Genomic DNA, 137,337 nt, shown 5'->3' with positions numbered 1-137,337 from the left:
CCCGCAAAAACCAAAGTGAATTTCTAACACCTCTAATAATATCATCCCTACTGCCTGCCTACACACTGGTCACAGGTGGTCTGAAGTGTACCAGGGTCCCACCACCTGCTCCCACTCCAGGGCTACACAGCTGCCTAGGGCAAGATCGCAGAGGAAAGGCCCATCAGTGCACTGAAGTATGTATTTTGCCCAGCGATCCATGTGAACACATATTAGATGGATTATGTATTATGTAATTTTGAAAAGGTTTGCTCAAATTATGCACCTGTCCCTCAAAACCTGCTGAATGATGTCTGCATGTGACATCAGAGTTCCTGACCCCTGGAGTAATGTCTATGCAACTTACCCATTCGCTAATTCAAGTCAACAGAACCTTTCATACCCTTAATGTCCCCATTAGCACATCCTTTAGATAATATCACCACCGTCAACACCCCTTTGTCCTTTTGTCTATGACATCTTTGGCAGTCTCTTCTTGGCCTCCACCTATCACTGGCCCCCGATCGAGCTCTCCTGTCCCACCCCCTTCTACCAGCTTGTATTTCATCTCATTTCTATATGTCTTAGTTCTGATGAAGGGTCATACGGACTTGAAACGTCAACTGTATCCCTCTCCGCAGATGCTGTCAGACCTGGTGAGTTTTTCCAGGTATTTTTGTTTTTGCTCTAGATTTCCAGCATCCGCAGTGTTTTGCTTTTGTCTAGAACCTTTCATAGCTTAGCAACATAATCTTAATATTTATAGGGCTGTAATAATAGGAATAAAGCTTGTATTAAAAGAAATAAACCAAAAACAATTTTGTTTAAATATTTAAAGCTGAGTGAATTTGGCAAAGTCCAATATAAACATTAGCAGCTGAAGGGGTGTGGAAGATCTCCACGTCTGATTCCCATCCACTTACTGGAAATGTACTTGCATAGAAGCTGACGTTAAGGGGAAGTTGGGGAGCAAATTCTGATGCAATGGTAATGAACTAGTGACATGTGGAAATACAACAGTAATTATGTGCAAAGTGCTTTTGGACATCCTGAGATTGTGAAATGTGCAACGGGAAGAGCTGTATAAATATTTCAATAAAGTTTTAAAATGAAAAAAAAATAAATGCAAGTTTCTTCAAATCCACCCGTGTCTAATCTCTTTGTATTTGTGCACAGGGATATTTTCTCCATCTTTGTTAATCACACCCTCTGCCAACAAACACGTCCCTCAACAACTGCAGCTCTGTTTTCCCATGGGAAAACATTGTCACATCCATTCAATAGCATTGAACAATCTGCAGATAAAAACAAAAAGCTAAAAGCTACTGCGGATGCTGGAAATCCAAAACAAAAACAGAATTACCTGGAAAAACTCAGCAGGTCTGGCAGCATCGGCGGAGAAGAAATCAGTTAACGTTTCGAGCCTTCATGGCCCTTCGGCAGAACTGAAGCATAGTTAGAAGAAGGGTGAAATATAAATTGGTTTAAGGTGGTGGGGGGGTGGGGGGGGGAGAGAGAGAGAGAGACATTGAGGGTGTGGTGATTGTGGAGATGAGCAGATAATCAAAAGATGTCACAGACAAAAGGACCAAAGAGGTGTTTTGTCTGAGAAAAGTGCTAATTAAGAATGGAAGACAGGATATTCAAAGTACAGCTCTAGTGGGGGTGGGGTGGAAAGGCTAACAAGGTTTTAGTTTTAGATTTAAAAATAATGGAAATAGGTGGGGAAAGAAGAATCTATATAAATTATTGAAAAAAAAGGCGGGGGGGGTGGGGGGGTGGAAGAAACAGGGTGGGGATGGGGGGAGGGGGAGTTTAAGATCTAAAGTTGTTGAATTCAATATTCAGCCCGGAAGGCTGTTAAGTGCCTAGTCGGAAGATGAGGTGCTGTTCCTCCAGTTTGCGTTGGGCTTCACTGGAACAATGCAGCAAGCCAAGGACAGACATGTGGGCAAGAGAACAGGGTGGAGTGTTAAAATGGCAAGCGACAGGGAGGTTTGGGTCTTTCTTGCGGACAGACCGCAGGTGTTCCGCAAAACGGTCGCCCAGTTTGCGTTTGGTCTCTCCAATGTAGAGGAGACCGCATTGGGAGCAACGAATGCAGTAGACTAAGTTAGGGGAAATGCAAGTGAAATGCTGCTTCACTTGAAAGGAGTGTTTGGGCCCTTGGACGGTGAGGAGAGAGGAAGTGAAGGGGCAGGTGTTGCATCTTCTGCGTGGGCATGGGGAGGTGCCATAAGTGGGGGTTGAGGAGTAGGGGGTGATGGAGGAGTGGACCAGGGTGTCCCGGAGGGAACGATCCCTACGGAATGCCGTCAGTGGGGGTGAAGGGAAGATGTGTTTGGTGGTGGCATCATGCTGGAGTTGGCGGAAATGGCGGAGGATGATCCTTTGAATGCGGAGGCTGGTGGGGTGATAAGTGAGGACAAGGGGGACCCTATCATGTTTCTGGGAAGGAGGATAAGGCGTGAGGGAGGATGCGCGGGATATGGGCCGGACACGGTTGAGGGCCCTGTCAACGACCGTGGATGGAAAGCCTCGGTTACGGAAGAAGGAGGACATGTCAGAGGAGCTGTTTTTGAAGGTAGCGTCATCAGAACAGATGCGACGGAGGTGAAGGAACTGAGAGAATGGGATGGAGTCTTTACAAGAAGCGGGGTGTGAGGAGCTGTAGTCGAGGTAGCTGTGGGAGTCGGTAGGCTTGTAATGGATATTGGTGGACAGTCTATCATCAGCAATTGAGACAGAGAGGTCAAGGAAGGGAAGTGTCAGAGATGGACCATGTGAAGATGATGGAGGGGTGGAGATTGGAAGCAAAATTAATAAATTTTTCCAGGTCCCGACGAGAGCATGAAGCAGCACCAAAGTAATCATCGATGTACCGGAGAAAGAGTTGTGGGAGGGGGCCGGAGTAGGACTGGAACAAGGAATGTTACACATACCCCATAAAGAGACAGGCATAGCTGGGGCCCATGCGGGTACCCATAGCCACACCTTTTATTTGGAGGAAGTGAGAGGAGTTAAAGGAGAAATTGTTCAGTGTGAGAACAAGTTCAGCCAGACGGAGGAGAGTAGTGGTGGATGGGGATTGTTGGGGCCTCTGTTCAAGGAAGAAGCTAAGGGCCCTCAGTCCATCCTGGTGGGGGATGGAGGTGTAGAGGGATTGGACATCCATGGTGAAGAGGAAGCGGTTGGGGCCAGGGAACTGGAAATTGTTGATGTGACATAAGGTGTCAGAGGAATCACGGATGTAGGTGGGAAGGGACTGGACAAGGGGAGAGAGAAGGGAGTCAAGATAACGAGAAATGAGTTCCGTGGGGCAGGAACAGGCTGACACGATCGGTCTGCCAGGACAGCTCTGTTTGTGGATTTTGGGTAGGAGGTAGAAGCGGGCCGTCCGAGGTTGGGCGACTACCAAGTTGGAAGCTGTGGGAGGAAGATCTCCAGAGGAGATGAGGTCAGTGACAGTCCTGGAAACAATGGCTTGATGTTCTGTGGTGGGGTCATGGTCCAGGGAGAGGTAGGAGGAAATGTCTGCGAGTTGACGCTCAGCCTCCGCGAGGTAGAGGTCAATGCACCATACAACAACAGTACCACCCTTGTCAGCGGGTTTGATGACAATGTTGGGGTTGGACCTGAGAGAACGGAGTGCAGTGAGTTCAGAGAGAGACAGATTAGAATGGGTGAGAGGAGCAGAGAAATTGAGACGGCTAATGTCATGCCGACAGTTCTCAATGAAAAGATCAAGAGAAGGTAAGAATCCAGAGGGAGGGGTCCAAGTGGAGGGAGAATATTGGAGGTGGGTAAAAGGATCCGTTGAACGGGGAGAGGACTCCTGCCCAAAGAAGTGAGCATGGAGACGAAGACGGCGGAAGAAGAGTTCAGCATCATGCCGAGCCCGAAATTCATTGAGATGAGGGCGTAAGGGTATGAAACTAAGTCCTTTGCTGAGCACTGAACGTTCAGCATCGGAGAGGGGAAGGTCAGGGGGTATAGTGAATACGCGGCTGGGGCTGGGATTGGAAGATGGGGTGAGGACGGAGGGACAAGCAGGGGTGGAGGGTCCCAGATGGGTGTTGGAGTCGATGAACAATCTGCAGTTGTTTCTACCACTCAACCTTACTACCCATAAACCATGCAGTGGAATTAGCATTACTTTTGTAGTGTTTTTTCTACCCTTCCTTCTCAAAATTTTGACTTTTCATTAATCACTGTCACATTTCTAAGTCCCATCTTACCAAGACCCAACTTCCTAAACCAGAGAATGTTTTCACTAGTCTTAATATCCAAATAAGACATGACACTGAACTTAAAAACCCATTAACACAAATTCTACTAGGTTTAAAAAGTTATGACCACAAAAAAATGTACCTCCAGCCCTTGGAACATCACATCAGACTTCATCCTACTTCTAAACTTGAGCAAAATTTAAACAAACAAGCAATTGAGTAATAGAATACCATATTTCCAGCAAACATTCAATCTGCTTCTTCAAAAAGGTAGTAAAACAGCTTAACTAAATGCTAAACTATTTCTCTATTTACACAACTTCCCTGTTTCTGGCCCCCTCAAGAGTTGTAGAGAGGAAATATCTATCCACTTCTGAGGGATTGTGTTTATTCTATTCAGCTGCTCAAACCCATTTAAAACGTGCTGTAATTATAGCTCATAAAATATTCAAAGTTTACTAGAAATTTGACAGCAAGTCTAATTTAACAGATTCATAACTGAATCAAAGGGCAGATTATCCATTCTGGGACTAAGTCCCTGGTGGAGGATGGGGCGTGTTTCCTTCCGTGGAGGTTAGTGGAAATTCACGTCAGATCGTGTGACGCTGGCCTAATTAATTATGTAGTGGGCAGTTTCCCCGATGTTTTGCACACTGGGGCAGGCTGGATGGCATGTGCCCCACCATCAAATCCGGGCGCCATATTTAAAAGGTGCCCAGAAAGGAACCTAGCCACCGTTCAAGGGGGTGGCCTGCAAATCACACAGAGCTCTGGCCCCCAAATTCAGAGGTGCCTCCCTGGAAGCCCTGCTGAATGAAGTGGAGGCCAGGAGGGCTGTCCTCTGCCCAGGGGATGGAAGGAAGCCGAGTCAATAGGCCAACCCAGCATGGGAGGAAGTCTCCAGGACAGTGGTGCCCACAGTGTCCACTGGAGGATTGCCCGGCAGGGCAGAAAATAGGTGAATGGCCTCATCCGCTCTGCCAGGGTAAGTGAACCCTCAAGTGCTGACACTCACCGAACGTTAGGGGGAACATGGGCCTCAGTGGCAACGTGATATGGTGATGCCTCATAGTCCCACTGCAGTCCATCTACTCTGCAGGTGGAGAGGCCTCTGTGGGTTCCTGATCCTTCCACACACAGAGCTCATGTCTGGGAGGTGGGGGGAAGAAAGGAGCAGAGGCGCTTCGGGCTCCAGCAAGCACCGCTAATGACATGCCTCTGTCATGTCACCGCTTTGGAGGGCGCTGCCCCAGAATCCTTGTGGACAACTTGCAGTGCATCAGTCACATGGCACACAATCCAGTGGGTTATTTGTAAGACTGGAAACATGATAAAGAGACATAAAACCCAATAGTTCTCAACCCCATCTTCTCTCTTTGTGCAGGGTAAGTTAAGGCACAATAGGAGAGAGAGGGAGAAGACAGGAGGGGGCCAGCCACACTTCAAAGACCTCACTGACTTCGAGGAACAGGCAGCCAAGCTGGCCGGGCAGGAACATGACTAAGCCTGCGGAGATGGAGAGGGCAGCGGGCAACCTCCATCCTGTAAGGATCCATGCATGTCATACTGAAACCTAAGGCTCACGCATTCCTCCAAATTGGAGGCAGCTCATGCAGTCAGTCACTCTCTGCTCTCTCACTTACAGGTGCCAGCAGGAAGAGGGCAAAGCAAGAGGATGAAGCCCTGTCCAGTAGTCACACAGGTCCACAGAGTACTGAGGACATTGAGGAGGAGGAAGAAAGTGCACTTGATGAGGCGTCACAGCAGTCACCTGCACCCTCCACCAGCACAGAGACACACACCTCGGCGGGTAGTAGATCTAGTTCAGGCAGGACCTCACATTCTAGTGGTTATTGCATAGACACATGTCCGCAACAGGAGGAGGCAGGGTCAGCCAAGCTCACCAACACTCGGAGGAGTGTTGAGGAAGATGCACCTGCAAGATCCGAGTAGGTTGGTGAGCCTCTGAAATTGGGCTTCCACGAGATGCTGGAGAGGCAGGAAGAGGCGAGGGAACATCGGGCAGAGGTGGAGGCGCTGCTCAACGGAATGGCACGTGAGGCAGAGGAGACCTTACACCTGCTCTCTGATGAGGTGGTTCGACCTGTGCATATCTGGAGGTCTCCATGGGGAAGGTGGCGGACACCATGGAGAACCTGGTCCAGCAGATTCTGACGGAGATGCGGGCAGACCGGCACCCCATTGCTGTAGCTGTGGGTGAGCTTTTGCAGTCACTACGCAAGGAGGGTTTGGGGGGGGGGGTGGGGGGGAGGGATGGGGGGGTGGTGGTGACAGGGCACCTTGACGTCCCTCCAGGTGCTGCTTCCCCTCAAGGAATCATGCAGGGCCCTCGGGCACCCAAGGTAGGGGGAGTGACTGTTGAACACCCCTGAGACATCCACTTACAAATCTCCGACAATGTCCAGCCCCGTGGGACCCCTTTGCTTGTGACCCCTTCAGCCTCATCAGTGACCGCACCTGCCCCACAACAGGACAGCCAAAGTAAGCCTGCGCCCTCCAGGCCTTGGATTTCCAGAGTGCACGCGCAGGGAGGGAAAGGTCCTGGGCCCTTGCGAGCCATGTGCAAGTATCTCCTGTGCACTCTAAGCCTTTGTCCTTCAAACTCGCATCTGTCCCAACACTACAGGATTGTCAGTACTCCATGCTGGGGTTCCCTTTTTTGTCGTCCAGTTGAGCTGTGTTGCATCTCCACTCACTCCCAATAACCCAACTCCTATGCAGCATCTCGAGATCTCCACCACGATGCTCTGCATATTTGATTGCAACCATGGTTGACGTTGTTGTTGCCTTCCAGATGCAGTCAAATACTGTTGCCACCTGCCCCTCTCCCATAACCATTACCCACCCACCCACCCACCCACCCACATATTACATTTGACTTCCCCACGGACACCCTTCAGCCCTCCCCATCACCTTCCATCCCCTACCTCCCCATGACAGTTGATGCACCTCCCCCATTCTGCCGACCCTTAGAATCCGTTTCTCCTTCTGTCTCCCCTCCAACAACCCTCAGCTGCCTTTCACTCACCCACACAACCAGCTCCCAATGCCCACTTAAACCTCACCATTCCTTCCTATCACCCATTCCCCAAGTTTACCCCCCAATCCCCTCTCCACACCTCCCCGCCCCCATTCACAGCGGCACAACCCCCACGCTTGGTGTCACTCACACTTGCACACCCCACCTACCTGGTCAGACTCCAGCACCACCCTTCCCAGCCACCTACTCCAGACCACCTCGTCCGTCCATGACCCCCGCAGTATCTCCCTTTTCCCTGCCACACCTAACCTCCCCTGACCCCCTCTAGGCCTCCACACACCCATCCCCACCTCTTCATTCCTCTCCTCCAGGTCTGATCCGTCCATCCACCCACCCACCAACCCCCACCCAAGCACATACCATCACAACCCAAGCATAACACTGGCAGTGAGAAGATCCACCTCCTGGGAGAAGCTGCAGCGAGATTCCACGTGGTTGACACTCCACCCACCCACTGGTACACATCGTTTTCCAGGGTCCACAGTTGCTGGAGGCCTCCATCCAGGTCTCCAGAGGCTGCCCGAGGCCTCCTTCAGGTATTTTCCGACATCTCCTTTCCATGTTAATCCTGATTTGTTCTGGCCTGGCATGATATCATGCTGGCGGCGTGGACAATTGAGCGCAGTGGTGGTGGGTGGGGTAGGAAACGCCTTCATCTGCATCCCATTAACAGGATGCAAAACTGTTTCACCACCGGCTTTGATGGGAATGACAACCCACCATGGCATACCGGAGCACAAGCTCCTGCCGTCACTTTATGCCGGTGGGAAACCAATTTTCAGCTCCTGTTATTTTGTCCCCACCCACCTGCCCGCCCACCAGCCATTAAAACCCACCGTGGGGAGTAGGGGAACTGGAAAACTCCACTCAAAGTCTGTATAGAAGTCATATTTTTAGACTCCATCTCAGGCTACCAAGATGACTAATAAGCTGGTAAAGTTTTCAAGAAATAGGTTTGTGGCTACACAGATGACTCTCATGCATGGTAGCCTATTTTAAAGCAATGTTTATCAGAGCAAAACAAAACAGAACAGCTTGACATTTTTCAGAAATAACACTGAGAAAAGAGCAATCGGGGAGTCTTGGGAACAGAAACCATCAATTAGCCATGCACAAAGTGCTTTTGAAAGGGTTCTTGAAGCATTACATTCCAGTATATCTATTTTACATTCAACTTCTATGTATTTATACATATACCTATCCATTGATCATCTGGTCAACAACTGGTTTAAGTCAGATTCCTTATAGACACTACAGGAAATAGCCCTGCAGCACATACTGAATATTTCAATTTATTTAATTAAATTGCAGATGACTACTTTCAGATAACAATTACCAGGTTACATTGGTCAAGCCTTCACACCTCAAATTAGGAGTTATACAGCTAAACAGGTATTTTGATAAAAGTAGCTAACTACTTGAGGGCTACTGAAAGCAAATAAAACAGCTTTCACAAATCATAGTATGTATATCCCCCTCCTTGAATTCCATATTCTTAATCGTATTTAATTATCAGTAACTAATCCACATTTTAGTTGGCCTTTTCAGATTTAGATATTTTGTCTCCCACAGAATTATCAGGTCCATTGTGGTTTCAAATTCTTATGCCAAATTGAGAGGTGCAAAGAAAAGGCATTGATACAATCCAACTCAATGGTCAATTTTCAAGAACAACTATAGTTCACCACTTAGCTGCAGGACTCCTTTCTCCTTCTATCTTATCAAAGCTTAAAGGTATAGCTTCCTGAGTGCCCCAGGAAGAAAATAATCTTTTTTAGGGGGAAAAAGACAACCTTCCATCAGTTTCACACAATTCTCCATTGCCTTTATAGCAACACCTCAGCAATAAATTCCACAGAGGAGACAATTAACATTTCAAATAAACAACTGTTTCAGTGCATCCACTCATGTAGAATTCAAATTAGCTTGGATTTTTACACCTGGTTTTGGAGTACATTTTTATTGCACTGACCATAATTGCAGCTACAATAAATGCTTCCCATTAAGGAAATTGATTTAAAGTTACAATCTAACTCTGTGAACAAATTCTATTGGAAAATAGGAGAAAGAGAATAGTCTCTCTCAAGGTATATAGACCAATCAACTTAATTGTTCTACTTATAACTAAAGCAAGCCTCTTCTGCCAATTTAAGTTCGATACTCAGTGTTGACTTCCTTATTGGAATTAAGTGTTTTGTTTTAAGTAGAAAACTACAATATTTAACTGTATAATAGGTTGAGAGTTCAAAGAAAGCATTTAGGCTCTAGTTAACAGGAAACAAAGGGTAACCATAAATGAGTCTTTTTCTGGTTGGCAGGATGTAACAAGTGGTATACTACAGGGATCAGTGCTGGGGCCTCAACTTTTTACATCAATTACTCAGATCAAGAGGTCAAAAGGTATGGTTGCTAAATTTGCTGATGAAACAAAACTAGGTAGGAAAGCAAGTTGTGAAGAGGACATAAGGAGGCTACAAGGGGACATAGATAGGTGAAGTGAGTGGGAAAAGATCTGGGAAATGGGGTATTCTACAAGATACACAGCAGGGACTCACCAAAACAAAAACAGAATTACCTGGAAAAACTCAGCAGTTCTGGCAGCATCGGTGGAGAAGAAATCAGTTAACGTTTCGAGCCTTCATGGCCCTTCGGCAGAACTGAAGCATAGTTAGGAGAAAGGAGAAATATAAGCTGGTTTAAGGTGGGGGGCGGGGGGGGAAGAGAGAAGTTGAGGGTGTGGTGATTGTGGAGATAAGCAAGCCGTGATAGGAGCAGATAATCAAAAGATGTCACAGACAAAAGGATCAAAGAGGTGTTGAAGGTGGTGATATTTGTCTAAGAAAAGTGCTAATTAAGAATGGAAGACAGGACATTCAAAGTACAGCTCTAGTGGGGGTGGGGTGGAAAAGACTAACAAGGTTTTAGTTTTAGATTTAAAAATAATGGAAATAGGTGGGGAAAGAAGAATCTATATAAATTATTGAAAAAAAAGCGGGGGGGTGGAGAAATGGGGTGGGGATGGGGAGAGAGGGACTCACCAAGACTCCTTAGACAGCACCTTCCAAACCCACGACTGCTACCACCTAGAAGGATAAGGATGGCAGGCATATGGGAACATCATCACCTGCAAGTTCCCCACCATCCTGATTTGGAAATGTATTGCTGTTCCTTCACTGTTGCTGGGACAAAATCCTTGAATGCTCTCCCTAACAGCACTGTAGGTGGACCTACAGCACGTGGATTGCAGTGGTTCAAGAAGGTAGCTCACCACCACCTAGCCAGTGATGGCCCATGCCCCATAAATGAATGAAAAATAAGTATAAAGTGGGTAAATGTGAAATTGTCAATTTTGGCAGGCAGAATAAAAAAAGCATATTATCTAAATGATGAGAGATTGCAGAGCTCTGAGATACAGAGGGATCTGGGTGTCCTAGCGCATGAATCACAAAAAGTTAGTATACAGGTACAGCGAGTGATTAGGAAAGCTAATAGTATGTTATCGCTTATTGTGTGGGGAATTGAATATAAAATTAGGGACGTTATGCTTCATTTGTACAGGACTATATCTGGACTACTGTGTACAGTATTAGTCTCCTTATTTAAGGATGTAAACGCATTAGAAGCAGTTCAGAGAAAATTCACTAAATTAATACCAAGAATGGGTGGGTTGTCTTATTAGGAAAGATTGGCTAGGCTGGGCTTGTATCCATTGGAGTTTAGAAGAGTAAGAGGTGACTTGACTGAAACATACAAGATCCTGAGGGGCATTGACAGAGTAGATGTGGAGAGGATGCTCCCTCTTGTGGGAGAATCTAGAACTGGGATCACTGTTTAAAAATAAGAGGTCACTCATTCAAGACAGAGATGAGAACTTTTTTCTGAGACTAGTGAGTCTTTGAAACTCCCTTCCTCAAAAGGCAGTGGAAGCAGAGTCTTTGAATGTTTTTACGGCAGACCTAGATAGATTCTTGATAAACAAGGGGATGAAAGGTTATTGGGGGTGGGCAGGAGGTTACAATCAGATCTGCCATGATCTCGTTGAATGGCGGAGCAGGTTTGCAGAGCTGAGTTGCCTACTCCTGCTCCTAGTTTGTATTATCAAAGTTTCTCTTCCCTTAATAGAATTATAAGGGGACATAATGTCATCAGACAAAAAATACAGGTGTCCCCTTTTAGAAGGCCAGAACTAATAAAGAGCTAAGTGTAAAAACAAAGGAGATAAATAAAATCCAAATCAGCTATGCTAGACTGAGAAGGCCTTAAGGGTACCAGCGACAGCCAGGTGCACCTTCTCTAGGGCTCTCTGAAGTGGTGAAGGCCATGGATGAGAGGCAGGCAGCCATAGCAACCACCCCCACAGGCCACAAGCAATTTGGACCAATGAATGGAGGTTCAGTGATAGCATTTTTACCTCTGAGTTAGAAAATTGTGGATTCAAAGTCCTCCCATTGAAACTTGAACATGCAGATTGCAGTTCAGTTGAGGGCATGTTACACTGCTGGAGGTACTATCTTTTGGAAGGAATATTAAACCAAGATCTTATCTGTCCTCTCAAGTGGATATAACAGACCCTATTTGAAAATGAGCAGGGTAAAACTGATTATCTAGTATCTTATCTCAATGATCTTTGTGGGACCTTGTTCTAAGTCGCTGCCATGTTTTCATAAACATAAACAATGGCCATGACTCAACAGTTACCTCATTGACTTTGCAATGTCATAAAAGGTGTTATAAATGCAAGTTCATTATAAAAATTGTATACAGCGTAATAGAACTGAGTATGAATGATTCACTACCTGACCTTTAAACAATAGCGGCAACCTTTGATGAGGCAAATCAAAGTTGGGGATCAGACCCAAGCCAGAGTAAAATGAAGTTAGGGGAGGGGGACTAAAGCAGAGTTGAAGGTGTAGATTTTAAAGAAGTTTTCAACTATTGGAAGAAATAGAAAAGGGGGAAAGAGTTCCAGGGCATGAAAACAAAATGGTGGAGTGGAGGGAGGCATAAACTTGTCATGTTAAGTCCCCAATCTGTTGATCCTGACAATTCCACTTGGACTGCACTAAAATAATAGCTTGAGTCCAATTGTTAGCGATGGTGAATTTAAAAAGTAATTCACTGCCCTCCATCTATCTAAAATATAAAAATCGTACAACTTGTGCACATTCCTGACTGCCTCATTTCTCTTCAGAGTCAGCTCAAAAGGAAAGTAAGAAGATGGAAAGAAATTCTCAAGGACCACAAAATATCAGCATTGATGTGGCTATGGCCTTTTGATTTTCATCTGTATGAACACAACGGGGAGAATTTAATGCTCTCCCCCAAGGCGTTTCGCACTTAATCAGGCAGAAAGGTGTTGAGTGGGGACCCTGCTGCTTTCCTGCCTCTGCCCCGATTAAGTCCAGGAGGGGGCGCTCATAGATGGGGCTCCTGCCCTGCTGCCAATTCAGACCCTTAAGTGGGCAATTAATGCCCACTTATGAGTCTCATTCCACCACCACTGATAGTGACGGATGGAGGAGTTACCATGCAAGAAGCCTGTGCAGGCTCCCAGCGGAGGCCCCTCATTAAAAGGCACTCAATGCCTGATCGGACTCAGCATCGTGAATTGGGGAGTCCTCTTTGACCCCTCCCTCCCCTCCCCCCCTTACTCCCTGTACCCGTGATCCCCCCTTTGGCCTGGAGTCCATCAGCAATCCTGGGCCTCTGGTGGATGCATTGCTGGCAGCTGCCAGGTTCCTGCTGGTGCTACCTGCAATGCACAGATGCAGGCCATTGATTTGCTGATAAATCTTGGGGGGAGTGGGATTTCTGGCCCAAATCCTTGTTCCTGGGGAAGGCTCACCATTGTCCACATAAGGGGGCACTTAATTTGGTGGGCCTTCCTGAAAGGAGACATTGTGGGGCTCTTGCCTGCTCTTCAGCCAGCAGGTGAGACCCTCTTCGCCTGCATTAAATACCGCCCAATGTTTGCTTAATAGAAATTAGCTTAAAGGGATACACATTTAGGGCCATAGTCCTGGTTGGCCTGCTCCCTGATATGAAGCGGAATCCATGGCCACAGACAGGATAGGGCCGCACCAAGAACAGAGTGGCTCCCAAAAGAGCTGCCAGACCATTTTTCCCAAAGTATCCAATATTTTGCGGGATCAATTGCCTTTTCCATCTGAAATTCTGCGGCCTTCAGTCTACTCGTGATGGAAATGACGCCTTTCTGCAAGTTGTTGTGAAAATGTCTAATAACTTTTAGTTTGGGAATTGAATTTTTAAATGCAATATAAATGGGGGAAAAAAACCTGACTTTGAAAGGTTGTTAAACAGATATGAAGTGATTGCAATTCAAAGGGGTGGCCTGTGTTTATTAAATAAAGGTCAGGGTTAGAAGTGGGAAAACATTCAGCAATGGATGATCTCTTTCTGAATTATGGCAGAGACGAGATGTCTACAGTTGTCTTGTAAAGGTAAAGACAATTAATTTAGGTCTCTATCTGGTACCTCCCAGAAGTACCACATTTCCATGGGGATAGGTTGAGGGGAAGGTACCCTTTTAGTTTTGGTTTAGCTGTGTGATTTCACACGGAAGCAGTTAGCTGGAGCCTGGAGGCAGATTTGAGACAAGCAGAGTGAGAAATCTGCCAAGAGCTATAGACGACTAAGCGAAAAAGCAACAAAGCCCATGCTGGGGCTGGGGCGTCCTCAATTGTGAGGTGGTTAAGGAAAGTTAGAGGGTCCCCCAGAAAAATGCTAGTGGGAGGACCCCAAGAAATTTTGGACCTTGAAGAACAGTAGGAAAATTGAGGAAAATCAAAGTGAATTTCTGAACGCTGTGGCACACCTTGGTTTGATCCCAGGAGAAGTGAAGGAACTCTCAAGGTCCAGAGAGTAGGGGAACTCTTGGGTGGAAATAAAAATAGAATGGGGAGTGACTCATTGGGGTTTTCAGGCTTATAGAATAAGTGTTTGTGAAACATAGAGCCTGAACCTCCATGGAGTGGCACTCAGTGTCGGATTGCCGCTCCGCCCCTAGTTTCTTACCTCGAAATCCAGCCGACCCTTTCTCGCCTGACCTTCCAACACAAGGCCGGGTGAGAACTGTGTAGGGCAGTGCACCCCTGAGGTCTTCAGTCCAGGGTTCCAGAGTCAGAGGTGAGGAAGCCTTGCCCCCTTTTTATTTTTAAGTCACTCGCTGCTGTAAAGCAGGGAAGCTTAAAGGTCCAGCCACTTTCAGAAGCCCTGGAGAAGGTAACTTTGTAAGGTAAGCGGGTAGGATTTGGGACTGGGGGGTGTCAGGTCGTTGGTGGGGGGGGGTCGGCTGTTGGTCAATTGGGGGGAGCCAGGTGGTCAGTGGTGGGGGGTTGGTTGGTAGGGGTAGAGATGGTTGGGGGACTTTGGTCCGGTGGTCAGTGGGGGGGGTTGGGGGTCAGGCGGAGAGTGGGGATTGTCGGTCAGATGCGGTTTGTTGGGGGCGATTGGTTGGGTGGTCAGTTGGGGGGTGGGGGTCAGTCGGGAGGATTGGTTGGTTGGGGCGTGGCTGTTGGGGGATGGGCCGGGTGGTCAATGGAGGGGGGTCAGTTTTGGGGGGGTTCAGGTGGCTAGTGGAGTGGATTGGTTAGAGAAGTTCAGTGAGGATTCTCAGGTGGTCAGTAATGGGTAGGGTTGGTTCAGGGATTTGGTTGGTCAGAAGGGGGGATGGGTGATTACTAGTGGGGACGGTTAATGGGGGATCAGGTAGTTAGGGTGGGTCCCGTGGGTGGGGATGTGGTCAGAGGATTGTGGGTGGAGTCCCGTGGGGGTTGGTTGGGGGGGTTGTTCAGTACTATAGTTACTCAGATACCCAGGAGTTATAAGTGGTTTTAATTCTTCTAACTTTTCCTTGGTAACTGTTCCTGTAAGACAGTCAGAACTACCCAAAATTTGTGATTTAAATCGTACTTTCAGATGGTTCCAATTGCAGGGCAATTCCCAATGGAAGTTTGAACTTCCCAGGCAATTGCAATTTCCATCTTTACCTTGAGACTTCCGAGGGGGCTCCCAGTGCACCTTTGGGGTACCCCCAAGTAAAAACACCCTGGAGCCCGGAAGTTAAGGGCGATACTGTTAAGTTAATAGCATTTACTTTGTTTAATTCTTGTACAGTAAAAGTTTTTGCTTAAAATGTGAAACTTTGTGGTGTAATTATTTCAGTTAATAACCGGGAGTTTGAATTTCTCTCTAAAGGTTTATGGTCTCCCTTGAGGCCTCAATAAGGTGTAGCTGGACCTACTTGGCAACATACTCGGTTGTCATTCCTGTGGACCACAAGTTCTTCCACGCCCTTTAACCTTTGACCCAACAGCACTGTCCCTACCAAAATTTCCAGGCCTCCTTTCCTCGCTGAAAACCTGGTGGAATCAGGTGCTGCCCCCTTATTTGGTCCTTCACAGCCCTTCACAGAGAAATACTTTGAGTCCTTACAATTTAGTAGAAAAATGCATTATGTTTTACATGATAACCTTTTCTTCTAACATGTAAAATAACACAGTCTCAAACTAAAACAAACAGGACTACATTCTTTCAATAAAACAAATAATGTATACATAGAAATGATTACTTCGCTATAAGCTAAAAGCTACTGCGGATGCTGGAAATCCAAAACAAAAACAGAATTACCTGGAAAAATTCAGCAGGTCTGGCAGCATCGGTGAAGAAGAAAACAGTTGACGTTTCGAGTCCTCACGACCCTTCGGCAGAACTGAAGTATAGTTAGGAGAGAGGTGAAATATAAGCTGGTCTAAGGTGGGGGGCGGGGGGAGAGAAAAGTTGAGGGTGGGGTCGTTGTAGGGATAAGCAAGCAGTGATAGGAGCAGATAATCAAAAGATGTCACAGACAAAAGGATCAAAGAGGTGTTGAAGGTGGTGATATTATCTAAGAAAAGTGCTAATTAAGAATGGATGGCAGGACACTCAAGGTACAGCTCTAGTGGGGGTGGGGTGGACAGACTAACAAAGTATTAGTTATAGATTTAAAAATAATGGAAAAAGGTGGGAAAAGAAGAATCTATATTAATTATTGAAAAAAAGGGGGAGGGGGAAGAAACGGGGTGGGGATGGGGGGGAGGGGGAGTTTAAGATCTAAAGTTGTTGAATTCAATATTCAGCCCGGAAGGCTGTAAAGTGCCTAGTCGGAAGATGAGGTGCTGTTCCTCCAGTTTGCGTTGGGCTTCACTGGAACAATGCAGCAAGCCAAGGACAGACATGTGGGCAAGAGAACAGGGTGGAGTGTTAAAATGGCAAGCGACAGGGAGGTTTGGGTCTTTCTTGCGGACAGACCACAGGTGTTCTGCAAAGCGGTCGCCCAGTTTGCGTTTGGTCTCTCCAATGTAGAGGAGACCGCATTGGGAGCAACGAATGCAGTAGACTAAGTTAGGGGAACTTTCCGCAAGAAAGACCCAAACCTCCCTGTTGCTTGCCATTTTAACACTCCACCCTGTTCTCTTGCCCACATGTCTGTCCTTGGCTTGCTGCATTATTCCAGTGAAGCCCAACGCAAACTGGAGGAATAGCACCTCATCTTCCAACTAGGCACTTTACAGCCTTCCGGGCTGAATATTGAATTCAACAACTTTAGATCTTAAATTCCCCCTCCCCCCCATCCCCACCCCGTTTCTTCCCCCTCCCCCTTTTTTTCAATAATTTATATAGATTCTTCTTTTCCCACCTTTTTCCATTATTTTTAAAGCTACACCTAATACTTTGTTAGTCTGTCCACCCCATCCCCACTAGAGCTGTACTTTGAGTGTCCTGCCATCCATTCTTAATTAGCACTTTTCTTAGATAATATCACCACCTTCAACACCTCTTTGATCCTTTTGCCTGTGACATCCTTTGATTATCTGCTCCTATCACTGCTTGCTTATCCCTACAATGACCCCACCCTCAACTTCTCTCTCCCCCCGCCCCCCACCTTAGACCAGCTTATATTTCACCTCTCTCCTAACTATACTTCAGTTCTGCCGAAGGGTCGTGAGGACTCGAAACGTCAACTGTTTTCTTCTTCACCGATGCTGCCAGACCTGCTGAGTTTTTCCAGGTAATTCTGTTTTTGTATTACTTCGCTATAGTTTTATCTTGGTAACAGTTTATAATGAAATTTGGACCCTCAGTGACAGTATAGCCTGTTAACCATTCCCATGTGCCATTTATACGTAATACAACATTTTACATGAAATCTCTGCCAAATGTTCTCCAACAATTAGTAGAGACTAAAAAAAATGATAAACTTGCATTAAAACAATTAATCTTTGTAAACTGCAGAACATAATGAAAACTATCTGAATCATGGTGCCAAGTGTGGTCTGCAGACCCTGAGTCATATTTTAAAACAAAGTGCACATATTTTTCAGGCAGACCTCTGTAAAGCTTTGAAGGTTGAACAATTTCGAACAAGCAGGGTATTTGGTTGAAAGCTGGATCCCAAATCTCACAGGTTGAAATTGCAAATATTGACAAAAATAGTTCTAATTATTGGATTGGGAACAGGGCTTAAGTAATCAGTTTGAGATGTTGGTCCTTGAAGTTTCTTGTGGATATTTGATGAAACATGTATGCTATAGCCAGAACAAAAACAGAATTACCTGGAAAAACTTAGCAGGTCTGGCAGCATCTTCTCCGCCGATGCAGCCAGACCTGCTGAGTTTTTCCAGGTAATTCTGTTTTTGTTTTGGATTTCCAGCATCCGCAGTAGTTTTTTGTTTTTATCGCTATGCTATAGCCAGACTGCTCAATCATTTAGGTGAACTATTTCTAGTGTATTTCCTCTCGAGTCGTGTGTTTTTGCAAATATAATGCAAATTTTATAAATGCTAGAGAATGGAATGAAAAATAGAAAATGAAGGTAACATATGGCAGGTAAAACAGCATTTGTGGAAAGAACAACCAAGTTAACATTAGTCTTTAATCCATTCATGGTTTCACTCCAATCCAATCCCTATAACTTCCTCCAGGCCCACAACCGTTCCTTTAAAAACCAACTCTTGTGTATTCATTCCTTCCATTTCCCCACCTTTGACAGCTGTGCATTCAAATGCTCATACCCACACTTTGGAATTCCCTTCGCCTCTCCGTCTTAAGACTCAAGTGCATCTCTGTGACCAATTTTTTGGCTATCCATCTCAATATTTCTTTCTTTGTCTTGGGTCTATTGTTGTGATTATGCCTCAGTGAAGCCCTTTGGGACATTTTTCTATATGAAATGTTTTTTGTTTCCCAAATCTGTGCCATTCTGTTTTAATCTCTCAAAACAGTTTTTCACCCTTGTCGCAGCATTGAAATTATTCTAATTTAAAATTTACAAATGACATATTCTTTGTGATTTGTGACCATGGTGTATTGTCCTTCCTTGTCCTCCTGGACCTCTCTGCAGCCTTTGACATAGTTGACCACACCACCCTCATTGTAAGAAAACTGGGTCCGATGTCCTAACAAATACATGCCAAGGAGCCAGGCAAATTCTTAATATCTTCTCATTACCCAATACTAAGGAATTTTATGACGTTTTTCCATCAAATTTTAAATGTAGAATGAGTGATGTCTGAGTCAGCTCATCAAAATGCCTACTTCAACCAGTTCAGACTAATTTTTTTTAGTTTCATGCCTTAATTAAGATACTGCAAGCAATTGAATTAATGGCCCAGAGCTTCTGGTGTCCAGATGGTCGTACCCCAGAAGATGTGCTGGGAAACCTCTTGGAAGTCCCAATGCAAGGACACCATGGGAATTGCCTGGGAAGTTTCAACTTCTGATGACCAATTCTCCTGCACCTGGAATCCTCCAAAAATGCCTCCAACCCTGAGCTAGAGACTTTGGAGGGTTCCAACCAACTTACCAGAATAGTTACCCAGGAAATGTGAGATGGGAAAAAAACATATCTAACTCCTGGGTAACTATACAACTGACAGCCTGATTCTACAATGACCAGCACTCGCTCCCTCCCAACCCTCTGACCCCCATTATCCTCTGACACCCCCAATGTTCCAACTTCCCCCATGACCCTCTGACATCCCCACACTCCAACTGCCCTGATCTTCCAAATCCCACCCGACCCTTTGTCTCTCGTCAGACCTGACCGGACCAGCCTATCACCCTGCCATGCTACCCAGCTGGCACCCTTCCAACCCTACTACCCTGGCACCCTACCACCCTTCCATCCTACCCTGGTGGCACTCTACCTATCCTATCATCCTGCCACTCTACCACCTATCACCCTGCCACACTACCTAACCTGCCATCCTACCATGTTGCCACCTACTACCCTGCCCCCCCCCCCATCACCATACCTAGCTGACACACTATCATACTGCCACCCTATCACCCTACTTGCCCTACCCACTTACCCTCATTCACTAACACACAGAAAAGCTACTTAAATGTCCCAAAGCTTTGTGGTGTGTCAGTCGATGAAGATTTACCAAAATAAGGCAGCTGGTGCCATAAAAAGGGGGCGTGGCCTGGCTGTGTGAAGTAGGATTCCAAGACCCAGTTACGCTCCATATTCCAGAAGAGGCCTGGTTTGGAAGTCCAGGCGAGAAAGGCAGAGCTCCAATGCTGTGTAAAAACAATGGGAGTGGAGTGGCAAGCCGATGGTGATTGCCATCTTTGGAAGATTTGGTCCAATGAATTAACTCTATCTTGCCAAATCATCAGAGAGTCAGACAACTGGTGGCATACTAATAACTACTTATTCATTATAAAATCACAACTTAAAGTGAACACCTAAAATATGAATAAATGTAGTCAGAGTTATCTAGCAGTGGACTAACAAATAATTAACAGAACTGAGATAAAAGCAAAAAACTGCGGATGCTGGAAATCCAAAACAAAAACAAAAATACCTGGAAAAACTCAGCAGGTCTGGCAGCATCTGCGGAGAGGGACACAGTTAACATTTCGAGTCCGAATGACCCTTCAACAGAACTAAGGAAAAATAGAAGAGAGGTGAAATATAAGCTGGTTTAAGGGGAGGGTGGGACAAGTAGAGCTGGATAGAGGGCCAGTGATAGGTGGGGAGAAACCAAAAGATATCACAGACAAAAGGACAAAGAGGTGTTGAAGGTGGTGATATTATCTAAAGAATGTGCTAATTAAGGGTAGAAAGCAGGACAAGCAAGGTACAGATAGCCCTAGTGGGGGTGGGGTGAGGTGAAGGAATCGAAAAAGGCTAAAAGGTAGAGATAAAACAATGGATGGAAATACATTTAAAAATAATGGAAATAGGTGGGAAAAGAAAAAATCTATAGAAATTATTGGAAAATAAAGGGGGGTGGAATCAGAAAGGGGGTGGGGATGGAGGAGAGAGTTCATGATCTAAAATTGTTGAACACAATATTCAGTCCGGAAGGCTGTAAAGTGCCTAGTCGGAAGATGAGGTGCTGTTCCTCCAGTTTGCGTTGAGCTTCACTGGAACAATGCAGCAGGCCAAGGACGGACATGTGGGCATGAGAGCAGGGTGGAGTGTTGAAATGGCTAGCGACAGGGAGGTCTGGGTAATGCTTGCGGGCAGACCGAAGGTGTTCTGCAAAGCGGTGCAAAAGCCGAAGTTACACAGGCAATTTGGTATATCACTGTATATTCGGATGAATGGATGTTAAATATTAATTATAGCAGTGATCACAATCTGATATTATAGATTCCTAAGTCTGACAAGGTAACAGCCTTTGGATAACTGGTCTATTGGATAGACCCGTATCAACTTCATACTGGTGATTAGCAATGTTTCAGAGCTTACATTAACTCACCCTTATGATCTGTGTGGTTAAATCAATCTCTTTCTGTGGGACACAAGCAATAGCTTCTGTGTATTGAGTAGATGGGGGTCACAGTGTGAGTCAATTTGAGATTTGATCATTGATACCCAAGGACTAAAGGGAGCATTGTACAAATTAAACACGTTTTATTACAGCTATAAAAATCTAATATTCAATTAGTAAAGAGTTAAAATAACAAGATTATACTTATACCATAGTAAATCAAAGAGATACAATCTGCTAAAATTTACAAAGTTTTGAGGTGATCAAAGCCAAAATAGCCAGGTGGTAACACAAATGCATCCAAGAACATTCTAAGTGAACTTGGCTTTATGCCCTCCTTAAATACAATAAATGACCAGTATTATAGGAACTTGAGCAAGCTTTTGCACCTTTATGTCAATTGTTTCCTCCATCTAAGCAGTTTTTATGTTTCTGTCCTTTCAACTGGCTCTCACACAGCTTCACACCAAGAGCCCCTGTGTCTGTTCTCTTTCTGCTAAAGAGAAAGACTGCGATTTTTGAGCCCTGCTTGTTCTAACCACCATAGGCTGAAATCTGATCTCCCAACAATGAGCTTCTGTTTCCTTAGCAATCAAAGGCATAGGTTCCTTTCTCAGACATCTGTGCCATAGCCAGGAAAACCAATTAAGAAATGCCTCACCCCAGAATCTGCTCCAACTAGGGACAGTCTCAAAAGTATAGTCTTTGAAATCACTTCATCACAACTGCACAAGAACTATAAGAGAAATTACAGTAATAACAGACTAGCGAAGGGTTAAAATTTGAGAGAATATTGGTCTATTGATGTTGACCTATGTTGTACAATGTCTCCTATTATCTATGCTCTAACTTCCCCATGTCCTTTCCTTTGACTACATTTCACTGTTGCAAATGAATTAGGTAATGCTTTGATGTGACTGTCCAATCAAGTTTGTTTCAATATGCTGCAGCAGTGATGGAATTGGATATCCAACCTATATGATGTCACAAATTGCTTCATTAATTTTCTCGAGCCTGCCAAAAATTGGCAACCTTCTCCCTCAAGTTCAGTAAAAATTGGAGCTGTTTGTTCAATGTCCCTGTCAGTATCCTATTCTTCCCTTTCAGCATATGGCTTCATCATGTTCCTTTATGATTTCTATAACTATCCTGTTTCAAGTGGTCATCCCGGCTGTAGCCTCAATACCCAACCATTCAGCTGCTTTCCCATTTTCCTCTCTGTCTAATATGACAGTGTGCTGTCTTGTTATCCCTTGGAACTGCATCCGTATCTCAACTTGAATTTCTCTTCACAAACGGTCTACGTATCTCACATCTGTTGATAGAGACTTTCATATGTTTTACTGCAAAAACCAGATAGCAAAGCAATTTTTGAAAATTCAAACAGAGCAGGGAAGATTTCAAATCTCATGATAATATAAGGTCTGACTGCAAATAGAAAATATATAACTGCTTGACTATAGCACTGTTGCAATATCACTAAATGATCTATTTTAAAGAATAGCCCCTTTAACTTGAAACAATCGCTGATAAAAACATGTGCAAGATTAGCTCCCTGCCTTATCTCCCAAGGTTTCTGTCTCTCTCCCTCTTTGAGCTGGCTAGCAGCCAGCAACATCTGAGAGACTGTGTCTTCTGGAGCTGGAAGTGACCCTTTCAATCCCCCATACAGATGTCGGTGAGGCATTTCCAAATCCCAGTCACCTTGTGTGTTCTCAATGGTAGGGGAGGGTTCAAAATACTCAAACATGCCGCCATCTTTTAATTGAAGCAGCCAATTCCAGGCTCTTGGATGTCTGTGGCAGTCTTTTAAATAATCATTTGAACCAACACGTGTACCAATTTGAATTAGGAGGATAATTACCTGGACTATCTCAAAATCTGTTAATATTCTTCTAGCCCATTATACTATTCCAACACCTTGCATAATTCCCAAGAGTAGATGTCCCCTCTTTAATGTCAGCATTACATTGTTTCATTTGCATGTCAGTTTTTCAACGTTAAGATTTTTGAAATATAGAAGTGATCCAAGAAAAATGGCTTCCTTTGCTACTTCAGTCTCAATCTCCAACATCCACTTCCATCTAAGTTAAGACCCTGCATGGGCTTACCTCAGATCCTTATCTTAGCATCACACATGTTAGAGATGTGTTGATGCCAAATATTAAATGAGTCATACGGACTCGAAACGTTAACTGTGTTCCTCTCCGCAGATGGTGTCAGACATGCTGAGTTTTTCACTTTTGTTTTTGTATTAAATTTCAGTTTCAATTGCTAACATATGGAACTTAACTGTTAGCGCAAAGACACTGACTTAGAATGGCTGTCTGAGGTCATTTGACATGTCTGCAACTGCCAATTGGTCAAGTTCTGGAAGTTTCCAATGTGGTTTATTATGTTACAGCTGATGGTAAAGGCTGAGTTGTTCAAATCCCAGAGGGAAACTTGAAACAACTGTCATAACCCGTTTTTGCAATTTGTATGTTTTGAGATGCAGGCTTTGAATTCAGCAGTAATAAGACCAGCAAGTCTCGAGGTTTTTTATAAAACTAAATTAAACATTATTAATACAAAGATTGTAAGCACATACACATGTCTACAAAATTATTACTATAATAACTACAAAAATCCCCTAATTAATCTGACTCTCAGTTAGAACCCCAGTAATGCAATAGTGAAACACACAGATTTAAACAAACCCCTGGCAAAGCACACCCTGGACAGTTGCATTCAAAATTAGTTTCTTTCAGCTCTGGGTCCTTGCAGACAGACTTGAGGCTTATAGGCTGGAGGCTTTAGATCTTAGAACCCCTCCTCCTTTTACCAACAGCCTTCTCTTCCTTTACATGTATTTTCCTCTTTGAATGCAAATTCTCATTGTCACTAGGTTTTTTTAAACTTTAAATCTTCTAACAATAAAACCCTTCCATGATACCCACTTTACTAGTAAACTTTAAAAAAAAACACATTGTTTCTGAGCTTCACCTAGTTAGGTTTAATATTTCACCCACTCTTTTGAATGATCTATTTTAAAAATGCAAATTTCTCCCTTTGCACCTCACCTTCTATTTCCCTATGTTTATCTAATTACCATTCCAAATCTACTTATCTTCTACACATCAAAGCCTCTAGACCAGCTGGCTTTAATCCAATTAAAACACACAACAACGCCACTTAACTCTATTTTTAAATAATTTCCAACAACATTAGAGATATTATTATATCTTCTTGACAGGATTCCAATTGGGATCTGGCCAGGCAACCCTCATGTGGAATTTCAAACCTGCTGATGTCAAAGATTACTTCAAAGATGGACTGAAACTTAAAATGGCTGCCACCATTTTCATCACCATAATATAGCTGCATTCCATTTCCGTCGGGCTGGAAATGGAGAGTCTACGGAGACAATGGCCACCTTGGATGTATTGAGGTGTGCTTCCTAATTCATTACTTGGGAGAATGTGTCATTCAGCAGTGATGGTTTGGACATTTAAAAATAAAAAATCACCTAGGCCATAACACAAGAGCCAAGACCTGTGCAGGCATGAGCTAATCAATTTCTGTAGAATACTCGATCATTATGGAGAGTGAGGTCATGTGATCAGGATCACCATTTGAAATGTCTTTTGCTACAAAACTCTACTTGCTTTGGAGCATTCTGGACAATGTAACATCCAAAAGCAGACAACACCAGCAGCCAAAGACTCTCTCTCGATTAACTTGAACCCTGCCTGTATATCATACTGTGACCATCAGACAGAGAAATTCCAAAGAAGGCTTCTAATTCCAAAGCAGCATTTCCAGGAGAAGCCCAAGGACTACAGCATAAGATAAAAGCAAAAAACTGCGGATGCTGGAAATCCAAAACAAACATACAAATACTTGGAAAAACTCAGCAGGTCTGGCAGCATCTGCGGAGAGGAACACAATTAACGTTTTGAGTCCGTAGGACTCTTCAACAGAGCTAAGTAAAAATAGAAGAGAGGTGAAATATAAGCTGGTTTAAGGGGGAGGGGGGGTGGGGAACAGTTAGAGCTCGATAGAAGACCAGTGACAGGTGGAGATAACCAAAAGATGTCACAGACAAAAGGACAAAGAGGAGTTGAAGGTGATTATTTTATCTAAGGAATGTGCTAATTAAGGGTAGAAAGCAGGACAAGCAAGGTACAGAAAGCCCTAGTCGGGGTGGGGTGGGATGAAGGAATCGAAATAGGCTAAAAGGCAGAGATAAAACAATGGATGGAAATACATTTAAAAATAATGGAAATAGGTGGGAAAAGAAAAATCTATATAAATTATTGGAAAAAAAAGGGGGGGTTTGGAAAGGGGGTGGGGATGGAGGAGAGAGTTCATGATCCAAAATTGTTGAACTCAATATTCAGTCTGGAAGGTTGTAAATATAAACCAGCTTATATTTCACCTCTCTCCTATTTTTACTTAGTTCTGTTGAAGAGTTATATGGACTCGAAACGTTAACTGTGTTCCTCTCCGCAGATGCTGCCAGACCTGCTGAGTTTTTCCAGGTATTTTTTTTTTTTTTTGACTACAGCATAAGAACTGCCTCAGCCACAAACAACAGCTAAAGACCAGGGCTGGTGCAACCACTGGGCGAACTAGACAGTCACCCAGAGTGGCAAGGTTTGGGAAGCAGCAAAAATCTGCCAGCTTTTAAAAAAAAAAAAATTGGAATTGAAAGCAACGGGAAACCCCTGAAATTGCCCGAAGGTCTGAAACAGCCATTCCATTCTGTCAGTTTCTGATGGGTGGGGTGAAAGGCCACATGGCAGACTAAACCCATTTATAGGAACCCAGGCCATTTTAAGAGCTTGAGTGAAGGTCTCTGCCTGCTGCTCCCACAATGAAAGTGTAGATCAGCAAAACTAAGAATGCCAACGATCTGTCGCTTGCCATTTTAACACTCCACCCTGCTCTCTTGCCCACATGTCTGTCCTTGGCTTGCTGCATTGTTCCAGTGAAGCCGAACGCAAACTGGAGGAACAGCACCTCATCTTCCGACTAGGCACTTTATAGCCTTCCGGGCTGAATATTGAATTCAACAACTTTAGATCTTAAACTCCCTCCCCCATCCCCACCCCCTTCCCGTTTCTTCCCCCTCCCATTTGTTTTTTCCAATAATTTATATAGATTTTTCTTTTCCCACCTATTTCCATTATTTTTAAATCTACAACTAATACCTTGTCAGTCTTTCCACCCCACCCCCACTAGAGCTGTACCTTGAGTGTCCTGCCATCCATTCTTAATTAGCACATTTTCTTAGATAATATCACCACCTTCAACACCTCTTTGATCCTTTTGTCTGTGACATCTTTTGATTATCTGCTCCTATCACTGCTTGCTTGTCCCTACAACCACTCCCCACTCAACTTCTCTCCCCTCAGCCCCCCACCTTAAACCAGCTTATATTTCACCTCTCTCCTAACTATACTCAGTTCTGTTGAAGGGTCATGAGGACTCGAAATGTCGACTCTTTTCTTCTCCGCCGATGCTGCCAGACCTGCTGAGTTTTTCCGGGTAATTCTGTTTTTGTTTACGATCTCTATGGTGTTGCCTTCTGGAAAGAAATTCCTGTCCGATATCTTTAAAAACACACAAAAGGATCGATCCCTCATTGTTCTCTCATTCGTTGTTTCAGCAGATACTTTCAATCAATGTATTTTCATCTCACTTAACTTTAGTTTGTGCATATACCAGTCTGTCGGGGTTTTGCTTATTATTTTAATGAGATTACACAAAGGGAGGACGATGACCTTTTTAAAAAGGGAAAATTTAATTCCCTTTCAGCCACCATTGAAAACAGTTTAATTGAGATTTCCTAGTTTTCGAGATTAAAATCAGTGAATAAGCTATTTAATGCGGAACTAAATCAATCCTGGTCACCTCTTTGTTTATGGACAATCAAATAAATGCTCTGATTTAAGAAAAGCTTTGATTCCATGAATTGAAAAGTTGGATTTGATTTGCTCTAGGAAGGGATGTCCGTTTCGCGATGGATATGAACATTACAAAGCGATGCACATTGGACTTTAGAGATGTTTTGCTTGTTGCAAGAAAAAGAAGTTATTTGCTAAATCTACCACTTCAAGCAGGACAATACAACAGTGCACTCTTTTAAATGAGTTAACACTGTACTAATTAAACTTTAACTTTTCTCAATGAAAATATAGTTTCTTTTCCCTTCAAGTTAACATTTCCAAAAGTATTTTATTTGTCCATAGTTCCATATGAGCTTTTGGACTAACATGACACTGTTTGAATCCACCAAGGACACAGAATGTATTTGTCACCTATAAAAGCCTTGTAGCAACACCGGCTTAGCTTTTAATTCATTCACCTTCAAGCATTGTGTCACTGTTTAATACGATTGAAATAGTCAAGAAAACACATACCTATGATTACACCTGCTTTCAACAAATAAGCACATTTTTAAATTCTGGGAAGCAGGGTTTAGATTCGAGGGCGGAAAGGGTATGCTATGTAAAAATTAATGAAGACAAACACTAGCCGATTTGACTGTAACAGTTTTGGGTGCAACAATTCTTCCTTCTAGGCTACTTACGGTACAAGGCAAGGTTGTTTGGCGTCGTTGCCTATATTAGTTTGGCACTTCTACTCAGGCTGCAAATGTACATCATAAGTATTAATGTTCCTTTATTAATGCACAATTCAAAAATAATAAATACATGGATTTGTACTTTTTAAATCAGATGGAAAGCGTTCATTTCAGAAAGTCCACGTTTATTAATGCAATCCTGGTTAATTATATTGTGGTCAAAATGCACTAATACACCAGTTCTAATTTAATTAACAACTTTTAGATAGCATCCAACATTTCCCAACACAAATAGATATAGTGCTAGATATAGTGAAATTTAAAGATTGCCAGTGTCGTGTCAGTTTTTGTCAATACCAATTCTTAAATTAGCTATCATTTTAAGCTCAAATACTGTTTTTCAAAATTTTGGGAACTTTTTGGTCCCTTCAGCTGCATTGTCTCATGTCAGCTTAATAAGTGCCACTTGTGCACGAACCTAGCCCTCAAGTGCGCTTAGTAATTACTTTGCATTGGCCACATTTGTCTTTGTAACCTCACCATCCCGAACTGATTTAAATTACAGACCCGATGTGAACAGGTTTATAAATCTGTGGAGAGACAAGCAGACCTGCTGAGTTTTTCCAGCATTTTCTGTTTTTATTTCAGATTTCCAGCATCTGCAGTATTTTGGTTTTTGTAAATAGAAATGACCTTTAGGCATTAATGGAACAACCTGGAAAATTGGCGCAAACATGAGTTACTTTTTGTTTATTTTCCCTTCAAAGGTATATTGAAATGAACTGTAATGGGGTAAAGGACGTATGCAACGTTGAGGCAGGTTTGGTGATTTTGTACTTTAGGCTATTTGCAGGCGGTTTAGGATTTTGTTATAATCAGAGTTAAAACACTGACATTAATCTCATTGAAGCAGAGTGTGACCGTGTCGTATCTATCAGAGTGAAGGCGACGAAGTTGGCGTCGCTATCAACTGCTTTCAACTGAGATTACTCAAGGCGGATAGTTGCCCCAAGGTTTGGAAGTCGGGAGACAGAAAGGTCGAAGGGAACCGAAGAATAAAACCCAGTGTCCATTTGGGGAATTGTAAATGGTCTTTTGGGAAAAGATTCGGTTTAGGTTATCAAATATGCTGGTTCAGTGTTTTAATCAGAAAACTCCTGGGAGATCGCTTGATGATGCAGGTGTTCAGGTCTCGCCAGAGGTGCGGGATCCTAGTGAGCTGTGCTGAGGGAACATAGTGCTGCAGAACAGTGGGAGGCTGAGACCGGAATGAGGGCAGGCTGAGGTTAACAACTAGCTGTGAATAATTCATTTCTGAAAGTTAGGGGGCGCCAGACTGAAGGTTCGCCTAGGGTGGCAAATACCCATGTGCGGGCCCTGCAAAGGACTCATAATCAGTGAACTCTTTACATCTTTTCCTTTTCTGGTTGAAACTTATTTTGACCAAAAGTTAAATTCCTCTACAATAAAAGCAAAATACTGCAGATACTGGAAATCTGAAACAAAAACAAAAATTGCTGGAAAAACTCAGCAGGTCTGACAGCACCTGTGGAGAGGAAGACAGTTAACGTTTCGAGTCCGAATGACTCTTCATCAGAACTAAGAATGCCAACGATCTCTATGATGTTGCCTTCTGAAAAGAAATTCCTGTCCGATCTCTTAAAAAACACACACAAAAAGACTGTCCCCTCATTCATTGTTTCAGCAGATACTTTCAATTAAATTCCTCTACTTTGTAACTTGTATTTTTGCATGTGTGCGAGCGTGTGTTGTGACAGTCACAACGTGTGTTTACCTTTTATAATATTTTAATATCTTTAACTGGATGGATTTTTAGCACAATTAAAACTAACTCCTTACGTGTTTAAACTCAAGAAAGCCTGTTGGACTGAGTTCTTTGCAATCAGCATGTAAATGGTTAAGTACATGCACTGGATTGGCATATTCACCCTTATACATTTTTTAAATCCCTGTTATGATCAACTGAGGGGGTGAGAAAAAAGGGGAGTCCTTGAGCCTTTCCTCATCTGGTCGTAGCACCTATCTTTCACAAGTCACTTGCTTTTGTGGTCTAAGTTTTATTTGGCCATTATAACACACAATGATAGAGACAAAGAAATTCACAATACATTACACATTATCTTCAACAACACCTCCAAAATCCACAACTTCTACTCCCATAGCACCTGGAAGGACAAAGGCAGAAGGCACATGGGAACACCAACACATCTATGTTCCCCTCTCAGTCTCACCACCAGCCTAATTATTGCTTTTTCTTCAATTTCATTTGGCCAAAATCCATGGACTCCATAGAACCACATTGTGGCAGTACCCACACAACAGCATGTCAAGAAGGTGGCTTATCACCACCTTCTCATGGGCAGTAAGGGATGGCCAATAAATACTGGCCTCATCAGTGACACCTATAACCCATAAATGAATTAAAAAAAACAGACAGCTACAGTGCACCACTTATTAAGAAAACATGGACTTAAAGATTGCCCAGCTCTCCTTTCGCTGTTAAAATTTTTGCTAACTATTTGTTCTCCTTAGCCCTCAGTTGACCAAATATCTTGGTTAACTCACTGGAACCCAAACCTGAATTTTGGAGATCTAAATTCTATGTCCCATTTCAATTTTAATCCCTCTAATAGGTACCACTGTGTTTAACTTTATCCTGATTGCTTCATTAAAAAATTGGTTTCTCTATGGAACATGTGTCAATGTCTTGATTTAAAAGCTTTCTCACTCTCCTAAGGCACACTAAACCATTTTACGTTGTGTTGTTGTTGGGTACCTGAGTACGTCTAAGACCAGTTCACCTGTGCATCTTCACTATACATTCCTGCATGCTAGTGACCTCACATGCAATGTATGTACGCACAGCAGTACCCAACATCATGCCACTTATGACATTAGGGAAAAGCCATTCTTGGTCTTTCAAGTTATCTTATCAGAAGATCTGGGGTTGTCTGGAGATCTTTGCTTATCTCCTCCTCCATGGTCGCAATGTCTCAGATAATGGTCAGGTTGTCCAATGAGTTTTCTTACTATTCAATATTGGTAAAAACAAAAACATTTCCAATAGAAAGCTATTAATTAATTATATTAACTGCACTTTCCTGACTTTCACTCAAATGCACATCAATAAATAGATTGATATCTTTTGGTAGATTGTACCCAAGTGATTTTTATTAATCATGATGCACTCATATGTCTTTCCTGAACCCCTTTAAATTGATTCTGAACCACCCATCATAACCAAGGAAAATGGTTTTAGAAAGATTCTCATTTGATGATATTTTCTTGTTGATAACTTATAGCTTCAAACACTTCCTCTCATCCAATTTTACAATTCACAGGAATTACCATATCATCTCATAATAAGCACTGGAGGAACTTTACTGTCCAATGCCGTATTATCATTAGTCTGGGCTTAAAATATATGGCCCATGACTTCCGATTTCTGGGCTGCTGTACCCGGGACGGTGCCCTAAAAATGCACTGCGGTAACCCCTTGTAACTTGTTCTTATGTTTTTCTTTCAGAGAGCACTGACCCTTGTTCTGCTATTAACACATTCTGCTATCTGATCTTTATGCCACCATTAGCACCTTCTTTTGTCCTTAACACTCCCTTTGTCTTGTGTCCATGACATCTTTGTCAAACCTCTCCTGAGCTCCCACCTATCCCTGACCTTCTATTTCACTCCACCTGCTCCACACCCTCTCGTCAACAGTATAAAATCCATCACATTTCTACTTCTCTTCAGCTCTGATGAAGAATCATGTAGACTCAAAATATTAACTCTGTTTCTCTCTCACTGATGCTGCCAGACCTGCTGAGATTTTCTAGCATTTTCTGTTTTTATTTTAGATTTATAGCATCCACAGTATTTTGCTTTTATTAAAGGCTTTAAATTGACCGAAGACATGACTGGCTATGACTCAAACCAAAGGATTTTTTGGCCTTCAAAACAGCAGCAACCTCATTATCTCTAAAGAGGCACTAATGTCTCTGTGACAGCAGAAATCAAATCCCCAGGACTTGTAAAAATCTCTTTGCATTTCTAAGGTCAGGCCTCTGGCAAATGGAGATGATCTGTCTGAGAGGACAAAAGGACCTGGAAAGCTCTGTTGAACTTATTCATGGTTGAAACATTAACCATCTCAAGAATCCAAAACAGAAATGTACTTTGTTTGTCCAAAACAAGGTAAAGAAGTGGGAGTCATGTCACATGACACCCCCCCCTCCCCCCCCACACCACCCCAGAAGAGCTGCTAGAACCTGTGATATTGCTCTGTGGACCAGAAAAAAGGCAGACTACCATTTTCCATCTAGCAGGCAACAGCAAAAAAAGGGATCTGTCCAGGTTTTTGAATACCTGGCTCCCCACTTATGCTGTTTTCTATTGGTACTGTGTACTATCACCTACAAGACTAATTCATCCCTATGGGCCCATCTCATCGTGGAAGTCATCTCTACTGGAAAAGTGAATTATCCAGCATCAGTCTTTAACCTGCCAACTCTGAAAGAATACACCGTTGGACTTTCATTCTGGATTCACATGAAACAATTATTCTTATCTTCTCTGTGATCTTTGCCCTGTACTTCTTTCTTCCACTTATCCCTCTTTTATTGTATGAATGTACTCGGGGCTACGTAGCGACATCCTCTTCCTGCGTTTTGAGTGTGTGTAAAATAAACTAACCCTTTTAGCTCATCTTGGCTCAAGTTTGCTGTGAGATTATTCATAAAGAATTGATTCACACCAAAACTGAGGGTTTGGAAAAATATGCCATCACTTACAAAAGGGGAAATCAAAAATAAAAAAAAAAACATCTTTCTGTTTATGGGTGGTGAGAGGAGAAATCGGGGCTGGTGGAATTAAATCCCTTCCGGTCCATAAAACTGTTGTCAGCTTGCTAATAACTGCTATATTCTAATGTGACCAAGATTATTAAACAAGCTGAATTCACTTCACATCATCCATACTTTTAACAATATTCATTCTCCTTCGACACTCAGCATAACTTCAAACACATCAATTACACTCAACATTAGCTCCTTATCTAATTCAAATTATTAATCATTTAAGAAATTCAAAAATGCCAATCTTTATATGTGATCGGTCTTTATGTTCAGAATTTAATTTATACAAATTTCACCATGGCCAGAATAAAAGTTTGCTTTATCACTATTTAATAGCTTAGTTAAACTTGATAACTTTAATTTCGCTCAACAACATCTTAAATATAACATAATGATTTATTTTAGTTCATTTATGGGGTGTGGGCATCGCTGGCTAGACCAGCATTTATTGTCCATCCCAAGTTGCCCTTGAGAAGGTGGTGGTGAACCGTTGCAGTTCATGTGGTGTAGATACACTCACAGTGCTGTTAGGAAGGGAGTTCCAGGACTTTGACCCAGTGACATTGAAAGAATGGCGATATATTTCCAAATCAGGATGGTGAGTGGCTTGGAGAGGAACTTCCAGGTGTTGGTGTTCCAATGTATCTGCTGCCCTTGTCCTTCTAGACGGTAGCAGTCATGGGTTTGGAAGGTGCTGCCTAAGGGGCCTTGGTGAGTTTCTGCAGTGCATCTTGTAGATGGTACACACTGCTGCCGCTCTGCGTTGGCGGTGGACGGAGACAAGTTTGTGGAAGTGGTGCCAATCAAGTGGGCTGCTTTACCCTGATGGTGTCAAGTTTCCTGAGTGTTGTTGGAACTGCACTCATCCAGGCAAATGGAAAGTATTCCATCATATTCCTGTCTTGTGCTTTGTAGGTGGTGGACAGGCTTTGGGGAGTCAGTGGGTGAGTTACTTGCTGCAGGATTCCTAGCCTCTGACCTGCTCTTGTAGCCACAGTATTTATATGGCTAGTCCAGTTCAGTTTCTGGTCAATGGTAATCCCCAGGATGTTGATAGCGGGGAATTCAGCGATGGTAACGGCATTGAATGTCAAGGGGCGACGGTTAGATTCTCTCTTGTTGGAGTTGGAGATGGCCATTGCCCGGCAAAACAAATAAATTTATCAAAATAGGATGTGCTTACAAAAACCCAGTAAATTACATTCTTTCTTTTTGTTCTTTCTTCAGACACCATTCCAAGTGACTGTAAAAAAAAATAAAATTATAACCAAAGAAGAAAATTAGCCTTTGCAACAAAACAAAATCTTGTAGCATGCTTAAACATTGAAGAGGGCATAGTCACCACAATGACACTGAAACATCTGTGCAGACCTTTTCAAGAGACTCTGCACAGAAAACAAAGAAGAACTCCTGCAGCTTTTAACACTAGAAAGGGGGTAGAATTATCCCCTTTCTCCTTTTTTATTCTATCAAAGACTAATTTATCTGTTTCCTCTCAAAGCTATTTACAATTTACAGTTTATTGTGTTTTCTACTAAATCCCATTTGGCAAAGACATAATGCTTATCGTTCTGAACCATTTGAAGCATGCCAATTGAATCAATCTGAAAATTTCTCAACAGGACATGGAAGCTTGGAAGCACACATACGGCACACATTAATAATGGCATTCGCAACCTGATCCATTCAAGGCACCATGTTGCTCCATTAGCCTCAGGACCAGGTCGTCAGCCTCCTGGTCCCTTTGATTTGAAAAACTGATGTTAATCTCTCCTCCTCTTGTTCTTTATTTTTCAACATTTCATTCTTAGCCAATATTTTGTCTTCAAACATACACAAAGTCTGCATCTGCCACCCTTCAATCTTTTGTTCCTTTTAAATTCAAAATCATGGAACCATGCGAGGATATTTCTTGCTACACTAAATAACTCAAATCATATGTCTGTGTTGCCACATTTAGCAATCCACTCCATGGGTGCATTTTATTTTATTCTTTTATGGGATGTGTATGTTGCTGGCTAACATTTGTTGTCCACCCCTAATTGCCCTTGAGAAGGTGGTGGTGAGCTGCCTTCTCGAACTGTTGCAGTCCATGTGGTGTATGTACAGTTACAGTGCTGTTAGGAAGGAACCACATTAAACAATCCACCCTGTGAGCCCATGTGTGAACCCAACATCAGTATTGACATTGGACCATTGCTTATGTTGCTTACAAACCAAAATATTGTTAACAGACTCATCACCCTGAACACATACACAGGTACTTTATATAGAACTGCACCTTTAGGTCCCACGTTTGTGCAAAAATATATGAGTAACGTATTTAAGATTCAATTTTAAAACTATAGGAAACGTTGCACAAAGTATGCATGTTTTATTACAGTTATAAAAGAAATTACAGTACAAAAAGAGTTGAAATATTTACAGTGCAATAAAAGAAGAGGTACAACCTGGCAACATCTACAAGGTTTCAAGATTATTAGCCTCAAAGTAGCTTTGTGGTAGCATGTCCAGTCTTGCTCTGAGAACATTTTAACTAAACTAAGTTTTACATCTTCCCTAAATACATTAAATAATTCATTATATCATGGAAACTTGAGCCTGCTTCTGTGCCTTCATGTCAATAGATTTCAATGTTTTTCTAAACCAAGCAGTTTCCCAACCATTCCCACAAATTCCCAGATAGGCAGGCACAGTCAAACAACAGTTCTCATGTCAAGATCCCATAACACAAGATAACCACAGGGGACAAAATGTCTCTTGGTGTACGTGTACAAGGACAGTTACACAAAGTGCTAACAACTTTGTATTTAAAAGTGTTATTAGAATCATAGAAACTTACAGCATAGAGAGAGGCCATTCAGCCCATCATGCCTGTGCTAACTCATTGAAAGAGCCATCCTGCTTTGTGCACATCTTCTGCTTTTTTTTTTGCAGCCCTGAAAGTTCCTCATCCTCAGATACCTGTCCAACTCTTTCTTTTTTAATTATTTATGGAATCAGCTTCCACTACCTTTTCAGGTGGAGTGCTCTAGACCCTGGTAACTCTTTGAGTGAAAACATTTCTCATCTCCCCTCTAGACCTTTTGCCAATGATTCTAAATCCACAAACTCTCTATCAGCACAATCAAAACTTCTCTTCAGCTTGAAAACCTTTATTGGGTCACCTCTTAACCTTCCCTGTTCCAAGACGAACAGTCCTAATCTTTCCAGCTTCTCCAAATAACTTAAGTCCCTGATAAGATCCTAGTAATTGAAGTCTCCCATCCCTGAAAAGATCCCAGTAAACCTCCTGTGTACCCTTTCTAAGGCCTTCATACCTTTCCTGAAGGATGGTGCCCAGAATTATCTGCAATATTCCAGCTGATGCCTAACCACTGATTTATAAAGTTGTTTATATATTTTATGCCTCTATTTATGAACCCAAGTAAACTTACAAGTGTTTTTAACCACCTTATTAACTTGCTCTGCCACCTATAAGGACTTGTGTGACACCAAGTTCTTTCTGCTCATCTACACTTTTAAAAATTGTGCTATTTCCATATACTATCTTTCTATATTAGTCTTTCAAAGACTATATTAGTCTTTCAAAGTGCAACACTTCAACTCCTTTGCATTGAACTCCATCTATCAAGCTTCTTCCCATTTAAGCACCCTGTCCATGTCATTCTGAGGTCTACAACTATCCAAATCACTATTTATTATGTTGCCAAAGTTTCATACCAAATGCAAACTTTATACTGCTATTCCCTATGCCTGAGACTACATTGTTTATAAAAAACGAAAAGAGTAATAGACCTAAAACTGACTGTTGTGGAACATCACTGCACACCATTCTCTGGTCTGAAAAATGTTCGTCCACCCCCTCTTTGCTTCTTGTCATTGAGCCAAATTCCAGATACATGCTGCCATTTTCTGCTTACTTTCATGGGTTTCCAGCTTCTCTATAAGCCTCCGGTGTGGCACTTTTTCCAATGCCTTCTGAAAATCAATTTATACAACATCTCTAATGCTTCCCTGATCAACCTTTTCCATTAACTCATCAAAAATTGAATCAAGTTAGTTAGACATGAATTGCCTTTGTCAAATCTGTGCTGGCAACTAACCCATACCTTTTCAATGAAAGCTTATTTTGTTCTTAATAATGGTTTCCAATAACTTTCCCAGCACTTATATTGCCTGGCAATGTAGTTTCCTGATTTATCACTCTTCATTTCCTTAAGTAGTGGTATACTATTGGCATTCTACTGCAAAGCCTGCAAAACGTATTTGTTCCTCCAACTCTGGTCTCTTTTGTATCCACCACTTCCTTCATTCTATCATTGACAGCCAGGCCTCAGGTGGCTCAGGCCCTAAACTCTAGAACTCTTTCCCCAAACTCCTCCGCATCTCTTTCCTCCTTTAAGATCCTCAGTAAAACTAAACCCTGGGATGAATGTTTTGGTTACCCTTCCCAATTCTTTTGCTTGCCATCTGTTGTAGTCTAATTAGGCCCCTGTGAAGCCCTCTGCCATGTTGCTTTTTATATTAAAGACACAATATCTTTATACTTGTAGTGCTGAAAGTTGTGTTGTTGGTGTTTACTTTAGAATAGACCTTCAAACATATTCAGCTGCTTCATCAATGAGCTTCCCTCCATCATCAGGTCAGAAGCATTCGCTGATGATTGCACAATGTTCAGTAACATTGGGAATCCCTCAGATGCTAAAGCAGTCCATGCCCACATGCAGCAAGACCTGGACAACATTCAGGCTTGGGCTGATAAGTGGCATGTGCCATTCATGCCAACAAGCATCAGGCAATGACCATCTCCAACAAAAGGGAATCTAACCATCTCCTCTTGATATTCAATGGCATTACTATTACTGAATTCCCTCACCATCAACATCCTGGGGGTTACTATTGACAAGAAACTTAACTGGACCAGCTAAATAAATACTATGGCTGCAAGAGCAGGTCGGAGGCTGGGAATTCTGGAGCAAGTAACTCATCTCCTGACTCTTCAAAGCCTGTCCACCATCTACAAGGTACAAATCAGGAGTGTGATGGAATACTCCCCACTTGTCTGGATAAGTGCAGCTGCAACAACACTCAAGAAGCTCAACACCATCCAAGACAAAGCAGTCAGCTTGATCACCACTCCATGCACCACCTTAAGCATCCACTCCCTCCACCACTGATGCACAGCAGCAGCAGTGTGTACCATCTACAAGATGCAATGCAGCAACTGGCCAAGGGTTCCTTCAGCAGCATCTTCCAATCCTGCAACCTCTACCACCTCAAAGGAAAAAGGCAGCAGATGCATGGGAACACACCATCCGCATGTTCCCCTCCAAGTCACTCACCATCCTGACTTGGAACTACATTGCCGTTCCTTCACTGTTGTTGGAGCAAAATCCCAGAATTCCCTTCCTAAGAGCATTGTGGGTGTACTCACACCACATGGATCGCAGCAGCATAGGCAGCTCAACACCACCTTCTCACTTGTGTCATGTCAGTGGATCACAGCCTGAATTACTTATGGGCATATTAAATCATTTGAGGAAGATGTGTTTTTTTTTAAAAACGGGCATACAAGCAAAAACTGGCTGAGAATAAAGTAATCACTTTCTGGGAAAATCCCATGTGGATTACACTTGACCGACTAGTCCAGAGAGACCCTGCAACGTCGCACCTAAAAAGGTGTCAAGGCCTACTTCAGGCAGAGACACTTGAAAGGCAGAGGGGCAATGCAACAGACTGAACTTTAATCTCCTGTGTTTGCGGAGACAATGGACACTGATTACCACATCTCAGCAGAAAACATCTCCTGTTGAGTTATATCTCAGAATGTGGAAATGGCCTGAGTTGAAAGAAAGCAGGTTCTGGGTGAAAGACATATTTGTTTTTCCCTTCCAGGAACACAAGAAAAGGGGCTAAATGGCCGGCTGCAGACCGGACCGGTGTGTTCTAGTTCTGGTATGTGCTGTGAAGGTCACAGCAGAAGAACCAGCAACTAGACATCCCTGCAGCTTGCAGGTAAAAGTCATTCTCTCTCTCCCTCTGGCTGGAGGCAAGTCAGCAAAACCACAGACAAAAAGGAAACAGGACAACTCCTTCAGCTAACCTGCAGAACCAAGTTTCTCCAAACCAACTGCTCAACTACCAAAGTCAGCTCTACCGGGATCACCCAACTTAACGGCCATAGCGTTTCGCCGTCTACACCTCACAGGCAAGCCAAAGACTGATTCACATATCTTTTGAACCTTTAGTTTTGGACCCAACTTCTCATTTCTAATGTGTGTGTGTGTGTGTGTGTTGTGTTTTATTATTTTTTCTCACGTTTTAGTAACTAATAAACTCACTCTTTCTTTGACTCAAGAAAGCCTGGTTAAATTGGCTCATTCTAAAACATAAATATATTTGGGCTGGGGAAAGGTATCCTTGAGGGAAGGGGGTCTTAAAAAAAATAACCTTGTTGTGACCAACCGAGGGAGTTGAATGAAGAAGGGGGCAGTTCATCCCTCCTCACTGGGAAGCAGAACAAAATTGGGGTCCTGTTCGGGAAGATAACAATTTGGGGTATCTCGCCAAAATTGGGGGCGTCCACCCCGGGACGGCGGTAACACTTGCAACATCTGGATGGGCAACAAATGTTGGGCCTGCCAGCGACTCTCACATTCCCAAGAACAAATGAAAAAATAAATTGCAGAGTCAAGATCTATTTTATTATGCTGCATAGATTGGGTATCTTGTTGAAAATCTTACTTCCTTAGCAAATAATATTGTAATTTTCATATGTGAGCTGAGGGAGGCACTGTGTGAGCTTTGGAGCTGTTTATGGAGAATACCTTCGGGGGATGAATGACGAAAGGTTCCTCTCATGACTGGAAGCGAATTAATCAGCCGAAGCTCTGTGGTCGATTAAGTTCTGTGGTTCCTTCAGCATCTATATGTGTAGTCTATTCGCGGGCAAACGGCAGGAGGGGTTCGTGCCTGTGGCAGAGTGACTTGGCTGTGGGGTGTTGTCTGGTCTGGCTTCAGCTGTGTGCCTTTTAAGAGCTGGAGTTGAGAAGTTAAAGGGCTGATCTAACTAAATGGCGTCTACATGCTTGTTCATCACTGCGAGCGTCTTGTGCTGTTCTGTGATATTTTTACCTCTCGGTGAGTTGTTAACGTCTAAAACATCCGTTTATGATTTATAATGTTCCACGTCGACTTGCAAACTCTTTATCCGCTGTCAAGAGGCGGAGTTATATGCAGCTTCTTTGTTAAGATGTTTAGCTTCTCGTTCCAGTTGACTCACAACCGCCTTTAATTAATTAATTTCGTTTTTTTTTAACCGTATCCCTTCCACTCCTAGGTTCTCTGAATCCAGGTCATATTAGAAAATATATCTTTAAAAATAAAGTTGCAGCCCAAAATAGCTCAATGATTTAAGCGTGTGCAGCTGATTCATACAGATCAGGAATGTACTGGGACCCTTTCGCACCCCAACTGTACCGAGATCTTAAGCAGGCTGAGGATAGCCGCTGTTGCTGCTTGGTGGGGAGGAAAATGCGCCAGAACTCCTGCCCCTGATCCAGGATTGCCATTTGCTGCGATGGCCCCCGTAGTCAAATAGCCAACATATTCATGTCAAGGCTCCTGCGCGCACAATGTGACCAATTGGACGAGGTTCTGAAGAGTGACAGCTGCCTCTAAATCTCTAGGCAACGAATACATCTGCAAGAAACATGCATTTGTTGCTATGGCTCACTGCAATAAAAGGGGTAAAATTTCCTCAAATTGTTTGGAAATTATATCCATAAAGCAATTTGGCCAGCCCTGGACAGCAAGCAAGGAATGCCCTTGTCCAGAAGCCAAGTTAAACAGCTGCGTGTTTCTCCCATGATGGATGTAGTCACACTCATGTGAACCATGTTTTGCTGTAACAGATGTAGTGTGCTGCTGACTCACCAGTGACATCTGTTGGCAGTTTTCTGTGCCACTTGAATTGTCTACTTTCCTGACTCTCAGTAAGTTGTTGAGTTAGCATCTGGGGTCCTGAATGCCCGCTTTATTACCAAGCGGCTTTCCTTCCTGTGTAATTAAAAGAAATGTTTGATATCGTTTTTTTGATTTGTCCCAGTGCTGCTGGGGTAGATGGACATGTTCAACTCTGAATCTTTGACGTACTTGCTTTGTGAGTCAATGCTTGAGTTTGCTTATTTCTCTCTGCTCGAAAATATGTGTCTGTTCTATTCTGGCATGATTATGCACTCAACAATATAGCCAATGTAAATGTAAGGAAATCCCCTATACCTCAATAGCTAAATTGGGTGGGCATCGCATGTGATCAGATAAATTAACTTTTTGCCTCTGGGGCTTGAGATTAAATGTAATCTGTATTCATAAGATAATACCACTTAATTTCCCTGCTCGCTGCAAGATTAGACATGAAATAAACTTTAGTCATACGCCTTTAGTGGGTTTGAGTTTACAGTTTAAAACTGCCCAAAGTTTAGCAGAATTGCAATGTGAAAATTGAGAAAAGCATTTTATTTGGGCAAAGTAGAGAGCATTTTACTGTGTAGCCTGCCACTCTATACCTGATCTGGCCCCTTAGGCAGCTGTGGCTTCAGCTTTCTAGGCCCTCAGCTCTGCAATTCCAAGCCTAAATCTCTCTGCTTCCCTATTCCTCTCTGTTTAAGGAGCTCATTAAACATGCCTCTTTGATCAAGCTATTGGTTCCCTGTACTAATATCTCCTTATGTGGTTCAGTGTCCGATGATAACCTGATAACCTTTCTGTGAAGCACCTTGAAATGTTTTGCAATATATTAAAGGTGCTGTATAAATACAGGCTGTTGTTGTTCTGTGAACACTGGGTGGCAAGTTGGGAAATTGAATTTTACTTCTGTTGTAATATGCCTTTAAGGGATAGCAGCATGCCATCACTTTTAGGGAGAGTGTCATGTGATCCAGCCTCTGTTTCATTTCGGCCTGGAGCAGGGGACAGCAGACATAGCCCTGCTGCTGATGTCTTAAAGCTTTCTGCCTGCGTATATCTATTCACATATGCTTGTTAATAAATGAACCCACAATGTGTTTGCACAATCCCTTATGAACAATTGGTGCCTTTATATCATTATAACACACGTAACTTCACAGCACTGGCATTCCTCAACTTGATCAGAAAAAAAATTACCTATAAATTTAAGAAAAGGATATTATCCTGAAAGGTTGCTATAAATCAATGTATCAAAATTTGGAAATATTTTGTTCTATTAAATTTACATGTTAACAATCTTGCTTTTACATAGTGCCCTTAACATACTAAAATGTCCCAAGGTACTATACGTGAGCAATTGTCAAATAAAATTTGACACTGAGGCCTGTAAGGAGATAGTGGGACAGATGGCTAAAAGCTTGGTCATAGGGAGAGGTTCTAATGAGCGTCCTACAGGAGGACCGAGAAGTGGAAAGGATTAGGGATAGAATTCTAGAGTTCAGGGGCCTAGACAACTGAAGGCATAGCTGCCAATGATAATTTAGCAAAGAAAACTGGGAATGTGCAAGAGGCCAGAATTGGGGGATTGCTGAGATTTCAGATGGTTGTAGGTCTGGAGGTGGTAACAGGGATGGCTGAAGCCCTGGAGGGATTGGAACACAAGGGTGAGAATGGCCCTCCCTGTTCAGCAAGGCCAATGTAGGTCAGTGAACATGGGGGTTAAGAATTGAATCAACTGAAGTTGTGGGGGGATGTGGGGGAGGGAAAGAGTCATTGCAGGTTTACTGGTGACATATCAATGGCCTAAATCCAAGATGCTGGGCAACTTTGTGTTGGTGTTCTTGCAGAAATAAATTTTTGCTGTCTTTTTGGGAGGGCATGAGCAATACGAAACACGGGCAATCAGCTATTAGTGACTCAATTTTTCTGACTTAACATAGTGGGACTCTACAGCTGGTGGGCTGAATTTTAACACTCCAAACTGTTCACAGCAGAGGAGTCAGACAGCGCATCAGGAACCCAGAAGTTGCAGTGCATTTGTCATGGCTTTTTAACACAGCCTTTTTGATGACCTGACTTCTGAGTTTCCCAACCAATTAGAGCAAAGGGGTGTGATGGCAACTGGCAGCGGTCTATTCCAGCTGAACAATATAGAGGGACTATACAAGGTTCAGAGTTGGAGCATGGTAGGGGTTTTCGAGCAGAGCAAGAAGCTACAGGAATTGAGAGATATAATGTAGCAAGGCAGCACTATGCTTCAGTGATGCATCTCTTGACATTATGAGGTATGCTGTGAGAGGAAGAAAACAAACAGGGAAGGTTAGAATTGGCTCAGGAGTCAGCAGCAGGAGTGTTGTCTCATAACCATGAATAAAGTGCTGCAAGAGGTTCGATGACCTAATCAGGGCAGGAAAGTGAGTGACATAACATATTTAATTGTGTTCTGATGTGCATCTAACCTTGAACAATCTCTACCTTCCCTTCTCTTGTACCTCAAACCGCCAAACCTTGCAGGTGTACCCATCCCTTTTTTTGTTGAGTCACCTCTTCACACCCCTATTTTGAACAACCACTGATGACACTCCCTCTCATCTTCATGCAATGTCACTCATATCCGTCACAGCAACCCTCCAGATCATTACACAGCTCATTAAATTGTTATGAACAGATACAGAAAATCATCAAAAAGGCTATTGGAATGATGGCTTTTATATCTAGAGGACTAGAATACAAGGAGTCATGTGTCAGCTATACAAAGCCCTGGTTAGACTATACCTGGAGTACTGCAAGCAGTTTTGGGTACCACACACCTTAGGAAAGATATGTTGGCCTTTGAGAGAGTGCAGTGTAGATTTACTAGAATGATATGTGGATTCCAAGGGTTAAACTACGAGGAGACATTACACCAACTAGGGTTGTTATTCCTTAGAATTTAGAAGGCTAAGGGATGATTTGATTGAAGTTTTCAAGTTATTAGGGAGAACCGAGGGTAGATTGGAAGAAACTATTACTGCTGACTGAGGAGCCTAGCATTAGCAAACTTCATTGAAAAATTAGAACCAGACCTTTCAGAAATGAAATTAGGAAATATCTCTTTAAAAAAAGGATGGTAGAAGTTTGGAACATTCTTCTGCAAATGTCAACTAATGCTTCAGTTATTAAAAGTATTAAGGGATGGGGGTAAAGGCAGGCATATGGGGTTAGATCACAGGTCAGCCATGATTTCACTGAATGGCAGAACAGGCTCGAGGGGCTAAATGGCCTACTCCTGTTCCGATTTCCATAAATATTGTTTTTCTATCCTCTTAAACATTCCATTTCACACAGTCGTAGGTCTTTCTTCCCATGGAGCACAGAGCACCAGGGAGAGGCAAAGAACCTGAGGCGGCTTTCTAGCTATTGCCACCTTAACCACTGCAGTGGAGGAGGCCTTGGAGATAAGCAAGGTGTTGACATGCCTGACTGTTGGAGACGGAGAGTTTGGGGGTTGGTCTCTCTGCTATCTGATAACGGAATTGAATATCACGCTGACACATGTCATACAACACTCCTGCTGACTTTACGTGAGGAGCCACCGAAAAGTGATAATATGCCCAGTGATGCTTTAGCACCCTCTCACTTCATCAGTTCTAATTTGTGCCTTTCATCTCTAACAGTTCTTACAAACATCTCTCAGGAGGTGATGTGTGAGGAGGATGGAGACTTCTTGGTGGAGGTCACACTCTTAAGGATGCATCAGCACATGACTCATGTTCACACTCCATCAGTGCAGACATACAGCGGCCACCAAGACAGTTACTTGGATTCTCACTTTTTTTATTCATTCACAGGATGTGGGCTTCTCTGGCTGGGCCAACATTTATTGCCCATCCCTAGTTGCCCTTGAGAAGGTGGCGGTGAGCTGCCTTCTTGAACTGCTGCAGTCCATGTGGTATAGGTACACCCACAGTGCTGTTAGGAAGGGAGTTCCAGGATTTTGATCCAGCAACAGTGAAGGAATGGTGATACATTTCCAAGTCAGGATGGTGAGTGACTTGGAGGGGAACTTCCAGGTGGTGGTGTTCCCATCTATCTGCTGCCCTTGTCCTTCTAGGTGGTAGTGGTTGTGGGTTTGGAAGGTGCTGTCTAAGGAGCCTTGGTGAATTCCTGCAGTGCATCTTGTAGGTGGTACACTCTGCTGCTATTGTACGTTGGTGGTGGAGGGAGAGAATGTTTGAGGATGTGGTGCTAATCAAGTGGACTGCTTTGTCCTGGACGATGTCCAGCTTCCTCAGTGTTGTAAGAGCTGCACTCATCCAGGCAAGTGAGTATTCCATCACACTCCTGACTTGTGCCTTGTAGATAGTGGACAGGCTTTGGCGAGTTACTCGTTGTAGGACTGCTAGCCTCTGACCTGCTCTTGTAGCCACGGTATTTGTATGGCTAGTCCAGTTCAGTTTCTGTTCAGTGGTAACCCCTAGGATGTTGATAGTGGGGGATTCAGTGATAGTAATGCCATTGAACATCAAGGGGCGATGGTTGGATTAACTCTTGTTGGAGATGGTCATTGCCTGATACTTGTGTGGCGTGAATGTTACTTGCCACTTCTCAGACCAAGCCTGGATATTATCCAGGTCTTGCTGCATTTGGACATGGGACTGCTTCAGTATCTGAGGAGTCACGAATGGTGTTTACAATTGTACAATCATCAGCGAACATCCCCACTTCTGACCTTATGGTGGAAGGAAGTCTTTGATGAAGCAGTTGAAGATGATTGGGCCGAGGACACTACCCTGAGGGACTCCTGCAGCGATGTCCTGGAATTGGGATGACTGACCTCCAACAACCACAACCATCTTCCTTTGTGCTGGGTATGACTCCAACCAGTGGAGAGTTTTCCCCCTGATTCCCATTGGCTCCAGTTTTGCTATGGCTCTTTGATGCCACGCTTGGTCAAATGCTGCCTTGATGTCAAGGGCAGTCACTGTCACCTCACCTCAAGAGTTCAGCTCTTTTGTCTATGTTTGAACCAAGGCTGTAACGATGTCAGGAGCTGAGTGGCCCTGGTGGAACCCAAACTGGGCATTGGTGAGCAGGTTATTGCTAAGCAAGTGCCGCTTGATAGCACTGTTGATGACCCCTTCCATTACTCGACTGATAGGGCTGTAATTGGCCAGGTTGGATTTGTCCTGCTTTTTGTGTACAGGACATACCTGGGCAATTTTCCACATAGCTGGGTAGATGCCAGTGTTGTAGCTGTACTGGAACAGCTTGGCTAGGGGCGCGGCAAGTTCTGGAGCACAAGTCTTCAGTACTATTGCCAGAATGTTGTCAGGGACCTTAGCCTTTGCAGTATTCAGTGCCTTCAGCCATATCTTGATGTCACGTGGAGTGAATCAAATTGGCTGAAGACTGGCATTTGTGATGCTGGGGACTCCGGAGGAGGCCGAGATGGATCATCCACTCGACACTTCTGGCTGAAGATTGTTGCGAATGCTTCAACCTTATATTTTGCACTGCTGTACTGGGCTCCTCCATCTTTGAGGATGGGGATATTTGTGGAGCCACCTCCTCCAGTGAGTTGTTTGATTGCCCACCACCATTCACGACTGGATGTGGCAGGGCTGCAGAGCTTAGATCTGATCCGTTGGTTGTGGGGATCGCTTAGCTCTGTCTATCACTTGCTATTTGGCACGCAAGTAGTCTACTTACTTCAGAAGTGAGCAGGTTATGGAGGTGGATACACCAGAGGAGAGTCCCCATTGGTGAGCACAGAAACCTCCAAGCTCTGCTTACAGGGCACAGATGCTGAGGCTATTAATGAAGAGGACAATTCTGGAGCAGCAGCAGAAAATGTGGGGTTCTATCAGTATTTACAGAGACACAGCATTCTATCGGAGGACTCCACCTCTAAAGTTAGCGCCATGGTGTCTCGGCCCTTCGCGCTAATGTCTACATCCATGGAAAGAGTGGCCAGCTGCATTGAGCATCAGTCACAGCAGGCAACTGAGTACATGCTGGCTCTGGCCAATGGCCTGGACACTCGGACTGCCACCTTATTGAGGATTGAGGAAAGCCTTACCTTGGCTGTTCAGCACCTCCCTGGAGTGCTCTCCAGCCCTTGGCTAGCAGGGAAGTGCAGGTGGGCCACAAGAGGGAAGATGGCAAAAGAGCATATGGAAGTGAGGTCTCTGCTCAAAGTATTTCCACTTCTCAACCCTGCCCTTCAGAGTCCCACATTACCAGCTGCCCTACCTTGCACAGCTGGCAGTGGGGCAGTCTTTGCCAAGTCCTCTTGGCCTCGAAGACTCGGAGGATGTTGGCTGAGAGCATCTAATCCGCCTACCTCTGGCACTGCTGAAGCCACAGGGATGGCATCATGTGGGAGCATCAGAAAAAGGAATATAAAAGTTCAGTAGTTGTTAAAGGGGGATTTAACACCCCCCTCCCCATCACAGTGATGAGTTTGGGGTGGGGGACATTTAATTGGGTGGGAGGGTGCTGGGTGAGGACCCTGCCACCTTCCTGCCTCTGTCCGATTTAAGGAAGGCTCATGAATGGCCTTCTCACTTAGATGCTAATTGAGGCCCTTAAGTGGGCGATTATTGCCCACTCAAGGGTCTCATCCCGCCACCGCTGATATTCGACCAGGAGGTGTGGGAGTCACCATGCGGGGAGCATGTAAAAGCAAACCCTAATTTGCTGGCTTCCGGAGGGGCAAGGGGATGGGGTGGAATGGGGGTTCCTTGTTCAAAGGCATTCAGTGCCTGATTGAGGGACCCTATATCGGGAAGAGGGGGTCGGCCAAAGAGGAACCCCCCCCTTGCCTTTCTTCTGACACCTTTTCCCCCCTCCTCAACCAGTGACCTTCATCCCTCCCTCACTCACCTGTGGTCTGGGTCCCTCGACAATCCAGGCCTCTGGTGGGTGCAGCAGCCACTGCTCCCTGTGGCACTGATGAGCAATGGAGATAGCCTCTGCTTGGCTGGCAGCTCTCCGGAGAGCAGGAATTTTGCCCCTGAGGTCCTAAATCCCAAAGAAGGCCCAACATGGCCGGTTAAGTGACTGATGAGCACTTAATTCCAGAAGATCTTCACCAATGTAGGGGACATGGGGCTCCCACCGGTTCTCCCAGCTAATAGCCGAGACCTCCATGGCCAACATTAAATCCTGCCCAGTGTTACAGTTCTGTTTCATGTTTTATATGCCATAACATTTATTTCAAAGCTCTATTGTCCCATCCCGGCCATTTTTGCCTGCCACCTGCCAAGTGGCATTCTGCTTTGTGAAAAATAGAACAAGTTTAAAGGTAATCAATGGGTCCCTGTGAAAAGTGGTAGATTTTTCATCATGAGGCTGCTTTGTGCTGGGAACTATGGTGGCCCAATATGTTCTGAATTTGTTTGCCAATTGGCTGCACTGCCTCAATTTAATTGAAGCATGTTTCCTGGAGGTAAGACCTCACTATATGTTTTTATAAAAATTATATATATGTCATCATGGTTAATTTATAAAATCTTAAGAACTGGTCAAAGTTTTAAAACGACTGAAACCGTTGCTGGCTATGACTCAAACAAAATGAACTTCCTGGCATTCAGAACAGCTGCTGTCTCGTCATCTCTGAAGAGATGCTAATCTGTGATTGCGGAGATCAAATCCAAGGGAATTGTACAAAGACATTTTTAAGGCCAAGGTCTGGCCAATGGAGATGACCAGTCTGAAAGGACAAAGGACCTCAGGACTCTTTAGAACTTTTTAATGGTTGAAGCATCACCAATCTCCAGCATCCAGACTAAGGAATATACATTCTTTGTCAAAGCTAAAATGGGGAGGTAGGAATCAGATGACACCCCCATCCACCCCAAGCTGCTGGAACTTGTAACACTGTCTTGTGGAGCTACGAAGCTCAGTCTGTCATCTTCTGTCAACCAAGCAGCAGCAGAACCAGAGCTCTGTCCAGGTTTAAATTGCCTGGCCCCCATCTACACTCTTTCTACTGGAATGAATTCAGCTTCACATGCCCTCATCTCATCGTGGAAGTCATTTCTGTTGGAAAACTGAATTATCCAGCATCAGTCTTCAACCTGCTGACTCTGAAAGAATACACCGTTGGACTTTGATTCTGGACTTATGTGAAACAATAATTCTCATCTCTGAAGTCTTTGTCCTGTACCTCTTTCTTTTCCTGAGCCCTCTTTTATTGTATGAATGTACCGGGGGGGGGGGCTACGTAGTGACACCAACCCCCCCCCCCCCACCCCCCACATTTTGTGTGTGTAAAATAAACTAATCCTCTGATTTTACCCTATCTTGAATTTGATGTGGAGTTGTTAATTGAAATTGGATCACTCCAAAACCAAGGAGTTGGGGAAAATACACCATTGCTTATAAAGGAGGAAATCAAAATCCAAACACCTTTTCCTGTTTACAGGCGGATAGTGAAAGGAGAAATCGGGGCTGTTTAAATTAAACCCCCCTCCTGTCCGTAACATATGCCTGAATCAATTTGCCTTGGGCTTCCTTGGCAGTTTTGTTTGCCACTGCTGGTGCCCTCCTGAAGAGGCAAAACACTCAGCACTTTCCTCCTCTTGCAGCTCCAGTCTTACAGCTGTGTAATGCTATGCAAGGCAGAGCAGACCATTGTTATTCTGGAATCCCTGGCTACTGCATATGAAAGGCCATCCCCAGATCTGTCCATGCATTTGAATTGCAGCTTCAGCATCCCAACGGCTTGCTGTCAGCATAACTATGGTGGTCACGTGGCTCCTTGCTGTAACTTTTCTGGGTGTCCATGATAGGGTTCCTCATAGGTATCGTCAGCCACATCTTCAGAGGGTAGTAGCACTTGTCTCCAAGGAGCTATCCACTAACTCAGCCTTGAGGTGTGAATATCTTGGAAGGCTTGACTGGCTCTGATGAATGCATCGTAGTAGCACCCTGGCAATCTTGCACCAACATAGGTGATGATCTTTTGCTGGTTGCAGATGAACTGATTATTGATGGAGTGGAATCGCTTTTGGTTGTTGAAAACGCCAAACCGATCTGTGGCTGCTTTGATTGTCAAGTGTGCAGTTGATGACTTCCTTTACTTGTGAAGATCCAGTCAGTCAAAGTGGTAAAGCTGAGTGCATGCTCATTCTGACCCTGATGAGGGTTTCCTGGTGTTCTATCTTAATTAAGTCATAGCTATTTTAAAATTGAACAGAAAAACTAGCAGCAGTACAAAATAGATTCTAGAATTGAAATCTCTTGCCAATGTCGATTTTTTTTTTTAAATCCAAAACTCCGTTTGGTGGGTCCCCCAAATTATTCTAGAAATAGAATTCAGCATGGCTGCACCTCTGTCAGATAGCTTCATTAGGGGCAAATGTGGGTTAGAAAAGGATACTATCATGCCCAAATCTCCCCCTCTCAAAGCTGTGTGCAGCCTTGTGGAATTTATCCTATCATTTTAAAATATTCTACAAAATTTACTGGCAGGCCTAACTTGTTTTAAAAATAGAAACAATCTATAACCATACCTCTGGGAAGGATAAGTGAAGATATTGGGGAAATTCCAGAATTTGGAGTATTGGTGGGGGAAGGGAAGGGAGATTGACATAACTAGTCAGAGGAGGTCTTCCCCACCCTGTCCTTCAGTGATTTTTCTTTTAGAAGAAATAGTTTTAATGATTTGAAGATAACTTAAAATTTGTGATTAGCATATGACTGGATCCTTCAATTATGGGTTTTGAATTGGAGCTGTCGTTTTTCAGCTTGTGAAATACAGGAAGTCGGTCAATTCAAAGTTACTTCCTGCCTGACAAACACCCTGCAATTGAATTTGGGTGGGGATGCATAGTGTGTAATTAAAGACTTGTCCTGGCATCACACTTAACTGCCAGATGCTCAGTTACATCCTCTTTTTTTCAAACTAGCTATTAGTTTTCCCTCCCATTCTCTAGGTATTGACTCCATGTGGGAGTAGCAGATAGGGGGAAAAGATAACCCTTAATAGACTCAATTGTGTTACATTCCTCAAGCGCCAGCTGTGACCATTCATATCCCATGCAATGCTGTAAATAACTGACTAAATAAACCTAGTGTTAAATTTTATGGAACCTTGATTTTAATCTATCTATATAATGTGTAGAAGGAGCTGTGATCAGTGCAGTGACATTATTGCAGAGTTCACCCTTATCTAAACCAGGTGAAATGTTTTTCAGGGTTTCCTGTGGGGTAGGTCTATTGGCCCACTGATTAGCTTGACTTTGAACTCCATAAACATGAATACTTACATTGCAGAACCATCTGATGTAACTTTTGTATTTGAAATCCTGGATTAATATTGCTCTTAATATTTTTCTGTTTACACCAGTTCTCTCTGCTCTGTTCCACCTGCAGTAGGATGGCCACAGAGAGAGCCCACCACCCCCTGTCCATCAACAGTTAATGGAAAATGATGGTTAATCTAGAGTCCCAGAGTTTTGATCTCGTCTGCATGGCTCATCATGCAGTACCCTAAAAGACAACGAAGACAGTAAATGCTTAGTAACAAATATTTTATTCACCTAAAGGAAAGATGAAATGCAAATAACAAAAACTGTGCAAAGATGAGATGTTCTTACGTAAAAGGAGGCTGTTGATAGCAGGCACGCGGTACCCTCGCTGATGAGGGCAGCCCTCAGATATCCAAGCAAAGTGTATTTTAGTGACTTGTGTGTTAGAACTGAACAGGAGGTGCCAGATCCCTCCTCTTTAAGCTATGGAAATCTTGGATCTCTGATTAGTGAAGTGTATGTGTTGGAGATTGCAGATTTGTGTTTAAACATGTCTGCACTCTGGTCCTTTCTGACAATGCACAGTGCTTTACCTGTTTACTTAGCAGAAGGGAGCAGGAGAGATGGAGGTGGAATTAATGAGTAGAAAATTGGAAGAAAGCAAATCAATCCCAATCAAAGTTGAGACAATACCATACATGTGAGAGGGCATTCATAAGTTCCGATTGGGCAAGTGTGTCCATTGCAATAATTTATTCATATTTTTTGTCATTGTTACTTTTGAATTGATAAATTCACTATATTTCTATAATCTCCTTATAGCCAATCAGGGGCCTCACAAATTGTTTTTAAATAACCGTCTATTTCTCTGGACAGTTAACTCTGCCGAGATGGTTAGGTTAGGTTCAGCTGGCACAAGGATTATATGTGCCGAACCATCTGACCATTGGTTGTTTGACTAACAGGGGAGTCAAAGGATATCGGGGGTAGGCTGACTGTGGCCTCCACTTCACAATCAGATCAGCCATGATCTTATTGAATGGTGGAGCAGGCTTGAAGGGCCAAATGGCCTACTCCTGCTCTTGATTTGTATATTCGCATGTAGACCTGCTGTGCTACAGCCCAAAATTACATCATGATGTTGGGACACTACATTTGCGAAGAACCAGAGCGTTCACAATCTTGATGTCATACTTGACCTCAAGATGAACTTCCACATATCCACAACCACATATCTGCACTATCACTCAGACTTCCTATTTTGACCTCTGTAGTGCTGCTCAACATTGACCCAGTCCTCAGCCCGAAATCCTCATTCATGCTTTTGTTACCTCTACTATTCCAGCGCACTGCTGGCCTGCTTTCCAGAGTCACTTGGTAAACTTGAGTCATCCAAAACCCTGCACGTGCCCTACCTCATACCAGGTTCCATTCATCCATCACCCCTGTACCCACCGATGTACGTTGACTCCCAGTTAAGCAAAGTCTCAATTTAAACCTAACCCCACCCCGCCCACTTCCTTGCTTTCAAAACACTCCATGTAATCTGCTCTAGCCCCACAACCCTCCGAGATCCCTGTGCTCGTATAATCCTGGCCTCTGAAGCATCCTGATTTTTAATTGTTCCACCACTGGTGGTTTTGTCTTCAGCAACCTAGGACCTAAGCTCTGGAATTTCCTCGCTTAAACCTCTCTGCATCTCCTACCTCTTTTTTCACCATTGGGATGCTCCTTAAAATCCCCCACTTTGACAAAGCTTTTGACCATCTTCACTAATATCTCTTTGTGGCTCGGTGTCCAATTTGGTTTTCTAACATTTCTGTGAAGCTCCTTAGGACATTTTACTCTGTTAAAGGTGCTGTATGAATGCAAGTAGTTGGCGGTGGTTGTTGTGCTCTCTTTGTACCTGATGCAACAGAGTTAAGTGTAAAAGCAGAAGAATGACATAGGGAGGTCATTTTAGGACCACTGTCCCCAGACCCAGGATGGCAATGTAAGAATGTCTGTTATGGCTGTTAATACAGCCTGAGACAAGTTTTAATGATGAGTTCTTTACCCTCTGGCTCCATCTCTGAAGACAGTGGCGAAGTAAGAGTGAGAGTGATGTGAAGTGAGAGTGACTGCCCTTGACATCAAGGCTGCATTTGATCGAGTGTGGCATCAAGAAGCCCTAGCAAAACTGGAGTCAATGGGAATCGGGGGGGAAACTCTCCACTTGTTGGAGTCATACCTAGCACAAAGGAAGATAGTTGTGATTGTTGGAGGTCAGTCATCTCAGTTCCAGGATATCACTGCAGGAGTTCCTCGGGGCAGTGCCCTCAACCCAACCATCTGCTTCATCAATGACCTTCCTTCCATTATAAGGTTAGAAGTGGGGATGTTCGCAAATGATTGCACAATGTTCAGCACCATTCACGGCTCCTCAGATACTGAAGCAGCCCATGTACAAATGCAGCAAGACCTGGACAATATCTGGGCTTGGGTTGACAAGTGTCAAGTAACATTCACACCACACAAGTGCCAGGCAATGACCATCTCCAACAAGAGAGAATCCAACCATTGCCCCTTGACATTCAATGGCATTACCATCACTGAAACCCCGACTATCAACATCCTGGGGGTTAACATGGATCAGAAACTGAACTGGACTAGCCATATAAATTCTGTGGCTACAAGAGCAGGTCAGATGCTAGGAATCCTGTGACGAGTAACCCACCACCTGACTCCCCAAAGCCTGTCCACTATCTGGAAGGTGCAAGTGTGGAGTGTGATGGAATACTCCCCACTTGCCTGGATGAGTGCAGTTCCCACAATACTCAAGGACTTGACACCATCCAGGACAAAGCATCCTGCTTGATTGGCACCACGTCCACAAACGTTCACTCTCCACCACTGATGCACAGTAGCAGCAGTGTGTACAACCTACAAGATGCACTGCAGGAATTCACCAAGGCTCCTTCAACAGCACCTTCCAAACCCATGACCACAAGCATCTAGAAAGACAAGGGTAACATGTAGATGGGAACACCACCACCTGGAAGTTTTCCTCCAAATCACTCACCATCCTGACTTGGAAAAATATCACCGTACCTTCACTGTCACTGGGTCAAAATCCCGGAACTCCCTTCCTAACAGCACTGTGAATGTACCTACACCACATGGACTACAGCAGTTCAAGAAGGCAGCGCACCACCACCTTCTCAAGGGCAACTAGGGATGGGCAATAAATGCTGGCCCAGCCAGTGAAGCCCGCATCCATGAATGAATAAAAAAATTACTGACAGTTTTTGGGAATAATTTTAAGAATATTACCCAGTTGAATGCAAAAACAAATTTGGAAGGGCCTGTGATAGAAACGGGGTTTGAAATCCCTACCGATGTGCCAAAAGTGTAGAAATTTGTAGAGTGCACAAAGTTTAGGTGTCCTTGGGCAGATTGGAACAATAAACATGTTTGCATCAGCTTGATACTCGTCCTCTGGAACATACTGGAGGGGGATGTTGGTGGTATGTGTAGCAGAGAAGAGGGAAAGGATTATAAACAAAAGAAGAATTGGAAGGGCATTAAATAAAGTCTAGTTTGATATACTCATATGAAACTCTCAAAAAGCCTAGGCTTAAAAATTTTTGAAACATTGCATTCAAAGTAAGATTATGACTTTCGCTGGGCAGGTTAAATCTTGTAAGCATTCCACATGCTGTCTGGAAATATTGTGATGATTTTAAACAATTGGGACACTGAGAACATGCATGGCTATGCCTGCACATGTGGTTATCCTGTGGTTGGGAAGTTATGATTTTGCATGTCTGATCTATTGAATTTAATCTTGCCACCATAAGAATTTAGGTAGTACATTGTTCTAGAAGCATCAATCTTTCAGCGTTCATTTTGAAGGTACTTGGGGGACTTAAGCTTGTTCAAAACAGTCAGTGATTTGTAAATATTACTTGGATTTGGGAGGTGACAACTCATTCAAGTCCTTTTGGAGAAGAAAGGGAGGTTGGCAATGGGCTGGTAGTTTGCAATAATTTGAATCGGCTTGATCACGCTGACTGTGAAAAATGCAATTAGATTAGGAAGCTCTGTTTGGTTGTTGGTCTCTGCCAAGTCTGCTGTTCTTGTCTGGGTGTTAGGGGTGTTACAATAGGCTACAATATCTCTAGACTAGGAAGGCAGAAATATCAGGACGGTGTTCTGTTCCAGTGACATTCTACAAGTGTGTGGACATCTGGGGGAGGATAAAGTTGGGAGGATAAAATTGGCCTGCGCTGTGATTTCTCACCTCCAACTTTTGCTTAGTTGCTCACCTGCATGAAAGAAAGTCTCCCATTTTATGTAGGGCCTTTCTCAGCCTCTTGAGTTCTCAAAGTGCTTTACAACCAATGAAGTACTTTTGAAGTGTAGCCACTGAAGCAGCCAATTTGCGCACAACAAGGTCCCATTAATAGCAGTGAGGCTTCTAGTACTCATGACATTGTACCACTGCAGGAATCATGACCTTCAGGAGATGATGAGGGGAAAGAAAATAAAAACAGGATAATTGTTAGAAGGGAGTCAACTTCTCAAACTTCTAACTCAATCAATTATTGAGTAAGGACAAATTCTAAAGTTAACCAGGTCAGTACTAATACACAATATGGATATGGTGTGTCAAAACCAGCATTCTTGGGACTGAGGCTATGCTGGATTTCGGATCTTGCCGGATTTCAGGTCGGATGATTTGGGCGATGGGCAGTTTGGGTCAAGTCAGTTTGGGTGAGGTCCAGGGTTGCTAGGATTGTGGAATAGACTGGCATGCAAGTGGTGAAGAGGATAATTAGTCCGGTGCCATGCCGCACCAGTGCAGCGCCTAGCCAAGTTGTCCAGGTAAATTTGTTTTTCATTTTATTCAATTGAAATTGATGTAAGTCACATTTTTAAAATGTCTGGTTTTTGGACAACTCCGGTTTTTGGACAGCCAGATTTGAGACAATACTGTGTGTTACACCTAGTGAAGAAATCTGGAATGACGGATACTGGATGTACACTAAAACTTGGACATATCTAGCGGCAAAAGAAATATGTCCTTGTCTTCTGACTGGATAGAGCAGGTTCAGAGAGGGCTAAAGCCTACTTAGCATTCCAAATGGTGATAAATAAAGTCATCAAATCTATTTGAGATTAAAGAGTTCTGTTGTAGGAACCTGAACTGAGTGTGAGAATCATAATCTAACTTCTGAAATATCTTGAATAACTGAAATGCAGAACAAACTTCAGCTTTCAATTAAATTACAGATCAATAGGTTCCTGTTTAGTTCATCTTGTGAAATGGCATATTCGCCTGCCTGTAAGATTTTTTTACTTTTGGAAATATCCATTTTGATATATATATATTTTTTTTATTCCACCCAGCTTCAGCGTACGATTGTGAAGATGATGATTCATCAATGTGTCGCCACCAAACTCAGTAAGTGTTTGCATTTTTATTTAAGCATTCATCGGGCATAATTTGAATCCTTTTCCAATCTGGGCATTTGCTTTGGAATGAGTTGTACCAATTAAGAGTAGCAGTCATCAGTTGTTGAGCTAGTGGTTTTGGCTTGCTGATCTCCAATTTGTCTGAGCACCAACAAGTGTTGAAGGTGGGGGTGGGGTGGAATTGGGTCGGTGGTGCAAAGTGAAATTTTCTTAACAAAAGACAGGAGATTTTCCTTTGTTCTCCCTTATGACCTGCTAACAAAATCGCTGGAACTTGGAAGTCACAGCCAATTTCTGAGAATGCAATTTCATTGGTAAGTTGTCTTAATTAAGAGAAGAATTTTGTTCCTGTGGTGATTTGGAAGCAGGTGAATAGAAGCCAGGTCATTGTGCATAGATAAGACATAGGAGTAGGCCATTTGGCCCCAAGCCTGTTCCGCCTTTCAACAAGATCATGGCTGATCTTCTATTTCAACTCCACTTTCTCGCCCATCTACATATTCCTTGATTCCCATAGTGTTCAATAAATTATCAATATCCATCTTGAATATACTTATTGAATGAGCATCCACAGCCCTCTTGGGTAGAGCATTCCAAAGATTCACAACCCTCTGAGTGAAGAAATGTTTTCTTATTTTAGTCCTGAATGGTTGACCACTTATCCTGATATTATAACCCTTCTTCTAAACTCTCCAGCCAAGGGAAACAGCTTCCCAGCAACTACTCAAATCCTTTAGGAACTTCATATATTTCAATATGATCACCTCATTCTCCTACACTCCAGGGAACAAAGGCCCATTCTATTTGATCTCTCATAGTGCAACCCTCACATCTCAGGAATCAATTTAGTGAACCTTTGTTCCACCCCAGAGCAAGTCTACCCCTCCTTTGATCAAGAAGTCCACAAATGTACACAGTATTCGAGTTGTGGTCTCATAAAAGCCCTATGTAATTGTAGTAAGATCTCATTACTCTTGTACTCAACACCCTTGCAATAAAGGCTAAAATAGCATTTGCTTTCCTGATTGCTTGCTGAGCCTGTAGGTTAACTTTTTGTGATTCTTGTACAAGGACCTCTAAATCACTCTAAATAATAATATTTACCAGTCTAATGTGGAAAAATAAACTGCTTTTTTATTCTTATTGTTAAGAGACACATAAACTACTTATTTCCTCTTACCATCTGTCTGTAAGCAGAAGGTGTTTTGAATTATTTTTGAAGTATGTATGGCGTGTTTTCCCAATTCTTCAGTTCGTGTGATCCAATTTACTGATAGTCTGCAGCAAACCCGTTATAATTAACTCAGAGGGTTAGTTTATTTCACTCCTCCTCTAGGTTTTGAATGTGTCCGCAACTTCCCACTCCACAACACACACACACACCACAGTGGGCTTTCTGTGCTTAGATTGGCAGAGACTTTTAAAATCGAGCAGGCTTCGTGGAGTTGAGAGGTGGTGACTGACTATTTGCTCAATCAGGCTGCTGGAGTCCTTTCCAGTTGATGGTAAAACAGCAGTCTGCGGATTTCTAAGTTCTCAAAGGCATGTAGGGAATTCAAAATGGTCACACAAGTCATGTGGCCTTCTTTCTCCACAATGACTTCAAAAGGGATGTTTATCCAGTGTCTGGAACTGGCTTTGACTTCAGTACTAATAATGTCCCAGTCACTAGTTGTTGAGAGAGTTACATATTGAGGGTCTAGTGTTGGGAACCCATTGTTTAGGCAGACCCTCTGACTGCATTAGAAGGGTGGGCTTCTCAGATGCAAATGACCCTTTGGTTCACTTTTGAAATATACCTGGATAGCCCCAGGTGTAAGATAAGTCTATTAGAAACTCGTCATGCCTGCTGAGCTGCTATGTGGGAGTCTCCTGGTTTTGTGATTACAAGGGGCATATACAATGAGTTATAAGATTCCACAGGCTTGAAAAAATAATTATTTTGTTCTTGTAACTCCTGGTGGTAGTTCCCAGACAAAGGGCCAACTTTATGGTCATGTGACTTATAGCAGCCATTTGTTTTGGTTTAGCAGAAAGCCCATTTTTAAAAATAGCAACAAGGATAAAGCTTTGAATATACAATGTTGGATTTCTTCTCATGTTGTAGGAACCCATCACTACCAAAGAGCATAAGTTTATACTTCCCACATTATACTTCTTCTGCCACTTTCTTGGCCAGTTACTTATCTGGCCTATATCCTTTTGTAGCCTCTTAGAACCCTAGAACCATAAAGTCGTTACTTTATAGGAGGAGGCAACTTCACCCATCATGTCTGTCAGCTCATTGTAAGAGTGATTCAGCCTGTCCCACTCCCTTGCCCTTTCCCTGTAGCACTGCAATTCTTTTCAAATTCCAAATCTCTTTTGAAAACTTTTTACTTTGTTAATCTCTCCTTTCTCTTTTTACACACTTGTAGAAGCTCTTGCATTCACATCCACCAGGTTCTTGTCCATGTCACATTCTGTGATTAGTGATCAACCTTTCAACTAGACCTAAAGTGCTTTTGTATACAAATACGTGAACATTTCATCTACATATTTAAATCAATCATCTGCATCTGTAATCTGTATGATATGTTAAAACTATTTGGTAACATTGTCACACTCCCAGTATAGTGAAATTATAGGTAACTCTGTAATGGTAATCCTATTATATCTAGTTTCTACTGAAATTGTGCTGTTACATATATAACAAAAAGACATATAATTTCCTCTGACTGGGAGCCATAGGAGAGGCTTTTATCCTTCGAAACATTCCTTAAAATCTACCTCTTTGACCAAGCTTTTGGTTACCTGACCTGGCCCAGATTTTCACTACTGAGGTGGGTATCTCTAGTTGGGTAATTCCCCAACTCGGCAGATCTGCCTCAGTTTAAAGGGCTCCATTAGACCCAATTTTCCCTCTGGGGAGGTCGGTGCAGGATAGAGTAGGGCCTCAGAAGCAGATCCTTGACAGCCATGGGTGGAGCAAGTGCTGAGGCGGGCTGGTTAGAAGGCGTGCCTCAGTACTCTGGGACTTTGTCTTGGTTGTTTTATAAGCTGTTCAGCCTTCTATTCTTTACCCCTCACAATATGTCATCATCCCCCACCACCCCCCCACCAACATAACCATGGCCCCTTATACCCCCCATGCCAACTCAATTCAGTTCAAGCCACTCACCCACACCCATGTACCCTCATTGCCAACCCCATAGCCATCCCCCAGTAACCAACATGGGCAGACATCAGGAGCCATGTGGAGATGAAAAAAATAAACTTCTAATAAATCTAATGCAGCTCTCCTATGCATTTAATGGTTGAAAAATCTCCCATTTGTAGAACCCATTCAAAACTTTTAAATCTCCGCGAGGTTAATCTAATATAAAAACAAACACGTTTCTATTCAGACCCCATATCAAAGACAGCGAATCCTTTAATAGCCTCTTTAAGCTGCCAATAAAACTGTCAACTCCGAACCCGCAGCTGAGATAATTGTAGCTTTTGAAACTCAGATGAGCATTCATAATGACATAATAAAAGCCCTTGATGAAATGTGAACAAAAAGCTCATTGAAAGTCCATGACCAGATGCTATTATTTTTTTCTAACCTTTACCTGATGGTCTTGCAATCAAAACAGTCCAGCAGAGGGTTTTTAAAAACTCTGTGACAGCTTCAACCTGTTATTTTTAATGTTTAAAGAGTAGGGTATTAAGAAAAACTTAATACCATGACACTTAAACAGAACTTATCTGCCCCCTTCAAAAGTGTTTACATCTACTCCATCAATTTGTGACTCCCACACTATTGGTTAAGGCCCTTGCAACGGCCTAAATAGGGTCTGGTTGAACTTGGTGAGGAATGTTCATGCTCTGGTGTTGAGTGCTTCCAGAATACCATACCATATACACAATCAAGCAAGGTATTCTATCCCAACAATGTCTACCATCTGCTCTGTGTGAGGTTAAATCATTGGTAGTTTTGTGCTGTGAAACTGAAATAAGACAGTTCAAATTCCTTTAATTTTCAGCCCTTGGCAGCAGAGATAATCCCAAAAATCTGACCTGGAATGTAATCCAGATTCCAGAGGTCGATTTACAGTGCCCTCTAGTCTTTTTGCTACATCTTGCCATGCTTGAAACATCAGCAAATATAATTGCCATTCCAATGCTGTAATATTGGATAGAGACAATCTATTAAGCATACTGGCCTAAGATGAAAAGAATGAAGAGTTGCCTGTGGATTTATAACTGCAGTTCCTAGGGAAATTACGGGTTGCCATTACAAAGTTACTACATGCTTCCAAGTTGCATCAAACTTTCTGGTACAATATTAACAGTCTGTCAAACATTACTTTTGTACTCAGCAGTGAATTTTGAATGTTGTCACAGCGTTGATATTTGGAAATGATTCTGTAAAAAGGCAGAACACAGAAAAAGCATTGCTCCTCCCCATCATTAACCTATTACAAACTGGGAAATAGACGTGGATGATGTAGTCACAAATAATCAAATGGCACTCGAAACAGTGTGGTGTCCTGTTGAGGGGATCTGGGCCCTGTGTACAGCTGGTTGTGTCTCAACCACTCGGAAGAAGCTGATTACTGAGGCAGTAATCACACAGAGCCTCAGTGAAAAGCACTGCTTTTTCTGGAGGTGTGACTTTGCCTTAACTAGCTTTTTTAAAATCTGTTTTACAAAATGCTGTTTCCAAAATGATGCATTTGCACATTCTTAATAAAACCTTAAAAATTACCACAGGAGCTTCTGCAGTATTTTCAAAGAATGTTTTCAGAAAAAAAATCCATGTATATTTTCACAAGAGCTTTCTAAGCAATGGCTCAAAATGCTTTTCTATCTGTTCCCCTTTGCTCTAATGCACTGAATCTAATGGCTCTGCTCCTCCCCATCACTAACCTATTACAAACTGGGAAATAGACGTGGATGATGTGGTCACAAATAAGCAAATGGCACTTGAAACAGTGTGGCGTCCTGTAGAGGGGATCTGGGCCCTGTGTAAACAGGGCAGCTGGTTGCGTCTCAACCACTCGGGTTGAAGAAGCTGATTACTGAGGTATGCAGGATCTAAATCAGTAAGCATAAGTTAAAACATTTAATTCAGTGTAAAATCATGTGCAGAAAGTGAAATAAAGAGAAGGAAATAAAAACTGGATAAAAAGAGAGATGAGACAGAAAAGAGAGACAGGAAAAAAAATCATAAAAGTAATTTTTGGAAACCTCCAATAATGATAAATATCTGAAGCAATGGGACTCCGCATTTGTAAAAATAATTTTCAGTGCCAGAGAGGTTGTTTGGCAATAACCAAGACTTATCATGCCATCTAAAAATTCCCTTACCCTTGAATGGACAAGCCCTGAATTTTTCCGGCATGTTTAATGGGAATCTAGTACAGCAACTGCACAAGTGTGTTTGATTGCCATATCTCTCAGCCAGGTACTAGTGTAATGAAGCTTGTGATGAAACGAGGCAAATTAGACAGCAACTTCCTGATTTTCATGTTTAACTGCACATGTATGGATACCAGAAATTTCTGCCCAGTTTGCAAGGGTTTATGAGGTGGTTATGTTTTAAACTGTCTATTTTAATTCAAGGTAGAAAGGGAGCATGTGACTTTCTGCTCGTTCTGCCCAGTTATAAGCTGATGTGGCCTGGGTCAGGTGCTATTGAAATCCACATGGCAGAGTTAACACCTGAAAACGAAGGCAGAACAGCTAGATTTGCCATAGGTAGACTTACAGACTCTCAGGCAGTCGGCTTTCTTAAAAAGAAAAGGCCTGAGCACAAAAGTAGAGAGTTTTGAACAGAGAGACTGGGACAGTATCTGCTGCGGTCAGCAGGGGAAAAATGCTATTTCTCTGGTTAGCTACCAGGCACGATATGGGTGAGAAGGCATTCTCTGTCAAAGGGACTGAACCCATGGAAATTTAAGGGCACTGGAAGGTTTGCCCTGGCACGACTGGGGGAAGGAATTGCCAGAGTGAGCCGTGTGGTCGATTTCAGGATTTCTCAGAAGACTGAGGGGAAGAATCTGCGACAGTCATTGGACATTGCAACTCAGTAAAACAGGGAGAAGTGATCCCGTTGGAAGCTGGAAGTAACTTTGGACTGGTTCCTGTAATGACTGAAATTCTGTGGCGCGCACGCTGTAACGTATAAATGTGACATGGGGTTTTCGATTGTGATTTGAATGCTGATAAGGGATATCTTTTTTGTACTTTAGTGTATTAGTTGCATGCTAAGTAATATTTAGTCTATGTTAACCTTAATTCGTTACAGTCAGTCTTCAAACGTGAAACCTTGTTATGTGACCCTTTGAGTCAGTCACTGGGAATTCAAACCTCTTTTTTTTATGGGAAATGTAACAACTCCTTAACAAAGGTGGGCACTGATAGCCTCACTATTGTGTCCACTTCAAAATCTGGGCTCATGCTTTGAGCAAACATGTGTTTTAATTTTGCTTTTCATTCCAGAAACATAAAGTGGAATGTTGGTCACAGAGTAGCAATCAGTTTAAAACAAAATGAAGAACTTTCTGGAGTTTCCCTTTGCTTAACTGTTGTGGGTGTAATGGACTGATAATCTTAAATGAGTTAAGCATGAGAAGATGGGCACCTCTCTGTAAGGTACACGCAGCTTAACTCTGAAATGATTTACAGTCTGTTTCCAGTGCTCTACACTTGTGCCAAAAAAACACCAGTACTTGCTAATTATTACTTGTACTTAATCTACTCTATCCTTTTAATTTTGCACATTCTATCTAATCTGGAATAGTAAAGACATGGCTTACTGCTTTGAGTGAATACGGATTACAACCAACAGCTATGTTGCTGGATAAGATTTGAAACCTCAGTGCAAGTTGCTGCTATTCTACAGGGTAATGGCTTATCTGAAACATTATCTGATTGCTGTAGAAGAAATTGGGAGGCATGCCCTATTGTAACCATAAAAGTGAAGCACTACTCTGCAGCCCAAAAGCAGAGTGTTCACAATATTTCAATGGGCATAAGTTTTGACTTAGAAACCTATGACAAATTAAGGTGGCGATGGAAGTTCTACTGCTTAAAGGTAGTTGGTCTATTCCTTATGGATGTCCTTGCAGCTGTGCACGGACTCTGTTCACATTCTTCAAATGGCTATTTTCTCCCTTTCAGCTTTTTTTTTACAGCGCATTTACAGCATTTTTTTTTCAAGTAATGGTTTGCAGCACTGTAGGGAAAAGGAACAGATGTTCAGCCATGGCAGAAGAGATGAACAGAAGTTTGGTCAAAAATGGTGAATTTTAAGAAGGTTTTTAATGGAGTGTTGAGAGATGGAAGGTTAGAGTAGAAAGTTCCAGAGATTGAGTCAAAGTGTACTTCTCTCATTTAAGATGTTAGAAAAAATGCTAAATAGTTGCTGGCCTCTTAACATGACCAGTGCAGATAATATCTTTATGTCCTTCGTTGACCACATGCTGCCTGAAAGGCCTTTTTAACTATTTTGGAATTTGTTCTCTAGCACCTCTATACAAAAATTGTGCACATTCAGCCTTATGGGAGGTTGTTTCCAAGAGGAAGATTTTGAAGAATAACATGGAGCAAGGCCTCTTAATATTGCTTCAAAAGGAACAATCCTGCTTCTTGCCTGCCTTTCTATCATTATCAGTTTTAATGGGGGAAGATTCTGACTTCAACAACTGAGACCAGCTTTTAGAGAGTTGACAGCGTCCTTCAATAACTGTCCTTGTCAGATATCCTGCCAATGAACTCAGTACATGCATTGTGCATCAGTTGATCATCAGAAATGTTTTACATTATTGCTCAAATGAGTTGGCCTTGTGAAATGCTATCTGTTTCTTTCCTACAGCAGCTTGTACAGCTGTTTCACCTCCACAGCAATGAGCCACATAATAACTCCATACTTCTATTTGACAAGAGTCAAAGACTTTAAATCTGACCCTCTGGTCAAGTGAAACGTCTCCCAGTGAGAAAAAGCAGAAACTTGCATTTATATGGTGCCTTTAACATGGTAAAATGGCATGAGGTGCTTCACAGATGGATTGTCAAACAAAATTTGATGCCAAGCCACATGAGGAAATATTAGGACAGATGGCAAAAGGTTTGGGCAAAGAGGCAGATTGTAAGGAGCCCCTTTAAAGGAGGAGAGTGAGGGCTTTTCCCAAAAAAAAGGCTTGTATTTATATAGTGTCTTCTCATGACCACAATGTCCCAAAGCGCTTTACAATCAATGAAGTACTTTTGTAAGTAGGAAACACACCAGCCAGTTTGCGCACAGCAAGCTCCCATGAACAGCAATGTGCTAAGGACCACATAATTTGTTTTTGTGATGTTGATTGAGAGATAAATATTGGCGTGGACACTGGGGATGACTTCCCTGTTCTTCTTCGGAAAAGTGGCAAGGAATCTTTTGCATCCATCTAAAAGGACAGACAGACCTCGGTTTAACGTCTCATCTGATAGAAAGTATCTCCATTAGCGCAGCACTTCTTCAGTACTGCACTGGAGTGTCAGCCTTGATTTTTGTGCTCAAGTTGAGGAGAAGGATTTGATCCCACAGCCTTGTGATTCACAGGCGACCAAGGTACCAACTGAACCACAGCTGATGTTAGAGAGGTGGACCGGCTTAGGGGGGAGGTTCTGTAACTTTGGCCCAGGTAGATGAAGGCAGTAACATTTAAATGTATTGACAGTGTGGTTATGAATCTCCACCCTCTCAAAATATTTAAATAAAATGTGCTTCAAGTCAGGGGTGCAGAGGGTCCAGTGGACCGTCAAACACTTTTTAAACTTGGCCAGATCCCACGTTAAGTAGATGGATCGTCCATGGGAACTTTGCATCGTTCCACCCCAAAGCCAGGTTAGGACCAACTTTGCATTTGTACCTTAATTTTTGTTTCATTGTCATTCCGAGTTGCCTTTTCCTTCACAGTGACAGCATAGCTGCAGTCAGAAAATATTTCTCTGGATTATTAATCCATGATCAGTAAGCATAGCAAACGAGAAAAACGTGGTCGCAACAAAAGTGTGCTGCTTATTTTTCTTCATCTTGGGGCTCAATTCTTCTTTGCCTATGCTGGTTAAACTTGTATCAGACACTGGTTAGGCCACATTCAGATGACTATGAGTAGCCTGGGGGCCCCTTTATAAAAAGGGTTTATAACCATAATTGAGCATAGGGCACAAATTCACCAGAATGGTACCGAAGATTGAGGAAGCTTGATGCTGGGATTGTTTCCACTGCAGCAGCAAAGATTAAGACAACGTTCACGAGAAGTTTTTAGAATCTGTGAAGGGATTTGATTGAGCGAATAGGAAACATCTATTTCCACAGTGCTGAGGGGTCATCAGTTAAAAATTACCACTGAGAGTGAGGAGACTGGTTAGGAAAAGTTACATAAAATATTTTTGCAATACAGGAGGCTTTGCCAGCGACCAAGACCATTACATCCATTAAGGGACATGTGTTAGATATTAGGCAAATATTTGAACTGGAGGAAGATGCAGAACTATGGGGAAAGCTTGGGACAGGGTGATTAGTTTTGAAGCCCAGACATGATCTAATTGGCTTATTCCTGTACTGTAAACCTTTGGTTCTGTGTAACACAAATGAAGGGAATTCTTTAGTTGGCAGAGCTGGCTCTGTAACTTTTTTAACAGAGCTTTCTATGTCTCCTTTTTATCTGCAAAGCAAAGAAGGCAATAAACTGTCTTAAGATTTCTTTCCCACCCTGACAATCTCCATGTTTGCTTAAATCAACCATTCGAAGGACCTACCTAAGAGTTGAAGCAGGAATCAAATATAAACAGTGGAGGATGACATGTAGAGGGAGGGACTAGCATTGCTCCCTCAAAACCTGAAGAAAGTATAGAAGTTTCTCATTTATGCTGTAGTATGCAAAGTACAAGTGGTTTGAAGTACTTTCTGCAGCTGCTCTTGCACTATTTACCTGCTGCCAATGCAGGATATGTCATAGCCCAGCTACACCACATTGTTTGCATTGACACAATGCTAAAAAATATACCTTGCACTGATGCAGGCTATTTTTGGTTTAACTGGCATGCTGACTTTATTTCAAGCCCTCACACTACTGTGGTCAGTAACTCCTGCGGACTAATTCTATTGCCACCCCCAACAAATAATTTAAGGAGGAATGACAGATCAAAATGACATCTATTTTCAGAATTATGTTGAGCGAAATGGATGGATAATTAAGTTGTATAATACTCATCATTTTGGCTTTTGACCAAATTAATTTAATTAGGTGCATAGAGAGTAGAGTACTTTTAAAGGTAGTTTAAACATATTGGCAGTGAATATTTGACTGGGGTTTCAGCATCTTATGGTCAGTATTTCATGCTGTTGTACTGACCATAAGATGTAGGAGCAGAAGTAGGCCATTCGGCCCATTGAGTCTGCTCTGCCATTCAATGAGATCATGCCTGATCTGATAATCCTCAACTTCACTTTCCTGCCTTTTCCCCAAAACCCTTGATTCCCTTACTGATTAAAAATCTGTCTATCTCAGCCTTGAATATACTTAACGACCCAGCCTCTACAACTCTCTGCGGTAAAGAATTCCACAGATTCACTGCCCTCTGAGAGAAGAACTTCCTCCTCATCTCTGTTTTAAATAGGCAACCCCTTACTCTGAAATTGTGCCCTCTGGTCCTAGACTCTCCCACGAGGGGAAACAACTTCTCAGAATCTACCCTGTCAACCCCCTAAGAATGTTATATGTTTCAATAGGGTAGCCTCTCATTCTTCTAAACTCCAATGAGTACAAGCCCAACCTACTCAACCTCTCCTCATAAGAAAATCCCCATTTTTATACTCCATTCCCATTTGAAATAAAGGCCAACATTCCATTTGCCTTACCTATTACCTGACGAACTTGTATGCTAGCTTTTTGGGATTCATGCACGAGGACCCCAAATCCCTCTCTGCTGCAGTTCTTCAGTATTTTTTCATTTAAACAATATACAGCTCCTCTCTTCTTCCTGCCAAAGTGCATAACCCCACACTTTCCCACATTATAGTCCATCTGCCAAGTTTTTGCCCACTTGCTTAACCTGTCTATATCCCTCTGTAGACTCCTTGTGTCATCCTCACCACTTGCCTTCCCACCTATTTTTATGTCATCAGCAAACTTGGCGATAGTACATTCATTTTCCTCATCCAAGTCATTAACATATATTGTAAATAATTGAGCCCCCATCACTGATCCCTGGCACTCCATTAATTATAGGTTGCCATCCTGAAAATGCCCCCTGTATCCCAACTCAGTGTCATCTATTAGTTAGCCAGTCCTTTATCCATGCTAATATACTATTCCCAACACCATGGGCGCTTATCAAGTAGCCTTATGTGTGGTACCTTATCGAATGCTTTTTGGAAATCCAAATATATTACATCTACTGGTTCCCCTTTATTTATCCTGGTTGTTACCTCCTCAAAGAATTCTAATAAATTTGTCAGGCATGATTTCCCCTTCATGAAGCCATGCTGACTCTGGTTGATTAGATTATGTATTTCTAAAAACTCTGCTATTACATCCTTTATAATAGACTCCAACATTTTCTCAATGACAGATGTTAAGCTAACTGGCCTATAGTTACCTGTTTTTTGTCTCCCTCCCTTTTTGAATAAGGGTGTTACTTTGGCAGTTTTTCAATCCTCTGGGACTTTTCCAGAATCTAAGGACTCTTGGAAGATTACTACCAGCGCATCCATTATCTCTGCAGCTTTTTCCTTTAATATCCTAAGATGCAAACCCATCAGGTCCAGGTGACTTATTGGCCTTTAGCCCCATTAGTTTCCCTAGCACTTTTTGTCTAGTGATAGTTATTGTATTTATTTCCTTCCTCCCACCTCCACCTTTTGCCTGTGATTAGAGAGATGATTGCAATATGCATGCATGATAAGATCATGATGTGTCACAGACATGTGTTTGCTGGTCCCAAGGAACTCATCAGTGACCTGAAAGACCCAATTTTTAAAAAAAAATGTCTTTGATGTGAACAATTGAAAAGGTAGTGCATTCAGTGAGACCAATGGTTCAAGAACCAGTTGCCGAAAACAAATGGAAAAGCAGCTTAAAGCTAAGTTCTTGGTTCTGGAACAAGCCCAGATCTGTATTTTGCCACAGGTTGGTGCCCTTCTGTTTTTTACCCTCCTCTCCTGTTGATGTGAGTGACAGAAAATATATTTTTGAGCCTGTAGATGGTTTTATCTATGGACTGGTTACATTGGTTCTGTTCTATTGCATTTCTCTTCACATGCTCCCTGTTATGACCACAGCTGGTGTTAATTACTGCGTAAACCAAATCCTAGAGGGAAACTTGGCTTATGGGCCATACCCTTTTTTTTTGTATTCTCAAAACGAGAAGATAACGTACCAATCTCAGCAGGAAGAGGTCCGGTAACACTTTTTTGGGATTTTAAAAATTATAAGTAAAAGTTTTATTAACAAGAATAAAAGAAAACTTAAGCAGACAAGATTGCAGTTACGCAATTAAGGTTAGTATTACAAAACATTCCCTAAAAAGACTCATTACTTGGTTAGATCCACAAGGAAACACCTTCCAGGCAACATTTCCTTATAGGTGCTTAACTATTCGCAATCCAGTAATATTACCCAATGCAAACTGCTGTACCTTTTAATAGAGGCATACCATATGCCCTCTCAACTCTCTCCCACTCTGCTGTGGAATCCAAACTTCAGAATAAAACTGCTTGTTGCAGCCCAAGACTTTTCTGGCTTGACTAGATGGCTTGTTCAAATGGCATCTGCTCCCAGCCCAAAGCTAACAGCTCTCAACTCGGCTCCAGCTGCTATCTCAACAGCTATCCGCAGCTATATCTCACAGCTCCACAGTAACTCTAAAATACCTTCCCCTCCCCATCTCTGGTTCCATTGTTCTCACACCTCTTTGAACTCCAATTCTTCCGAATATAAAATCTTTCATGTCTCTACCTTGTCTTTGCTTTCGAGTCAATAAAATATAATACCCCCCCTTCTATTTACCTATGGAACTCCTGCAAGATGCAAACATGTGTCTTGTAACCTCTGACTCCCCTTTGATATTCAAACAAACCCTCAATTTATCTAAAAATTCAAATGTTGGATCTAACCTATTTACTTGTACCTCAAACCCAACACCTCTATCCCTTTCATCTTTCAATCTCTCTCTCTCTCTCTTTCAATCTCTCTCTCTCTTTCAATCTCTCTCTCTCTCTCACACACACACCCCTTTTCTACAGAATAACACACGATTCCCCAAAAATATTTTAAAAATCAATTTCTCACACTCCCTCCAAGTGATGATGTAAATATGTTTATCTACAGGCTCACTCCATTATCTATACATGATAGATTTTGATTAACTTAAATCACTTGCTGTTTTTTTTTTAAATTACTCTTGGGATGTGGGTGACGCTGTCAAGGTTGTGAATTATTGCCCATCTCTAGAAGTCCTGGAAAGGTTTGATACAACTGAGTTGCTTGTTAGGCCATGGCAGGGAGTAGTTAAAAATCAACCATGTTTGTGTGGGGCTGGAGTCACGTATAGGTTAGGCCAGTTAAAGCCAGCAGATTTCTCTCGTGAAAGGGCAGTGGTTGGGTTTTTGCAACAATCCGACAGTTTCATGGCCATTTTTTACCGATAGAAGTTTTCTGTTCCCAGATTTCTTCAACTGAATTCAAATTCTCAAACTGCCATGGTGGGATTTGAACTTGCGTCCTTTAGCCCAGGCCTCTGGATTACTGGTCTAACAATATAGACGCTACATTTATTGGATTACAATTGTCTTGGATGCTTCATGGCCAAGTGATATCTTAGTAACTATGAGAACATGTGGAGTTTCAGAAGCAGAAATTGGTGCAGATCAGAAATGAAACCTGTGAATACCATTCTCTGCACCACATACAATTACACCATATACAATGTTAACAAACCAACATATTCCTAGAGATAATTTTAATATGGGATATGTTATTCCATTCACCGTTAAATAGTGCGGACTGCTTGGGTTGAATTTTTAGTTTCCTGTGGTGAACAGAGGCGGGCAGGAGATAAAACAATTGGCACTGACCTGGAAAGACTGAAGGCTGAGCAGAGTAAGTGGAAAAGGAGCACATGGAAGAGAAGCTGCAAGCTGCATAGTTAGCAGAGGAGGCATCCAAGTGGGAGAGCCTGAACCTTTGAAATGTCAACAGCACGTGCTTCAAATAGAATCACTTGAGAAAGGAAAGAATGGAAAGAATGTCAGTGCTGAGTTCGGGCAGCAAATCATTGAACCGCAGATGCAGATTAACACTATGGGGTGAGATTTGTGGCCCCCACTGGCATATTGTAAGGCGGGGATGGGGGCCCACTGCCTTCCTGCCCACCCCCCAACCTGTCCCCCATTTTACAGGGAGTTGGTAAGGCATCAGGCAGCCGGCCAACCATGTGTCTATTGAGACTCTTAAGTGGATAATTAACTACCATTCAGCTTGTAAGGGAATGTGGAAGGATGCCACCTAGCCCAGCTGCTCTGACCGCATGGGCTGCTGTCATCAAGCAGGGTGCTTACCTCTTCGGGAGATTCCTGTGTCCATTAGGGGCATTATCCCCAAAATGGTACCCCCAGTTGTGTCTCACTCTGGCCTCTAAACCCCTTGTCATCCCCCCCCCTCTCCCTGCCCACTTCCCTGAGGTCTCCACTCCCTGCCCACCCAAAATACCCAGACTTAACTTACAAGTCCGGGAGATTTGGGCCCAGATCTTCCAGTCTCTGAATCATCAGGGAGCTGGACATAGCCAGAAGATGCACTGCGCTATGCTACCCCTCCAAGGTCTCAATGCAGTCACCGACTTGGACAGTTCCAACCTACTTACCTGAAGAGTTACCCCAAAAACATTTGACAAAAAGTCCTAGTCTATCTCCTGGATAACTATACAACTGTCCCTCCGACTTCCCTCCCCTGACCCGTCCTTACCTGGCCCCACCACCTAACTGCCCCCGACCTAACAACTCTTCCAGACTCGACCCGACTACCCCCCGAACCACCTACCCAAGCACCCACCTACCACCCTACCCACTTCCACCTCATCAAGCTGCAACCCTACCACCTCACTCACCTGCCTCCTTGCCATCCTATCCACCTGCCATCCTACTTGTTTACCTCACCCACCCTCCTTACCCACCTACACATTTTCCCATTCACTCACCCAGTCAGTCAGACACTTGTACACTAAAAGCTGTTAAAAGTCCCAAAGCTTTTAGTGAACACTTACCAGGATATGGCAGCTAGTGTCATAAAAAGGGGGCGTGGCTTGTCTTCCCCCAACGATCCAGCGCTGTGAGGAAACAACTGGATTGAAGGTACGCTCCGCATTTCTAAAGAAGCCGCGATCGGAAGTCCCGACCAGAAATGCGGATCTCTGGCAAAGCACAGAAAAGCAGGAACAGGGCAGCAATCCCGACTGTAATTGCCACTTCGTGGAAGATTCAGCCAAACTTCTTCCTTCCTGGGGATTGTTTGTAGTTCCAGCAGTGGCCACCACTGGCCTGCACTTTATGCTCCCCCCGCCGGCGGGATTGGAGTGGCGGAGGGGAGCATGAAATTGAAGGATAAAAGCAAAATACTGTGGATGCTGGAAATCTGAAACAAAAACAAAAATTGCTGGAAAAAACTCAGCAGGTCTGACAGCAACTGTGGAGAGGAAGACAGAGTCAATGTTTCGAGTCCGTGTGACTCTTCATCAGAAGGAAATTGAAATTGAAGGAAATTGAAATTGATGGAAATTGAAATTGAAGGAAATTGAAATTGAAGGAAATTGAAATTGAAGGAAATTGAAATTGAAGGAAATTGAAATTGAAGGAAATTGAAATTGATGGAAACGGATTCCCTCCAGGTTCCTGCCAGTTCTGGCCATGCGGTGATTTTATGTTGGGATGGGCAAGGCCTTAGGCGGGAAGCCCACCCTTGCCCAATTGAGGCCCTTATTGTTGACCACGTAAGGCCGTTTCCTGCCCAGCCTCAACATTTAGGCTGGCAGGAGGATTGAGTTGGTGTGGGGGAAGCCTGGAAATCAATGGACTTGGACCTTGGGCAGGAAAGGTGGGGTGGGGGGGGGGCACCTCTAGCAGAAGACCCCTTTTGAAGTGGGGCACCCCCCTCCTTAAGGTCCTGTGGCCTCTGGACGTCCCTCCCCCACCCCCCCATCCTGGCCTCTCCCTCAAGTCCCCGATCACCCATTTGCACCCCCCCCCCCTTACTCGGGCCTTCCCTACCCTCCCCGCCCAGGGCCCTTTAAACTTAAGTGGGCCTCCGGTGCTCGGACTTAAGTCTCAGATGTCCTCATGTACATCCTCTTCTGTCCACTGCAACTCCTGTCACTGAAGGGACTGGAGAGCTGCTGGCCAATCTGATTGGCCAGCAACTCTCTAAGGCGGGACTTCCTCCTGAGTGAGGGTTGGATGTCCCGCCTGCAGCTGCTTCACGCTCATTTGAGCATAATATGGCTGCGGGGCACTGGGAGTTGGTGGGGATGTGTTCCCTGCCAACTCTTTGTATAGAGGGAAGCAAGACCCCGCTATCCAAAAAATTTAGGCCAATGTCTTCGAGCACTCCTGGGATTACACTGCTGCCAGCCAATCAAATTGTCCAGCAGCTTTCGAGACTGGGACTTCCTGTCCCTGAGGGACAGAGGTCCCACTCACAAGTGATTAAGGCCATCCAGAGCGTTTGACCATTGCGAGGCAGCTGGGTTTAAAGTTTGCGAGGGGCTGACCGTTTTTTAGGTGGGGATGGGGGAATGGGTCATCTGTCCCCTCATAAATCCACCCTTGTATCACAGTTGGCAAATAATTTACTGAAGACAAATAACAAATTCTGAGAAATGCTGGAACATTTAAAGGAGGAAATAAAAAAATGCAAGAAGCCAAGCAGAGCGGGCACAGCAGGAAGCTGAAAAACTGGCAGAAGGCAGGCACACAATGGTTGAAAGGGAAATATAAGCTGTGGCATCGTAATGCAAGGGCTTGAGAAGTACTGCCAGGCCGAAGACTGACTGTAGCATGCTGCTTCAGCTCTGAGGAAGTGGTACAAAATTCTATCACCAAAGTGATACCATGAACAATGTTTTTGACAAAAGCAAACAAGCTATAAGTGACTCTTATGTTGTTCAGTTTAATTTTGCAAGTTGATTATTGATCATCTTTAGTTTAAATGTAATGGGTTGAGTTTTCATCTTCGAGGTGGATAGTGGGAGTCAGGAAAATTCCTGGCTCGGCAGGCCCGCCCTGCGAGAAAGTGCCCGCAACGACAGGATTTTCATTGCAGAGGCGTGGGCGTCGACTGCCGTTGGACTGGCCGACCCCATTAAAAAGCCACAGGGGCTGCCAGGTGAGGAGGTGGGCTGTTTAAAAGGCCAATGTTGAAACTGTGTGCCTTTGTCCCAGTTAAAATAAAAACAGTAAAGTCCTTTCACACCCCCACCTCCCCCCACCTCCCCCGCACACTCCCCATGCCACATCGTGAGGTGCTGTGAACCACGAGTCCTTTAAAAGCTGGCCCAACCCCCATGAAAATTGCAGAGCACCAGGATATGCATATCTCTACAATGGAGCCAGTCAGGTCAGGAGTGCAGGATGTAGACTCTAGACCTGAATCACCCTGCGCCTTTAACTGGCACTGTTAAAAATCGGAAACCCCGGGAATGGAGATGGGAATCCCTGAATCAGGCCCTGACTGCCATTTTCACCACACCATGGGGTCCCCCTGACTCTAAAAAAATCCAGCCCAATATATCAGAAATGTTAATGATTGAAATAGTTATTGATGTTTAGAGGAATTTTATTCTTTTTAAAGAAAGAGGGAAGTTTTCTTGTTATATTATTCAAAAAGAGTTAGGAACTATATTGTTATGTGCATCTATACATAGGTATACAGGATGCCACATCACTACTGTCTGTCTGCCAACTAACAGTGTATCATTCCACAACACATGGTGAGAGCTAAGAAATACTTTGATGTCCACTCCAGTATCAGTGTAAAACAGTGTGATTATTTCAAACTTATGGGAATCACAAGGCACAGCAAGAGGAGGAAGCGGAGTTGAAGCCAAAAATCAGTCATCATATTGAATGGTACGGAAGACTCAAAGGACTGTATGGTCTATTCCTGCTCCTATTTCTTACATTCACTATGAAGCTTGGGGGCTAATGAGAGGCCTACCAGGTTGAGAGGTGCAGCAGGCCTCAGTAGAAGCTAAGTAACTGAGGGTACTTCAATATGGAGGTGCACAACTTTTTTAAAAAGTTAAATAAAAAACAAAAATGCAGCCAGGCCAGCGCTGTGGGGGTATGGATGGGGAAGGGAGTGCAAGGGGCAGGGGAAATCCCTTTACAAGAGTCAACCTTTGGATGCTCCTGCTCCCAAAATGGCAGGGAGAGCCTGTAGACCTGCCTGAAGCGTGGGCGCCCCTAGCCTGCTGCTGGTTATCTGCTTCCAGGCAGTTAAACTGTCCTCATCAAGTCAGGAAACTGGAGGTGGGGTGTCTCTGGGCTGTGCCTTTTCATGTTTTACAGTGGAGTACACCTATGTTGCATGGTTTGGCTCCCATTTATTTGATGTCATGCGAGTCACCCCCATGGTGAGTCATTATGGTGTACTCCACCTAGCTGCTGAGGAATGCTACGCTCTTTGCCCTTCCCAATACACTTGTCCAGACCTGTAGAGATTTGAACATTAATCTCCTGTGCGGATAGACAGGAAATTGGATGTGTTAATTTTCTATTACCAAGAAGTTTAACTGTGACGTGCAAGACTCAGTTGGTCAGTTGCATTTGTGGTGAATAAGTTATGAAGAGAGGTTGGATAGGCTTGGGTTGTTTTCATTGGAGCAGAGAAGACTGAGGGGCGACCTGATCGAGGTGTACAAGATTATGAGGGGCATGGACAGGGTGGATAGGGAGCAGCTGTTCTCCTTAGTTGAAGGGTCAGTCACAAGGGGACACAAGTTCAAGGTGAGGGGCAGGAGGTTTAGTGGGGATGTGAGGGAAAACTTTTTTACCCAGAGGGTGGTGACGGTCTGGAATGCACTGCCTGGGAGGATGGTGGAGGTGGGTTGCCTCACATCCTTTAAAAAGTACCTGGATGAGCACTTGGCACATCATAACATTCAAGGCTATGGGCCAAGTGCTGGTAAATGGGATTAGATAGGTAGGTCAGGTATTCCTCATGTGTTGGTGCAGACTCGATGGGCCGAAGGGCCTCTTCTGCACTGTGTGATTCTGTAGTTGTTGTATTTTTGCCAAAAATATAAACAGCCAGGTGTTACAGTGAGCCCGTCTGGCTCTTTGGCATTTCATCTGTCTTGGATTTAGAAAAAAAAATCTACTTGTGGAATGAGAAGACAGAGTTCTGCTCCGCTCCTTCTCAATGCACCCTCCTGCACTAAGGAATGCCCAGATCTGCTGCTGCCACTGTGGTTTTGCTGGTGGAAGTGCAGAAATATGCACAGGATGATAAATCAACAAGTTTCTTGGCTTCGAAGATAGATTTGTAACTCTTAGGACTATCCATTTCTGCAGCTTGAGGAACTGTTGAACTGCAAGCTGGGAAAGGAAGAAAGTATTGAAAGGTTTGTACACTCTCTCTCAGAAAGAGGATTTCACATTGTTCTCTCTTAGCAGTATTTTTAAAAATGATGTGTTTTGGTTCAGGCAAAAAAATAAATCTGCTGTTAGCAGTAATTTTTATCTCTAAGCCAATTATATTTTGTTGTTTTTTTGAATGTGAGGAAGGGCTGCCTGATTTTTAACTGGCTGATACCCAAGCGTGATGCAGCCAGAAGCGGGTGTGGCTAAGCCTGTTATTTGTATGCTGCCAACGTAGCAGCAGTGCTTGTGTCTATGCTGCTTTTAGTCTTGTTAATGCTTAAGGACACCATGAATGCTCATTATCTTAATGGCGTATAGCCATAGCCTGGATGATTTTTACCAGAACTGAGCTTCCTGAATTTGAGTCATCGATGCTGCCACATTTTACCGAGCTTGGTGTACAGTACGGAAAGCTCTGAACATCTGCTGTACACACAAAAGGATTTCAGATACTGTACTTGGCTGCTTTTGAACTTGATTCAAAATGAGCTTTAGGTAAGTTTGAACTTTGCTTGCGTCTGCTCCTTTGTACCCTGTGTATAATTTGCAGCAACATGTCATGTTTGACAATGAAGTACTGTTTAAGAGTAATGTGGACTAAGCTAGGAACAAAGCAAAAAGGCATTCTCTATGTGATTTCCTGCAGTAAAAGGCGCCTTCTTTAGTAGCTGAAACCTTTCTCAGGAAGTATGCATTTAATCTGCCCATGTTAACATTTTAGTTTACTCCCTCCCTTACTTCAGGGTTTCGCTTCTTTATTTCTTGGGTGATTTTATTTTTCGTTTAAGGTAGATATCAAGGCTGGGACTGGAGTACTTTTGTATCACCCAGAGCCTACGTAACACACTTCATGGTTGGGCATAGTAGAAAAGTAAAATCTATTGTCCTTGGCAATGTTTCCCTTTTGGGATTTGAAAGATCCAAGTTTGAATGGGAGCAGTCTCATTGTTTCTGTGTCCCAAGATCAGCTTGCTGCTTCCTGCTGCCTTCTTGCTGGAGGAGGGGTGAGACTGGCATCAGCTGGCGTATTGCAGCAATCAGCAGCATTAGGTGCCCATTATTGGGCATATTGGTTCTTCCTGGATCTTACCAGTGACAGACTGGCCTCTGCTGAGACCAAAGCCTGGCTGATGGCTGGAGGCAGCCTCCATGGGAGACCAGCAAGCTCTCCTATAATTTCTCCCCTCCCTCGGAATTGTGGGTGTCAGAAGATCATAGCTGTGGCCACAAGCCATCTTGTGGTGGCGTTTCTCCTCCACATAGTTTATTTTAAGCTTTTGTAGTCTTCAGAGGGTGCCTCCATGTTGAGGTGCCCTCAGGGTCTCCCTCCCACTTCAGCGCCCACCTTTCCAGGTGGGGCTGCTGGTACCCAGAGCCTTGGGCACTCTCATTGGTCTGTGAAGTCTACCTGTCATCCTTACCTGAGGCCTGTTATTTGGCTGCCTCTGGTAAGATTTTGTAGGTGGATCACAAAAGCCATCGGGGTCAGGATCTGGAAATAGTTCTGACACTGATGAAAAGGTAAGGATTAAGATTCTGCCCATATTATCAGAGCTGCCATTCTTCAGACAAGATGTTGAACCAAAGTCCTGTTTGCCTGTTCTGCTGTGAGAGGAATGAGAAGACCAGGATAGTCTTCTCATCTTTTGACCGACATTTCTTCCTCAAACCAATGTCACCAAAAGTACAGCAACTGGTTATCTGATTGTTGGACTATGCTCTGTGTTCATCTATGTAACAATAATGCACCTCCAAAAGTAATTAATTGTACATAATGTACTTTTAAACATTTCTGAGAGGTGTCATAAGTTGCTATGTAAGTATAATTTCATTGTTCCCATCTCAATTAGGTAGTCTTTTAAAAGAGAGCTCAACAGGTTTCTGAGTAATGAGGTCATTTCCAGTTATAGTTCTTAGTTATCCAGGATAATGATAAGGGATGGATCAGTGTGGCCTCCTGGAACTTTGCTTACTGCCTTTAGGGAATTGGAAAGCTCTGGGAAATTCATCTCTAACAGGTTGGCCCATAGCCTTTTTCCTTGCTTCTCCCATGAGATTGCTTCTTCAGCAGGGCAACTGACGCACATGTTAGCATGTGTATTAGGGATGGGTTTGGTGGCCTCATGACCTCATTCTGTCCTTCCATTGGTCAATTAATGTCAACGATCTACTTTTAAGGTAAAGGTTTACTGTGCCATCCCAGTTCACTGCAGTTCTGCCATCCACCATCTCTCCAATCAAAGAACGGTCAAACAAGAGTGATTACTGGGCTGTAACATTGGTAGCATTGGTGTTCGTTTCCACCACAGAGGAGTGGGGTGTGAATTTAGACCATTTTAAAACGGAGATATGTAGCAGGCTGATGTGCTAACTGCACTTGTGAATATAAATGACCCCAATCTGCAGAAGACGATGTCGATGTGGACCTTTTCAAAAATGTAGGTCAACGCATTGGCTATTTGAGGAAGCATCTTCTGATTCATTGCACACGTTAAACGTAGGAATTTGGTCTTGCACACCAACATTCCTTGCAGTCAGTGTTACAAAATGGAAGGCACATTCTGGCCTCTAAAGATTGGCACCCCACAACAAACAAACTGGCGGAGAGTAGCACTCAAGAGGGCACTCTCCCACACCGCGATAAAAATCTGACTCCAAATGCTTTTGTGCCCCATATTTTTAAGCAGAGGCAAAACAAAAGGTAGTATTTCTTCCGAGAAAACTAGGAAAACTCAGAACTGGGCCCTTAGAAATTGCTTACCCATTCAGCTGGGAAATAATTTGAGATAGCAGGGACCTAAAATGAAACAAAGTAACCACAAACATTATGTCTGCTTTAAAGGCAAGTGAGATAAAACATTGTGAGAGTTGTTTGGTCGAGTGGTGGAATGCTTTGAACAAGCAATGCTTGTATAATAGTTGTGGGCCCCTCATGCCTTTAAATGGTAATCCTTGTCCTTGAATTTCCGCTTCTTCAGATTAAAATGCTGCCTTTTGGGTCTCTTTTCCACATAAAATGGCTTCCCTTTTACCACACTACTGGGTATTATTTTAAAAACTTAATTATGCTCCAATAAATCTCTCTGCTGTTTTTCGGATACTATGGCCCGGAATTTGGCTACTGAGGTGGGTAGCTCAAGTCAGGGAATTTCCTGACTTCCTGGAACTGCCTTGTAAAAAGCACCCTGAAATGTATGATTTTCACTTCAGAAGGGCAGGTGCAAGATACCATCGGGTTCACGGACCCTGGGAGCAGAGCTTAGGTGGCCACGGGGGTGGGTGAGTGTCGAGGTGGGCAGGAGGACCACCTCAGTTCTCTGGAACTTTATTCCAGTCATTTTACAAACTGTGAGACACTCTAGCCTTCACCCCTCGAGCCCCCTCACCCTCCTGCCATGGACCCTCATACCCTCCATGGCAACTTAATGCCAACTCCATAGCCACTCAACCAGTAGCCACCATGGGCAGACGTCAGGAACCATGTGGAGATGTTTTAAAAAAACTTCTAACAAACTAATACAGCTCTCACTCCTACACATTTGACAGCGAAAATAAAACTCCCGTTCATAGAACCCATTCAAAACTTTTAAATCTCTTCAAATGGTTACCTACATCAAAGACAACTAATCCTTTAATGGACTCTAAACTGTCAATCAAACTGAATTTGGAATCCCCTGCCGAGATAATTGTAGGTTTTGTAACTCAGCCAAGCATTTATAATGACATAATGAAAGCCCTTGGGGAAATGTCAACAAAGAACTCTATTGAAACTACATAGCCTGATGCTACTATTTTCTTTCCAACCTACAGCAGATGACCTGTCAATCAAAGCAGTCCACCAGAGGTTTTTTTTTAAACTCTCATTGACAGCTGCAGCTTTTTAAAAAAATTTAAAGGGCAAGGGATATAAAAAAACTTCTGATCGTGACAGTTGTACAGACTTTATCCACCCATCAAGAGCGTTTACATCTATTCCATCAATTTGAGAGTCCCACATTGGTTAAGGCTCTTGGAACAGCCAAAATGACGTCTGTTCAAATGGCCCTGCTGAAATTGGGTTTCTGCCTGTGTGAATCACGCTCTGCCCCACTCCCCTACCAGGAAAAATTGAATCTGTCGGAAATGGGGGGAGGGGAGGCGGTTGGAGGAACTTCTGCATCCAAGTCCCACTTGCCACATTTAAAGGTCTGCGTTGTCTTCTTGACTCCTTGAAAATCCGGCCCAAAGATGCTGTTACAAGTATGAGAGGAAGTTCAGACTTCCATCGCCCAGTACAGTATGTAGAGTCACCTCAACTGGAATGGAAGTAAATCTTTACTGCAAACTGTGAAACAAAAAATGTGGAATTTGCCAGGTAAAGAAGGACATATGTCTCTTATACTATATAACATCATGGTTGTTGTTTAAGGGAATTAAGAGCAGAATGCTGTTGATCTAATATCCTTTCCTACATCCAAGTTAGAACACATTTTAAAGAATACTTCAAAAAGAATTTCTCAATTTTGAGATATCTACAGAAATAGTAACTTGATTATACATATACAAATGTTTAGGAAGGATTGTAAGTACATGTCTTGGGACAACTTTGAAGGCTACTAATGTAATTTGCCTTAAACTTTTCTTCTGCTTACTGTAGTTGTATTTAGAGGTTTTTTTTAAAAAGTCTGAGTACATGTGCAAATTTATTGCTACGAAACTATTTTAAAAATCCAATTATGCTCCCATAAATTTCTACCCCACCCCCTGGGCTTGACAGGGTAGTTGCACAGAAGCTGTATTGCCCTGGCTATAGAGGGCCTAGAACTAGGAGTCATAGACGGAAACAGTTGTTCGAGTAGTGATGTTACACAGGCTAGGTTGATTCCCTGAGGGCAGATGTTGCTGCAGGCCATTACCTGCACAGCCTATAGGACAATCTTATCAGATACTGTCTGCTGTAGGAAAATCAAGATAAGCCTGACGCAAACAGATTCCACCCCCCGCCCCCCCCAACTCCCGTAGTCTCAGGATAAGAGGTCCACCATTTAGGACTGAGATAAGGAAAACATTTCTTTGCTTGGTTGTTAGCCTTTGGAATTCTCTACTCCAGAGGACCAAGGGTCAAAACTGAGAGCAATAGATTTTTGGACACTAAGGGATAGGATGAGAAAGTGGAGTTAATACACAAGTTCAGCCATGATTTTATTGAACTACAGAGCAGATTTGAGGGGCTGATTAGTCTACCCCTACTCCTGCTCCTATTTCTTCTGTATGCCCTTGCTGTTATGAATATGGGACAAACTGTAGACTTTGTTCACTGAGTACCACATTTGCAGTGGGCTCCACTTGAGTTAGGGGTTTGTAGTTGAGTGCACAAGGTAGATCTTTTATTGCAGTACTGAGCAATTTTCCTTCTAATTTCCCTTTGCTGTGCGTGACCTCTTTCTTGTTTGCTGCAATCCCTTTGGTACTGCCACAGGACCTGACGTGTGTGCACCTTATAGGGACCAATACATGTATGTGGCCTGCTTGTCACCTGCACGGCATATTCCTGATTGCTGTTCACCATGCACTGTAGAGAGAACATTGGCACTGAGGTAAAGCTGCATTGTCAAAGGTGCTATCTTTCAGATGAGATTTTAAGGTGAGGCCCTTAGAAAGTAAGAGGATTCCCCACACAATCTCAGCCAACCAATTACACCAGAAAAGACTTCAATGTGCACAAATTGCATCAATGTGACTGTACATCAAAAGTAATTCATTGTTGCTTTGGAAGGGCCTGAGGATGATACATGTGAAGGTGCTATAGGAATGCACGTCTTTTTCCTTATTTCTTTTCTTAACTGAAGCAGTTCTCTAAGTGTTTACCCGTAAATAATGTTTTACAATTAAGATTTGTGTTATTTATGCCTGGGGGGGAGGGGAGGGGAGAGGGGAGGAGGCGGGGAAGATTATTTTTAAATAAGACCTGCATTTATATAATGCCTGTTGTGACCTTGGGAAGTCAGAAAGTGCTTTGCAGCCAATGAAGTACTTTTGATGTGCAGTACTTGTAAGGTAGAACTAGATTTTGATTTCATATAAGGTGAGTAGAAATATGAGATAATGGAAGGTTTTCCTACTATGATGGTTGAGAGAAATCATTTATTACTGTATAACAAGAATCGAAGGAAATGGAATGCCATGCTTTTTTAAAATTCTATTTCTTTATCATTATTATTACCTTGTTATGTCACACTGAGCACAGCATATATGTAGTAATGATCTTGTCACTACCTTTTCTTAGGTTAAAGAGGAGTGAAAGTGTGAACATGAATAACTGTTTGGATTCAGTCTCTCTTGTGGAGACTGGTTTGCAGATATTCTGATAATTTCTAGGAAAAGATGGAAAGTGAAATCCAGTATTTCCATATGTGGGGATAAGTGGACTTGGTTGAGTTAATCTGGTAATCACTTGCACCATCTTGTACCTAGTGAATTGCTTCTTAAAATAATCTCTCTTGCCACCCCCCCACTAATAAATAGCATAAATCTTAAATGTAAAACATTACTTAGAGGTAAACAGACTTTGAGAAAGGCCTGAGAGTCGATTCTTTGGTTGTCTATTCTCTTATCCAATATAGTGTGGGGTAATCTAACTGAGGAGCAGAGAACATATAAAAGTATTTTTTGTGTTAACTATTTATTGGCATATCCGTCACAATCATTGAAACACATTGAGCTCTGCAGATATTAGTGTTGCTTGCTCTATCTTGGTTCTTTCCATATCTGTCCATCATGTTCTAGCGGAACATCGTGACTGGAAAAACCAGCCTGTCTACTGCTACTCATTAGGAAGGCTTGTTGCTAAGCAGAGGACATTGGTTAATGTAGTTACTTATAATTGGCCTTTGGCCTTGAACTTGTTAAAGGACTGATGCTCCTATTGAAAATGGATATTAAAATTCAAGCATACCACAGTGAAATCTCCTCTATGTGCCTGGTAGGAAAATGGAATTGATTGATAGCCCCCAAATTTTGGACTTGCTCATGTAGTTCAGCAATTTGATGTAGTTACACCAGCGGTCATAGATTAGTTTCCCTCTGTGTTCAAAGAGTAGGGGAAATTGTACAGCACAGATATTCAAAGCCACGATTACACTGGACTGAGGCGTCTCAGCTGTAGACTGATGGTCATATGCAGCCCATAAGCCCTGGTAGTCTGGATCTCAAAGCCAAGACAACTATTTGTGTTCTGGTCCAAACCTCAGGAAAGGAGAAAAGTATTAAAACAAATGCCAGAAACTAAACCATTTTGCACCTTTACTCATTAAGGATAAGAGTTAAAATACAAAGAACAGAACAGTGAGCAATTAGGGGATATCTTACACACAGATTGGTTTTTCAGCGAATAATGGAGTAAATAAAGGAAGGTCTGTGTAAGTGTAAAAGGACAATCGGCAAATGCTAACATTTTTTTTTCTGTTTAGTATACCAGTCTGAAATTCATATTTATAAAAGTCTAATGGTAAATGAGAAATGATGGGCTTGTATCAGTCACTGTTCAGACTGCCTCAATAGGCAAATAGCCAATCAGTGCAGCAGCTGAGCCTCACTGGACCATGTACTGCAGTTTTGAATCTGTATCAGCATCACTAATCTCGAGCCAAGTAACTGAACATGTAAGCACTTGAAGACTTGAATTGCCTGAACATTAAAGCACAAGAAACTATGAACAAGAGAAGTACAATAACCTTGGGCTGAATTTTCAATCCTTCTGGGGGCAGGTTCGGGTGCAAACCAGCTGGGAAAATCTCTCACTCAGAAGGTGTCACTGCTTCCTGACGCCTTGTTTTGTTTTACAAAGGGAGGGGCGAGCTGGCAAACTGCACACCTCCCCTCCAATTAATTGCTTGTTGAGTTCACAGAGCTTGTTAGGAGCATGGGGAGCAACAGACAGCAATGTTCAAATGGCAAGCATGGGGAACACGGTGAGTCTGGAACATGTTTGAGCATAGCTGTTGGAACCTAAGCAGGGAGTCATTAGTCCTCATGACTGCAGTGTGAAGAAGTTGAATAAAAGAGGAGAGTGAAACTCAGTTGTTCATACAATAGTACAGAGTCACTGTCGCTAAAGCTGAGGGGTTTGACTTTGTGAGGTGTTTGGACTCTTTGAGAGGAACGTGAGCCTGCTAGAATCCACAGCCACCTCTAGCCATGCCTACTTGGTCTAGTTAAACTTCCAAGTGGAGGGAAGAGTGCAGATCTCCTGTGTGCTACAGCCTTGATCAGGACCTGAAGGGAGGCATCAGAAAAACATGGTAAACTCTAAGGTATGTTTAAAAGGCCCACAGTAGGTCAAACGTCTTTCACTTATGTAACTTGTTGACCCAAAGGTTCCTAGACAACCTCAATAATACCACATACACACATAAACACAATTAATAATAGTGAGTAGATAATGCAATTATAATAGTGAAAACCCAAGAAGGTATGAACACTTTATGTCAAAATCTTTACAAGTCGACAACTTAATTTTTGTTGCAAAAGAATCTTGTTGCAGCTGTTCTGATATCAGCCGAGGCCAGTAACTTTTTTCTTAAAAAAAAGAGCCAAAATACCAGTTATTTACTGAACAAATGAAACCACAAGATTCCATGGTTTAAAGCAGAAGAATCTACTATACAAGAGTCAAACAAAGCAAACACTAAAAATTATCTTAGGTACCCTTCTATACTCTAAAACCCAGAATCAACATAAGTTAAACATGAGTTAACAGGCAAATTGTAGTCGATTACAAACTATAAATTGCGCATTAAATGGCAGATATGACTAAAACATCTTACGAATTGACTCTGCAGTCTACTCAGCATATATATCATCAGTCTCAAAGTCCTTCAAAATTCTGTCTTCCTCACAAAGAATTTCAGCTCCTTTAATAGGATTTAGCCTAATCCCCACTGACAGAGCACAACCAACCCGAGGTCTAAGGGCATTGTCTTCACCAAAAACAGCACATGTTTGCAGAACCTCCTGAACTCTGTCTGAATGATCTAGATCCTCCAATGTTAACTTTATCACCCTACCTGTCTATGTCCCTCTGCAGCCACTGTATCCTTCCCATTGCTTACTTTCTCACCTAACTTTGTATCATCAGCAAACTTGGATATGTTACACTCAGCTATTTACAATCTATGTTAATGACTTAAATGAAGGGACTGATGCCCAAGTTCTGATCTTTAAGGCTGCCCCACTAGTTACAGCCTGCCAACCTGAAAATGTCCCATTTATCTCTACTCTTTGTTTTCCATCCATTAACCAAACCTTAATCTATGCTAAAAAATTATCCCGAAACTCATGAGTCCTAATTATGTAGAATTATCTCGTGTGGCACCTTATCGAATGTTGTTTAAAAATCCAAATATGCTGCATCAAACTGTTTTCTGCTTATTCATCCTAATAGTTATATCCTCAAAAACTTGGAAAACCTAATACCCTTTCACAAATCATTTTTGACTCTACAGAATCATATTATGATTTCTAAGTATCCTGTTGCTATGTCCCTAATAATAGATCATAGTATTTTGCGTAACACTGATTTTAGGCTAACTAGCCTATATTTCCTCACTTTCTCTTTTCCTCCTTTTTTAAATAGTAGGGTTATGTTCGGTACCTTCCAATCCTTGGGAAATGTTCTAGAATTTAAAGAATTCTGGAAGATCAAAATCAGTCTACCTTTTGAGCTCTCCATGTAACTGTCAAAACCCATGATTTTTATACATCTTAGTTTGCCTACACCAAAGATATGTGTCCCAGATCAGACCTCAATGTATCTGTTTTTTGAATCATTTGAAAACATAAACAGCCTTAATTGTTTACTCAGTGATATCTTTTTCAAATGAGAGTTCCTGACCTATTTGCTCTTGAATCCTCTGAGGATTAGTTTTATTAATAGTTTACCTTCTAAACATTCCTTCCTATACTACAGCTGATTAATCCCTCGACTTCTGTTTATTACATTGGCCATTGTTATGATCTCGGTGAGACCAATAACATTTTCTTAAAAAAGAGAAATCTGAAATCCCAGTTATTTACTGAAAGAATGAAACCACAAAATTCCAAGGTTTAAAACAAAATTTTTAACATACAAGAGTCAAACCAAAGCAAACACTAAATACTATCTTAGGTACATAAACTCTATAAAACCCAGAATCAACATAAGTTAAACATGAATTATCGGGCAAATTGCAGTCAGTTATAAACTATTAATTACAAATTAAATAACGGATCTGACTAAGACAGACCTTACGAATTGGCTTAGCAGTCTGGTCAGCGAGGTATAGGTCATCAAACTCGGTCACAAAGTCCTTCAAAACTCAGTCTGCCTTACAAAGAATTTCAGCTCCTCTTCTCCTAGGGTATAGCCTGGTCCGTAGCCGATAGCAGTGCCAACCAACCCGAGTTCCACAGGTACGGTGTTCACCAAAAATGGTACATGTCTGCAGAACCTCCTCAACTAGGTCTGAATGCCTTGATCCATCAATGTTAACTTTAAATAACAGAAACAGCTGCAGTAACTGTGTATTTGCTTATCCTCAACTTCTGGATCTAGCTTCGATCTTCTTCAGCCTGCCTGTACTGCACCACTGGACTCTTCAACCACTACTGAGCTCTGATGGCTCTGTCCCTTTTTATAAAGTTTCAGCCAGAAGTTTTAGCTTCCAATCTCAGTTTCAGTGTTAGTTTATTTAGCAGTTAGGAGGGTCATTCTCCCCTATTGAGTCTCTCCCCCCCCACCAACCCCCCGCAAAACCTTTTTTCAGTCTTCCTTCCCACTCCCTTTTTTCACTCTTTCCCCCCGCTATCTTTTTAGTCTGCTCCTCCTCCGTTTTCACTGTCTTCCCCCACCCCCCGACTGTTTTCAGTCTCCCCCTTTCAAGGGTCTGTCTCAAAAAATACAAGTTTTGCCTACAGATTTAATCACACCACTGAAGTTATATTTTACTCAAATCAATTTTGCCTAAGTCACATAGTTTGTTGCTGCCCCATCCCCCTCTTTCCCTGCTTCTTGGATAGAAGGCAGTTTGATTGTTAACCCTTTACTCTCCAATATGTCCAATATACAATTCTTCAAATTGTTGAACATGCTTTCATCTGTGCACCAGAACGCCAGGATTATTTCATGGGGTTTCAGGTTGGGTGTCCTGTAAATACATCCTAATGTAATTTGTTTTGACCTTTGCCATAATGTGACCGACTTAACTATTTTAGTCAACCTGCACGCCCAGATCCACCTTGAATCACCCATTCCTCTGTGTTGTCATTTTTAGCACTAACTTGCTTTGCATTCCTTTTCATGCCGAGCACAGTTGCCACTCATATTTGTTTGCCCAATCTGCTCAATTTGCTATCAGTAGTATGTGACATACTGTTGCTGAGGTCCTTTGCTAATTAAATTACCTAGGAGAAAATGTTTTAAAAGCCTATTTGTGAGCCTGCCCATTATTGCAAATGGATTTCTGAGTGAATCTGTAAGCTTACACCTATTTATTTATTTTAAATTGGTGGTTTTGTTTTCCAAGTTGCTGGCCCGCTTATCCTAGTTCGCATTTTCATGCTGTGAATTTGGAAGCACTGTGCTGCTCAGTGATGTAATGGCGTTTAGTGCTGGATCCTTCAACTCCGATGCAGTGCTAGATATTAGAATGAAGCTTAATTCAGAGGATATAAACTGGATGTACAGCTCAGTCTCAGCATCTTTGGGTTTATTTTGGGTTTATTGCACTGATTTTTGCCAGATGCTCTTTGAATAATTCCTTTACAAAAATAAATGCCATAGACATCATTATAGCAGGTCAATAGTTGTCAGGATTATGCCTCTGACCCCAAGATTGCGACCATAGTAACTAACTTGTCTTGTGGCACTACCTTTGTATATAATATGTTTTACAAAAGTGCTTCCACATACCTCTTCCCTTGTTTCTGCTGGGCCGTAAGACCATCTTACATTTTATATTGAACCTTTTCAACGTAAAGAAGCACCCAGAGCGTTTCACAGAGGATGGGGGAGGTGGGAAGATAAATACTGAGGAGAAGTTGAGAGGAGATTTAGAGCATGTTACTGGAGGCACAGTCAAAATGCTGGGTTTTGAGCAAGCTTTTGAAAATGGAGGGCAAGGCAAAAGCAGAGATATGGAAAAAAAAAAGGTCAATGCAGGGGCCTCATGGATGCACTCTTGGCCTAGCTGTTTTGAAGTAGGCACTGACCCTGAAACTGAAATATTTGTTTTTGCCCGCCCCCCCCCCCCCCCCCCCCCCCACCGCTCAGCTGAGGCAAAACCTCCAGCATAATGACTGTCTCCAATAATTCACTGCTTCAAGTCGCTGTTAAACTGTTCTGAACTTGATTATCTAGCATTACAGGCACTCAATACAAGGAAATTTCAGTAATTGTATTTGTGTAGTTTACCTAAGCAATATTAGACCCTCATGTCGTGAAGTGGCACATGAAAGAAAAATATCTTGAAATATCAGAAAACTTTGGTTGTCATAGTGTGGTGAGAGAGAGAGACTCCTGTTTGACAACACTAACAAAAAGTCCTACTAACAGTTCACTAGATGACTGCAGAAGACACATAGCAGGGTTCACTTGTAGGGATGGGTTCTGTATTTAAAACCAATCACTGAATTTATTTTGCAACTAAGATGCAGTGTTAAGTAACTTTTTGGGATTCTTTCTTAGTTTAGAATCTTGCAGTCATGCAGTATATGTACTGCATGTGAGCAGTTCCTAACTGACAGATCTGAAGAGCCAAAACTGTGTAAAATCTGACTAAAATGACCGACAACAATTGCTGTTATGAAATTGAACATTTATCTAATTACAGTGGCAATCTGTTGTTTCTATCCGTTACTTCCACTGCTTGTTGACTGAGGAGGCAAGTCTGTTCTTAAATTCCTAATCTCTGGCAGAGAGGGCAGGTAAGAGGCCGACTCCTGCACCTTTGCTAACACTATTGAGTTGGCCCACAAAAAAGTGACCAAACGCAGTGCAAGGTGGACATGCCCTCCAGCTCCACTTTAACTGCTCTGTTCCCCCAACCAGTCCTGCACTACCCTAGCAGCTTAGTTTCTGTTATTAGGTTAAAAAATGAGAGATTTTTTTTTTTGCATGGGTCCATTGATCACAAACCATGTAACTTCCTTGTGACTCTATGTGACTGCTGCAAACTTGGCTCCACTAAACAGTGTGACTTACAATAACAGTCGGGTGATGTAGTGAGTCACTTTCCACTCTAGGTTTCATCTGGTTCCTGGTATCGGTGGCATTGTTCTGCTTCTCTGAAAGTGGCTATTTTATAAAAGGAAGCAAAAGTGTTTACAATATAACTAACTGTGTGTCACAGAAGGAAAATGCCTAAACTAAAAGCTTTTTTTTAAAAAAAAACCTTTGAACGTCAGAAAATAAATCCTTAACAAATCGAGCTGAGTTTAAATGAATGGGTAACAACAACTTATATTTATACAAGCCTTTATGATACAACTTATGCAAGTCTTGCTCTTGATGCATTTTTTAGAAACTGGTATAGCAATCTAATCACCTGTAAGGGGTGCTAAATCTGGAAAAGCAGTCTACAAAGAAAATTAAAGGGATATAAATTTAGAGCAGCATCCTAGAAGTTAACCTGAGTGCTTTAATGGGCTCTTTAACCTTTCATTGCTTGCATAGTGTAAACTGCTTTAAATCAAGTTGCTGTAGCCAGTGATGTTATTAACTTGGGAAAACCACCTGCAAGTTCCCCTCCAAGCCACTCACCATCCTGACTTGGAAATATATTGCTGTTCCATCACTGTCGTTGGGTCAAAATCCTGGAACTCCCTCCCTAACAGCACTGTGGGTGTACCTACACCACATGGACTGCAGCGGTTCAAGAAGGCAGCTCACCACCACCATGGGCAACTAGGGATGGGCAACAAATGTTGGCCTAGCCAGTGGTGCCCACATCCCATGAATGAATTTAAAAAATAACTTGGATGTGATCAGTATTGATTCAAGAACACTTAAAAAGCAGAGTATTTGGTAGTTCAACCCATTTGCTTTCCATCTGCCTACATAAAAGTAATTTCTGCACTTGTGAGTCACTTTGGGATGACCTAAAGACATAATAAGGTGTAATGTAAAAGCAAGAGAAGGAAAAACAGAAAATGCTGAAAAAACTCAGCAGGTCTGACAGTATCTGTGGAGAGAAAAACAGAGTTGACATTTTGAGTTCATATGACCCTTCTTCAGAGCTACAGAGAAGTAGAAATGTGATGAAATTTATACTGTTTAAGGGCGGATGGAGCAGGTGAAGCTGGATAGAAGGCCAGCGATAGGTGGGGGCAAAGGAGAGATTGTGCTTGCCCCTGTTCTGCCATTATCACATTCTGCTTTCTTACCTTTGCCACTATCAGCACCTTTTTTAGCCCTTACCACGACCATTCACACTCCCTTTGTTCTTTTGCTCATGACATCTTTGTCAATCTCTCCTTTGCCCCCAACTATCGCTGGCCTTCTATCCAGCTTCACCTGCTCCACCCACTTTAAACAATATAAATTTCATCACATTTCTACTTCTCTGTAGCTCTGAAGAAGAGTCAGACAGCTTCAAAACTTTAACTCTGTTTCTCTCCACAGATGCTGTCAGACCTGCTGAGTTTTTTTCAGCATTTTCTGCTTTTCTTTCAGATTTCCAACATCCGCAGTATTTTGCTTTTATCGTAATGTAAAAGCAAGTTTGTTCATCCTCTTATTTTTGTGTTTTACTGTTGGTCTGTAACCCATCTACCTGATGCTGCTGTGTCTGATATTCAGGAGGAAGTTCCCAGTAATCACATCCTCATTCAATGGTGCTTCAGAGACAGCCATGATGTCTGAGTATCTGAGAGCAATGAAAATTTGTTACATTGAGCAAGGCCTTGGGTGACATCCATTACTCTTGAACAGCTGATACCTTACCTTAACTAGTTTTGCTTCAAGTTTTTTTTTGCTGTCTAAAACAATAGAGAAAGAGTTTATACAATGTGACAGCTTTGTTACGAAGTCTTCACAAATCATATGACTGGTTATGTAATTTCTTCTCTAATAGGTTATATGAAATTAATTAGAGAGCATTAAAAATAAAGTTTATTTCTAATATAGTTCCACTGTGTACTTCTTAAATCCCACTTTATAATACATTGCATTAGCAATGTATATAAAATAGTCTTGGATTTAAAACCTCCTCTTAAAAATATACATTTCTGCTTTAGTCTCACTTTCTCCCATTAAACAGCTTACGTACAGGCCTCTTATGGATGAAAAAAGTTTGGGGAATTAAGCCAAATTTCTGCGTATGAGCCCACAGTACAAAAATGTCCACAATTACTTCTTCAAGTTGTGTAATTTGGCAGTCTCACTCAAAAGCCATAAGGACAGCTGGCGTGGGAAAGGGAACGTATGACCTGTCGCTCAGGAGGTTGTGGCAGGGTGGCGGGAAATTTACTTGGCATGCTGTACCTGTTCTGCATATGCTTGATGTTACGAGGCGTATATTTTATTCCCCATTGGTGACCTTCCATAGCCGGGTGAACACACACAATCACTCAAAATACATGATCAAAGAAAACAGAAACTGCCAGCTGTTTTCAAGTTGGAGAATTTTTGTAGCTATTGCTCACTCTCATGTTTGTTTTATTTATTGCTTTTCTTACTTTCAGTATCAGTTTTTTTTTTTACTCAACTTCTCTTCTAGATCATTTTAACTTTAATTTGCCATTTTTCCCTCCCCGCACCCAACCCAATAAATTTTTTTCTTTCCTCTGCTGATTCTTGCTGCAGTATAAATCCACGAGGGGCAGCAGCCTCCAGTCCATTGCCCAGTGTGTGAACCTAGTTAGTGAGGGCTGCCTTATTATTCAATTACGTAGGGCACCTTGACCAGCTCTAATCTTCGCCTTGAGGAATGGTTCCACATCCACATTTTCATGTACAGAGTCAAGTGATTGGGAATGGGGGAAGACCCTAGCTAACGTACTTTTTTTTAGCCCTAGCCTTGGCGGACTGAGGCTGATTGCATTGTCCTAAGTGCTGTAAAATCAGCTAACTGAACATTAATGAGGAACAGAACTGAGACTTGCCGATAGGGTGACAGGACACTCATGTGGACTATAACCACCAGCATAGACCAAGTGGGCCAAATGGCCTATTTCTGTGCTATAAATACCAATTTATGTGGGCAGCTTTTTCAGTAAACGCGGTAATATCAAAGCCATGCACTTGCTGTGAGAGCGGATTCTCTCCTATTTTTACTGGCTCTCCTGCTACTGATCAGTCATTTCAGCAACAGGGAAACTCCCACCGTGTCAAATCATGAAGCACCAATGGGCCTGACTACGTTGAACAGTCAAGGGAGAATTAGCTTATGCATTGCCACAGGTGTACAAAACAGTACACAGAGACTGCCGCTGTATTCATGTCTAGTCAAAAAGTAGAGGAAGTTATACACCAAAAATATTTGAAACTACAATTATGCTAAACCAGGATCTCCCAACTGTAGCCTGATGGCCATATGCACTCCATAAACCACTGACACTCTGAATCTCAAAGCCCAGGTGACTTATTTTCCATTTGTATATTTACAATTTTTATTGCTGATTTGTCCAGCTTGGAAATTTGTGGGTCTGTGCGTTCAAAAAAAGGTGTCCTTTACACCATTGCCTCATATAATGGGGAGCAGCAAAAACTGTTAACATCAAGACCTTCAGATACAGATAAGTTTAATAAGAATGTGATTCAAGAGTGGCATCTAAATTCACATTCCCAATAATTTGCATATATCTCAAGTACCACAAGTTAGTAAAATTCCCCTTAGAATTTGTACTCTAGCCTCCTGTTATACTATGGTACTGCTGAGGCAGCACATATAGACAACATATTGGATAGCCCTGTGCAGGTAGATCTCTTTTTTCCCCTTCAGGGTCTGTTAGATCTTTGCCTACTTGATATTTTTCAGTTTTGATTCCAATTGCCCATGTAAGCAAGGGTTAGGAAATAGCTTGCCCAAAATTAGAATGAGTTGTTTAAACAAGCTTGAATCAATGAGTGTAAGTAAATACACATGCAGCCATTTGCACTAAAATTGTCAAACTATAATTTTACCATCTTTTAATAGACCTTGGTCCCAGACCAAAGATCATGACTTCTTTCCAGCATTTTTCTGTAGACTTATCTCCATCCCAGGTGGATATTGGGTGTAGAATTTAAGATGAACGTTTTCAGTCCAACTCGGGCATATGGTGCCGGTTCTGCTTTGGTACTTGGTTCTGTGTTTCCACCTAAAAGTTGGATGATTTCCATTTGTTGAAGGACACAGCTACCTCAGTGGTTCTCCTGTTTGATACAACCTTAAGCAGGCTTGTCCATCAGGCTGCTCTACCAAAAATGCATTTTTCCTGTCCTGCACGCTACCATTATTAATTATTAGAAGTTCAATCAGAATAATCCCTTCTGCTTTGATACCACTACTATTATTACAAAGGAGCCTGATGTGGTCAAAGACTGCTGTCTCCCCACCCCCATTATTGGCCAGTGCTAGTGAGAGCTCATTGAATCCTCTGGTTACGCTTTTACAATATTCTACGTAGTTGGTGATATAAACAACATGTACTTTTGTAGCAGCTTTTAATATGGTAATGCCAAGTTATGTCACAGGAGGGAGTATAAAAACAAAATTTGACAATTGGATAAAGAGATGGTAGAACAGGTGACCAAAAACTTGCTGAAATAGGTAGGTTTTTAAGGAGGTAGCGAAGTGGAGAGGGTTAGGAAGGAAATTCCAGAGCTTGGTGTTCAATATAGAAAGACTGCTGCTCAGAGGCTGGGATTTCCTGTTGTAAATCGGGATTTGGGTATTATCCACTACCTCGTAACAAGATGCACCATCTGTAAGCAGACTGAACTTAATCATGCACACTTGGTGAATGATGGCTACCCAGGGAAACAGGATTGTTTTAAATTGAGCTTGATGGCTTTGTCTGCATGTTTTAATTGATGATGAAGATTACGGATCACTGCATACTTTACGCTGGACTAAAGTATCAGCAGTTGTTCCTTTTTTTTGAGTTTAGCTAGTTTCTTTCCCTGTTTCTAGTCATTTTTGTACATCCTTGTGTTTTGGGAAGGAGTAAATGTAGGTTCTCACCGTCAGTCCAACAGCATGATTCACCTGTTGGAGATTGATAGGTCATAAGATAGTAAGCACAATTGAATGAAGGTTGCTTTTTTTTTCTCCTTTCATAGGAGCATAGGATCAAGTGTAGGCCAATCGGCCCATCGAGCCTGCTCCACCATTCAATTTGATCATGGCTGATCATCTACCTCAATCCCACTTTCCCGCACTGTCTCCATTTCCCTTGATGTGATTAGTCTCCAGAAATCTATCGATTTCTGTCTCGAACATGCTCAATGATTGAGCTTCTTCAGCCATCTAGGATAGGGAATCCCAAAGATTCACCACCCTCTGACTGAAGAAATTCCTCCTCCTCCTCTCACTCTTAAATGGCCTACTCCTTATCCTGAGATTACAACCCCTAGTTTTAGACTTAGACTTTCAGCTGAACAGGGGGTGGAGGGGAAAGCAAAGAAAACACACCTGTTTTGAGTTGCTGTGGTGACCAGAGCCATAGTGCAATGTTGGAAACTGTATTAATGCTTATGGCAGCTGAGCTATTATAACATTGGATCATTTAAGATGTTCATATGTGTGAATGACTACTATGGTTCTGAGATTCACATTTCTACAGACTGAATAATCACTAGCTAGGGTTGTATAATTACGCAGAATAAAGATTGAGAGAGTGCTGGTGCCGGTATCCCCGGGGCCGGGGGTGAATCTGGTGCTGGGGGCGGAGCTGGTGCCGGTATCCCCGGGGCCGGGACCGGAGCTGGCGCCGATGTCCCTGGGGCCGGAGCTGGCGCCGGTGTCCCCGGGGCCGGGGGTGGAGCTGCTGCTGGGGGCGGAGCTGGTGCCGGTATCCCCGGGGCTGGTGGTGGAGCTGGCGCCGATATCCCCGGGGCTGGGGCTGGCGCCGATGTCCCTGGGGCCGGAGCTGGCACTTGTGTCCCCGGGGCCGGGGGTGGAGCTGGTGTTGGGGGCAGAGCTGGTGCCGGTATCCCTGGGGCCGGGGGTGGAGCTGGTGCCGGGGGCGGAGCTGGTGCCGATGTCCCCGGGGCCGGGGGCGGAGCTGGCGCCGGTATCCCCGGGGCCGGGGGCGGAGCTGGCGCTGGTGTCCCTGGGGCCGGGGGCGGAGCTTGAGCCGGTGTCCCCAGGGCCAGGGTCGGAGCTGGTGCCGGTATCCCCGGGACCGGGGGCGGGAGGAGCTGGCGCCGGTGTTGCCAAGCTGAGGGCTGTGTCAGCTGTACATTGAAAAGCAATTTTTCCTAGTTTCTTTGTTTCTGCTAAATTTATCAACAATGCATAATCAAATTTTCAAAATCTATGTTTTCTGGATAGTGTTGTGTTACTGTGTTTGAGGAAATGAGTGACCTGCATGTCTTGTGCTGGCAACTATGGCCTATAATGCATAAAACATTTTATATGCTCCTCGTGTTGTCTAAATCTGCATCATAGCACTATGATTTAGTGAATAAAAGCAGTGATTGCGGAGAGAATTTTAACATGGTTATGATCAGTCATTCCTACACTCCAGCATGCACTATTGACCACCAGTGTTTCAGTGCTAGCATGGTAATTTACTTGGATCTCTGAGAGCATCCAGCTCAAATGGATTTAGTACTCCGAAACACAGCAACAAGCACAAGGGTTAGACAAAAATGTTGTCTTACCCCGACACCTGGGATAAGTCCACAGAGTCCAAACATTCTGGCCGTGATTTAGAAAGTACTGGCGTGTGTTATGGTGGCAGATGATGTGTGCCAGGCGGATCAAATCCATGAGGGAAACTTGATCACATGGTCACAACTGTTTTGCAACTTGTATTTTACTTTGAGACACGTGCCCTGAATTCAGAAGTAATTAGACTACCACGACTTCAGAGGTTTTTAGAAAACTAAATGAAACATTTAATTAACAAAGGAAAAGATTTCAAGCACATACATAAGTCTACAAATTACTACTATAATAACTCCTAAAACCCCTAGTTAATCTGGCTTCCAGTTACACCCCCGTTAAGGCAGCGGTAAAAACAAAGAGTTAAATAAACCCAGACAGAGCCACACAATGCCCTAAACAGTTGAATTCAAAGTGAGTTTTCTCAGCCTCAGTTCCTGTAGACAGCAACTTGATGCACAGAGGTTGAAGGCTTTTCACCCTTGTGTTAGATTGTAAAATGCCTTCGCACTGAAACATAACCCCATCTCCTTTATACATGTTTCTGTCTTTTAATGCAAATTCCATTGTTCCCATATGTTTTTGCAACTTTTCTCATAATATAAATCTTTCATAGTACTAATTTTATCAGTAACCTTTAGGGAAAATAAACACACTGTTTGGCTGAGCTTCTTCTGGCTAGGTGTAACATCTTACCATCCCCTTTGAAATTCAAACTAACCTAATTTATCTACAAATGCAAATGTTCCTCACATCTTACATTCTAAAACTTCAGCCGTGTTTATGTATTTAACATTTCAGACCTAGCTTCTTTTTGATAACACAAAGCCTCCAGACCAGCTGTCTCTAATTCTGCCCCTGGTGTGGGGCTTGAACCCTCGACTTTCTGATTCACAGCCAAGGCTAATGCGTTTGTCACAGTTGACACATTTACGCATAGTGAAACATGTAGATTTTGTCTAACTTTCTTTTTTGTGTTGTACCCATATGCTTCTAAGATTGTAGAAATACATGTTGAACACAGTTACAATCAAAGTAAATGCAGTAGACCCTGGTTGACCTTATCTGAAGTCTGCAGCAGAAGCATTGTGTTGGCCGAGCTGTAGCAGTTTGCAATTCTGGACCAAGTTCCTTTTAATGCACTTGAACCTTTTGCAACTCTTTTGAGTACAAACCACATAAACTAAATTAACAAATCAGAGGACAAGTTACAAGGGAGCCCCACAAAGGGAAACTGCAAAAACAAAAGACAAAACTTAAAGGAAACTTACAAACGTTAAACCAAAATGTGTAGATGAATGTGATGGAGATCTCCACCTATTTGTGAATGAAATAATGAGTAACAGGTGGCTTTTAATGTGATAAGTGTAAAGTAATCCATAAATATAAATGTTTAATGTTTCTCCTTCAATCTATGGGACCTATTTTGCATTGACCCAGTGTCACAAAGAGATTAATGTCTATAATGTTATTGGAAATTATTTTAAATTGGAATTGTTGTAGGGTCTGTGTCTATGTGTGGCTTAATTAGATTAACCCCAGCTAGTCTGGGTGCTTTGATGTATAGTAGTTTGAAATGTTAATTAGATAGACGTAAGGATTGAAGGTAAAGAGTACATTTAAATTTGTTGAATAAATCATTCAAAAGAATGGGTTAAAATCTTGGATCTATCTGGGAGACACCAAGCAATGTGTTTATATTACTAATAAAATTGGTGGATTGAAAGGATTATTGTTAGGAGAGGTAAAATTTAAAAACCTAGTAATACAATGGAAAATTTATATTCAAAGGGGAAGCTAGGTATAAACCGAAAGGAGGGTGTGTGTATAGGGCAGAGGCATGTAAGATCTAACCAGCCTGTAAGACAACAACTGTCTGCAAATTGAAAATAACCTCATTTTGAATTCGTAAGGTCAAATGTGCTCTGCCTGGTGTCTGTTTAAAGTCTATGGGTTACTGTTGCCTTGGTGAAGATTTACCTTGGAGTGATTAATTTGGGGATTTGTTTAAAACTTATTATGGTAGTAATTTGTAGACATGTGTATGTCTTTAAATTTGTTAAATTAATAAATGTTTAATTTGGTAAAACCTCTTGAGGCTTGGTGGTCTTAATTACTGAATTCAGAGCTACATCTCAAACATACCAATTGAAAATATAGTTTAGACAGTTGACCAAGTTTCTCTCTGGGATTTAAACAACTCAGCCTTTACCAACTGCTGTGTCATAACACCCAGTGGATTATGGTATTGGGCAAAGCTCAGTCTCAAAATAGAACTGTTGCCTCCCATTACAGGGATGACACCACCATTAATATGTGCAGGCCTGACATATCCAAAGTATTTGTGGAATTAATACAAAAATAGCAACAGTGAAATTAAAACAGTTAAATCAATTAAAATTATACAAAACAAATCATCCGTTGACCATCAGTCATAGGAGACATCCAATGAGCTGGCAGATACAGGTTGTTTGTATTCAAGGGTTATCCAGGGTTACCCAGGCGCTAACTATAGCTCTAAGCAGAGGCACTGAGAACCCTGCCCGCAGTCCTGCTCATCTTAGACTCGTGGAAGTCAAACATAACCAGGTCCAGGATCAGACGCATAATGAGGTCCTTCAATCTTATGCGCTATGTTGGCAAAAATAAACGGGGAGAGGGTGCGCAGAGGAAGGAGCTAAAACTAGGTGTTGATCAGAAAAGGCAAATGTGGTTATCATCTATTCAATCAAACAAAATGGAACTTGAGGCTGCAGGGATGTCATAAAATGAGTCATCTTAGTCACACCAATGAACTAACAGAGCTGTGCATTCAAAGATGCCTTACCTTTTGTAACAGCATTGAATCCTGAGAGTTACAGACTGGTGATTGCTTGCGAGAAGAATTGTTTGGCATATAGGTGAATCAGATCATGTGTCCAAGTAATAATTTCACTCGACTCCTTCCCCTCAACTGTTGAGTAGTCAGTAGGTAAAACAGACTTCCATTCAATCAAACAATTTGTATTGTGATCGACTGTTTTAAAAGAAATGATTGAGCATCCAATAGCAGTATAACATCCCGTGGGTCAATATGGTGTATGTTGCTGGTGGGAGCAAAGGAATGTCATCTGTGGAATGCACATGATCAGAATTGAATAATGTTACTTCAGCAACTATAGAATTTTCAGAAAGCTTTCTCTATGGTCATTTTACCTTGCAGAAAACTAAATCAGATTGTTTGCAAAAATAATCTACATTGTCGTGGATTCAATGGGCAGAATTTCTACCTCGTTGGGCAGGCCTGGGAGGGGCCGCACAACAGTCCACTGCCCGCAATCGGGCCCCGACCGGGATTTCACGCTGGCTGGCCAATTAACAGCCAGCCAGTGTGAAACGTGCGCTGATAACCTTAGCGCTGCTGGGGTGGGGGCGGGAGGAGCGCGAGCACTGAAGTGTTTGCATGTGCGGGATATGCTCAGTGAAAGCTCCCTGAAGGCTCAGAGTTGCCTCAGGGAGCTGAAGATTTTTAACATCAAAAATAAGGAAAACATGTCCACTCATGTGACTCCGTCGCATGAACAGGGACATGTTAAAAATGAGTTTAACATTTTTTAATTGTTTTTTTAAAATCACTGTTCCAAACCTCATCCCGCCCGTGGATGAGGCTTCGCAAAAAGTGCAAAGGCCACTTGGGCCTAATCGCCCGCCAACCGTAAGATTGGACAGGCAGTGAAAATTTCACTTTAATTAATTGGTTAATGGGCTTAACAGCACTCTTAATTGTCGGCAGGCGCGCTGCCGGCTCCTGTGCGCGCTGGCCGACCGAATTGCTTGCTATTTCACGCTCGTGCGTGTCAGGCGCCCACCCGCACGCCGAGCTGAAATTCCTGCCCAATGTCTTCATTGTGTTCGCACCATGCTGATGTTCTAAATCTGTGGCTAGTTTAACATTTATACTCTTTTTATTGCAACTTTAATTATGAGTAGACTACAGGGATTATGTATATAAAATGCTGTGCTTTACAGCTAATTCCTCACAGTGATGATCCACAATCCTTTTGCTAATCTGCTTTGTTTTGCTTTTCTTTCAGTTTTGGCTCAGTTGTTGCAATCGGAGTGAGCTTTTTTGGGATTTTCCTTTTCTCACTTGTGCTCTGTCTATGCTGCCCTTGTTGTCTTCTGTACAAAATGGCACGAAGAGGACGTCAGCGTAAGTAGCCCAGATTTATAATTAAAGGAAATTTCTTGATCTTATTGTCGTCATTTATTTAGCCTTAGGTGGTCTATAGAATTGAATATTTGTGCTTATGAGCTTTTCACCAGGAAAAAAGGTTAACGAGAAATATACAGATACAGTGGGATACTGGACATGCTATATTCTATCATATACCACTATCCACAGGATAGCCTATTTCTAATTGGAATAAAGTTGAGCATAAGATAATAATGGATTAGGAAGGTCATTTAGTCCAACTAATTCATTCATCCAGAGATATGCTAACCACCCCTCCCTCCACCCCTCTGCCAGCCTCTCTCCGCTTGTACCATCCAGTTGTTTTGGATTTTTGACACCACTGCTTTACCTAGAAGCTTTTCCCAATATTGTTGTGAAGAAGTTCCTCACATCTGTCCTAAAAAGTATCTTTCTTGAGTTTAAATCTGTCTCTTCTAATTCTATCCTTAAGGTTCAATAGAAAGTAATATTCTAGGCATATGTTTTCTATAACAGTATTAAACACAGCTATCAAATCATCATTCGAATGTCTCCTTTCTGAGCTAAAAGCCCAAGTTTCTCCAGTCTTTCTTCATTACTCATTCCTGGGGGTTAGCCTTGTGGCCTTTTTCCATTGCCTCCAGTGCTAGAATGACTGTCTTATTTCTTGACAACCAAAACTGGGCATAGTCATCAAGCTGCAGTCTGATCAGTGCATCATAAAATGTGATCATTACCTCCTCTGACATATCCTGTTGTTTTGATTATATAATTCAACACTCTCTTGGCTTTGTTGATTACAGTTTTGCATTGGTTGGACATGTTTAACGTTGTGTACCAAAACTTCTAGGTTTCTTTCAACTACATCCTTGGCTATTCCAGCTATTCATGGAGTATATATGTCATCCGTTCTTTCATTGTTTAAGGGACTAAAAGGCAACAAGTCTGTAGGACCTATTGGCCTACATTACAGGGTTCCAAAAGAGGTAGCTGCAGAGATCGTGGACGCGCTGGTTATGATTTCCTAAAATTTCCTAGATTCTAAAATAGTTCAGCAGATTGGAATTGGAGGTCAGCAAATGAAACACTACTGTTAAAGAAAGGAAGGAGAGAGCGCGAGAACAGGGAACTGCAGGCCACTTAGCCTGACATTAATTGACAGTTAAATGCTGGAATCTATTATTAAGGAAGTTTTAACAATGCATTTAGAAAATCATAGTATGGTCAGACAAAGACAGCATGATTTTCCAAAGGGGAAAATTTGAGAGTTTTATGAAGATATAACTCGTTTGATAAAGTGGAGCCAGTAGATTCAGCTTACTTGAATTTCCAAAAGGGATTTAATGCGGTGCTACATAAAAGATTAATACATATGATAAAGGCTCATGGAGTTGGGGGTTATATATAGCATGAATAGAGGATTGGTTAATGGACAGGAAGCAGAGAGTAGGGATAAACGGGGAATTTTCAAGTTGGCAGGCATTGACTAGTGGAGTGCCACAAGGATCTGTGCAACTCTTTACGAATCTGTTTGAGCAACTTAGGTTAGGAGACAGGGAAAAGATACTATGGCTTGAATTTTTCACTCGTTGGGCGTGTGCCATTGGCAGGCACAGGAGCAGACGGGAAATGGGCCCCCGACAGCGATTGGCACCCGACCGCGATTTCACGCTGGCTGGCCAATTAACAGCCAACTGGCGTAAAACTTGCACTGAGAAAGGCTCAGCGCGGTCTGTGGGGGTGGGTGCTGATGTCACCGTGGGTGCTGGTGAGCGCTTCCACAGACAGCTGCCTCAGGGAGCTGCAGACCTCCACAGAATAAACAAAGCAGCAAAAATCTGCAAAATATGCCCATGCAGCACAATCAAGCACCTGAAAGCATACCTCATTTAAAAAAAAAACCAGTCCCCAGATATCTCTCTTTATTTTATTTCCCCACGGAGATTTCATCCCACCTTGGATCGAGGTTTGAGCCAAAATGTAAAGGCCGATTGTCCCATCCGCCAACCGTAAAAGTGGACAGACCACGAAAAATCGTTTTCAATCGTCTCCTTAATGGGCTTAATTGTTGGCGGATGCCAATCTGAAGATTGCTCCCATGTGGGATGATGTCGTTGGGATGCTCGCCTGACATCATCTTGCGCTATTCCGCACCCATTCGGGTTGGGCGCGCGCCTGCCCACAAGGTGTAGAATTCTTCCCTATGTTTCCTGACTATAAAAACTGGATGGGATATTAAGCTGTGAGGACTCAATGAGGCTGCAAAGAGATATAGACAGGTTAAGTGGGTAGGCAACAAAAGTGACAGATGGAATGTAATGTGTGGAAGTGTGAGGTTATTCACTTTGTCAGTAAGAATAGAAAAGCAGAATATTTTTTAAAAACTGTGAACCTTGTAAATGTTGATGTCAGGGGCACATGGGTGTACTCGTACAAGGAACACAAAGTTAGCATGCAGGTACAGCAAGCAAATAGGAAGGCAAATGGTTGATTGGCCTTTATTGTAAGAGGATTGGAGTGCCATAATAAGGATGTCTTGCTACAATTGTACAGGGTTTGGGTGTGACTACATCTGAAACAATGTGTGCAGTTTTGGTCTCCATTTTTAAGAAAGTGTCCACTTGTATTGGAGGCGGTACAACAAAGGTTTACTAGATTGGTTCCTGGGATGAAAGGTTATCTGATGAGTGGCTAAATTGGGTCTATATTCTTTGGAGTTTAGAAAAATGAGAGGTGATCTTATTGAAACATACAAGATGCTGAAGCGGCTTGATAGGGTGAACACTGAGTTTCCCTGACTGGGGAACCTAGAACATGGGGGCACCAGCTCAGAATAAGGGGTTGATCATTTAGGACTGAGATGAGAAATTTCTTCACTCAAAGGCTTGTGAACCTTTGAAATTCTCTACCCCAGACAATTGTGGATACCCCACCACTGAATATATTTAAGGTTGAGATTGACAGATTTTTGGTGTCTCAGCGAAACAAGGGATATGGGGAGAGGTTGATAAAGTCCCAGTACCTGCTTAATAATAAAGATAAAGACCTAGACTGGTTTCTTCAACAAAGTTTTATTTTTGGTGCAAAAAAACTCTACAGGCTCCTTGTCTCACCTGCTTTCCTTTCTATGCATAGCAAATGGGTACTTAGCTTGTTGATTAAATAATTACCAATTGAACTCCTTGAGAGTTAACTCTTTCCTTCCTCAACATAGGTGAGTGAGTGTCCTTGAAGCCAAAGGTCAGCAACGATCATGTTGAATGGCGGAGCAGGCTCGAGGGACTATATGCTCTACTCCTGCTCCTATTTCTTATGTTCCTCTGTGTGGCACTCTAAATTTCATCTGCCACTGTTCTGTCCACATCCAACTCAGTCTGTAAATTGAGGTGCCCCTTCCGATTCCACTGCGCTTCCAGTTTGCCATCATCTGCAAATTTAATCATTTTGTATCAAGTTCGTGAGCCTTTTGGAAGTCGAAGTACTACAGGAGTCATAGGGCTCACCACTCTACACATTAATGACTACATATAGTTGACCCATTGCATTTAGCTGAAAGTTTACATTTTTCTGTAGCTGCTTTTGGGTTTTCTGCATAATTTTCATTATTTTTCTACGGAGATATAGTGTAATATATACAATCTATATAATTGTATTTAAGTTTGCAATGCAAAGTCTTGTACATTGAAACAGAAAAGTCAAAGGTAGTGAGAAAACGCAATCTAACTCTGTAAACTGTAAATCCAACTAAGAATACGCACCACCAGGTAAATGAAAAAGAAAATCCTGTGCAATATGGGTACCAAAAAAATAAGTGTTTCTTGGGCTGCTCTTTGGCCAGGAGCTACAGAATTGATTCTAGCCGGGTATTACCTGATTTATTTTGGCTGGCTCCAGATTGGCCAGCTTCAAATGCTGTGAGATGCGGGTGAGTTTGCCCAACCTCTCAAAACATTGCAACCCCCCCACCTCCGCCCCCCCCCCCTACCCCTGCTACCCTCTCCATTTTATGTTATCAAAGTACCCAGAGGTGTAAGAAGGAACTTTGAGCATTTTTCCACTCTTTGGAGTGCGGTCCTAACCAAATTTAAGAGTTATGCTGTCACTAACGCTTCACTGTGAAATGGAAACCATTTTTCACTTGGGATGCCAACTCCAGTTGGATGTGATGCTGGAAGCTTCATCACACAACCACTTGCCTCCAACTGCTTTTCCCCTCCAATCAAATGACCTTTTTCTCAATTCTAATGAACGGAAATGGTCAAAAGAAACGTGGGGACCGTGGGGGTGTACGGGGTGGGAAACGCAGCATTTTTTCCAATGCCGCTATAATTTTTCTCATGGTTTACTTGCTGGAGTGTCCTGGAGATTAATTGTTAATTCCTTTAGACTTCAGGACAATTCTGGAGGATTGGCAATCCTACTTTGCACTGATGCAAAACTATCAGTATGGCTGCACCCTTGTAGAGGCTTTTTTGTAACTTTTGTCTCTCTGCCATACTTCCCTAAATGAATTGATTCAATTTTTAATATCATTGGCAAAGAGAATTATCATGTTTCCCGTAGCTCACTGATAAGTCAGGAAACTAAGACATGGTATTAACAATATTTGTCTAAAGTGTAGGCTTCCCAGGGGGATTACTTTCTGTTGCCAAAGCTAAATATGGGTCAGTAGGTTTCAGTGCTTGTACAGAGCAAGGAGTTTATACGAGGGTTAGGTTACAAGGCTATGTCATAACTTCCCATGTGTACAGGGTGGAACTTTTAACCAAAACCAGAAATTGTGTGGGCATGTTAAGTAGTAAACATTTCACTTTAAATAAGGATAGTTAAGGAGGATGTTGGTGGCCCTAGGTACATGGAAGTGGAATAGGAGAAATCCTTCATTCTTGGTAGCATCTATGGATTTTGCTTCCTCAACATAGGTGAGTGAGTGACCTTGAAGCCAAATGTCCCCACCATACCCATTTCCATACCCATTTTAAACCCCTTTTAAACAACCAAGCTGTATTTCTTTTTAACTGGAGCTCTCTGTATTTCTAAATGTTCTGGGAAATACACGTGGGAAGAAAGTTATGTCACTGGACGTAGTGGACCACAAGCTGCTGGCTTCCTGAATGAATGACTCATTTAACTGAATCTACGTATGCTGCTTCACTTGGTGTAAACTGGAAAATATTTCACGTTAATAGGAGCCTGTGAGAACTTGTCATTCTGCCACAATTTTCAGCGGCAACTTCCATTTTATTTTATTCGCAGACACTTCCTCCTACCTTCCCCTGGACCATGACCCCACCACTGAACATCAAGCCATTGTTTCCAGGACTGTTAATGACCTCATCTCCTCTGGAGATCTTCCTTCCACAGCTTCCAACCTGATAGTCTCCCAACCTCGGACGGCCCGCTTCTACCTCCTACCCAAACTCCACAAACAGGACTGTCCCGGCAGACCGATCGTGTCAGCCTGTTCCTGCCCCACGGAACTCATTTCTTGCTATCTTGACTCCATTCTCGCTCCCCTTGTCCAGTCCCTTCCCACCTACATCCGTGATTCCTCTGACACCCTATACCATATCAACAATTTCCAGTTCCCTGGCCCCAACCGCCTCCTCTTCACCATGGACGTCCAATCCCTCTACACCTCCATCCCCCACCAGGATGGTCTGATGGCTCTCCGCTTCTTCCTCGAACAGAGGCCCAAACAATCCCTATCCACCACTACTCTCCTCCGTCTGGCTGAACTTGTTCTCACACTGAACAATTTCTCCTTAAACTCCTCTCACTTCCTCTAAATAAAAGGTGTGGCTATGGGTACCCGCATGGGCCCCAGTTATGCCTGTCTCTTTATGGGGTATGTAGAACATTCCTTGTTCCAGTCCTACTCCGGCCCCCTCCCACAACTCTTTCTCCGGTACATCGATGGTTGCTTCGGTGCTGCTTCATGCTCTTGCCTGGACCTGGAAAAATTTACTAATTTTACTTCCAATTTCCACCGCTCCATCATTTTCACATGGTCCGTCTCTGACACTTCCCTTCCCTTCCTTGACCTCTCTGTCTCAATTTTTGGTGATAGACTGTCCACCAATATCCATTACAAGCCTACCGACTCCCACAGCTTCCTCGACTACAGCTCCTCACACCCCGCTTCCTGTAAGAACTCCACCCCATTCTCTCGTTCCTTCGCCTCCGTCGCATCTGTACTGATGATGCCACTTTCAAAAACAGTTCCTCTGACATGTCTTCCTTCTTCCTTAACTGAGGTTTTCCACCCACGTTGGTTGACAGGGCCCTCAACCGTGTCCGGCGCATCTCCCGCGCATCCGCCCTCACACCTTCCTCTCCCTCCCAGGAACATGATAAGGTCCCCCTTGTCCTCACTTATCACCCCACCAGCCTCCGCATTCAAAGGATCATCCTCCGCCATTTCCGCCAACTCCAGCATGATGCCACCACCAAACACATCTTCCCTTCACCCTCCCCGGCAGGGATTCCGCAGGGATCGTTCCCTCCGGGACACCCTGGTCCACTCCCCCATCACCCCCTACGCCTCAACCCCCTCCCACGGCACCTTCCCATGCAACCGCAGAAGGTGCAACACCTGCCCCTTTACTTCCCCTCTCCTCACCATCCAAGGGCCCAAACACTCCTTTCAAGTGAAGCAGCATTTCACTTGCACTTCCCTCAATTTAGTCTACTGCATTCGTTGCTCCCAATGCGGTTTCCTCTACATTGGAGAGACCAAAAGCAGACTGGGTGACCGCTTTGCAGAACACCTTCGGTCTGTCCGCAAGCATGACCCAGACCTCCCTGTCGCTTGCCATTTCAACACTCCACCCTGCTCTCATGCCCACATGTCTGTCCTTAGCCTGCTGCATTGTTCCAGTGAAGCTCAACGCAAACTGGAGGAACAGCACCTCATCTTCCACCTAGGCACTTTACAGCCTTCCGGACTGAATATTGAGTTCAACAGTTTTAGATCATGAATTCTCTCCTCCATCCCCACCCCCTTTCCGATCCCCCCCCCCTTTTTTTTCCAATAATTTATATAGATTTTTCTTTTCCCACCTATTTCCTTTATTTTTAAATGTCTTTCCATCCATTGTTTTATCTCTACCTTTTAGCCTATTTTGATTCCTTCACCCCACCTCCACTAGGGCTATCTGTACCTTGCTTGTCCTGCTTTCTACCCTTAATTAGCACATTCCTTAGATAATATCACCACCTTCAACACCTCTTTGACCTTTTGTCTGTGACATCTTTTGGCTATCTCCACCTATCACTGGCCCTCTATCCAGCTCTACTTGTCCCATCCCCCCTTAAACCAGCTTATATTTCACCTCTCTTCTATTTTTACTTAGTTCTGTTGAAGAGTCATACGGACTCGAAATGTTAACTGTGTTCCTCTCCGCAGATGCTGCCAGACCTGCTGAGTTTTTCCAGCTTTTTTATTTTTATTTTTGTTTTGGATTTCCAGCATCCGCAGTTTTTTGCTTTTATTCCATTTTATTTATTTAACCAAGAGGAATATAGTACAGAACTTCTTAATTGTAAGAAGTTAAGATATATTATAATTCTTCAAAGTATGCTCAGTAACTAAAGTTAATCTACTTGCCTGTCCTTTATTGGTAAAATTAGTTAAAATGGTGGTCCATGTTTTATCACAAAGTTCTCTCTCAAACATTGATTTGTCAGTATCTACCACCTTTCTTAAACTTGTTTTTGGACATTATGAAGAAAGCTTGATGTCATGGTTTTCACAGCTTCAGGACATCCCAAAGCACTTCAAAGCTAAAGAAATACTTTTGAAATTTAGTAACTATTGTGATACAGCAGTAGTGTTTCATTTAGCAAGAACCCACAAACAGCAATAAGATAAACAGATGATCTGTCTTTAGTTGGGCCAGATAGGGAGAGGGGCAAGTAACATTTTGAAGATGGAAGCAGGGTCTGTCACCAAAAGCCTTGACTCCACTTCCAAAATATTATTTAGCTCTTTGCCTGCCTCACCTGACTTCACTTGAACTTCCTGAGAGGGAAATAGGTTCGATTGAGGTATTCAATAGGGAATTGGACTGCTATCTGAAAAGGATGAATATGCAAGGTTACGGGTATAAGGCAGGGGAGCGGGACTAGGCAGAATGCTCTTTCAGAGAGTCAGTGCAAACTTGATGGGCCGAATGGCTTCCTTCTGCACTGGCAATTCATGACAACCTTTGTCACCTACAGATTTAGTTTGCCCACTGTGCACTTTACTGACTTTCTAAGTTCTATTAATTCCAACTGCTCCATGGCCATATCCTATCCCACACAAAGTCCCAGGCACCCCTCAGCCTCTAATGCTCCCTGTGCCTCTGTACAACAGCTTCAAAATACTTGTCTTCATCTAGAAATCCATCTGCAGCCTTGCTCTCCCTACCTCTGCATCTTCCTCGAGACCTGTTTCACTGCTTGCATCCTCTCCTTTTTGTGTGTCCCTCTCTTTCTGTCTTCCTCCCCACTACAGCATTGGTGGAATAATGTTCGGCCATTTCACACTCACATTCTGGAACTTTCTCCACAGCCACCTCCCATCTTGATGCGTTAATTTGTACCTTCACTAGCTACCTATAATAAACACCTGTCTCTTAAATAGCATTGTCAGCCGCTCCCAATTTCCCCCCTCCTCCAGGTCATGCAACTACCTGCTGCATTCCGCTCGCCTGCGGCGCTGGACAGGACTGCTCCGAGTGCTGTCTTACCGGGGTCGAATTCTCGTCATAAACCAGCTGATCGCCGCCATGTTGTGGTATCGGCTGGTCACTTTGACCCCTCCCCCGGACTTTGTCGTAAAAATCCAGAGAATGCTAGTCGACTTCTTCTGGGACAAAAGATTGCACTGGGTCGCTGCTGAGGTTCTGAGTCTCCCGCTTAGGGAGGGCGGTCAGGCGCTGATGTGCCTACGCACGCAGGTGGCGACTTTCCGTCTTCAGACGCTGCAGCGATACCTTTACGTCGAGCATCCTCCGAGATGGTGTGCCCTGGCGACGTATTTCTTCCGCCAGGTGCATGGCCTGAATTATGACGTGCAGCTCCTGTTTATAGAGCAGAGGAGCCTCAGTGGCTCCTTCCAGGTGTTGCCCGTCTTTTACCAGGACCTGATCAAAGTCTGGAACATGGTCGCCTCGCGACGCAGCTCTCCCCTGTCAGGAGTAGCGGCTATTGTCAGAGAGCCGCTGCTCAGGAATCCGCCCCTCCGTCCCTTTCAGTGGCTGGTGGAGAGGAGGGCTGTGGCTGCCTGGGTGACCAGGATCGGGGACGTGCTGGGTGGCGGAGGACTGGGATGGATGCTCCTGCAGGAGTTGGCGCGTCGCGCGTCAGTGAGTGTCCAGGTCGCAGCCGATGCCATCCAAGACCTAAGGACGGTCGTGCTCGGACCCGAAGTCATTTTAGGTCTCGAGGTGGCCCAGGTGCGCGGTGATCTTCCGTATGAACGTTCCCCTGTTCGGACGGAATTCCACATTGGCCCCAAGGCCCGAACCCTCCCTCGGGTGCCGGTGCCCCGCAATAATGTGAGCCGCCTCGGGGACATGCCCTCCGTGCCATTTGGCACGGTGCGGAGGGGTTTTCTGTACGGACTGTTGCTGCACACCTTCCATTTTCTCGCCCTGGTCCGCCGCTCGGACACGCCCTGGCGTGCCTTGTTGCCATCCGGCGGTGGAGGCCCCCAATGGGAGGCCCTCTACGAAGGAGTTCTCCCCCTTTCTATCGGGGACCTGGGTTGGAGGGTGTTGCATGCAGCAGTCCCCTACAATAGGAGGATGTTTAGGTTCACGGACTCCCAGGATACATGCCCTTTTTGCGGTCTTGTGGAGTCCGTGGACCATGCATATATAGGGTGTCTTAGGCTGCACTCCCTTTTTAGTTATTTAAAAAATCTTTTATTACTTTTTTGTTTGCACTTCAGTCCCACGCTCCTGATCTACGGACACCCGGTGCGGAAGGGGGTCGGGAAGGAGGAGGACCTCCTCGTGAACCTGCTCCTGGGCCTGGCCAAGTTGGCCATCAACAGGTCCAGGCAGCGGGCGATCGACGGGGGAGTCCCGCCCGATTGTTTGTCCCTCTTCCGCGGCTACGTTCGCGGCCGGATGTCCCTGGAAAGGGAGCACGCGGTGTCTGCCGGCACCATCGAGGCCTTCCGTGCCCGGTGGGCACCGCGGGGACTGGGGTGTTTTGTTGATCCCTTTAATCACATCTTAGTTTGATGTTTGTAAGATTCCTTTAAAGCTTTTCCTTGATTTTACAGCTGACCTGACTTAGGGGCTGTGCTTGATTTCTCCCTTGCTTTTGTTAATTTAGTTTATTGTTTTGACTCAAAAGAGTTACCTGCTGCATTCCGCTCGCCTGCGGCGCTGGACAGGACTGCTCCGAGTGCTGTCTTACCGGGGTCGAATTCTGGTCATAAACCAGCTGATTGCCGCCATGTTGTGGTATCGGCTGGTCACTTTGACCCCTCCCCCGGACTTTGTGGCGAAAATCCAGAGAATGCTCGTCGACTTCTTCTGGGACAAAAGATTGCACTGGGTCGCCGCTGAGGTTCTGAATCTCCCGCTTAGGGATGGTGGTCAGGCGCTAGTGTGCCTACACACACAGGTGGTGACTTTCCGTCTTCAGACCCTGCAGCGATACCTTTACGTCGAGCCTCCTCCGAGATGGTGTGCCCTGGCGACGTATTTCTTCCGCCGGGTGCACGGCCTGAATTATGACGTGCAGCTCCTGTTTATAGAGCAGAGGGGCCTCGGTGGCTCCTTACACGCGTTGCCCGTCTTTTACCAGGACCTGATCAAAGTCTGGAACGTGGTCGCCTCGCGACGCAGCTCTCCCCCGTCAGGAGTAGCGGCTATCGTCAGAGAGCTGCTGCTCAGGAATCCACCCCTCCGTCCTTTTCAGTGGCTGGCGGAGATGAGGGCTGTGGCTGCCGGGGTGACCAGGATCGGGGACGTGCTGGGTGGCGGAGGACTGGGCTGGATGCTCCCGCAGGAGTTGGCGAGTCGCGCGTCAGTGAGTGTCCAGATCGCAGCCGATGCCATCCAAGACCTAAGGACGGTTGTGCTCGGACCCGATGTCATTTTAGGTCTCGAGGTGGCCCAGGTGCCCGGTGGTCTTCCGGCTGAACGTTCCCCTGTTCGGACGGAATTCCACATTGGCCCCAAGCCCTGAACCCTCCTTCGGGTGCCGGTGCCCCGCAATAATATGCCCTCTGTGCCATTTGGCACGGCGCGGAGGAGTTTTCTGTACGGACTGCTGCTGCACACCTTTCATTTTCTCGCCCTCGTCTGCCGCCCGGACACGCCCTGGCGTGCCTTGTTGCCGTCCTGCGGCAGAGGCCCCCGATGGGAGGCCCTCTATGGAGGCGTCCTCCCGCTTTCTATCGGGGAGCTGGGTTGGAGGGTGTTGCACGCAGCAGTCCCCTATAATCGAAGAATGTGTAGGTTCACGGACTCCCAGGACACTTGCCCTTTTTGTGGTCTTGTGGAGTCCGTGGACCACCTTTATATAGGGTGTGGTAGGCTGCACTCCCTTTTTAGTTATTTAAAAAACCTTCTGTTGCTGTTTTGTTTGCAATTCAGTCCCATGCTCCTGATCTACGGACACCTGGTGCGGAAGGGGGTCGGGAAGGAGGAGGACCTCCTCGTGAACCTGCTCCTGGGCCTGGCCAGGTTGGCGATTAACAGGTCCAGGCAGCGGGCGATCGAGGGGGGAGTCCCGCCCGATTGTTTGTCCCTCTTCCGCGGCTACGTTCGCGGCCGGGTGTCCCTGGAGAGGGAGCACGTGGTGTCTGCCGGCACCATCGAGGCCTCCGTGCCCGGTGGGTACCACGGGGACTGAGGTGTTTTGTTGATCCCTTTAATCACATTTTGATTTAATAAGTTTCCTTTAAAGTTTTTACTTGATTTTACAGCTGACCTGACTTAGGGGCTGTGCTTGATTTATCCCTTATTTTGTTAATTTAGTTAATTGTTTTAACTCTATAAGAGTTACCTGCTGCATTCAGGGTGCTATATAAATGCAAGTAATAGTGGGGCTGGTCCAGAATGGAATATGAAGTGGAGGATTTAGGGGACAAAGAAAGTTTGCAATTGTTTAAGTTAATGGCTGCAAAATTCCAGTGGTGTCATTCTGCCTATGAAAGGGTGGTGGAGTGGGCCCTAAGTTGAGAGATTGAGACCCCTTCTCAAATTATGGGGTCAGGGTCATTTGTATAATGGAGTTAGGTGCATCAGCAATGCACCTCTCCACCCACCCACCGCAACCCCACCACAAAGCATCAGATCACTATGACAACAGGCTAGGAGACCAAGATTGGTAAAGCCAAAGTGAGAACCGTCATAGTGGACTACAGTGGAGTCAGTATTATAGAAACATCGAAAGTAGAAGCAGGAGTAGGTCATTCGGCCCTTTGAGCCTACTCTGCCATTCAGTATGATCATGGCTGATCCTCTATCTCTACGCCGTACACCCGCATTTTCCCTATTCCCCTTGACGCCTTTTAGAGTCCAGAAATCTATCTATTTCCTCCCTAAATATATTCAGTGACTTGGCCTCCACAGCCTTCTGTGGTAGAGAATTCCACAGGTTCGCCACCCTCTGAGTGAAGAGGTTGCTCCTTATCTCCATCCTAAATGGTTTACCTCATATCCTGAGACTGTGACCCCTTGTTCTAGACCCCCCAGCCAGAGGAAATATCATTATGCTTGTGAACAGAACAAAGATGTGGGAAAAATGATTGTTTTATGGTCTTTTTGTGACTCCTTGAAAGAGCATATCATGAGCAATAAACTCTATTAAGGCCCTTTCAGCTAGCAATCATCTTCTCAGCAGGAGGTTTTTGCCTTATTCACAGCACAAAACCACAGATTTCATTAAACTACTGAAGTGCAGTTGTGTTCTGCCAGTAAATGGCTTCTACTAGAGTAAATTTGAGCACAGACTAGCGTACTGTAGGTTGTGACTGATTATGAGGAATGTGTGCTAAGTCGTAAAGTGCAGCTAAGCAACTTGCATTAATTATGGACACTGACTTGTGAAGAAACAATGGTTACTTGTTTGAAAGGGAGGCTACTTGTAAGGAAGTTTGACTTGAGGGGATGGTGGGGGTGAGGGGAAATAAAAAAAAACCTGTGTACATTTAAATTGGATTACAATGTTGTCCAGTGAAAGGAATAGAAAGGCGTGTATGTATTCTATTTTGTATACTTTTACTATGTAACAATTGGTCTAGTCAACATATGAAGTCCCATGAAGGTTATTTTCTGTTGCTGTGATTCTAATGGTCGTTGTAACACCATAAACTTAGCAAATGATCCTACCAACCAAGGCGTTAAATCAACAATTCTGTAACAGGCATTTTTTTGTGCTTTTTTTTTTAAAGTATCCCCTATTGTGGATGGCATTACACTCAAAATGGATACTTCTTAACCACTTTAAATTGCTAGTGTGAAGTTTGAGCTCATCATAAGTAATTATCATGCACTACTCTCGCTGATGTACTCACTGAATATAATGAAGGGAAACAAGAACTGAAGTCAGCATCTTGACAGGAGATAGGTAAAGTTAAATAAAGTACATGGGAGTGAATTCCAGGCAGTGATCTCCCTCAGAATTTAGATGATTATTAGCAACGCAAGCTTAATTTTTGTGGTTATAAGATCGCATTCAAACATCATGGTAAAATTTGTGGGTTAATCTGATGTATTTGTTCATACAATATGTACTAACCACACTGCAATAGTAACCCCCAATAAACTTGAGACAATTAATTGGATCACAGTTGTAGCTCTCTGACTGGACGTGATCACTCACCAACAACTCTGGCAATTGACACTCATCGCAGCAGCCACAATCTGATAAATCACCTTCGAGTTCTATTATCTTGTAGCTTTAACATCTTGACCTCCAGCGACTAGATTCAAAACTAGTCCACACTGATTCTAGCCTGAAGCGAACGGTTTGGCAATTTGAATCCAGTTCCTATTGAATTTGGGCCACTGCACAAACTGCTTCTTTAGTTCAAATTAACATTAAATTATCAGTTTCATCTATGCCCTTTTTTAACACCAAAGGTTTTAGCGCCAGTTCTACTCTTTATTTAACTAAAATTTAGTACTTAAAACTCAAACCTCTTCCCACTAAATCTTTGTCCATGGCTATGAACCATGACCAGATTAGATAAGAAGAGCAGGTTTCCTTCCCTAATGGGCATTATTTTCTCTGAAATTACTGTAGCAACTTGCTCCAAGTGTTCACCTGAATGGCAGCTCTGGCTGCCACTTGCCTCACTTGGATACAAATCTCAAGACTTGGTTGAAGTGCAGCTGTCATGTGAATACAGCTGGTACCAAACATTGGCCCCTGGCGAGGGTTGACATCCAGAAGCAGAAAGATGCTAATTTCCATTCAGACCAATAAAAGCTGGTAAGAGGGAGACAAATGAACAAGTCCTTTCCACTGACTGTAGTGGATTATGTAAGCTGCTCTTAAATCTACCTGAGTTGCAATACCTCCTCTAATTTAGCAGGTTGAAAAGGAGATATTGTAACTTGGGTTGACTTAACAGCAGCCTATGCACTCCCCTCCCCTACCCAGGTTTCTTTTTTTGGGGAGAAGTGTTTTGCATTCAAAGTACTGTTCTCCACCATTCTCCAGGAATACTTTCCTTTTAACGAATTTTTTGATAAAAGCTTAATTTTAGTTTTAATAAACTAACTGATGATTTTGTCTATCATTCTCTTTAGCTGTTGTTACAAGCTCAACTACAACTACGGTGGTGCAGTCTGCATATCCACAGCAACCCCAAGTACCAGCACAAGGTTTTGTTCCGTACCAAGGATATACTCCTATGCCAGTGCAGCCAGCACCAGTTCCCTATCCTGCAAGTAGTCCCTATCCACCACCATATCCAACTCCATATTCTGGCCAACCACCTTCATATCAAGATACTGTGGCAAGTAAGTAAGCTTAATGTAGCAGTACTCAGGAATACAACTTTTGTGATGCAGATATCTGGTTTCTACATTGGAGTAGGATTTCACTGCATGTCATGAGGAGTGATGAATTGTGTGTTGTGCCATGGACTCATTTAAAATACAACATACTCAATAAGCAAGATTGCTAATAGATTGGTACAAATGTATCATATTTGAAGGAAGAAACAAGAGAACAAGCATGACTTTAATTGCATTTTATGTTTTCCACAAGTGTCTATGCTATATGTTGCGAGTGTACGCAAGAGTGTGACAGAAGCACAGTCAGTGCTTCCTTTTATTCTTCTTCCTGGTCTCTGCCACTTGACCTTCCTCACGAAAAGCAGCACAGCTTCCCTGCTGTTATGGCTATCATTTATTATAGTCCGAGACATGACACATGGGTCCTATGGTGGAAGATCAGTACCCTTGGTCAGTGGTGAAAAGATCATGCGAAAGGCCGAAGCTGGGAAAGACTTGAATGGAAAAGTGTGACGGAGAAAGCTGAGCTGTATCTTTGAGCTGGTGTGGTGTTTATATGTCTTCCCATTACCGTAATTGAGTTGGCTGGCCACAAACACTTCCATTATTGATGTCAACTAATTTTCAAAGGTCAGAAAGTGTGAGAAAGTTCTAGAATATCTCCAAATGTATGTGTGAAAATTCTGACACTATTTATGGCTTTTTTAAATAGATACTGTTTGGGCTGGGAATTACATTGTGACCGAGTATGAAGCCTTAATGCATTTGTATGGAATTTCCTTATCCATTATTTTAGCAGAGGCATTAACAGTTTTATTTAAGATTTAACACCCTCGCCTAAATAGTGGACAAGGTGTTTCATATGAATGTGCTGTTATCGGATGTAATTTCAAGGTCTTCACTTGCTTAACTTCTGAAATTTCCTGGGCTGGATTTAATGCAGCCCATTGTGGCAGGAAACATGGCGGCAGCCCCTTAGTCACAGGAGAGGCCCTGGATCAGCCGTCCGGTGGCTAAACCTCTCCCGATTAAATCAGAGGGCAGAAGGGGCTGGCACAGGATTGCCATCCACCGGAGGCAGGATGTCAATTGGGTAATTAATGAGCCAATTGGCACCCATTCCCCCTGAGCACAATTCAGTAACGGCTCGAGGTTTAGATGGAGGCCGTAGAGCTTTCCCACCCCCTCTGAAGACCGCCCAGCAAACCCTGCCCATTTCCCACTCTGTGCCTGATCAGGGGACCCGGCAATGGCGAGCGGGTGGGGGTGTGGGCCAAGGGGGAGTGGCGAGGTGGGAAACATTGAAGCCTTGCCTCTGACCCCACACTCCCCTCCCCACCTCCCCGATCCTCATCCCGCTTCACTCACCTATAGTCTGGGGTCCCTGGTGATATGTTGATTCTGGGCCTCGATGGGTGTGTTGCCACCACTGCTGCTGGCGCTGGCAGCATGTAGCACTGTCGACCTTCGATTGGCGGGTGGGACTTGTGCTGCTGGGCACCTAAAATGCAGGGAAGTACCAACAGTGACCACTCAAGTGCCTGATTCCATCAAGCCTCCCACACTTAACTGATGGGCATTTCCCACCAGTTCTCTGAACAGTGAGCGAGGCTCAACCTTGATTTGGTGCAAGTCTTGTAATTGTAGTTCATCTGATTTCACAGCTATCAAATGCAAATGTCTCAACTATCCCAAAATATTTAACTAAATTGTGGTGCTATACACTCAACAGTTCAGAGCAGTAAGGTACTTTTGCACACCACTTCAATTCGAGGTATTTGCATCCTCTCAAAAAATTGCAATATAATTAAATTGTGCATTGTGGAAACATTTTATCAAGCAGTAAAATATACCTGCAGTCTGCCAGCTTAGTAACCAGATTATAGTGTGCATTTGAAAGCACTTATCTATGAACAAAGGCTTTCAAATTGATAAAGCAATTAAAAAAAAAACACCAACATTACTTTTTGTATCTGAAACGTTCAAATGCTACCAAAGTGAGAATGTTTGTTTGTTTTTTTTAATATTGAACTATTGTTTTTGTTCCAGATTGTCTTGTTACTTTAAACACTGGAGTATACACACATGTAATTGTAACAATGCAGTAGCAGGTCTTTATTGAGACTTCCATACTTCATGATTGTAGTATGACTTCTCAGGTCCATCATACTTCATGATTTCAGTATGTGTACAGCATACAGGCTTGCACCCACCTCACATGCTAATTTTACCTTTGTAACAACAGAATGTAGGGATCAATCAGGTGAGGAGGGGTCGAATGGCTCCCCTCTTATCCCAGTCCTCACTTGACTGTAACAGTTTGTTTTGTGGAAAGGATACACTTGCCAATTCAGTGTTTTACGCGCTGCGATCATAAAAAGTGCCTATTGAACAGGTTTTTTTGAGTTCAACAAAGAAAGAGGTTAGTTTCATTGTACTAAACCCAGTCTAACTAAAATAATAAATACACTCTGACTTGCACGCGTGTGCACACACTCAAAAGTTCACAAACACACACAAATAGATTACAGAGAAATAAAAGGGGTGTACGGTCAGTGGAGTTTCTTCTTTAATTCATCCACGGGCTGCGGACTTCGCTGGCTGGGCCAGCATTTATTGCCCATCCCTAGTTGCCCTTGAGAAGGCGGTGGTGAGCTGCCTTCTTGAACCGCTGCAGTCCGTGTGGTGTAGGTACACCCACAGCGCTGTTAGGGAGGGAGTTCCAAGGTTTTGACCCAGTGACAGTAAAGGAATGGCGATATATTTCCAAGTCAGTGAGTGACTTGGAGGGGAACTTCCAGGTGGTGGTGTTCCCATGTATCAGCTGCCCTTGTCCTTCTAGATGATAGTGGTCGTGGATTTGGAAGGTGGAGTTTGATGACTTGGCTGGTTTCAGGGTGAATTTGGTGGTTTTGCTGTTTCCCTTGTGAATCTGATTTTAAGTAGTAGCCTGCCGATTTGGCTGTCCTTCCGGAGACAGTATTGCAGGGTTGATTTTCTTCAAGGAGTCTTTTGACTGTGGCAGGGGCATTCCTGGGTGGTCACGGCCAGCCAACAGGGGCCAAAGTTTGCAAGCTGGGTTAGAGAGGAAGGAGGCCCCACTTGGGCCTTCTCTCATTAGCATCTGAGCTGCATGACATCGTATTGCAGAGAAAGGAGAAGCCTAAACACACACAGGGTGGGCCTGTCACATCATCACCCAGTGATTCAAGCATGGTTGTTACTAGTGTAGTTCCCCTTGTAACTTAAACAGTTCGTGTCTGGGAATCCTCCTTTTAGTGAGGCTCCCATTGTTCAAGGGCAGAATTTTTCTCTCATTGGGCAGGCGTGAGCCTGACTTGAACGGGTGAAAAATAGCACACGCCAATGTCGGGCAAGTGTCCCAACGTCATCACGCACTCGCACGATATTTCAGTCGGCAGGCGCATTCGGGAGTCGGCAGTGAACCCACCAACAATTAAGAGGGCTGTTTAAGCCTATTAATTCATTAATTGAATAGAATTTTTCCCTGCCGTCTAACCTTATGGTGGGCGGGTGGACGAAAAGGCCAGGCGGCCTTTGGATTTTTGAGGAAACCTCATCCACGGACGGGATGTGGTTTCCGATGTTAATTAAAAATAAAGATGTTTAAATCTCATTTCTAACACGACCCTGCTCAGAATCACATGGGACATGTTTACCTTAATTTTTAAATCTTTATTTTTAATGTTATAAATCTTCAGCTCCCTGAGGCAGCTCTGTGCCTTCAGGGAGCTTTCGTTGAGAATGCATGCACTGACTTCCGTGCTTGCCCTCCTCTCCCCACCCACCCAGGCAGCGCTGAGTGTTGAAGCGCGTGAGTCACACTAGTTGGCCATTAATTGGCCAGCCAGCATGAAGTCGCGGTCGGGGCCCGATCGCAGGTGGTGGACTGTTGCATGGCTGCTCCCAGGCCCGCCCGCCATACCTGCCTGATGAGGGGGAAATCCTCCCCCAAGTGATTGGGTTTAAGGCATTCTTTTTGTTGCTTTGATGAGTTCATGCCTGGGAACCCCCTCTAGTCCAGGAGACTTTAACTCATTGTGTGTTGATCCCAGGACATCAAGGTACTCAGCTATTCTGAAAACTCATTCCTATAACTGGATACTTCAGCCTTTATTGCCCACCCGTAATTCGCCTGCTAAGGTGGCAGTGGGCTGCCTTCTTGAACCACTGCAGCCTGTATATTCTTTATAGCAGTTTAATACAAGAAAGTGACTTGCTCGGTCACTTCAGAAGGCAGTTGAGAATCAGCCACATCGGTGCAGGAGAGAAATCACAGATAGACCGGGGTACAGAGTCAAAGTTTCCTTTTGTAAAGGACATTAGTGAATTCACTGGGTTTTTAGGACAATTTGAAAGATTTGTAGTCACTTTTACTGATGTTTAATTTTTAATTGCATATTTCTTTCTAAACAAATTTAAATTCTTAAGCTGCGCAGTGGGATTTGAATTTATGTTCTCTGGATTTAGTCCAGAGTTTTGAATTACTGGCCCAGTAAAATAACTAGTACGCTTACTCACACATCAGTTTAGAGCAAATGTTTGATTGCTGCTCTTGCTGCTGTATGTCCCTTGTATATTTCACATTCACGGCTGCAAGTTCCAATAATATTTAAAGGATTCTGGGTTATGACTTTTTTGTGAATTCATTAAGGTTTATTTCTTCTCTCAAACTCTTGCTGCCTGTTCCCCACTGACTGTTCTTGTAGCAAGATATTTTGAGGAAGTTGAGTACATAGCATTTAATTTTAACAAAGCCCGCAGGCTGACAAGGTTTAACATGGAACTGCTAATGAAAACCTGAAATTCTGGAAGGAATCAACAAGTTTACAGCCTCAAAACCCAAAGCTCTCTGGTATCTCTCTTGCGTCTGGTAGAACTGGGGAATGGAGTGGGCAGCAAGTTCACCTTGAAGACTGAGAATGGAAATGTGTAACTACCAATCAGTTGCAACAATAATGTTGCCACTATCAAAAGCAAAGGAATATATTGAGGACAATAGGATTGGGAGCAGATGAAACGATATGACATAGAGGGTTGTGAGGCTACTACTCACATTGCACTACTCACATTGTTGGTTAAAGCAGAAACCAAGTTTACGTATAAAAACAGGTTGGATAGGTGGTTCAAGGAAAAGGGAGTAAAGGGTTTAGATGATAAACAGCAAGAAGGACTGTTTGGAGTGAATGACCTGTCTGTCTGGAGGGAAAATTAAAGAAACAGTCAAAACTGAACCATTTCCGCTTCTAGCAGTGAGCTGTAAAGGAGCATTGGAAAAAAGCCTGTCTTCTTTCAGCCTGATCTCTCGAGGAAGCATGACACGCTGCACAGAGACACTGAAAAGGGAAGGAAGAAAAGAAAATCGTTCAGAGTAAATAAAAACAGTCGCCGTGTGAACTGTTTTCAACTTCATATCTTTTACGTTGTAATTTTGACAGAGAAATGCATGAACTTCATTATATTCAGCACTAATGTTCTCTTCCCTTTTTTTATTTCAGGTGGTACAAGTGCACCTTATCCAGGACAACCACCCTATCCAGTCTCGCAGACGCCATACAATCCTGCCGCACAGCCACCATACAATCCCGCCGCACAGCCACCATACAATCCCGCCGCACAGCCACCATACAATCCCGCTGTGCAGCCACCATACAACCCTGCCTATGGAACTCCAGAGAAGTCACATTAGTAAACATGTGGCCAATTCTATTGTCAAGTGCATTTACTGATCTATCTTAGCCTGTTACTATTTTATACAAGATGAATGCTGGAGAGAAATTATCTCGCAAGCGTTTCAAACATGTTCAAATGTTAATTGTAAATTACTTATGTTTAAAAGAGTTTATTTTTTTTCCCCCTCTTACAGTCTCATGACTGAGGAGGTGTGAAGTCTATTTTATCTCAGTCATAATTTTTCCAGCCCTTTTGGATAAACCAGAGGTAGCATAACTTTGTTTTGTATATTCAAAAAAAAATGGAAAAAAGGTTGCTTTAGGCTACCTTTCATTGCAAACATAGGTGTTTAGATATTTGCCTAATTTCCCCTTCTATGAAGGCTACCGCTTCACTACTTGTCATTAAAGAAGTGTCTTTTGTGAGTGGCTGCTTTTGCATCCTTTTTTATTTAAAAGAGGAAATGAAAACGTGCTGTATTTTTGCATTATTTTGTGTTTGCTGTTCGGTTCTTGGAGATTTTTGGCTGTAAACTGAAAGCAGAGGTAAATCACAGCTGCATGGTAGATCGACACAGATTGCTGAGATTTCGGTTGGCACATCAGGGACCTGATGCTCCATCTGGTGACTTCTATCCCCCCAAAAAATTGGCAAAAAGAGAAGCTAGCCATTTTTGGGTTTCCATTTTCTTTTGTTAGTTTATCGCTGTCCTCCTTTACTTCTCCTTCGGTCTTACCAATTCAACTGCCTGGCACAATTCTGGTTGGTGGCTGAACTGAAGAGCAGTCTTTTGTAGTAAAGATTTTCTGCTTTTCCCACCTCCAGGCTTTCGGATTTTCTGCTGCGGGAGAAGGATCCAAACAGTTGTTGGCAATTCCTGAAAGTGAAGACAGACAGGCGTGTGCATTGTAACAGTAAACCAGACTGAAGCTGCAACCTGTTGTATCACCCAGCCCACTGTGCCATGTAGTTCTTGATCTCCAGATGTGCCACCTGCCACAGCTTAGTTGTTTCCACACAAGGATGGAGGGAAAATTAAAGAAGCAGTCACATCTGAACCATTTCCGCTCCTAGCAGTGAGCTGTAAAGGAGCGATTGTTAAAAAAGCCTGCCTTCTTTCAGCCTGATCTCTCGAGGAAGCATGACACGCTTGCTGCACATTGAGACTGAAAAGGGAAGGAAGAAAAGAAAATCGTTCCGAGTAAATAAAAACAGTAGCTGGGCGAACTGTTTTCAACTTCATATCTTTTATGTTAATGACTTAAAAACAGGAGGGTTTGAAGTTTTTACAAAAGAGAAGTGTTAATATACAGCTCCACGAAGGTCAATGGAAGTGCTTTTAGTGCCCTGACCAGCTTGGAAGCAAATTAGATATATTGTGGAATAGCTAAATAAGAGCTGAAATCTGCTGACTACTGACAAAAACTATGCTGACATCTTATTTGCTCTGTCACTTTAAATTACCTTCCTCAATCCCCCTATCCCTGTCCCTAACCCCCCAAAGAGACAGAATGAGAACTTTTCTATCATAGTGCTTGTTAATGAGTTTGTAGCCAAGGACTTTTTGGTTACATTTGTTGAATCCAGATTTGTATATTATCAGGGCAATTGGTATAATTCAGATGCTGCAGTATCATTTGAACAACATTTTAACATTAACTGTAATGTATAAGAGGATGGTTGTATAGTACAATAAAATCAGCATGTTCTGTCAAAGTATTATTGGTTTATCTATTGTTTTAAAGCTGTAACTGAACCTTCCATATAACCAAGCACAAACAAGTTAAAACACGATATTGCGCTGATTTGACTTTTAAGCTGGGAGTATCAGTGTTTAAACTTCTTCACTCTCCCAATGCTCCCCCACTCTAACTTTCAAAGTTCATCAGCATGAAACATTCCTAGGATCGATATCGAAGAGATTTGGGAACCAGGTAAAAAGCCTCTGCATGTTCCCATATTCTGTATCAATTCCAAACTTGGAAGACTGCCCTTTACTCCTGATTGTAATTTTCTAGTTCTCATTACCAGTCTTGTGGCCTATCTTAGCTATACTGTCAAATAGTCCCTTGTTGTGTTCAAATTTGTGCTGTGGATTTGCCCCTCTAGAAGGTGGAATCTTGCCCTAACTCATTCACCAAAGAACAAAATATTGAATAAGAAAAAGTAAAAGCAAAATACTGTGGATGCTGGAACTCTGAGATATAAACCGAGAATGCTGGAAGTACTCAGCAGACCAGGCAGCAGAGAGAACCAGAGGTGACATTTCGGATTCATGACCTTTCATTCAAATAACAAAAGATGCTGGCCACTATTTGTCCTGTCATGGATTCGACTCAACCATTGGCAGCAACCAGAGGGAAATCCGCCAAAATATAAACCTTTTGGAATTTTTTTCCCGCCCACTCTAGTATATTAGTCCACACTTGCAGCCCGCACAAGTCAACAGCAACCAGCCACCTTCTTTAGGTGGCAGTGTCCACGATCTCCACTTCATGACTAGAATTTGTTCATCATTATGCTTACTTTCTTCAGTAGTATCATTAATGGTTCATTTAAAACTTTAAACAGCACCAGAGAAAATACTTTGATTCAGTCAGCCTGAATTGGATTCGGAGACAGCTTCCCAAAAATCAAAGGGTGATTTTCCAGCTGACTTGTCCAGCTAGGTCTCCTCACTTGGAAATAATCTAGCGGAGTTTAGAAATAATGAATTGTTAATTTGCATTATTTTGTAGGCACACAGGGCAGCAGATGGGATTGATTGAGCACCATGTTTTTCATCACTAGTGGCGTGACTATGGAATATGCAATTAACAATATACAACTTGCATTTTAATGGCACCATGTGTTTTACTACCTTCATAAGAGCATTATCAAGCAAACTTCACACCAATTCACATTGGGAAATGTCAGACCAGATGATTAAAAGCTTGATTGCATGGGCAGGTTTTAAGGAACGTCTTAAAAGATAAAAACAAAGCAGAGCCGTTTATGGAGTAAATTCCAGAGCTTAAAGCCTAGCCAGCCAAAGGCAAGGCCACCAATGATGGAACTATTTCAAATCAGGCATCACGAGGCCAGAATTGGAGGAGCACCGAGTTCTGAGGATTACAGGGCTGGAGGAGGCGATAGGGGTGGGGTTGGTGTGTTGGGCTATGGAGGAATTTGAAAACCTTTCTGTTTATATAATTGAAGTGCTTAGCCAGATTAGAACTTCAGTGAAGTTATAGGTGGGGCTACATTTTTCTGTAGATGCAGAGACCAACTCACTCTGGGGCTTTGATGTGGTGAGTCATATCTAATTGCTGTAGGCGGTGAAACGTTGTATAGAAAAGCTACCTTTGCTTAGAGAAATGAAGATAGTATGATTTGAATCTGTTTAAATTATTATATATATCCAGGAGTGAAATCAATTTAGGTTTTCAACATTTTTTTCAAATATCATTTAATGAACCCTAAAACCAGCCTCCAGTTTTTGTTCTGGATTGAAAGCATCATATCTGGGGTTGGTACTAAACTTGTCACAAAACTCACCAGTGCCCCTGCACATGCGTGGTGTCTGTTGGGTATTGTGCATTTGTGTCCATTATATTTATTCGCCAGTGTTTTCTTATATTGAGGAATGCTGCAAGTGAAAGACATGTAAACTTTCCAAGTTTGTACAGTAATACATGTTCCCAACCAAACAGTGTGGTCCTTCACACCTGTACTTTTAACATTGATTTTTAAATCTACAAATACTTTCTCTTTCTGAAGTGGTGATTGTTTGATTCAGACTCCTTTATGCAATTTGGGCCAATCCACTGCTTCGAGCTTTGGCTATTTATGTGTGTATTGTTACATGGCATTTTAATGACAAATTTATCATCTTAAAAACATCTTCGATAGTATGACACTACTGATTAGGGCATTGCTTGACATGGCACCCATAGTTTAGTGATCATTTTGCACATTGTATTTATGTAACCCTTCTTTATCCCACAATGCTTTCCTTATTTGGAGTTGCTGACCACACCCCGCCCCCACCCCAGCACATCCATCGAGATCAATGTAACTCCAATGAACCCGTGTGGAAAATGCAGAATAATGTTTTAGTCTGTGAAGAGAGTACCTGCTTAATAAATGAATCAGACCAACATGATTAGGTACAATTGAAAATTACTGTTGCTGTAACTCTTTCCAATTTTATTCAATTTAATATTATAAAGACATTGTTAAAGGACATTAATAAGAGTTTTCAGTAAGGTGCTGATTTTTATATCGCACCTATTGAACCAATCAAGGTGGTGTTTATTTACCTTATTGCTAATCACCTGACCTGGAAGTATATTGTTTCACTATTTGGTACATTTGGCAGTGTCAGTAGCCACAATGGATCCTTTTTAAACTCTCTGTCACATTGAATATATTCAAAATTGTTGTGGGTAATGACAATGTTACATGGGTAGAATAGAGGTCTTCTGAGCTGGTCATATTATACTGCTGGAAAAAGGGCTTTGACATACGAGCATATGAACATACGAATTAGAAGTAGGAGTAAGCCATTTGGCCCCTCGAGCTTGCTCTGCCATTCAATTAAATCATGACTGATCTGATCGTGGCCCCAAATCCACATTCCTGCCTATCCCTGATAACCTTTGACTCCCTTGTTAGTCAAAAAATCTTTAAAATATTCAATGATGCTGCCTCCCCTGCTCTCTGGGGAAGAGAGTTCCAAAGGCTCACGACCCTCAGAGAAAAAGTTTCTCCTCATCTCCATATATCAATTATTCCAGTTTAACAGATTGAGGATATGGCTATGAGTTTAAACTCATACAAAAATAGGAATACACTGTATGCCAGGCAATTCTTTTCACAGAGATTATTGAGCCTCTGGAATGTGTTAGAGGCTTTCATGGAAGATGCACACTCTCCGCGCCTTCAAGACGGAGTTGGACCAGTTCTTGACAGGGCATAAATAACACTTGATCCATATGATTTGGACTAGTTTTGATTTACATGAAGGGGTTGGAGGGGAATTTTACAGAGTATTTTTTTTTCCCTTATTGCCTCTGGGTTTTCTTCCGTTGCCTCTCCCAGCAGATTGCACAATTGTGTGGGTTTGGGGGAGGCAGCAGATCCAGAGAAAGTGAGGAAGGAAACGTTTAGTCAGGATCCATCATAGTGCAGGGAATGTTTGATGGACCACCTAGTCTTTTCCAGTCCATCAATTTTGTATCTTCATTGTAACATCAATTCATTGTAAATCCACATACTGGAGCCATACTCATATGCTTACCCATGTCAAAACCTTGACTTGGGTACTGGACAGTAAACAGCCACGTGATATCCTATTGACAATTACATTGCCCTGGGAAAACCCAAGACAATTTATTTAGCAAACCATGGTTTAAATCTGAGGTACATATAAACAAATATTTTAAGTTATGGGCTACTGTGGTATAATGAGAAGGATTTTGCAAGATTATCTTTATTCTATTGAACTTACCCTGCATCAGTAATTACTGTGGCAGGATTTTGCTCTTTGGGTAGGGAACAGTCAGCCAGCAGTAATTTTCTCCAAATTAGCCAAATAATAGATGGAGGGTGGGCTCCATGTCCAATTCAGGTTGGCAGGCAGGTTAGCAAAGCTGGAAGACCAATAGGAGCCCTTCCAGCATCGAAGGAGCAGCAGCTTACAGTTCAGGCAAGCAAGAGAGAGCGCACTTCTTACACTTTAAAATTCAAAAATGTCTTCAGAAGCCTAACCACTATTTTGAAGGGGGATTTGTTCCACAGATTGATCAGGGATCCAGCACCTTGGGGCTCTCGCCGCAGCTGAGATCAAGGAAGCGGCGAAAGCCTCAAGGTGCTGGATCCCTGATCTACTGGGAGGCTGATTCCAGACAGCTGGCCTAGCCCTGATGCTTTGGCGGGCAGGGAGGCCAACTGGAATTTTTCAGTCAGCCTCTAGCTGACAATAGTAGATCTTTAGTTGCCATCAATTGGTTACCCACCATTTACAAGCTGTTGACCCCCATTCCCAAAATGGCCTGGGGGCGGAATGGAAGAGCCAACTGAATTGCCACGCTTGCCCGCCCCTGTTTTTGCCACCATCGGCCTAAAGATTCTGCCCCTGTATAGCAGATGAACATACTTCCAGGGATTGAATATGTCACTGAATTCCTAGGACCCAACACAGCTGTCCTGAATAGAAGTTAAGCAGCCTTTCTCCTCCCAAGTTGTAGCCACTGGGATATGCCACCTGCAGCGCTAGGATAGGTAAATCGGCATACAAAACAGGCACTAAGGGGCTACATAATAGTGTTTTTTAATCATAGAATCATACACCACAAGATGCCATTTAGTCCATCATGCCTGTGCCAGCTCTTTGAAAGAGTCTTCGAACCTGACCCATTCTTCTGCTCTTTCGCCCTGCATGTTTCTCCCTTTTGAAAGTATATTACAAATCACCTATGAAAGTTATCATTAATTCTGTTTCTACCACTATTTAAGGTAGCACATTCCAAATCGTAGCAACTCTCTCCGGGATTTTTTTTGTCAACTATACCTTAAATCTTTGTCCTCTGGTTACCCTCCTGTCAGTGAAGACAGAGCAGTTAAGGAGAAAGTATCAAAACCTCTCATAATTTTGAATACCTCTATTAAATCTCTCCTGAATCATCTCTGCTCAAAGGAAAACCATCGCATCTTCTCCAGTCTCTCCACATAACTGATTATGTGGATTATTCCTGGTTTACAAATGGAATAGAGTTGTTTTAATTGGTGCTGGCATCACTTGCAAGGTTAGGACACTGAAAGAAGACATGCTGATGCTCTCCTGAACTCTGAGGAATTCCTTACTCTCAACATATTCAGTGGGAAAGGAAGTGATCCACACTCAGGAACAGTACAAAATGGCGAATACAGTCAGGAAGCTTGCTATTTTGGCCTAAAATGTATTTAAATTTCAAAAAAAAATTAAATGCAGCAAGTAGAAGGTGACAAACTGTTGAGGATGAGGCAATTGGAGGGCTTTATCCTGGTATTTTCTTTTAATTATATATGAAACACTGAACTTCGGAAAAACTGCCTGCCGCAAATGAGACTGTTTTTATACTCAGTTGACAACATCTGGTTTTGATTTTCCCTACTGTAATGTCACCCAGAGGCTTGATCAGAAAATAGTTTGCATTACTAACAGATTCGAAGCTCTGTTGTGGCTTGCAGATACCAACATAACTACTTAGCATGCATTAAAGCTGACCTTTAGTGAATCGTTAAAAGGGAACTGCAATTCATGGAAAAGTACAAGGAGTGGTGCGCTGTTCCCCTTTCATAATCAGTTTATTGCTCCCTCTGTTGGTTTATTGTATGGTGGTGGGGGTGTGTTACTGTTCATACAGGGGCCCTAGTTAGACAGAGAGATAATTGGTTTATTGAAGAATCATCATCGGGCAGATGCCAAATCGTGATGACAATACAAATAAAACAGGTCATCATAGTTCATTCCGTTGTTATGGACAATCATTGAAATAAAATATAAAATAATAAAAAGATTGCATATTTATGATCATTTCAGCATACAAATAATTATGATACATTGCAAAGTGCAGGTCTCCCTAATTTACAGGATAGAAATGAAATATCTACTGCACTCTGCTTTTTGTATTAAAGTCCATAGATCATATGTTGTCAGGTTGGGTTCCTTAAATTTTCAGTCATATATTGCTGTGGCAACACCCCCCACCCCCCTCCCCCCCCCCCACAACAACCACCCCCACTCCTTTTACATGCATGTTGTAGTCTGGAGTCATGGATAATGATGGTAGAGGCTCCAACTTTCTTTCCATCATATGTTTGTCCAGGGGTCTCTCCTGCTCTTACCACCTGCCATTAGCATGTATTGGAAGGTTTTATAGATGGATACTGAACCTGTTTGGCTGCATTATGAACACACCTTCCTTGGCCATCAAATTCTGGGGTGGGACTCAAATCCAGAGCTTCTAGATCAGAGGCAGGGACCCTGCCCACTGCCCTACAAGACCTCCTGTGTACTGGACTTTGAGTACAGGTAACCCCTGGAAATAAAATTGTCAAAACAGGCCAATACTGCCCCTAAAGCAAGGGAATAGTCGATCAAGCAATCGTGCAGAGGCTCTGTATACAATAGGTTTAAAGAGCCAAATTTCACACTGAATTTTCCATAGTTTTTAATTAAAAAAGCAAAACAAACATAACCAGCATGATTTGTGAAGGCAAAACTACATATTATTATCTTTACACTGACAATTGCCTTTACTCGTTTTTTTATCGGTTTTCACAAGATGTACAAATCTACTTATGCTGAAGCAGCTTAAGGTCACAACGATTTTCTGAATTTAAAAGGAAGCAGAAGCAATTAGTTAAAATCAAATTAATAGTAACAACTAAATTCACTTATATAATGCTCCTCAGAGCAGAGTTCCCGATTCAATATAAACATGTCTGGTGTTTGTGTGTAGCTTTGAACTGACCCCTAGGGTGGAAACTTCTGCTCTTAAGCTACGAGCGTGAGAGAGACTTCAAGGTTGCAGGTTCTTTCCCCCTTCTGCCTGCCAGGGCATCCGCCTGGGAGATCGTCCCAGAGGCAGCCAATTAAGTGACCACCTCTGGATCCAATCAAGGATGGAAGGCAGGCTCTTGAGCTGCAAGGCCAATCGGAGGGAGGCCTTCTAGCTTGAAAACAGCAACAGAGTACCATGATAGGTAATAGCCAGGCCATCAATGTTGTGGTGGTGGTGGTGGTGGGGGTGAGGAGAAAACCCTCCACAGGATGACCTGTGGCTGCTGCTGAAACCTGGCAGACAGGGAGAGCCTCTAAACCAGTCTGGACCCTCCTCCCTCTTCCCCTGGCCTGCCACTGGGAGGCTACTTTTAGGCCGCTTTGCAATCCCCCACCACCTCTGGGAAGCCGGAGGGCAATTGTAAAATCCATGTTGGCTCCCATTAACAGGCCTTAGTAGGACTTTAGTTGGGGCATTGGGAAAATAGCCTGGGGGCAGAATGGAGCTGGGGAACTGACCCGCAGGCCCACAGCATGAAATTCCATGCCTGTCAACCACCAATCCAGGCTGCAGAGAGGGTAAAAATCCAGCCTCCAGATAAAGCTCAACTATTTGGGGAGTGGTAGTGGGGGTAGGGGTAGTGGGGGAGCAGGAAATCATGTGCAATTGCAGGTAGACACGTTAGTGCTTTACAACAAGACAATGAATATAGCACCTTTAATATAATAAAGCATCCCAGCGATGTATAAAACAAAGCATGACACTGAGCCACATAAGGAAATATTAGGTCAAATGACCAAACGTTCGGTCAAAGAGCTAGGTTTTACGGAGTGTCTTAGAGGAGGGGAGTGAGGTAGGGAGGGAACTCTAGAGCTTGAGGCCAAGGCAACCGAAGGCACAGCCACCAGTGGTATGCAATTAAAATCAGGGAGGTAAAAGGGGCCAGAATTAGAAGAGCTTGATCTTCTGTAACCAGACTCAGACTAAAAGACTGGGTCCCTCTCCTTTCACTATTATCACAGGCAGCTGGGCTGGCAGTTGCCTATATGAAACTGGTACTGTGGCAATGCCCTTTACCTGAATAGATTCTCCAGTGTGTGTCTTTAATTTAGCAGTTATCTGCTCCAGGTTTATTGGCTGTCTACCCTCATTAAGGTATTTGAAAGTGTGCTCTCCCACCACTGTAGTTGAGGCACCGTATCCACCTCCATCATTCGTGGCTTCTCATTAACTTGGATTGTGACAGTGATAGGTTTAGGTTTTTACAGCGGTGACATTATAAGAGAATAAATGTCGGCGTCGGCAGCTTCAGGTTCTGATGTATTTTTTAATTCAATCATGTTGGTTTGCTGCTCTATGAGCTGATTCCACTTTACCCTGCATTGCCTTACTACGTGACCTTTCTTATGGCAGTAACAGCATTCTGCCTCCTTGAATTTACAGGTGTCCAGTCCATGGTCACCTCCGTATATATAACAACTTAATCTTGGAGTCACTGCTGAAGTGTTTCTCCCAGGCCTTTTCATGTTTCTAACAGCGGACATTGCCTCTCGCTTCAATGCTGTGGGTCTGGTTTTCACGCCACGCTCGACGGTAGATTCCCACCCCACATGAAGAATGGCACCATGTTCTATGTGTTGCAAAGCCTGCGGGTCTCTCGCAGCACTTTCCATGGCGAGGGAGGTTCCTAGGGCCGCTTAAAGCCGATGTTGACCTTGGCGAGTAAACTGTGCTGTATGGCGTCACCCTGAACTCCACAAACTAATCGGTCCTGCAGCAAATCATTTAGTGCATCCCCGAAATCGTAGTGTTCTGTCAACTGCTTGAGCTTCACTACATAGGTTGTGGTGGACTGTCCCGGGGCCCTAGCTCTGGAATTAAATTTTTATATGGATGGCTTCGGCTGGAAATGTGTTTTCACGAGGTCCACTAATTCATTTAAGGACTTCGAATTGGTTGTGCTCGGGGCCATCAGGTTGCGAATGAGATTGTATGTCTTCCTGCCACATACACTCAAAAGGATGGCTTTCTGTTTTTCCTCCGTGGTAATTTAATTCGCTATGAAATAAAACCCGAGGCACTCTACATACTGGCTCCAGTATTCCATAGGCACATCATAAGGATCGATTCTGCTGAAGAGTGGCATGACTGGTGAGTAGTCTTTTCTTTTTCTTAAGATTCAATGTACTCACAGTAATAAGGTGAGGTGCAGTGTCAGAGATATCTAAGCCCTGTCGCCAAATGTAATGACTCGTTGGAGCAGACAGGTTTCAACAGGAAACAGATAAACTTTACTACAGAGAGCTTTTCAGGTGTTACATGCTTGATCAGGACTCTCGACAGGAAGCCCCAACCCCTCCCTCACCCCCCCACCCCTGGATTGCCCGCGCCTAGGGCTCTTTAGTTGGAGCCTCCCAGAACACCATGTGACCCCCTGATAGACAGCAGGAGAGGCTATATCTTCAGTTACTACAAATGTTGTTGGCTTTTAACTCGGACTTGTAATTCAGGGCTTCTTAGATTTGTAAACAGAGTGGATATGGGCAAAGGAGCTGAGCTTGGGTTGAGCAGGCCACCAGAATCCTGCACTCCCTGATTCATCTTCAGGTGACACTTGGGGAGACTGAATGACTTGAGGCCAGTTTGCTTGGGAGTGCTGATGGCAGCTAAAGAGGATAGCCTCAGCTCTGTGAACATTCAGCTGCGGGTTCAACCTGGTTTTAATATCAAATGGGTAATTTGAGGGTGTGGTAGAAAGTGGCTATTCAAGATCTTGTGGGCATTAAGTTAAATATAATAATAATGCTTTTGGTACAGAGGAAGCAATTTCAGCTGCTCACAAGCACTCACCACATCAAAGAGTATTTATTTGTTCAAATAATATCAGAAAATTAAGACACCTGAGTGAAGACATTTAAAGTGTCTAACTGGTAAACATCTGAATCTCAATTAGTTTGAATCCAAAAAATAGGGTGGTAATGAGTTTGATTAATCTTCAATATTTGTTCAATTATTCAATTAGTTAAATAACTTTGCCTGCATTCCCTTCTATTGCATAATATTAGCTCAAGCTTACGCTTAGGTCCATAGGGACCAAGATTGCTTCTGTTGGTGACAGTCATCTTCTTGCTTCTCTTGACCAATGCTATGCCAATGTTCTTCAAGCTTTTAGAACATACCTGCTGCATATCTATAGAAGATGGCAATAATGCCAACCTGCTTTAGGCAGAATCATCACTGGATAAATGGAGTGGTGACTCACTTCTTGCCCCAATTTCTGCCTCCCCTACACACCTCAGTCCTCCTTAAGTACAGCGTCATTGTGCCAAAATGGGTATGAATTTGAGTGTCCTGCTATGGAATCAGGGGACAATCTTTGAAAAATATTTTTTTATACTACCTTAAGGAATTTTCAAAGAATTTCACTTCACTTAGTTTGTCTATTTAATCCTTTGGGACTGTCTCCAGATTGCTGTGCTTAACTTGATTGAATATCCCCTATAAACTGCCGCATCTGTGAAAAGCAATTCACAACTGAACCTGTTTAATAATTTAGCTCATTACAGAAGTGTCTGGCATGGCTGATATTACCTGCCATCCAAAGTGATGTGGGGCATGATGAAGTTTCTACATGCTTTCCAGTGACAATGAAGGGATTCATTGTTGGCCTGGGGTGTGCTACACTACATTACTTCATGTGAGTTATCACATTTCAGTTCAGAGAGAGAGTGAGGCTTTATCTGTGGAAGAAAACTTATTGCATTGGGAGAGGAGGAAAGAAAATGTCAGTAGTGAGCTGCTGGCACCAAACGAGTGCCTCAGGTTCTAAGTGCAGCGCACTGGCTCCAGGTTGGCACAATATCGAGCAGTCCCAAGCAATGGGGTTTGAAGGAAATTGTATGCCAACTTCCCACATTTTTTGGATACCCTGAAGAGTGCCCCTGCTCCTCCTGATCCTACAAAAGTAATTAAAATCTTATATTTTCTGGCTCCCCTTTGATCCAGGTGATACTGTATGTTATTAGACCCTGATTTACATAGTAAAACCAGCTCGGCACTCCAACCGCACAGGCCCTTTGAAAGGTGACGTCTGCCAGATCAGGAGTCAGCCCAGAATGGTAAGCCTTTACCCACCATTTTAAAGGTACCATTGCAGTGTTGCAACCAGTGGCACCAGTAAAAATCTGCCACCTCTCACTCCACATAAGATAGCAAGCACATTAAAATGTGCAATGAAAACAGAAAATGTTCAGCGGGCCAGATAGCACCTGTGGAGAGAGAAATAGCATTAACGTTTCAGGTTGTTGACCTTTCATCAGAACTGGCAAAAGTTAACGACATAACAGATTTTAAGTACAGAGGCCGGAAATGGGGAGGGGAGAGGGAGAAAATAGCAAAAGGGAAGGTCTGTGATAGGGTGGAGGGCAGGAGAGGTTAAATGACAAAAGGGATGATGATGTAGGGCAAAAGGGGATGGTAATGGGACAAGTAAAGAAACAAAAGAAGGATGTAGAGGAGGTGTGAATGGCAACAGCAGTGTCATTACCCACAGCTACCATCTGAAAAAATGGAAGCTGTGGTTTTGATCTGAAATTATTGAACTCAGTATTGAGTCCAGAGAGCTGTGAGGTGCTGAATAGAAAGGCGAGATGCTGTTCCTCGAGCTTAAGGTGAACTTCTTTGGAATGGTGTAGGAAGCTGAGGATAAAGCGGTCAGGGTGGAAATGGGGCAGAGAATTAAAAATGACCAAGTAACCAAGAGTTCAGGGTTACGGTTGCAGAGGTGTTCCTCAAGGTGATTACCCTATTTGTGTTTGGTCCACTCAGTCTAGGGGAGACGGCATAGTGAGCAGCGGATAAAGTATATTAAATTGAAAGGAGTACAAATAAATCACCGTTTCACATGGAAGGAGTGTTTGGGGCCCTGGACAGCCCTGGACAGTGGGTGGGGTGGAGGTGGAAGGACAGGTGTGGCATCTTCTGCACTTATACAGGAAGGCATGGTGTGTAGGTAAGGGAGCGTTGGGGGTGACTGAGGAGTGGACCAGGCTGTTGCAGAGGAAATGCTGAAAAGGGAAGGGAGGAGGTGGGGAGATGGATTTGGCCATGACACCATGCTGAAGGTGGTGGAAGTGACAGGGGATGGCGTGTTGACTGTGAAGGCTGATGCACTGGAAGATGAGGATGGGGGAACCCCGGCATGGTTCTGGGAAGGTGAGAGAAGAAGTGCAGGAAAGGGGGCTGGCACAGTTGAAGACCTGGCAAACATGTTGGAGGAACATCCTCGGTTGAGGAAAGAGGAAGACATATCAGAATTACTGGTCGCATCCTCAGAACAGATGCGACAGAGATGGAGAAACTGAGAGAATGGAATACAGTCCTTCGAGGAATGAGGGGGTGAGGAAGTGCAGTCACAGTAGCTATGGGAGTCAGTGGGTTTATAATATATTGGTCAACAGCCTATTCCCAGGATCTTGGATAGTGAAGTTGAGAAAGGGAAGGGAAGTGTCAGAGATGAATCATGTGAAGGTGAGGGAAGGGTGCAAATTAGTAGGAAGTTGATGAAGTTGATGAAGTTCAGGCCAAGAGCAGGAAGTGGCACCAATGAAATCATCAATGTGCCAGAAAAAGAGCTGAGGAATGGTTAATCAGCAAGACTGGACCTGGAATTCCATGTATCCCACAAAAAAGGCAGGCAAAGCTTGGATCCGTATAGGTTCGCATATTATTTGAAAAAGGTGAGTGGATTCAAAGGAGGAGTTGTGCACTTTGCGAACAAGTTCAGCCATGCAGAGGAGGATTGTGGTGGATGGGAAGAAGTGGAGAGCCCTCAGGCCACCCTGGTGGGGGATGAAGGTGCAGAGAGACTGGATGTCCATGGTGAAAAGCAGGGAGCAAGGCTAGGAAACTGGAAACCATTAAAGTGCTGGAGGGATTTGCAAGAGTTGCAGATGTAGGTGGGGAGACTGGACAGTAGGTTCAGTTGGGCAGGAAAAGACGGAAATGATGGGTCAACCAGAGCAGTTCTGGTTTGTGGATCTTGGGAGGTGGTAGAAGTGGACGGTTCAGAGTTGGCAGGCAGCAGTCTATGAGATTAGAGGCTATGGGTGGAACATTTCCAGAGGAGATGAGGTCAGTGGCCGTCTGGGAAATGATAGCTTGATGTCTGGTGATGAGGTCATGGTCCCTGGGGGAAGATCAAATGTATAATCTGAACAGGAGTTACAGCTAAAATTATTAGTTTAACCAGAGTGAATATAATGATTGTGGGAGGAAACAGCTTTGGGCTTTCAATCTCCACTCATTATGAACAGGGATATGTTGACGTTAGTCTATTATATCATTGCTGTGGCACTTAGACTACTGCATGTATGACACAATATGGAGACAGCAGAACCCAGCTATGCTATTTGCTACTGTCTGAATGAAGCTTCAGCAACAAAGCAAGACGTGTGCTCAAGCACATGCAGATAATGCATATATCTAATGTTAGAATAGTGCATGCAGTAGCGTTACTATCCTTACAACATTAAAAGCATTCTGCCGCCACTGCAAAAGGGGTCAAGAAGGTTTAGTGGTCTATAGGTTGCAAGTATTACAGCCAGGCTGTTCCGAGATGATGAATAGTGAAAATCTCAAACTAGATCAATTGAAAATTTCAAAACTGAGATTGATTTATTTTTATTAGTTGAGTGCATTAAGGGTTATGAAACAAAGGCAGGTAGATGGACTTAAGGGCCAGAATTTTGCACGGTGATGTTGGGCAAGTGTCCCGACATCACCGTGCGTTATCGCGATATTTCGTTGGGCGGCCATGTGTTGATCTCCGATGCACGCCCGCCATTAATTAACGGGCCACTTAAGGCCCTTGAGGTGCCAATCGATGGCAATTTTTCAGCGCCCGTGCAATCTTCGGCTCGACGCACGGGTGCAACGGGCAGGCGGGTAGGAGACATTTGTATAAACCTCATCCATGGGTGGGATAAGAGGGCTCGGTGGGGCTGCAAGTGTGCTCTGTCAAATATTGATGTTTCAAAGTTACTGATACTTGCCTGTGTGATCTGCAATACTTCAAAACACATACCAGCTGCTTGGTCTGGACTCACAACCTTCAGGTCAGCACTCTGCAGTGAGGAATCTTTTTTGGGCCTGCAGGTTTCAGGAAACCTTCCCTTAGCCTGGGAATGGGAGCTAAATTCTCCACTGGAGGCACATCCTCTGAGGGGGAAGGGAGGGCTAGAAGGGGGAGGAGGCCAGGAATGCACATTCAGCCTCCAGGGGAGCCACCTTTGGGAGGACAGGCGCAGGTACAAGGGGGTGCAGGGCCAAGAGGAAGTCCAAGGTGGAAGGGGCTGCAGAAGACGCCACTATCCTGCTGCCAGGGTTTACAGGCGGCGAAGCAGCTACCTCAATATGTCTGAGGTACAATGCCGAAGGAGGCTCCGTCTCTCAAGGGAGACAGTCAACTATATCTGTCAGGTGATTGGGCCTGAGATCTCCGCGAGCTATGTGGGTGGACACCCCATGTCAGTGGCTCTAAAGGTCATAGCTGCCCTCAACTTCTATGCCTCTGGCTCTTTCCAGGGGTCGGTGGGTGATCTTTGCGGTGTCTCCCAATCAGCTGTCCACACTTGTGTCAAGCAGGTTACAGACACTCTGTTCAGACGTGCATTGACCTTCATCCACTACCGCTGGGACCAGGCAAGTCAGGCACAGCGAGCCAGAGGCTTCGCAGCCATTGCCGGCTTCCCCCGCTTCCAGGGTGCAATAGACTGTACACATGTGGCCATCAAGATGCCAGCAGGTGAGCCCAGTGCCTTCGTCAACAGGAAGGGCTTCCACTCCATGAACGTGCAGATAGTGTGTGATCACAGGATGCTGATTCTACAAGTCTATGCAAGGTACCCAGGCAGCTCCCACGACGCCTACATCCTCAGACACTGCCAGGTGCCGGGGCTCTTCAGTGCTCCAGCTCGGCTGGATGGATGGCTGCTGGGTGACAAGGGCTATCCCCTCAGAAGGTGGTTCATGACGCCTCTCCACCATCCAAGAACAGAAGCTGAGCAGCAGTACAATAGGAGCCACGGCTCCACAAGGGGTGTGGTGGAGAGAGCCATCGGTCTTCTCAAGATGCGCTTCTGATGCCTGGACCGCTCAGGGGGCGCACTCCAGTACCCCCGAGATCGTGTGTTGCTGATAGTGGTTGCATGCTGCGCTCTCCACAATCTTGCGCTGGAAAGTAGGGACGCAGTGGATGATGAAGACACAGACACAGTGGCTGCGACTGCACACAATAATCCAGCAGTG

General features: G+C 43.3%; 1 protein-coding gene across 2 annotated transcripts; it reads left to right on the top strand.

Moving 5' to 3' along the window:
- The first annotated feature begins 39,338 nt into the window (after positions 1–39,338).
- On the top strand, positions 39,339–122,221 carry LOC144681635 (protein shisa-5-like). 2 transcript variants are annotated; one of them, XM_078543410.1, is made up of 5 exons: positions 39,339–39,638; positions 56,096–56,150; positions 99,709–99,827; positions 114,599–114,811; positions 120,328–122,221. In XM_078543410.1, the coding sequence occupies exons 1-5, from the start codon at positions 39,572–39,574 to the stop codon at positions 120,516–120,518; spliced, it is 645 nt and encodes a 214-aa protein (XP_078399536.1). In that variant the 5' UTR covers positions 39,339–39,571; the 3' UTR covers positions 120,519–122,221. The 2 variants fall into 2 exon arrangements, with proteins under 2 accessions (XP_078399536.1, XP_078399537.1); XM_078543411.1 differs by lacking the exons at positions 39,339–39,638; positions 56,096–56,150 and adding an exon at positions 75,995–76,304.
- Positions 122,222–137,337: the final 15,116 nt, after the last annotated feature.

This window comes from Cetorhinus maximus, chromosome 6 (genome assembly GCF_964194155.1).
Source record: "Cetorhinus maximus chromosome 6, sCetMax3.hap1.1, whole genome shotgun sequence".
In the NCBI taxonomy this organism is placed as follows: Eukaryota; Metazoa; Chordata; class Chondrichthyes; order Lamniformes; family Cetorhinidae; genus Cetorhinus; species Cetorhinus maximus.
Note: the sequence above shows the minus strand (reverse complement) of the source record. Positions and strands in the feature narration are given on the sequence as shown.

Excerpts from the sequence above, each read along its gene's own strand:
- LOC144681635 (XM_078543410.1), top strand. The coding sequence starts at position 39,572 with ATGGCGTCTACATGCTTGTTCATCACTGCGAGCGTCTTGTGCTGTTCT. Across the intron at positions 39,639-56,095 it reads TGTGATATTTTTACCTCTCG|CTTCAGCGTACGATTGTGAA; the intron begins GTGAGTTGTTAA and ends TATTCCACCCAG. Across the intron at positions 56,151-99,708 it reads ATGTGTCGCCACCAAACTCA|TTTTGGCTCAGTTGTTGCAA; the intron begins GTAAGTGTTTGC and ends CTTTTCTTTCAG.